Source organism: Nuphar pumila, chromosome 10, assembly GCF_984573655.1.
Source record: "Nuphar pumila chromosome 10, dmNupPumi1.hap1.1, whole genome shotgun sequence".
Taxonomy (NCBI): domain Eukaryota; kingdom Viridiplantae; phylum Streptophyta; class Magnoliopsida; order Nymphaeales; family Nymphaeaceae; genus Nuphar; species Nuphar pumila.
In genome coordinates, this window is record NC_143258.1 from 112,334,474 (window position 1) to 112,435,749 (window position 101,276).

The 101,276-nt window shown below is 39.1% G+C and overlaps 1 protein-coding gene and 1 pseudogene across 2 annotated transcripts; both read right to left on the reverse strand.

Moving 5' to 3' along the window:
- Positions 1–7,838: 7,838 nt before the first annotated feature.
- On the reverse strand, positions 7,839–74,700 carry LOC149827942 (digalactosyldiacylglycerol synthase 2, chloroplastic-like). Of its 2 annotated transcripts, none has more exons than XM_090019738.1 (5): positions 74,437–74,700; positions 50,486–50,881; positions 40,294–40,560; positions 26,855–27,204; positions 7,839–8,469 (listed from the first exon to the last, which is right to left on the reverse strand). In XM_090019738.1, the coding sequence occupies exons 2-5, from the start codon at positions 50,765–50,767 to the stop codon at positions 7,944–7,946; spliced, it is 1,425 nt and encodes a 474-aa protein (XP_089875864.1). In that variant the 5' UTR covers positions 50,768–50,881; positions 74,437–74,700; the 3' UTR covers positions 7,839–7,943. The 2 variants fall into 2 exon arrangements, with proteins under 2 accessions (XP_089875864.1, XP_089875865.1); XM_090019739.1 differs by lacking the exon at positions 7,839–8,469 and adding an exon at positions 15,902–16,189 and having other exon boundaries at positions 74,437–74,699.
- A 16,637-nt stretch (positions 74,701–91,337) lies between these two features.
- On the reverse strand, positions 91,338–92,904 carry LOC149827943 (polygalacturonase inhibitor 1 pseudogene; annotated as a pseudogene).
- Between the last annotated feature and the right edge of the window lie 8,372 nt (positions 92,905–101,276).

The following is a 101,276-nucleotide window of genomic DNA, read 5'->3' on the forward strand; positions in this document are numbered from 1 at the left end:
CATATTGTTTATTCTCATTGATCGTCTTATGGTCAGCTGTCAGTCTTCAGTCGTTTTGTAAGATATGTTTACTTGATTTATCATGGTTGTATACCACGTTGCATATTTTTAATAAACAGCACTTGTTATTAAAATTGGCACAGACCTTGTTTAATTATTAGCTGCATTCAAACTCTTGTGCATTTGGTAATGTGTATTTCAGATGTATGAGAGCTAATTGCACCCCTTGCAAGCCTGGGCTCGGTCTGGTTATTGTTCTGGATCTGGATATGACACTAGATCCGTCTATTGTCTGCTTTTGTTTATATGTGGATTGGGAGACAAGGGAAAGAAGATTCTAGGACCTGTGTCACCCTATACTGATCTTGTAAAGACACCTTGATTTTGGAACTCGTCCCAGACAGACCATGCCTGACCCGTTTAGGTCCCTATTAATTTATTCTGGTCAGTTCCTTTTCGACGACTGTAGTTTTTCCAGTTTGAAGAATATTTTTCATGTCCTGAACTTAATTTTCCCTGCTGTAATGGAAAATAAGTGTACATTTTTATATGCATGTAAAAAATCACGCCCTGATAGCATGGAAAATCTGATGTCGTGCATGTGGCAGCGCGCTATTGGTGGCTTGAGTTAAAGTTCATTCTTTTGGTCACCAGATTACCACTCAAGAATATTAGGATTGGTTACTGACCCTTCATTTTGCTGCTATTGTTTCCGTGTTTCTGATTTATCTACTAGGTCAGTCTGGCTGGCCCCTTGTGCCTAGTTTAGAGGGAAGGATCAGGTGCAATGTGATCGTACACTTTCAATGTGATGCTGCACCTGATCACCCACTAGATTTGGGATACATCCTCTCAGCTATGGGGCAGCACATCAAAAGTCTGCAATCACATTGTGCCTGATCGATCTGCTCTCCCTAGTTTTGGTACATTGAGGGGTGTTCTAGATGTTGATTCCATAGCCAAAAGCCCTACCTGGATCATGTCAATTGTTTGGAATCTGGGTACAATCACATTGCACACTTTGTCCGCGACTCTGCACCGGGTCGCCCTCCATCTTTGGCTCACAGCCCATCAGTTGTGAGGCCCAACTGCAGATGGAGGGGAGCTAGGTGCAGGGCAGACTCAAAGTGTGCGATGTGATTACACCTGATCTGCGGTCATCATAGGTCTGGATCACAATGTGTTTGTGCCTGACATAAGCCAAATCTGTAGCACCACACCTAATGACCAAATAAGTTTATTCTGTGTAGTCACATATAACTTTACTGGGTCGATCTTGTTCATGCCTCGACTACTGCTTATTCGGGTCATCCTCCATTCGGGTACGTCACAATTTGCATTTGACTGTTTACTTCTCATGCAGTAATGGCAATTTATATATCCAGAACTTCAGGATAAGTTTGTAATTAGCCTGTTGGGAGTAAAGCAAATATTCCGAACTTATCCTTCAGTTCTGCATAAATGCATGCATCGCAAATTCACCTCATTGTGGAACCCAATCCCATATCTTGTCCACAGGTTCAGCACGAAAGTTGAGAAACTAGGACCAGGACAAAGTACTTTCAAGGGTTTGTCGCAGATAAATAGCGAGGAAATTGCAGAATCAAGAACACGCAGGACTAAAGCTGATTTTGGTTGGAATGGTCCTTAGATTGACAATCAATGCTATATTAATCTATTCGTCAAAAAAAAAAGCTATCTTTCTCTCTGTGGAAATTTGGAGGCAAGTTCTATGGATATAAAATTGTCAATCCCGACAAATCCATTAGCAACCCCGTCTAGAAAAAGTTTCATATGGCAAGCCCTATGGATATTATCTATATGTTTTGTTTAGTCAAAAGCAAGTTCTAGATCATCCAATTGCATTATATAAGTAAAATTTTAAGGTCATCTGTAAACACCCCAAATTTTCACCCATATCCAGTGCTTACATTTCATGTGTCATTGCATGCATTCGGCATGCCATTTCATTGCATTGCATAGTATTGCATGTCATTACATCTCATTTTCGAGATCTAGCACTCATGTTTTCAAAATATTTAATCCAGATACATCTGTAAACACCCCAAATTTTCACCCTTATTCAGTGCTTACATTTCATGTGTCATTGCATGCATTCGACATGCCATTTCATTGCATTGCATAGTATTGCATGTCATTACATCTCATTTTCGAGATCCAACACTCTTGTTTTCGAAATATTTAATCCAGATTCGAGTTTTAAAACTTTTCTTTCAAAATCAATTTTAAAACTTGGGGTTTTAATCAACATTCTGTCATTTGCCAACCCCCAGGACCTTATATTTTGAAATATTTTTCTCAGAAAACAATCTAGATTCGTTTTAAACTCAATTTTCAACTGATTTCAATTATCAGATGAGACCCATTTAGGTGGTGTTGCTTCTTGATTCCTTCATTTATCAAATTTCTCAAAAATTTCAGAGTCCTAGTTGGATCAGGACTCTATCTTTTTAAAACATTTTCAAAACTCCATTTTGATTTTAAACCAGTTAGGGTCATATCCCTTGTCCATTTTCTTCATTTTGGCCAAAATTTTAGAGTCCTAGTTGGATCAAGACTCTTTTTTCAGAGTCTCAGTCGGATCAAAACTCTACTTTTTACTACCTTTTCTACCTGTTTTGGAGAAAAACTTTCAAAATCTTCCGTTTTGGCCAAAATCCCAGAAGTCCTAGTTGGATTAGGACTCTTGTTCAATAATCTCAGTCGGATTAGGACTCTTCTTTAGAGTTTCAGTCGGACTAGGACTCTGTCTTTTGTCACTATTTTTATCTGTTTTTAACCAAATCTTTTAAAATGAGTAAAAAACTCAGAGTTTCAGTCAAAACAAGACTTTGTTTAGAGAGTCCTAGTTGGATCAGGACTCTGATCCTGATTTCAATTTTGAGAGAATATTTCAAAATTCTTTTCATCTATCAAAACTATTACACTTTTATCAAAGAATTTCAAAATTCTGAGGTTTTATCCCAGAGTTCCCCAGAGTTCTGATCGAATCAGGACTCTATCCAAAATTGGTTTTCATACTTCATTTTCACTGGTTTTCAAAAGCTTTGCTCAAATTTCATTATTTACTTATCAGAAAAAGGAAAATTTCTTAGAATTCTGATTGAATCAGGACTCTTTCTCAGAGTCCTAATCAGATCAGGACTCTGAACCAAAACTTCAATTTTATCTTATTTTCGCTGGTTTTTCAAAATTCTCTCATTTGTTTTATCAGAAAATCCAAAAATCTGAAAGTCCTAGTTCAATTAGGACTCTGTCCCCAGAGTCTCAGTTGGATCAGAACTCTATTTTATTTCAACATTTGTTATTATTTTCACTGTTTTCACAAGTTCTTTCGTCTGTTTTTCAGAAAATACAAAAAAAAAAATCTAGAGTTTCAGTCCGATCATGACTCTGTCCTAGAGTCCTAATCCAGTCAGGAGTCTGTTTTGAAGTTTGTTTTTACTCCCATTTTTGTTCCTTTCTATTTGTTTTCAAAAATTAGATCATCTTGTAGAGTCCAGTTAATTCAGGACTCTATTTCAGAGTTCTAATTGAGTTAGGAGTCTAACCCTGACTGCATTTTTTGACTTGTTTCACCATTTTTGATAAAATCTTTTCAAAAACTCCTTCATTTGGCTTTTAAAAACCAAAATCACAGAGTCCTAAAAATCCAAGACTCTAACCCAGAGTTTCAGTTCGCCTGAGACTCTATTTTCAAAGATTCTGAATTTTAATTATTGATTTTAACCCCTTTTCAAAGTTATTTTCAGTATTTATTTCAAAATTTTCAAAATCTGATGTGGGCCCACTCAGTTGGCGCCACATCCAGAGGAGTTCTGACCCAGTTGGAACTCTATGCCATTTCAAAACTTTCAATTTCAAGTTTACTTTTGAAAATCTTTTGAAAATTCTCTCAATTTCAAGCTTTAAAATCGTTTTTGAAAATTCAAGTGGGGCCCACTCAAGGTGGCGCCATATTTGAGAAAGTCAGGGCTAGACTAGGGTTAGTTAGTGTCTTGTTTAGTTTTAAAAGAGTCAAAATCCATTTTGAAAAACCCATTTGAAAATTTAGTTTTAAATTGTTGTTTTTAAAGGTTTTAGTTAAAACTTTAAAAACCCAATGTGGGAAAATGCCAAGTGGCGCCACATTTGGGGGTTTTCTAGATTTATCTAGGGGCTAATTAGGATAATTAGGCTAGGGGTATATAGGTAATCTTCCACCAAAATCTTCCCCCCTTTAGAGAGTCCAAATTTTTCAAAAGTGTTAATTTTAAAACCTAATTTTTTATTATAAAAAGAGGCATAAGGGGGGTCGATTTTTATATCTCTCTCCTATTGAATTATTGGAGCTTCTCTCTCCTCTCCAGCCCTTCCTCCATTGCTGCAAGCACCAAGGTAATATTTTTTAGTGTTATTCAATACTTTTTCATATTTTAAATTGATTTTAGCCATTGGCGCCATCCCCTTCATGGATTAAACCATGGATTCAAGTTCAAGAACCTCAAGAATGGTTCAAGAAGATGATCTAACCCTTTTTTGGTGTTTTTCCAGGGATTCTAATCCGTTAGAATCGAATATAGTATGGTTTTTCATGTTCTTAACCATTAAAACATGCGATTTACCCGTTAAATGGGTCAAATCCTAGTCTCTCAAATCCTCTTGAACTCTTTCATAGGTTTTTAAGGGCTCTTTCTAGAGTCCTAAACAAACCTCAAAATAAAATTTTGAAATTACATTAAATTAATTAATTAATTATTTATTTAATATTAAATTATAAATAAATTTCCAAAAGTTTCTAAAAATTATTAAATTAATGTGGGAGGTTTCTTAACATAAATAAACCCCAATTTAAAGGTTTTTGATGAATTTAAAGTTAGAAAAACCGTTGGGCATGGATTTGGATTTGGATCTAAGATCCAAATTCATCTCTGAAATCCAAATGGGTTCTAAACTGGATCAAATCCAGATTAATATGGGCCTTGAATAGGGTACAAATCTATATTACTTTGGATCAAATCCCTCAGATTCAGATCAAAATCCATATCTGACCCGACAAACTGCTTAATTTTAAGAAAAATATGATTTTCAGCTCAACCGTAGCCCGAATCAAGGAAGATAAAATATCGTTGCACTCAGAATTTCGATACGCATCTAACGACATATTACACGAATACCAAATTTTGAATTTCGCCTGAAAATAACTTGAATTTCGCTTGAATTTAAAGGTTAAAAATAAAACTTTTTCTCACGTTTTAAGTGGCTCGTTTAGACCTAGTTGATGAGACCTGGCCCAAGCCCAGACTCAAAAGCATCGATCAAAAATCGAATCGAGGCTCAAACGATTTTTCTCCAAGACTTAACCAAATTTTCGAGAATCTCAAATTTAAGTAAGTGTGAAAATATGCAACATTACAAACATGATGTTTTGTACCATTTTTAAACTATCATTGTCTACATGAATTGCGAACCATCCATATTCACCTCCTCAAAAATCCAATATGTTATATTAAACACGGTAAAACCTTATTAACATGGTAATAAGTTATATTAAACACATCCGTTTTGGGCGTTGTGTGCGTGTACTGTTGTTGCTTTCAAGTGGCACTTAGTGTGTAACTAAAGATAGACTGGAAGTATACCCGTCAAATGTATAAAAGGTAGCGACCTCTCTCCAAAGAATATCTAATAAAAGGCCTTAAAAAATATATATATCTAATAAAAGGAATCCAAGCAGCCATCAACATGTCATTGATTGGTTCATTGCTGCCATGCCAGGAGACTTGCAATTCGAACCGTGTGAATTCCCTCTAAGCTCATCTCTCTCTCTCTAATCGTCCCCCTGCCAAACTTTCACCCTTTATCTCTCTTCTCCCTCCTCTTCCTATCTCTCCCCATCAGACCAAGTCCCTAATTGTGATTGGTGGTAGGACTTAAACCCATCCAACCTCTCTCTCTCTCTCTGGGCTGCCTAGTGTAGCCGGTGGTGAGGCCTTAACCACTTGAGCTTTTAGTGTAGCCTCTAAGTGCTAGCCGACTGCTACCACTGGGTCGTGTGGACCAGATTTGTAACCAGATCCGGCATCAAAAGTGGCCCAAATAAAGGATCTCACCCACAGAAACGGGTACAGATACTAGTACGAGTTTCTAGTAAACATTTTTAATAATGACTTAAAAAGTTTGAAGTACATTTTTATTTGTAACACATTGATACGACTATAACAAATAACGGGGCTCCGCATGGTTGGTAGGAGCTGTCAGTGCACGTCTCTTTGTTGTGGGACGTTGCAGGTTCAAAACCCAGTGGTATGTAGAATAACAACTGGTGGGGGTTGGACTAAACCCAGCTTGACTTTTAAAAAAAAAAATTGATACAGTTTCTAAGAGAATTATTATGAGTTTTTCGAAATATGAAGTATATACTTTCATAAAGATACCTACAAATTAAAATAGTTAAATATACACGTAATCAATTATTATTGTATAATAAATTTTTCATAAATTATAATATTTAAAAATCTTATGCTAGGCAAAAGATTCAGTTCCGAGAGTACACATTTTAGATTGTACGAGCTCTATCTGATTCACATGTTATTTTGGACCTCTCCAAACTATAATTCTACTAGCACATTGCAAATAATTGCTACACTAATGCTAAATTAACCATCCACTGCCCTTTTGTCTTGTTTGAATAAAATAATGAGCTTTAGCTCTAGCCCAACTTAGCCAGGAATTATGAGTTGCAATGTTCCAACACTAAAACATCTTCTTGGTTGCAGCTTACTTTGAAGAGCGTTCCCCTGAGAAGAGTTTGTTTCATATATTCCATAATCTTGGTATAACTACCTGAATGCTATCCTGCAAGCAGAAAATATGTATTTTTTATTCATAACACTAGCAAGGGCTTTAAGATAACAAACGGAGGTATTTCGAGGTTAATGGAAAAATAAAATGTACTGTTTTACTTAACAAAGTCAAGTTGATTGTTAAGTTTTTGGTTTCCTTAAAAAAACAAGTTTTAACTGTGTGAAAACAAGAACAAACAAGATAACAGGAACTATATTTGAGTGGAATCTCCCCGTTTTACCATTAAAAATTGGATAAGAATGTGTATAACTTCTTTCCCTATCTAAGGCTTGTGACATACCTAAAATAAGGTATCAAAAGTGTTTCTTATAGCATTTTTTTAATTTTCTTAAAGCAAGTAAATATTTTATAGGCAAGTAATCTAAAATTCCCATAAACTGGAGTTGTGATGAAGTTATAGAGTGAAACTAGAATTGGTATGATTCAAGTGCCAGGTCTCACTCACTCACTCAATGAGTCAAGGCAACCGGTGCACTGCATCAAGAACCTGAAGTTGACAAATTCAGCTAAAGTTTGCAGTCTTGACATGTAAAGGACAGTATGCACGTGCCCCTCTCCCCCTCCCCTCCCCTCCCAATCACCGACCGCACATTGGCTGGCCTCTGGTTGATAAAACACCTGAGGTCACCACTGCCCACCAGAAAGTAAATCCAGCTTCGACATTGCGGCAAGGGTTACACTTTTCGACAGAGAGCTGGGGTTAGACAGACCCCTACCTGTTATACAATCATACCATTTGGGGTCCCAACTTGCAACGTCCCAACACAAGGCGCCACACCAACAGAACCTGCCAGAGACGTTCAACCAAATAATACAGCAAACTTATACGTGACTCGCCTGCAATTTTCAATTCGCAACATACCCATCAAGTGTGCGTCTCAATAACTATGATCTGAAATCTAAAAATCCAGGATGGGCCTACTTAAACGCCACATCTCTCTCTCTCTCTCTCTCTAAACTGGGGAGCCATGACTCATGAATGATGGGCACTGAAACGCAAATATTACACAAGATTTCCGTGAATCATCATAATACACATTATAATGCCCCAGCAAGAGGGCCTCCGTCATTAATCATCATTTAGACTTATGCTTTATTTGTTGAAAAGGCAGCCCCAACTCTCTACATTGCTCCTCATCCGGTTGCATGGACCCTGGTATAGCTCCAAACGACCGTCGTGCAGCCTCTATTCCAGACACAGTATTATGAACAAAAGCGGATGCATCCTCCATGTACTTCCTTATATTTGGCACACTTATGGAGAGGGACATGAGACGTGTGCGCATTCGATAAGAGGAGGCAGCCATAAGCTTTCCATTTGGGGAGTTCAATTCAGCGACACGCAGAAACCGTTCAGTGGCGGCTTCCCATGACAACTCATGCTGTTGCTCACTTGTTAATGGTGCTGGATTGCTAGATAGAGCTGCATGCACCTGGTTCACAAACCCAGCCTGATCTTTGTAGGTTCGGCAGTTGGGAAACTGCTTGAAGAACTCGTTGGATGGGTGGTCCGCACAAACCACAACCTTGCCCATGGCAAGTGCCTCAGCTGTTGTAGTGCAGACAACATCTGTTGTGCTTGGATTTACAAACACCTTGTACCTGAATGTAGATATAAATGACTTAGCACATGTGCGGGCATGCACATTCAAAGAGAGAGAGAGAGAGAGAGAGAGAGAGAGAGAGAGAGAGAGAGAGAGAGAGAGAGAGGAACCTTATTTGTAGACAATCTAACACAACACTTTTACATAAGAGAATTCATCACAAGTACTTGAACTAAACCAGTGGTAGAAACTAGAAAGAGGGAAAATTATGGAAGCAAAAGATAACAGATATTTGGACAAAAACATTGTTCAAACAAGAAGATCAATATTGGTGGAATTAAGTGTGTGCAGAAATAAAGGCAGTTTCAAAAGTGAGGAATATGAACAGGCAGAATTTTGACATGATAAAACCATACAATAGACTAACCCAACGAACAATTTTGGTGCTCAAATTTGATCATAACTTTTCATGCAATGAGATCCATTAAGTTATTGGCTATGTCACACGGACTCGGCTAGGAGGTCGACGCACCCGTGTCGACACCCCCGACACGGGTGCGGACACGGGGCGGGGACACGGGACGGACTCGGTCAACAAGTGTCGGACTCGGTCAACGCACCGGGGCCGAGTCCATCCACATTTTGGACTCGGTCAACTTTGACCGAGTTTATTTTTGTCCATTTTTTTAGAGCAAAAGACTTATAAAAACTAAAAAAAATCGATCTTTATATATATATATATATATATATATATATATATATATATATATATATATATAGCCGTGTCCCCGTGTCCAAAATTTTTGAAATTGCTCCGCACCTGTGTCGCACCCCTACCCGCACCCATGTGACATAGGTTATTGGCATCTATCAGGATATAGAGTTAAGAAAATCAATGTGAATGGAAGTATAACATGACAAAGACTATAATATGTATGAAGTAATATTAATAAAGAAATTCATGAATACATATAGATGAATTGTATTACAGGTACATACAAGAGGGAAAATCCAGATATTTGGAAAACATAAGAATGTCAAGGGTCCAATGTACAGTTACCCCATTTGGCTGAGAGACTGGGTTTGGATACTACACAGGTTAGACCAGTGTTGTGAGAGGCGTACGCCTCAGTACTTGAAGCGTACGCCTCACAGGCGAGGCGCACGCTCAAGGTACTGAGGCGCACCCTCAGTACCTGAAGCGTTCTGGAAACACTTTGAATACATAATTATCTAAAATAATTTCAAATATAACACTGTTTGGATTGCCCTCACTATGATTTCAGCTAAATGTTTGATGCAAATAGCATCAATAACTCCTGATTAATTGAGTGGTGGTAAACCACTAAAAATCTTGCATTAGTATAACTAACTTAAATTTACATATACCTGTATATAAGTAAGAGATGTGCGCAAAAGTGCATTGCAAAAAAACTATAGTTTCATGATAGTTCTGTTAAAATGTAAACTGCAATATATATATATATATTATTTAATATTATTATATTTTATTTTATTATTTTATTATTTTATTTTTCTATTTTCTTTTTTAGCATCTAGTTCAATAGAAACTAGATATTTTGATCCAGTCAAGTTCCTGTTGGAACTTGACTGTGCAAGTAGCTGTTGGACTGTAGTCCAACAGCTATAATAAATGTTGTTGGACTATAGTCCAACAGCTATAATAATAAATGTTGTTGGACTGTAGTCCAACAGCTATATTAAGAGACGTTGGAATCCAACGTCTCTTTTTGGAGAGCTCAAAATGAGCTCTCCTCTCTCTCCCATTTTTTTGTATATATAGGGGTGAACCCCTTCAATGTAAATAACAATGCTTCTTAAGCATTTTGTTCATGAATAAAGTATTATTTATTTTTCAAGTGTTCTTCCCTTTATACCCTTTCAAGGGTCATGCTTGTAGTGTCTCCAATAGACACTTGTTTGTGAGTTATTTGTGCATTTGTTGAAGACCACCATTTTATTACAAGTTCCATTGCATGTATGCATTTGATATGTCCAAGAAAAAAATATTTATATGCATCACTAAGATTTTTTTTTTGTTTAGGCCGTTTTTGATGGAAACAAATTCAAGGTTATAATTTAAAAAAATTGGGAGCTATTTATTTTTCAAGTCCTTCAAAAACCTTATATTTACTAAATCAACCATCAAACAAACTCATATGTGTATATAACAAACTCATATATGTATATTTATATTAAAACACCATTTACCAGTGCTATTTTATTAATATTATATATTTTATTATTTTGATCATGAAGCTTACGCTTCAACGCCTCGAGGCTTACGCCTCGCTTCATAACATGCTCAACGCCTCGCTTCGCCTCATTGCATTTAACAACCTTGGGCTAGACCGTATTTCTTACATAAACCTTTTTTTTTATAAATCTAATCTCATGGTTGTGATCTACATGCTCCATTTAGTAGGAATGGGCTTCTGGATTGCCGCAATCCAACGTGTACAGGCCTTCCCGGTGATGCAAAAATTGATGGCCGTAAACATGCCAAAATTTTCCGGCTCAAAAAGTACATGTTTTTTTGTTGAAAAAGACCGGTCCAAGGGCTGATTTCCACTAAATCGACCTTGTTGAAACAACTCACATCATGAGAACCCAACTAAATTGTGGGTACAATCGACTGTAGCAAATATATATCCATTACTATTTTGCTCTTAAACAGTGAATAGTGTTTAGTGAAACAAAGAAACAAGAGGAAAAGATGTTAGGGTTAGAGGAAGCTCAACATCAAAAGGAGGGAACACAAGTTCACATCTTTACTTGTTGTGAATGGGGTCTTTATTCAACTAAAAGGTCAACCCCCTTGAGACATCAAAAAGAAAAAGAATGAAAAGACTAGTATACCCCTCCTTTATATGGTATCTACTTGGTAGTCTAATAAGTTACTTTACACATCTTTATGATACACTGTATTATATAGACTTTCAATACTTCCCTTCAAACTTGAAAGGATGTAAAGGAATCATTCCAAGTTTAGAAAGGAAAGAACTGAAATACAAAGGAAAGACTTTTTGTAAATACATCTACAATCTGATTATTTGAGCTAACATGTTCCAAAGCTATAATCTCATCTTCATAAGCCCTTCTTGTATAATGACAATCTATTTCAATGGGCTTAGTGCGCTCATGAAACTCTGGATTCTTTGCAATATGACTAGCGCTCATATTGTCACAATATAGTTGAGTTTTCTTTTCGCATGGAATTCTCAATTCCTTAAATAACCATCAAATCCAAATAATCTCAGTCACAACTTGAGCTATCACTCTGTATTCTGCTTCTGCAGTAGACAATGCAACTCTTTGTTGCTTCATACTCTTCCATGAGATCAGTGAGCTTCCAAGGAAAACACAAAACCCTGTAGTAGAAAGTTGATCTCTAGTGGAGCCTCCAAAATCAACATCGCAGAAGGCTCTCAACTCTTTGTCAGATGAAGATGAGAAAAACATGCCAAAGTGAATAGAAACTCTTAGATACCTGATGATCCTGAGTGTAGCTGCCAAGTGAACTGATATGAGAGCACTCATAAATTGACTCACTACATGAGTTATATCTGCTTTGGATATAGTCAAATATATAAGGCTCTCAACTAACTGTTTATATACTACAAGATCCTCTAGCTCAACACCATCAGTTGCCCTTATCTTCAAATTTGTCTCCATGGAAAAATTTACTTGTTTGAAGTTATCTGTCAATCTTGCTTTCACAACCAAATCTTTAGCATATATATGTTGGGACAAGTACAGTCCCCTGGGGGAGTAGGCTATCTCAAGCCCAAGGAAATACTTCAAACGCCCAAGTCTTTCATCTAAAACATATTGGCCAGCTTCTTTTTGGTATCTTCTGTTTTCTTTATGTCATCTCCAATGACAACCGTATCATCTATATAAAGAAGCAATATATATCTTCCAAGAGTAGAGGAAGACATAAACAAAGCAGAATCATGATGACTCTGCACAAAACCAAGTGACCTCACTGCTGAACTGAACTTCTCAAACCAAGCTCGAGGTACTTGTTTGAGACCATATAGAGCCCTGCGAAGCTTGCACACTATGCCTTCTGGATCTGAGTATCCTTGAGGTAATTTCATACACACCTCCTCTTGTACATCCCTGTTCAAGAATGTATTCTTGACATCCAACTGCCAAAGATCCCACTGTTGCATGGCAGCTACTGCTAGCAGTGTACGAATTGTGGTCATATGAGCCACTTGAGCAAAAGTTTCTGCAAAATCAATCCCAAAATGCTGACTGTACCCCTTTGCTACCAATCCGACTTTATATCTCTCCACTGACCCATCTGCCTTTGTTTTTACCTTGTACACCCATTTGCTGCCAATGATATTTTTTTTAGGATGTTTTACTAGCTCCCATGCCTGCATTCTTTCAAGTGCATTCATTTCATCAACTATAGATCTTTGCCACTCCTTTCCTGCTACCTCTAAATAGGACTCAAGCTCAACATAGAAATGGATTAAGGCTAAGAAAGTACGATGATGAGGAGCAAAAGACTCATAAGATACAAAACAAGATGAAAGTACAGAAGGTCTAGAACTTTTACGTACCTGAAAAGACGCAAAAGAAGACGATGGTACATCTAAGTTTTGTTGTTGTTTCCAAGATCAGTTGTCGTAGGAATTTGATCAAGATTGGTCTCTTTACTTCCCTACTCTTCCACTTGATAAAAAATGGAATTTCAATTACACATTCACATCTCTTTGAATAGGTCTGACCAAACCTATATTCTCTAGCTAGAACTTGCTTCCCTTGACTCTCCATCCTCTCTCTCTCCCACCTTCCCTTACTTCAAAGAGAACAAAAAAAGACAAGTCAGTCTCATTTTTCAACTTTTCTCCATACTGACTAAAGTATAACATATTCTCTTGGAACACAATATGCTTGAATACCCACACTCTCTTTCCAATTGGATCATAGCACTTGTACCCTTTTTGACCCTCAGCAAAACCAAGAAAACAACATTTGATAGCTTTAGGAGATAACTTGCCCCTTTATCTATTAGCTAGCAAAACGAAACATACAAAACCAAACACCCTTAACATATCATAATTTGAAACTTTTCCATACAGTTTTTGAAAAAGGGATATGCCCTTTAAGTACTCCAGAGGGCATACAATTTATCTGATAAATGCTCAGTTGAATTGCATTTTCCCAATACACTTTGGGTACCTCTCCCCAAACAAAAGAACTCTTGTTGTTTCCAAGATATGTTTGTTTTTCCGCTCAGCTACACCATTTTTTGCTTAGAAGTGTAAGGACAAGATTTTTGATGAACCACACATCTCTCTTGCATGAAATTTTCAAACGCATAGCTAATGTATTCACCACCAGAGTCGGTACGCAGAGTTTTGATTTTAACTGCAACTTGATTCTCAACCATGACACAAAAGCTCTTAAAGATTTCAAAAAGATCATTTTTATTTTTCATAAAATATATTCATGTAAACCTTGTACAATCATGAAAGTCACAAAATATGATGATCCTCCTTTTGATACAACAGGAGAAGGATCCCATACATCTGAATATACCAAATCAAAAGAACTTTCTGATTCTCTATCACTAGACTTGAATGGTAAAGCATGACTCTTGGCCAATCTACAACTCACATAATCTTTAGCATGATTTAACATAACTAGCTTAGATTTTTCAAAACTTCCCAATGACACTATACTTTGCAACCTAGAGCTGGAAATATGCCCTAGTCTCTGGTGCCACAAAACAGACTCATCCAAAACTGAAGCTTCATATCCGGTTTTTACTTCTACTCCCTCGTATCAATCTAATCCAGATAGTACAAATCTCCTTTTCTATGGCCAATCCCAATCTTTTTTGACAACTGATCCTGCATAATAAAACCAACAGAGGAGAAAATGCCATTATAGTTAAGTTTGGTAATCTGACCCATAGAAATAAGGTTCATAGCAAGAGATGGAACATGATAAACTTGAGAAAGATTGAATTTACTACTAGAATAAGAGTCATAAGTAATATAGCCTACTTTGGATAGAGACATAGAAGAACCATCTGCAGTGCAAAATATGTCACTGCAGGGACAACAATTGGCTAAGATAGACTCATGAGGTGCCATATGGCATGAAGCCCCAGCGTCTATTAGCCAACCAGAAGATGAACCTGAGATACTTGAGAAAGTAGTACCAGAGGAAGAGGCAGAAGTGGCAGAGGAAGAAGGGGCAACGACTGACTGAGCAAGAAGCTGCAATTGCTGGATTTGATGTTGAATTTCTTGGTGAACCTGCTCTAATATTTGAAGTAGCTCACTACTCATCACTTCACCACCAACTGATAAAGAACCACCTGATTGCTCCTCCTTGGGTATGACACCTTCACTCTCAGTAGAGGTTGCAATAGCACCACCCTTCTTTATACTGAGAATGAGAATAATTCTTTATATGACTAAAGCCCTTGCAATAATGACACTAAACGAAACTAAAGTTACCTCTTCCACCAAATCCCATCACCCTTCATCCTCTAGTCCTACCACCACCTCTTCCACCTATATTCCTAGATACAGTCACGACATTATCCACAAAAGAGAATAATACAAGAGACCTTATCTTAGTCTCTTATGCAATTAACTGAATGACTTCAGTCACATTGACTTGCTTCTCTGCCGCATACTTCTTAACTCTTGATTGAGTTGATAATGTCTTGCCCAGTTTTCTTGTTTATAAACTTGCCCGAGATATGTCCAAGCTTCTTTTGCCTCATGGAATTTTGAAATGTTCATAACAATTCTTAATTCTACGGACCCAAGAATCCAGGCCTTGACTCTCACATTGTTCATAACCCATTCCTCTATAGACTTATCAAAGCCCTCATCGGAGGCTTTAGGTTTGCTTTTGAACCATCCAAATAGCCTCCCAATCCTTTTCCAACAACCACCGCTTCCAAAAAATCAATCTAATATGTATAGTTTGTCCTAGTTAATTTGACTGGGATAATTTGAATCTTTTCCTTCTCCATAACTCACCAACCCCTAACTACAATGCCAAAAAGCTGCACAAACACACAATGCACAACAAATGAACTATCTAGGTGCAATCTGTACCACTATTGCAATAAGAGGATACTCAAGATAAAATAACATGGTGAAGAACCTTCCACAAACAAGCCTCACAAAACTCAAAAGCTCAACAAATGATATCAAGGTTTTCCAAAGAAACACGAAAACCAACCAAGGTAACACGATCCACAAAAAGAACCCCAAATAACACGATGTTCTGCTGTATTGTGTAACAACAATCAGTCAATACCAATGAAGAACTGAAAAAAACAGTTACTGCCTGTTTTAGATGCCCAAAAAATCAAAAGGACTCGGCCAAATCAAGCAAATAGAACCCAAGACCAGTATCAACAGGTTCTATGCTCAAAAACGACCTGACTACAACCTATTTGGGTCATTGAAACACCAATAATCAAATATCCAAGGATTTTTCAATATCTGGTTACTGTTCACCGAGATACACAGAAAATCAAAGAAAAATTCTCCAAAATTTCAAATCTTAACCTAATAACATGATTTTAGGTTCATTCATCTTCTAAAATCACATTCTACCAAAACCCCACCTCAATCTATAGAAAACTCACAATCTATGCCAATGTCAGCAGAGGAGCATGCAAGTTGAGGTGAGTTTGGTCCCAACAGATTGAAGCCTTCTCTTCCACATGCACATCTTCAATCAACAATCTTGTCTTCAATATAGCTCTGATACCATGTTAGTGAAGCAAAGAAACAAGATAAAAAGATGTTAGGGTTAGAGGAAGCTTAACATCAAAAGTAGGGAACACAAGTTCACATCTTTACTTGTCGTGAATGAGGTCTTTATACAACTAAAGGGTCGACCCCCTTGAGACATCAAAAAGAAAAAGAATGAAAAGACTAGTATACCCCTCCTTTATAGGGTATGTACATATTAGTAGGGATGGCAGTGGACCGGGGGAAAGCGGGGCCCCGCCCCGCCTCGCCCCGTTTGGACCGGGGATGAAGGGTATGAAACGGGGATGGAGGCGGGGGTGGAGGATAAAATCCATCCCCGCCGCGGAGGCGGGGCGGGGGTGGACGTGCACTTTTCCCCGCCCCGCCCCGCCCCGTCCCGTCCCCGCCACGATCCCCGCCTAATCCCCGCCCCAACCCCGCCCCGACCACTTTTCCCTGCAATATCCCCGCCCCGCCTCATCCCCGTTTGGACCGGGGATGAAGGGTATGAAACGGGGATGGAGGATAAAATCCATCCCCGCCGCAGAGGCGGGGCGGGGGTGGAGGATAAAATTTTGAGGCGGGGCGGGGGTGGAAACCTTGTCCCCCGCCCCGCCCCACTGCCATCCCTACATATTAGTCTAATAAGTTACACACATCGTTACGATACACTATATTATAGACTTTCAATAAATACCACTAATATTCCTTTGTATATAAAATAAATGTTAAGGGCATTTTGACTAAATCAAGGTCAGCTGCAAGAATATAAGATCAGGCAAATTAAAAGCTCGGGCCGCTAGATCTGATAATCGAACAATTAGGCATCTTGTTTGTGCGTGTGTGTGTGTGGTTGTGTTCCCTGATAAATGACATGGAGGTGTTGATGAATAATTTTCACCACCAGAGGCATTTTAGTGATTTTGTAAAAAAAAATGTTAAAAGATATTGTGCATTCACAAAGTAGAGTGAATAAAGGCATGCACACACACTTCACACAAGAAATACAATGCTTAATTTTTCAAAAGATACAAAGCATTAATAAATCAAGAAATCAGTACGCTTCCAACTCACAAGTTATGTAATGGGTATAATTAAATTAATAGTAGCATCACAAAGCAATTAAGACATTACCACTGTTAACAAAATTGGCCAATTTTCAAAAGCGTGCTCCTACATTATTTGATCACTGAAAGGAAACAAGATCCTCCTATGTTCACCAAGAACAACAATGTGGACACTCAAAAGAGTTCCACCAAAGCACCAAGAGAACACACACAAGCCATAAAGATGAGCTCACACACAAACACCCACTAAAGGGGCAAACAAAAGAGATAAAAATAATATTTTATTGATCAATGTTCATGCAAGAAGCATACATTTGAGAGGGGATTTCACCTCTATTTATATACAAGACAAGGGCTTACAAGGGAGAGGAACCATAGAGTCGTTGGGGGTCCAACGGCTCTAAATAGAGCTATTGGACCCCCAACAACTCTATAGTTGACTAGTCAACCTTTTGTTGACTAGTCAAAAGCCAACAAAAAAATTAAAAAACAACCTAACTAAACTAATTTAGTTATACACAAATATATATATATATATAACAATCACATCATGTGTTTTTTTTCCTAAAGATATTTACATCTGCTAAGGAAATCTTGCAGTGGGACTTGTTAAAAATAAATGTACATAATATATATTTATATATATTATGAGAGAGAGAGTGTGTGTAACTAGGTAGTAAACTAGGATTAGATTTTTTATTTTTTAGTTAGTATTGAACTAGTCAACATGTTGACTAGTCAATACAATAGAGCCATTGAGACCCCAACGACTCTCTATGAGTCTTCTCCTTTGTGTATAAATATGGGGCATGGCCCTCGCTCCATGTATCACTTTGTGTGTGGATTACAATAAATAAAATCACTATTTTTTATCTTTTGTTCTTGAACCCATTTAGTGGGTATTTGTGAGTGAACCCTTTTGTGGTTCTTTGAGTTTTCATTTTGGTATTTTGGTGGAACTCTTTTGAGCGTCCATTGTTGGTGATTTGGTGAATACCTTTGAAGGAACTCATTTCCTTACGTGGTATCAGAGCTTGGTGATCAAGCTGAAACCTTTTCGGTATATTGAAAAATGTGCCACTCAAAATTTGAAAGTGTTGAAGCTCTCTCACAATCCTTATTTGAATGCTAGTAAGATTATGATAGTATTTCAAGATATTGATTGGTGGTGCTTGCTTGGTGAAGGAGTGTTCGTGCTCTTGATTGGAGGAACTCTTTTAAGCATCCATTGTTGGTGATTTGGTGAATACCTTTGAAGGAATTCATTTCCTTACATGGTATCCGAGCTTGGTGATCAAGATGATACCTTTTCAGTGCATTGGGAAGCATGCCCCTCCAAATTTGAAAGTGTTGAAGCTCTCTCACAATCCTTATTCCAGTGCTAGTAAGATTGTGATAGTATTTCAAGATATTGATTGGTGGTGCTTGCTTGGTGAAGGAGTGTTCTTGCTCTTGATTGGTGGCACTTACTTGGTGGTGGAGTATTCATAGTCTTTACCTTCTTTTGTTCTTCCCTCGCTTCTTTCTCTCCTCTTTTGTCTTTCTCTTTGCTTTTACCCTTGTAAAAATGGATGACAATGAAAATGCCACCATAAAACCCATCAAACTCAATGATTCTATCTATGTAATATGGGCTCCAATTATAAAGCATCTCATATGGGGAAAAGGGTCAGGGATTAGTGGATGAGACCGATTCGAAACCCAAACTAATCCTCACAAAAGTTGAAGGTGAGAAAGATGTACCTCTTACGAAGGTTCAGAAAAATAAGGCAATGACTACTTATGAAAAAAAAGTGGGAGTGGAGAATGAGGCATGTCAAGATTATGTCTTGGCTCATTAGCAGCGTTGACATTAAGAAGTGTTCAAGTCTTGCTAAATTCAAACATGCAGACAATGTATTCTCTTAAAGATATTGCACATGTGTGCAACTTGCAAGATAAGATACAAAATATGACTCAAGGAGACAAAAGCATTAGAGAATACTTTAATGCCTTATCCAAAATATGGGAACAATTGGCTCTTCTTGAGCCAAAGTGCCATTGTCCGGAAGATATTGAACTCTGTCAAAATCAAATAAACACAGAACACTTTTATTAATTCATTAATAGTTTAAGATCAGATTTTGAATCCACCAAATCCGCTCTTCTCCAACGAGGGAAAGTCCCTTCAATATAAGACACTATTGAAGAATTAAGTATGGAAGAAAATAAGATTAAAAAGCGAATCTCCAAGAGTGATGATGACTCGGTCCTAGCTGTATCTAGACCAAGAAGTTATGTTTGTACCTACAAGCCACCACCCTATGAAAAGTCAAGTGATGAAAGGCAAGGCAATGAGTTTGAAAGAAAGAAAGAAAGTTATTTGCTATCATTGTCATGAACCTTGACATGTGAAAACATATTGCCTTAAATTGAAGAAACCTTATGAGAAGAAGGTTGCCGTTGTTGGACCCTCACAAGAGTTACATGATGAAAAATTATACAAGATTCGTCTATTGGAAACATGTTCTTGACACAGTTAGTGAAGACTCTTTAACCTCTACTCAAAGGAGCATCCTCATCCTTCAATTTCTTTGATCCCGGTAAATATCTTTGGCTTCTTGACTCAGGTTCATCTTTTCATATGACACCAAATGGTGATATTTTATTTGAATGTCATAACTCAAGTTGATCAAATATTTTTACTGCTGATGAAACATCTCTTGAAATAAAAGGAATAGGAAACTTTGAAAACATTTCAAAAAGATTTTCTATTTCAAAAATTAGAAATATTCTCAAACTGAATTTAAATCTTTTATCAGTTTCTCAATTATCTCACCATAAGTGTAATGTTTCCTTCTCCTCGCATGGTTGTCGTGTAAAACCCACTTTAAAAAAAATTTCCTTCAGACCTGGGTCAGATCCGGATCCATTGGGGTTAATACCCGCAGCGCAGGGGCTAGAGTTCTAAAAACCCTTTCTTTTTCCCCCTGCGCCGCAACTGCGCTCCCCCGTCCCTTTGCGAAAACAGGAAATCCCTTTGGGGGTTTCCCTTTTCCTGAAAGGCACAATGAGGGGAGGGAGGGCACCCATTGTCTGCGCCTCCCTCCTCTCCTTCGCTTTCTCTCTCACACCCTGCGTGCGACAGCACCGACGACCCCGCTCTCTCTCCCAGGTGTGTCTCCTCTTCTCTGTCTTCTTCTCCTTTTACTTCTTCTTCTCCTTCATCTTCCTCTTTTTCGGGCTGCCGGAGGACCGGCAGGAGGCCGGCGGCCCCCTGTCGTGCCTTCCCTTTCTCCCCTCTCTCTCTCTGCGTACGCCGGCAAGAGGCCGACGACCCCCTGCCGCGCCTCCACTCTCTCTCTGCGTTCCCCAGGAGGCCGACAGGAGGCCGATGGCCCCCTGCCGCGCCTTCCATCTCTCTCTCCCTTTCTATTGTCGGCTATGTCACATGGGTGCAGGTGCGGGTGCGACACGGATGCGGCACAATTTTAAAAATTTTGGACAAGGGAACTCGGCTATATATATATATATAATTTATTTTTTTTAGTTTTTTCACCTTAAAAATGAACGAATATAGACTCGATCAACGTTGAACGAGTCCAAAACGAGGACGGACTAGTCCTCGATTCGTTGACCGAGTCTGACTCGTCGTTGACCGAGTCCGAACCGTGTCCTAAGCCGCACTCGTGTCAGGGCATGTCGACTCGGGTGTGGCGCCTCCCTAGCCGAGTCCGTGTGACTTAGGTTGTCGGTAGGCAAGGGCGATGCCCCTACCGCCTCTCTATTTCCGGCAAGCAGTGGCGATGCCCCTGCCTCCTTTCTGTACTCTGGGTAGGCAGGGGACGCCCTTGCCGCCTCTCTGTTATTGACAGGCAGGGGCTCGTCCATGCCGCCTCTCTTTTCCGGTCGGCAGGCAGGGGCGATGCCTCTGCCTGATTCCCTTTTTTTTTATAGAACCAATAGGGGCTTCACTTGTCTGGTAAGAGCATCTAATGCTCGTCATCATGTGTCGAGACGTTGCAAGTTCAAAACCTTATAATTACATCGTATATTTTAGGTTAGTCAGGTAGGACCCACTCATGTTGCCCCCTACTTCCTCTGCATGGGGTCGGCCCCAACTCGGTCAACGCTTCCTGTATTTTGATAATCACTCTTATTTGTTTGCAGTACGCACGACGGATCATGCTCATGCCCCGTGACCCGAGCTCTACATCACCTACACTCGTAGGCACTCGCAGCGACGTAACCTCCCGAGGTAGGAGAAAGTTGCATGAAGACTTTTGACAAATTAAATAAAGTATTAAGATTCAGAGATAAAATAATTGATATGTCATGCACGTAGATAAATATGACTTGTGACTGCTTGTCTTTATTTTCCTGAAGTGTATGTTTCTTGTTTTTTTCATGCATAGGCTTGCTCTATAGTAGATTTCTGCTACTGCTTTCCTGTACTTGTTTTCTGTTAACGTCGCACTGTAGTGTCGAGAAGAGGGTCTTCTTTGTGCAAGGCTCAACTTCTCGAGCACGCAAGCCTACTTTTAAAGCTAGTGTTATCTCTGTGAGTTTATAGATGCAATTATCTACACCCCGAGTCGGTTACTCGGGAGAGATACTCGGATCCACGGCGATCCTGAGACTTGTGTTCTTATTTCGAAGAAACCAAGATTGCTAACTGAAATCACTTATACTATATCCTACGGAACACAGTGTTGGGTTATCTTTCGAGAAACTCATGATCTACCATCGTAGTTGGACCTTTAGACAGGTACGATACGCACACTACAATGAGAAGTATGAGAGGTTGTTGAGCACCTCGAACTTGCAATGAGCACTCTGTTGAAATAAATAAAGATAATGATCGCTTTCATAGGCCAAACGCTCAAAGAGCAATACATGTCAAATTGAAACCAAATGAATTGCAACATATTAAATGTTACCCTCTCATCGTAGTCATACCTTTAGACAGGTAAGACCGTACTTTTGGACAAGTATGTCACTATGGTATTACGATGTTTAGATGATGAGGTTGTGGCAACTCCGGAGCGTGCATAGAGCACAATGCAGAGATCACATAAATGGTGATAATTCGCCTTTACAGGCAAGATGCTCGAGTGAGTCTAGTAGACCAGAGCATGTATAATGGGGCAGCGATTAAGAACCATCGTCGTGCTCATTCAACTCTCATGGTTCATCAAGGGAAAAGATGAATGGTACAAAAACTCCGATGGACAAGTTGTTAACAATTACCCTACGGGCAAAAGACTCAGCTTCCCCAATCATCAGAGTTAGGAGAAATGAGACTACCATAAATTATCCTAGGTGGTAGCTCCCAAGTACTTCTGCAAAAGTTGGATGCATCCATGGGCCACGAATGCCTTTGGGGATTTACTCTCTTGGTCACTGACCGTCTCTTTAGGAGTAGACTCAGTCAGTCATCCGGGTTAATGAAAAACACTTGACATAATAAACCCTCGGATCGGTCTCGACTGTTTCTATGTTTCGTGTCTGTGCGTACCCACAGGACAACTAATATCAGAACTTAAAGAATATCATGTTCACAATAGTTGTAAATTAATGAGATTCATACCGCTTACGATATTGCTTATATCTTGTGATGAATATATCTTTCAGTATAATAGTTCTTGCATATGTTGCTCATGCTAGAATATATTTACTTTCTTGCATTTCAATTAAGCATTTTAATTACTATTGTCAATGAAATAAATTGTTTATTTTATGATGTTCTACTTTATTTATTCTACATTGTCTATTCGTACACCTACCAGTTTGTTATGAGACTGGCCATTTCATGGGCAGGTGACGAGTAGGACCTTACAGGCGACCGATGGTACGATGCAACTTGGCTCAAGATTTCCTTATTTCTGTTGGCGTCTTGACTCTGTGTTTTGGGTTTTCTTTAGATTTTTGGATTGTGGAAAGAATGATTATTTTTTTAATAAACTGCAAATTCTATTAATAATCTATGGTTTGTTCCTCACTTCCTTTGAGTAACTGTTTTATGGATGATGATGATTTTAAAGTTAACGTGCCCAGAATTTGTCAACTTGTGCTCATTTCTAAATTGCTTCTGCTGTCGATTTTAAAAATCAAAATCCTAATCTTTGAAACATTTTTCGTCAATGTTTTCGAAATCACAAGTTGAAATTTTGGGGCATTACATGTCGAGTGCAGGATCGTCAGTCAGAGAATCTGATTGGGCAAGGCCATAGAGAATAAGGCTTATACTACATGGATTTTTTGGAAATACCCAATAATACATTTTGTTGCAATGTTCATAAATTAGGTTTGGATCTATGGCATAAAAGACTTGGGCATCCTAGCATAGCCAAGATTCAGTACGTCCCAAAAATGAAAAAAAAAATTATAATTATGAGAACTTAAAATGTAAAAACTGTATTTTTGGCAAAATGAAGAGATTGTTATTTCAAGAAAGAACTTTTGTTTCTTCTCGACCTCTTGAGTTAATACATTCGGATGTATGGGGTCCAACACCTGTTACATCAAAGTGTGGTTTTATGTATTATGTAATTTTTCTGGATGATTTTACAAGACATACTTGGATTTATTTCCTCAAACACAAGTTTGAAGTTTTCTCACATTTTCAAATATTTCACAAATTGGTCAAGAGCCAATTTAAGAATGGTATTTTCATATTTCGCACTGATTCATGAGGAGATTTTTTATCAAAAGAATTTAAAGACTACCTAGATTTATATGGTATTATACATAAAAAATCTTTTTCTTATACCCCTCAACAAAATGGTTTGGCTGAAAGGAAGTATAGGCATATTATCGAGACAACAAGAACCTTACCTATCACAAATTAGGTTCCTAAATATTTTAGGTTGAAATTGCATTAACAGTCATTTTCCTTATTAACAGAATATCTTCTTTAAAAAACATATTTACTATTGAAAAACTTTTTAAACAAGTCCCAGATACTCTAGATTAAGAATCTTTGGATGTAAATGTTTTGTTTTCACCGATATAAATGGCAAACTCTCTCCCCATACTATTCCTTGCGTCTTTTTAGGATATGCAAATAATAAAAAAGGACATAGATCTTTGATTTTAAAAATAAAAGACTATGTTTCAAGGAATGTATCCTTTTTGAAAAAAGAAAGTTTTTTTGAAATTGAGAGAACTAAGGAAATAAACAAATATTCTTTTGTGCTTAATTCCCAAAATTAATGATTGTGATATTGAGCAAGAACGGGATCTAAGAGAAGAAGATTCTTATGGCATAAGTGAAGAAGAATCGCATAGAGATTGTGTCCGATATTTCAGACAAGGTAATTCAGAACATCCATGTGCTCTTGAAAAGTATATCAATGGTGAAACTATGTCGAAATACAATCTAGAAGGTCACCTAGAGTATCTAAACCCCCTGAAAAATGTGTGTCCTATGAGTCTTTTTCACTTAAGTATCAAGCATACATTGCATCAATACATTCTTACATAGAATCCTCAAACTATGAAGAAGAGAAAACACACTCTGAATGGGTAGAAGCCATGAGGGTAGAATTGGATGACTTAGAAAAAGTGAATACTTGAATTGTTCAATATATTGTCCTAGGAAAGAAACCCATACGGTGTCGATGGGTATATAAGATAAAAACCAAGAGTGATGAAACTTTTGAAAGATATAAAGCTAGGTTAGTTGCCAAAGAATACTTTCAAAAGTATGGAATAGATTATGAGGAAACATTTGCCCAAGTTGCTAGGATGATCACAGTTAGAATTAAAGTAACTCTCGTTTATGTAAAGAAATGACCTATATATCAAATGGATGTTAAGAATGCATTTTCTAAATGAAAAAATAGTTGAAGAAGTATATATGGAGGCACTGCCTAGTATAATTATTCCTACAGGTAAAGCTCGGGCCTTAAAAAAACTTCAAAGGCTTGGTATGACAGATTTAGTCAAGTTATATTTAATGCTGGATTTCAATCTTGTCTAACTGACACAACTTTGTTAGTTAAGACTTCTGATGCAGATATTAGTATTCTTCTCCTCTACGTGAATGACATGATAATGACTGGAAGCGATAAACATATTAAAAGGTTTCTTAAAACTCATTTTGAAATGACTGATTTGAGATTTCTGAAATTTTTTATTATTATAGAAGTTGCTTATTCTTCTAGAGGATATTTACTTATTTAATCTAAATTTGCTTTAGATATTGTTGCCAGTCAGGTATCTCAGATGATAAGAAGGTTGATACTCTTGAAGTTGTCAATGTCAAAATGAAGATTGATGATGGAAAACCATTCGAAAACCCAACACCTTATAAACAACTTATCAGGGCACTCTCATATCTCTTAATTATGAGGCCTGACATTGCGCATGCAGTTCACACATCAAGTCAGTTTCAACATGCTCCTATCACTGTTCATATAGGAACAATTTTGCGTATTATTAAATATATCAAAACTTCTATTTTTTTAGGACTTTTTTTATCTGCTTCTTACTCTTTATGATATACTTTCTTATACTGATGCTGACTGGGGAGGTGATCCAAATAACCGACACTCAACCACTGATTTTTGTGTGTTTTTAGGTGACTCGTTGATTTCATAGAGGTGCAAGAAACAACAGAAAGTTTTCCTCTCTTCAATTAAAGCAAAATATTGAGTCATGGCTACAACCACTATGAAGGTGGACTGGCTAAGGAGATTGTTGGCGACATGGGAGTTCAGACTGAAGGAGCATCACAACTATCTTGTGACAACAAAAGTTTCATTTACATTGCCAGCAACTGGACCTTCCACGAATGAACCAAACACATTGAGATGGATTGTCACTATGTACAAGAGAAATTCCTACACGACACTATTGATCTTCCCTACGTTACTTCTGAATATCAATTGGAGGACTTCTTCACTAAACCTATCATTGTCCCTAAATTTCACCTTCTCTTGGACAAACTTTAAGTTATTCATCAGTAAGTTTGAGGAGAAGTGTTAAAAATAAATGTATATAATATATATATATATATAGTGTAACTAGGTAGTAAACTAGGATTAGATTTTTTATTTTTTTAGTTAATAGAATCGTTGGGACCCCAACGACTCTCTATGAGTCTTCTCCTTTGTGTATAAATATGAGGCATAGCCCCCACTCCATGTATAACTTTGTGTGTGGATTACAATCAATAAAATCATTATTTTTTATCTTTTGTTCTTGAACCCATTTAGTGGGTATTTGTGAGTGAACACTTTTGTGGTTCTTTGAGTGTTCATTTCGGTATTTTGGTGGAACTCTTTTGAGTGTCCATTGTTGGTGATTTGGTGAATACCTTTGAAGAAACTCATTTCCTTCCGGGTCTCATGCCCAAGACCCTCAACAAAGAAAGTGAGACTAAAATTCCAGCTATCATGCATGATTCACAAAAATTATAAAGCAAAACATATTCAAATGACATGAGTAACATAATTAAAGGTGTCACGACGATCGTCACGGATTATCTTATAATGAGGTACTCTCCAACCCACAGCTGCTGGCTAACTGTTTGTACATTGATGGCCAATGAATTTTGTCATTTATGTGGATGTTCGTGGGTGTTAACACAAAACTGGTGGAATAGCAAATGCGTGGGACTTACCCAAAAAATACTGAATCAGCATGGTCTCGCCCAGGATAGACATTTACAGTCAGCCTCAGTTTTTTAGCTGCCTCCTGGACTTCTTCAGAATCTTCACCATTGCCAAACAAGTCAATTTGAAAACCAGATAGCTGCTCCTGATTTTTAGAGAGAAGTTGCAATAGCTCTTTGTACCCTTTGCTCCATACCATCTTGCCTATGTAGTAAGCTCCCTTTGTGAAAGTTTGGTGCCCCTCCTGCTGCTGTTCCTGAACTTTCCTGCTAATCTCAATGAATTTGGGATTGACACCATGGACGTTGCATATTATAGACCTTGGAAGTTCTTGGGTAGATGCTGACAATCTTATTACCTGCATGTCATGGGCAGCATGAAAATTGATCAGATGAAATGGATAAATCATAATTTTAATTTCTTTTATCCCTTGTCCATGTAAATTGTAAACGATATCATAACCAGCAATCAAGGTACAAGTGAAATACTCAGTTCTTGGGAAGTTTAAACAGAATCACAGAGCTCCAGTTAGAAAGTCATTTGGTTGATTATTCTGTGCACCACCGGCATAGTTTAACTCTAAAGCAATGCAAGTTTATAACCAACCCACAGGCACTGGATTCCTGACAAGGAACCAGTTATGCGACATGTGCTTTTCTAGGGGTCACACATCCATGTTTACACATGGAGATATTGTGGAGGTGCGGGTGCACCCTTCGGTGCAGCGGGCGTGGACAAACTTTGACAAGTCTAAAACTGTCATTTAGATTTACCTTTTAATAGTCAAGCCTTCCCTTAGTCTCATCTTCACTTCCCTCACTTGATGGTCGCCCATTTCATTTTGTCTTGCTCCAACCTGCCTCCATCAACAATCAGTGGCCTCAAGCATCCTCTAACAACCTTTGGCTAGGTAGCTTTCTTCCTTTTTTATATTCTTTTTTACTAATTCCTTTCCTCTTTTGGTTTGAGAGGGTAAGGGCTCTCTCTCTCTCTCTCTCTCTCTCTCTCTCTCTCTCTCTATATATATATATATATATATATATATATATATATAGGGAAGGGTGACCATCCAACCAAAGGAAGGTCCAAAATCTACAACCAACGACGATTGTACGGCTCCCCTTCTCCAATGCTTGAGCATCTCATCGATCGGACCTCATATATTTATTCTTTAGAATTTATTTAGTAAGAAATATGCTTTACACGAAGACTTTACGTCATATAGGCCTGTTTTTCGAAATGTGAAAAATCGACGACTCACAATGCATTTAAAACTTTACAAATAAAAAGTATTGTGAGCCGTTGATTTTTAGCGCTTTCAAAAACACATCTAAACATCGAAGATTCACAATGAAAAACTCGATTGTTAGAGAAGGAACACCATCGATTATCATCTGTTGTAGATTTTGGACCTTCCTTTGGTTGGACGGTCCCCCTTCTCAAGAGAGAAAGAGAGATGAAAACATGAAATATACTAAATCAATGGAACATACTAAATGGATTTTTCAGAATTCTTTCATTTTATTTTTAAATTCTGACCATACAGATGTGATGTTCGTACTTGATTTTAAAAGGATAACTCTTGGAGTGTTCAATTCCGACACATGGGTGGATTTTCATAAGGTTTGAAAAATCAACGATCCAAAGTCTTTGTAAAATTTTGAGGCTCCAAATACCATCCTTTTCATTGAAAACACATGATCCCGGGTGTTGATTCCTAGTAAATCGACCATACTGAAGACATCTATGTGGTCGGAATAGCGAAAGACGCACCGAAAAAGCCGAAAAACACATTTAGCATGTTTCATTTATCATATTTCATTAAGCATGTTTGCATCAGTGTGTGTGTGTGTCTATATATATATATATATGTGTGTGTGTGTGCTAAATGGGCACGATGCAAAATAAAACATGCTATTGGATTTCTGGTGTTATCTTCGCAATTCCAACCCCATAGATGTGTTCATCATCATTGATTTACTAGAAATTGACACTTGGATTATGCAACAAAAAATTATGAAAATTATAGGCTGTTGATTTTTTAAACCTTATAAAAACCTATCCATGCATCCGAATCAAATGCTCCAAGAATTGATTCCTATAAAAACAAGCATATCGATCATATCTATATGGTCAGAATTTAGAAAAAACCCCGAAAATCTAATAGCATGATTCATTTAGCATTGTGCCCATTTAACACGGATGTATTACCCTATATATAGAGTAATGTGTATCTTGGAGACCATTTATCTCCCAGACCGTCCCAAACCTCTTTAAAAAACATATCTGTAAGTTTTTTGCTTAATCCCCAAACATATAGATGTGTTTATCATTGCTTATTTACTAAAAACCATGTTTTCAATTGAATGTTAGGTGCAATATATACTGTTGATATTTTGATTGAGCTAAAAACACATCTAATCATAAAAAATGCTTAAACTAATACATGTTCTCTACTAAAAAAAGCGTAGAGATCACATCTATGGGTTTAAATTAAACAAAAAACACATGCAAGGAAATTTTCTAAAGGGGTGTAGGACGGTCTGGGAGATACACCTCTCTCTCTCTCTCCCTATATATGTATATATATATAGGAAAAATGGTAGCTGCCTACCATTTTTTAGCCTACCACTAGAGTACCATGAGCGAACGGTGTTTTTGGTTTATTTTTCGCAAATCTGGCCATGCAAATGTGTTCGGCATGGTCAATTTGCTAGGAAACGATACTTGGACCATGTTTTCTGGATAAAAAACATGATTTTTAAGCCTTAAGTATTTATGCAAAGCTTAGACCGTTGATTTTTAAACCTTGTAAAAATCTACATGTGTATCAGAATCGGATGATCCAAGAGTCTATTCTTATAAAATCAACCATGTTGAACACATCTATACAGTCAAATTTAAGGAAAATATGGGAAAAACCTTTAAAATCTTTGTAGGCTGGTGACAGGCTAAAAAGGTGGGAGGCAACTACCTCTCTCTCTCTCTCTCTCTATATATATATATATATATAGTCACAAATATTGGTTTCAATTACATTTTGGCGAGTCAAATCTTGCGATAAGAAAGGCTGCAATGATAAATCTAGGACAATCACATAAAAATATTGGCACAAAAAAATATAAAATAGCATAAATAAGTAAAACAAAATATTAGATAATAAAGTTATTGTAGAAATGAAAATAAAACATATAAAAAGTTTGAAATATAAAAAAATAAAAGAAAGAAAAAACATATTTAAAATGTAGAAACTAAATATCAAAGTAAAATGACTAACTATATCAAGGTGTAAGTATAGTATCGGCCGGGCCCAAAAAAAGATACATATCGTAAACATCATAATTTTTTAATGATTTTTTTTTCAAAAATTCTAAAAAAAACAAGAAAAAACAGAAAAAATAGAGAAAATTCTAAAAAAATCATAACTCATGAAACAATGATGAATTGCACAAAATACAACTATAAAATCATATATGAAGCATTTGTCTCTATGAGCTACATAAGACATCATCAAACATCAACTATGTCACACCAACAATGCAAAATATTAAATATCTTGCAATTAATAACATGTCACAAGACTCATACTTTTATATTACATAAGCAAAAACAAAATAACCAAGTTTATGAAAATGTAAGTGTTAAATAACCAAGTTTTTTGAAAAAATATAACCTCAATCATCATTATCTTCTTTTTTTTCTCCTCCTTCGATATCCACATCGTCTCCAATATACGTGGGCTCTTTATCATCTACCTCTCGTGCTCCTTCCACGTTGATCCACTGAATGTTTTTTTCATTCAAAATGTTTGTTTTTTCCTCTTTTTCTTCTTCATCTTTTTTTTGTGCATGCAACACTACTACTACTACTACTACTACTACTACTACTGTAAAGACCATAAAAAAAATAAATAAATAAATCGTGTCCGACTCGCGTCAGACACGTGCCCGGCACGTGTCCGACGCGAGTCAGGGTCTGACCCCCTGTGTCGGACCCGGATCCGGGCTGGATCCGAGCTCGAGCCGACCCGCGCCCCGGCTTCTCGATTTCTTGAGAAGCCAGTGTCCTTAAAAGGACACAGTGTCTCGGGCGAGGGGCAAAACCCTCGCCCCTTCTCTCTCATCTGCTCCGATCTCCCCCCTCACGCCGCGGCCGTCGGTGACTGGAGACGCCGGTGCGCATCTCCGTCCGGCAGCCTCCCTGTTGACCGGCGATCCTCCCTGCGGCCTCCCGACGGTGCGAGCACTCCCCTCTTCGCCTCCCCTTTGAGTTCCGACGACCCAGTGGCCTTCGAGCGCCGGCGACCTTCGACAGTCGGCAGCCTCAGCATCCCCCTTGTTCTGCTCCCTGCGCCGGCCACCGACGGCCTGTTAGCTCCGGCAGAACCCCCCATTTCGTTCCCTGTGTCGTGGGAGCCGCCGCCGACCCCCCGAGCGCCGGTATCCTGCAAGCACGACCACCGCCTCTTCGCCTCTCACCCTTCGAGCGAGGGTTCGTCGCCATCGGTCACCCCTCTGCTGTTCCTCCCTGCAGTCGCCGAGTGTCGGTGACTCGCCGCCGGTCACCGCTCGTCCCCTCCTTGTCTGGCCATCGGTGGTGCCAGGGACCCCGTGTGCCGGCGACAGCCTTCCGACTTCGGCAGCACCACCACCCTCAGTCCGGTAGCCCTCGATCTTCCGGCCTGGCGACTCCCCTGATCTTGGAGGTATAACCCTCCTCTCTCTCTCTCTTCTGTGTGCAGGATGGATCGACAGGGGGGATGAGCCCCCTGTCATCATCGTCGGTTGGCAGGGGGCTAAACCCCCCTGCCTCCTTTTATTCTTGGTCGACAGGGGGTTGGGCCCCCTGTCGTTGGCTCTTCTTGGCAGGGGGTTTCGCCCCCTGTCACTCTTTTTGCTGTTGGACGACAGGGGGGCTGAGCCCCCTGTCGCCTCTTGTTTTGGCAGGGGGGTTACCCCCCTGACTTTTTGCTCTTGGTCGATAGGGGGAGGGGGGCTGAGCCCCCTGTCACTCTCCCTGTTTGCTGTGGGTCGACAGGGGGGCTGAGCCCCCTGTCGCCTTTTGTTTTGGCAGGGGGGGTACCTCCCCTGCCTCTTTGCTGTTGGTCGACAGGGGGGCTGAGCCCCCTGTTGCTTCTTGCTGGCAGGGGGTTACCCCCCTTGCCTTTTTGCTGTGGGTCGGTAGGGGGACTGAGCCCCCTGCCTTCCTTTTTGAGGATCTGTCGACAGGGGGCTCTGTCCCCCTGTCCTTGTGCTTTCTCGGCAGGGGGCTCTATCCCCCTGTCTTTGCTTTTGTTTTTCGGCAGGGGGCTTCGCCCCTGCTTGCCTGTTGATCCTCGGCAGGGGGCGGAGCCGCCCTGCTCTTCTGTTGCTCCTCGGCAGGGGGTTCTGTCCCTCTGCCTCTTGCGTTGAGCCGGCAGGGGGTGGGCCCCCTGCCTCCTGCATTGTGCCAGCAGGGGGGGCGAAGCCCCCCTGATTTCTTGTTTTCGAGCAGGGGCTTGCTCCCTGCATCTTTGCTGTTCTTCGGCAAGGGGCTTTGCCCCCTTGCCTTGTTCTTGCTGCCGGCAGGGGGCTGCGCCCCTGTCTCTTGTTCTGACAGGGGGTGTTACCTCCCCTGCCTTGTTGTGGCAGGTGTGGCAGGGAGCCCCTGCTCCCTCCCCTGCCTTTCCTTGTGCTAGCAGACAGGGAGCTCCTGCTCCCTGCCTCTGCTACTGCTGCCAAGCAGGACTGAGGCCCCTGCCTTTGGCACCCTTGTCTGCGGGATGCAGAGCTCCTGCCTCTGCCTTCTGCAGGCAGGAGACCTTGCTATGTTTGCTTCTCTTTTCTTATGTGACATATACTAACTATCTAAGCTCTCCAGGTTGAACGGAGGATCTAGCTCGCCCTCTGTGGCTCGAGCTCTTGTTTGCCTACGCTGCATGCGTACGAGGAACCGCAGCCCCTTAAGGTAGGGGATTCTTGCGTGAAAGGTCAATGAACTGATAAATGCTAAAATAAGAAAGATAACTAAAAGAGGATGATATATGTATACGTATAATATATATATACGTATGTCTTTACCTTCAAGGATGCGGTTTCGCGATCCTTGTCCTCTTTACTTTCTTGCACTTTCTTTTCTGTCGCCGCCGCGCTATATGTGCCTAGGCTTTTCATTTCTGTCTTTACATTTCCTGCCTTTTAACTCAAGGACGCGGTTTCGCGATCCTTGTCCTCTTTACTTTCCCGCACTTTACTTTCCTGTTGCCCCGCGCTTCGCGCCTTGGCATTTACTTATGTTTGCCTTATTCTCCAGGATGCCTGGTCCTCCTTTATGCTCATGCACTTTACCTTCTTGCATTTACTTGATGCCCCGCGCTTTATGCGCCATGTACTTTGTTCCTCGCTTTATCCTTCGTGCTTTACTTTCTTGTACTGTCGTGCTTGCTCTTGCACTTGCCTTTTGCTTGTGTTTGTTCTTACCTTGCCGTTGCCCTTCATGCATGTATTCTTATCTCTGTCGTATGCTTTCTTTCTTGCTTACGCTTATCGATCTATCGAGGTACAACCCTATGCCTCGTGAGTCGTCTTTTACACTTGCGTAGTCAGTGTAGGATCTCCTACCTCACGAGTCGCTTGCGTAGTTGCCTGCTTGTGCGTTACGATGATCGAGGTATGATCTCATACCTCGTGTGGAGCCTTAGCGTTCTGCCCTCGCGGTGCGGCTTCGCCCCCGAGGCTTGTCCCTCGTCGTACCTTTGTATTAGTATGTGCATAAGTTTGCCTCTTGTCAGCTTGCACTCTCTGAGTGCAACTTCGAGTGCGTAGTGTATATTGTCTCACTTGGCTTACAAGCCACGACACACACTTATGCACTTCAGTTCTCAAAAGACATCGTCTTAGGTGCAAACCTATTTTCAAGATGTATAGCTTGTAAATCAGGGGTAGCGGTCGGACCTCCCAAATTGATGTATTTGGGATAGATGTGTTACAACCTTAGTTTGCCTATTCGATACGACTTAGATAACCTTATTTAGGATCCGGTGCACGAATACGGGTGGGGATCCTAGCAAGGTACTTGCGTCATCACTAGACCGGCGTTACCTCACCTCTGATGTGAGACCTAGTTTTAGGCTTTCTGGTTCAACCATGATTGTAGCACCTTCCTTCGTGAAGGTATTGCTGGATCTCTTATAAGAGATCCATGTTCTTCCTCTTGTAGTTATACCTTTAGTTACGTACGATATGTTTGGACCACGAAGAGAAGGACGAGAGGTTTATAGTAACCTCTAAGCGTGTATTGACACATTAAGCTAATCCTGTTATGTTGCTTTCGCCTAATAGGCAGATTGCTCGTGATTGTCTAAAGGACCCGAGCACGATCAGTTGGAACTGGAATGAGTTCACTGCAGGCTTCTATAAAGTAGAAGCATTGGGATTTCCTGCGAGAGATCCATACCCCTCTTATCGTAGTTGTACTTTTGAATAGGTATGTTACGTACTACGATGAGTAGGATGAGAGGCCTATGTCTGCCTCGAACATGCAATGGCATGTGTTTGAGATCACAAGAGTGATGTTTCTATCCTTACTGAGGATTGACCCCCTTTTCATTGTGATTGTATATGTGAATAGTTACGATGCGTACTGCTGTGAGTAAGATGTGAATTGTGTGCTTGTCTCGAACGCGCAATGGCGCGTATAACTCACCTAAATAATAATCATGCGCCTTCACAGGCAAGATGCTCGATTGGGTTGAAAGACCAGAGCATGAGAATGGGACGGCGGTTAAGAAACCCTCCGTCGCGCTCATTCGGAACGGTTCATCAAGAGAGAGGATGGATGGTACAAAACTCCGATGGACAGTCATATATGGCAATCTCGGGCAAAGATCCGACCTTCCCCAGTCATCGGAGGTTAGGGAAAATCCTTCGGGCCACTTCTGCAGAAGTACGGATGCGCATCCATTGGGCCTTTGTTTGCCTTTGGGGATTTACTCTCTTGGTCACAGACCGTCCCCTTAGGAAGCGGACTCAGTCAGTCATTCGGGGTATAATAAAATACATAGCATACATGAGAATGGGACGGCGGTTAAGAAACCCTCCGTCGCGCTCATTCGGAACGGTTCATCAAGAGAGAGGATGGATGGTACAAAACTCCGATGGACAGTCATATATGGCAATCTCGGGCAAAGATCCGACCTTCCCCAGTCATCGGAGGTTAGGGAAAATCCTTCGGGCCACTTCTGCAGAAGTACGGATGCGCATCCATTGGCCCTTTGTTTGCCTTTGGGGATTTACTCTCTTGGTCACAGACCGTCCCCTTAGGAAGCGGACTCAGTCAGTCATTCGGGGTATAATAAAATACATAGCATAATGGACCCCCGAATCGATCTCGGCTGTTTCTACGTTTTGCCTTGTGCGTACCCACAATGGCCTGCTCAGTAATGAGACAAGATATAACTTATACGCATGATCTTGAGATATGCATATTGTGACGTGCATTGCTTGCTTGCTTGTTAGCTCGGTAGTTAGGTATGCTACTCGTTGAGCTAGGTACGCCTGTCGAGGCGTTACCCTTGTTGGTTAAACTGCTTACGCAGTTCTGTGCTTGGTGATAACTAGCTTCTCATACTAGTTGATTGCTTATCTTGTGTAGCTTATAAATTGCTTGTGATGCAATAGCTTGTGCCTCACGATTAATGTAGCTGCTGGCCGATAGGCTGAACCATATAATGGTACTTGTATTTATTTTGAATGTTGTTATGAATACCTGTCTTTTGCAATTGCTTTTGCTTGGCTGGTGGATAGAGTTAGTTACTCTTCACCTATTATATTTGTGAGGTTGCTATAATGGACTGTTCAAGCACTCTGATCCTTCCTGCTCTTTTACGTAGCTGTCTGCTTTACTAGAGCTTTGCTTACTCCACAACACATTTGGTTAGATCTGCTAGTCTTGCTTGTACCTGCTTGAGCTAGCGTTTATCTTACTTATTGCAGCTTCTGCTCTTTCTTGTCCTTTGCACCCCTACTAGTCTGTTGTGTGACTGACCCATTTTCATGGGCAGGTGGTGAACAGGTTGAGACAGCTTGCGATGGCATGATGACGCGATGCACTCAAGACAATGCCCTTTCCTGACGTTGCGCTCCTGAGGATACTTTTGATAGATGCGGTATAAGGTTTCTTTGAAAGCATCTCTTTTGATTATAACTCTGCATTTCTAAAACTGTATTACCAAAATGTGGTTCTTTTTTAATTTCAATAAAATATCTATTTGAACTGCAAATCGGTTTGTAAGAGGGAAACTGCTTTTTGGTTGTAATGTGCTCAAGGTCTAGGGACTTGTTGTTTTGAACCTGATCTTCCGCTGAACTTCTGTTTTAAACTCTGATAAATGATTGATTTCAAAGCTTTCAACCTTTTTCATAAAAGGTTTCAAGTCCACGATTTTGGGGCGTTACAACTACTACTACTACTACTACTACCAACCATACTTTTCCCCTTCACTGCAGAACTTTCGAATTTTGATGTTATGCTAAGGGTTATAAGATCAAAAGTAGGGAGCTCATCTTCGTCATACACATCCTCCAAGGGCTCTGCATACCCCAAATTTGCTTCACTCATCTCATTTTTTCTGTCTTTTTTCTCTCAGACCAATGAGTAATTGTTGGCATTGTCATTCACGGCATCCAACAAATCCCTTGACATGCAAGCCACAACATTGAGATATGTCCTGGCTAAATGATGCTTCAACCGAGAGATACCACCCAAAACAATATGATGGCAATAGTTGCACTCGAATTTCAATTGGTTTTCACTCACTACTTGAGTGCCCCATTGCCATGCTGAATCATCTGATGCCATCTTCCAAAAAAAAACAACAAAAAGCAAAAAATAGAGATTTTTTGCTTTAACCCACTTCCTCGAGTGAAAAAATGATGGAAATGCACTCTTACTTGAGCAAACCATAAAAGCTCTCTCCCTTGCTCATGAATCGACCCTTAAATCGCTCTCACAACTCCTGGGGTGCGTGGATACACAAAATGAAGAAGTCAGCTCTCAAGAGGTCTTTAAAACCCCAAAAAAATGATTCAGCGCTTTTTAAAGTGCGCTAAAGGTGTATCATATGATACAACCTATATCGTATGATACAATACAGGGCTATATCGTATGATACTCGATATGAATACGATACACTCATATCGCGATACGAGTGTGTATCATCATATTGATTTTTTCCATAGTTACGATATATATTGTATTGTATCGTTCAATACGATACTTACAACATTGGAATATATCATGAAATTACCATGATAATGTCGTGAAGATATCGTGATACTATCACAATAAATCTCATTTTAAAAATTTTGCAATATTTTACCTTTTATATCGTTTACCCAAAATAAAGATAGATATAAGTGACATTTAGATATATGTGACTATGATAATATATATATATATATAATAATAATAATAATAAATATAAAAGTAAAAGCAAGGTTGCCAAACTAGGAAGCGGAAGCGGGAAGCGAGAAGCGAGAAGCGAGAAGCAATGCATTTTAAAATATATAGCAAGTGGAAAGCGAGGAATAAAAAAAACAATATAATAATTGAATGGGAATTGAAATGGAACACCAATAAAAACTAAAATAAAAGTGACTATTCTTAAATTTCATGAATTTTTAGTGTAAGAATTAAATTTTTAACAAAATCTAAAAATGATGACCACCAATTTAGAGAAAGCACATGGAAGTGAGTGAGAAGCGTGAGAGGAAACATACAAAAAAAGAATGAAAAGTAGAGTGAGAGAACACATAAGAAGAATAGATGAAGCGTGTGGAACGCATAGGAGAAACGTGGGAGAATCGAGATTCTAAAAAAGTTTCGAAAGCGAGGAGTATCACGCTTCCGAAGTGGGCTTCCCACCTATTTAAGAAGCTTTCGGTAACTCTGAGTAAAAGTGACTGAAAATATCACGATATTACTGCGATAATATTGTGTCAATATCACAATAATATCGCAAAAAAACTGATTTTGAAAATCTCACAATATCTTACATTTCCTGTCATCTTCCCAAAAGAAAGATGGATATAGATGATATTTTGTTATCTGTGACTATCTATCTATCTATCTATATATATATATAGTCATGGTAGTTGGCTACCGCTGTTTTGGCCTACTGCAAGCGAACGGGTGTCTTTCACAAATCTAACCCTGAAAATGTGTTCAACACGATCAATTTGCATGGAAATGACACTTGAATCATGTTTTTTTGATAAAAAACATGACTTTCTAAGCCTTGAATACTTATGAAAATCTTAGAACATTGATTTTTAAACCTTATCAAAACCTACCTGCATGTTGGAATCAGACGATCTAAGAGTCAATTCCTATAAAATCAAGCATGTAGAACACATATGTGCGTTCAAAATGAAGAAAAACATGGAAAGACCCTCAAAAGCCTAGTAGGCAGGTAGTAGGTAGCTACCACCAATTCTCTCTCTCTCTCTCTCTCTCTATATATATATATATAGAGAGAGAGAGAGAACAAAAAATCCATGAAAATCGCAGTTCACACGGTAGTTCTCATATTTTAGTGACTATATATCCATATATATAGTGAAGTTCATCATAGAGTTATTGGAAGCTTCTTAGATAGGTGGGAATCGTGCTTCCCAAAAACTCATTTTGAAAGCGCAATACTCCTCGCTTCCAAAACTTGATGGGAATCTTGATTCTCCCACGCTTCTCCTATGCTTCCATGCTTCATCCATGTTTTCTTATATGCTTTCTATATGCTTCTCTCATGTTTTTTTTCATGTTTTATGTGCGTGCTTGCTCTCACGCTTCCCATTCACTTCTTATATGCTTTCTCTAAATGGGTAACCATCATTTTTAGATTTGACAAAAACTTAACTTTTGGACTAAAAAACATGAAATTTAATAAGTCATTTTTGTTAGTTTTTTATTCACTTCCCATTTGATTCCCGTTTCGCTTCCCATTCAATTTCTACATCGCTTCATTCTCAATTCCTGTTTCGCTTTCAAATCGATTCCTCGCTTCTCACCTCCAATAAATTTTAAAATGCCTCACTTCTCGCTTCTGCTTCCCGTATCGTTTCTCACTTTCGCTTCCTAGTCTGGCAACCTTGGTTCATCATTTCCCATTCACCAGAAACCATGCTTTGCATAGAATCGATTAGATGAGAAACCTGGATTTCTATTTCACTAAGTTTTGATATAATGTGAGCTATCTATTTTTTATCGCTCTAAATATGCATCTGAACACGAAAATGACCTAGGCCATATTGGACATAGCTGGCAAACCCATGTTTAAGTCAAGACTAGAGATGGAAGCACAATCATACTTGGGTTTAAGTGGACCTGAAAAAACTTTCTTAGAAGAGTTTTCTATCTCAATTTTGTTTAATATGCAATTGGAAAGAGGGGAACATATTGTGGAGTGATTCCATGTTTTATTTTGATTAACAAAAATTGAATTATATCTGTTTTATATATATATACATATATATATAGGTCATTAATGAAGAAAAAGTGAAAATGTTGCATATATTGGTGTCACTTCAAGTTTTAGTTATAGTACTAGGTCTCCTATGCTAGCTGAGTAATAATCCTCATGAGATTCTTCGTCCGCTTGGACGAAGATTTGCGAATAAGAGGTAAAGATAGAATAGAAGGAAATTAGGGATGTAAACAGGTCGAACTTGGGTCGGATCTAGACATTATTGAATGACTTCATTAGATCTAGCCTAATTAGATTCAAATTCGGAGTCAACAATGGATGGGAAACACATAATACTGAATCCAAATATGACTAGCTAATCGGATAATTTTTTTTTTATATATAATCAGGTTGGATAATCTGCCAGTTTCATACTTGGATTTGGATTCAAGTGCAAAATTGTCTATAGAGTCATAATCAGATTATTAATCAAATCCTATTTTCTTTACTGAATCCGACTAATCGGATTTGGACTCGATTGGATAATCAACCTGACCCTGGGTGCAGTCAACGCACCCAGGGTCATTTATATCCAACTTTTGGACTTTATATATATATATATATATAATTTTTTATATTTTTGCCGCACCCCCCACCCGGGTTTTTTGGAAGTGCCGCATCCCCGCACCCGCACCCTTACCCATGTGACATAGCTTATAAATAGACTTGTCAACATGCCCTAACATGATGATCCTGGAGTTTAGGAAATAAAACTTTAACTTCCATATATAAAATCAATTAATGAAACCTTGCATATACTACTGCAAGATTTCCTTGCTCTTAATAACTACACTGAGTTGAATCACGCAGATGCACTACTTCCTCAAGTTCAACATACAAGACAAATCAATTTTCAAAATGGTACATATATGTGATATGTTTTTTTCCAGATTATTGAAATAGCAGTCAATGAAAATGATGTCACAAATAATTCAAAGAGATACATACCCTGTGACAGTAGATATGAGTAACCCAATTGTTAATGTACTTCAAAAGAAAGGCTTGCACACGCCCATTTTTCTCCCTCTTCACATATTCAAGATAATTGGTGTGGACAACCCCTATCACTCGCCGGAATTTGGTTTTCCATCTCCTGCCGTGATGATACCAAGTAAGATGTTCAGGTTCCTCAAGGATTGCAACATCTGCCACTTCATCAGGTACAAACTCTGTAATATCTCCAACAGCCAGAATACTCCTTTTGTCCTTTGAAAACTGAACCCAATATCAGAGACAATCAATTTATTTTAGAACATCAAAAACTAAATGTTCAGATATAAATAAATTCACCTTCCCATTGCATATTACTGCAACTACCATAAAAGTGTATACCACACAATATACATGTTGCATTCAACAAAATTCAAAGAAGAGCACAAGGTCACATAAAGATCTCAAGAAAATTAAACTAGAAGACATGGGCTCACCCTATTGGATCAATATGCTGCTACATGAAGTGAACTTATTAACACACTTTTTTTCTCATTAATGAAACACATAAATGGTAAGCAGAATGTATAATATATGTCATTGACATGCACCTTTTTGATAATTTTGTTAAAAATAAAAATATATAACATGTATAGTGTTGATTCTGGCTAGACTGAACCTAGCCGCCAGACCTAGACCCAGCGGCCAGTCAGCCACAGACAAAAGAAAGAGTAAGAGGGAGATAAAGAGAGAGAGAGAGAGAGGGAAAAGAGAAAATTAGAGGGCGAGAGAGCTTACGTATCATTGATCCCTAATCCCTTTAAATAGGGATTAGTTAAAGAATAGTTTAAAAAAGAACTCTGAAGCCACAATGCTTCTCTTTTTCCAATTTCCCCCAAGGTGTTTGGGGGTGTTTGCTTTGTTCATAAACTGGGGTGTTGGGATATAGGATGTTCAAGGGAATTTGTTCTCCCAACGAAGAAGGCATGCAATTAATAAGGTAGCACGCTGTAAGAATGGCATCTCCTCAATATGACGGGGGCATACATGATTGCAGCGTGCAACATCTAGAAGATGTCTATGCTTTCTTTCAGCTACCCCATTTTGTTGGGAGGTATGGGCACAAGTAGTTTGAGATCGGATGCCACGATTTCTATAAAACTTTTGTAACTCATTAGATTTGAATTCAAGAGCATTGTCACTGCGAATAATCTTGACAAGAGAATCACAGAGTCTTTATTTCAATAACAAGAGACATAAGGATCGAAGGAACTTCTAATCTGTCTTTTATTAAAAACACCCATGACAATCTGGAAAAATCATCAATAATGACTAAGTAATAACGACACTGAGACCTACTGGGAACTCTACTAGGCCCCCATACATCAACATGAAGAAGTTCAAACACTCTTTGACTCGATGGACTCTGGCTGAAAGGAAAAAAACTCCTATGGTGTTTACCCAACTGACAAGCTTCACGCTGGAACGAAGCAGATGGTGAAATCTGATGAAGTCTATGAAGTTTTGACAGCGGTATATGACCAAGACAAATATGCCATTGATACGAACTGAAGGATGACTCAGACACAGTGTACACAACTCCAAGTGGTTGATGTAGATAGTAGACACCCGCATTCTCATAGCCTCCACCAATCCTCTTCCCCGTCAGCAAATCCTGAAACAAACAACATGGATGTTAAAAATATGTTTCTCAATGGAAGCTTAGCTGAAGAAGTTTATATAGAACTGTCACCTGGCATAGTTATTCCTAGAGGAAAAGCTCTTCGGTTAGATAAGGCCATGTATGGTCTTAAACAAGCACCAAAGACTTGGTATGACAAGTTTAGTTAAGTTATACTTGAATTTGGTTCTGACACAACTTTGTTTGTTAAGATTTCTTATGTAGGTATTGAAATGAAATGGGGATCTTCGAAACACGAGCTTTGATTAACAAGAGCAAGTGTCAAGAATGACACTAAAGCATAACCCTTAAAAAGGGTATAACTGGAAACAAAATAAAAATAAAAATGTATTCTTTATTGATATGAAAAACCAATTGCTTAAGAAGCATTGGAGTAAAATACAAGAGGGGCTGCACCCCTTTATATACACAGCTGAAAGAGGACTCAATAGAGCTGTTGGGCACAGTCCAACAGCTCTATTTAGAGCTGTTGGACTGTGTCAGTCCAACAGCTCTATTGCTAGTCAAGTCTGGACAGGACTTGACTAGCAACAGTCATTCTAGTTCAAACTGAACTAGATGACATAAAGACAAAAAATAAAAATAAAGGAAAAAAAAATACAGAAAAGAAAGAAATTAAAAATGTATTTATATATATATATATAATAATATAATATTATTATATATACATATATGTACAGTTTTACATTTTAACACTCCCCCTCAAACTTACGGTACAATGAGCGAAAGTTTGTCTAAGAGAAAGTGAAATCGGGGAGCAGCGAGAGGCTTTGTAAAGAGGTCTGCTAACTGATATTCTGAAGTGACATATGGCAGATCAATTATCCCGTGTAGATATTCCTCTCTGACGTAGTGACAATCCATTTCGATGTGTTTGGTGCGTTCGTGGAATGTTCTGTTACTGGCAATGTAGATCGCACTTTTGTTGTCACAACACATTTGTGAAGCCTTTGTTGCTTCAACACCCATGTCAGCAAGCAGTCGTCGGAGCCAAACTACTTCCATGGCCGTGGTTGCCATGGCTCTGTATTCAGCTTCGGTGGATGAGAGAGATACCTTCTGCTGCTTTTTACACCTCCACGAGATTAATGATTCCCCTAAAAAGACACAAAAGCCAGTGGTTGAGTGTCTGTTATTGGGATCACCTCCCCAATCAGCATCAGTATATGCAATTAAATCAAGAGAAGAGGAGGAAGATAAGAAAAGTCCTCGTGAAAGAGAGGACTTGATGTATCTAATAATACGCATGACTGCTCCCATATGAACAGAAGTAGGAGCATGTTGAAATTGACTTGCTGTATGAACAGCATGTGCTATATCTGGTCTGGTAATGGATAGATAGGAAAGTGCCCCGACAAGTTGTCTGTAAGGAGTAGGGTCTGCAAGAAGTTCTCCATCATCAATCTTCATTTTAACATTAACAACTTCTGGAGTGTCAACTTTCTTATCATCAGTAATACCAGACCTGAAAACAATATCAAAAGCAAATTTAGTCTGAGATAATAAATATCCTCTAGGAGAATAAGCAACTTCAATGCCTAAAAAATATCTCAACAAGCCCAAATCAGTCATTTCAAAATGAGATTTAAGAAGTGTTTTGATTGTTTCAACTCCCTGTTTATCGCTTCCGGTGATGATCATATCATCCACATAGAGAAGAAGCACAATGATCCCTGCATCAGAATTCTTAATAAACAAAGCAGTGTCAGTTAAACAGAATTGAAAACCAATATCAATCATAACACGACTAAACCTATCATACCAAGCTTTTGGTGCTTGTTTAAGTCCATAAAGAGCTTTTTCTAAGCGAAGGACTTTACCCTTAGGAATACTTAGACCAGGAGGGGGTTCCATATATACTTCTTCAACTAGCTTTCCATTTAAAAAAACATTTTTGACATCCATTTGAAAAATAGACCATTTTTTGATAGAAGCTAAGGCAATTAAGGTTCGGACAGTAGTCATACGAGCCACCGGAGCAAAGGTTTCTTCATAATCAATCCCATATTCTTGGGCATAACCTTTGGCTACTAAACGGGCTTTATATCTTTCAAGAGTACCATCACTCTTGGTTTTAATTTTATAAACCCATCGACATCCTATAGTTTTCTTCCCTGGAGGAAGATCTTGAATATTCCATGTAGAAGCCTTTTCAAGTGCATCTAATTCAACTTTCATGGCTTCTATCCATTTGATATCATTTTTTGCTTGAAAATATGTGGATGGTTCTTCATATGAGTGAATTAATGCAATAACTGCCCTATATGTGGGTGAGAAAGACTCGTATGATACAAACTTTTCTGGAGGCCTCGAGATTCGGGATGATTGTCTAGTTGGAATGTTAGAATATTTCTCAAGTGCACATGGAGTATTAGACTCTTGTCGCCTGGAATATTGAATACTAGTATCTCTATGAACTTCTTCATTTTCAACATTAAGATCAATAATTCTTGGATCATCATCAAAGTTACAATCAAGGTCATATTCATCAGATGTTGATGTTAGATCTAGCAAAAAGGAGTACTCAGTGACGTCTTTTAATTTTCTAAAATCAAAGAAGCTCTCCTTTTCAAGAAAGGAAACATTTCTAGACACATATAGTTTATTATTTTTGAAGTCAAAACATCTATAACCTTTCTGGTTTTCAGCATATCCTAAAAAGGCACAGGGAATCGCACGAGGGGGAAGTTTATCATTTTTGTCAGTAAATATGAAACATTTGCACCCAAATATTCTTAATCTAGAGTAGTCTGGAGAAATGTTCATAAGTTTTTCAATGGGAGTGATATTTTGTAACGAAGAAGATGGCATCCTATTAATGAGATAGGTGGCAGTTAAGGCAGCTTCTGCCCAAAAGTCTTTAGGGACTTGATTTGCTATTAATAAAGTTCTAGTGGTTTCTATAATATGGCGATGTTTTCGTTCTGCCAGTCCATTTTGTTGAGGTGTATAAGGACAAGATCTTTGATGTGTGATGCCATGCAATTTAAGATAATTTTGAAAATCTGTGGATAAAAACTCATCCCCTGAATCTGTGCGAAAAATAGTAATATCATTTTGAAATTTGTTTTTAACCATATTATGAAAAGTTTGAAAGTATGAAAATACTTCAGACTTATGTTTGAGAAAGTACATCCACGTATGTCGGGAGAAATCATCGACAAAAATAACATAGTAAACAAATCCTCCTTTAGAAATTACTGGTGCAGGACCCCAAACATCCGAGTGTATTAATTCAAGTGGTCTTGAAGAGAAAAAGGTTTTGTTCTGAAATGGTAATCTTTTCATTTTGCCGAGAATACAATCTTTACAATCAAATGATTCAGAGTTACAAAATTTCCCTAGATTTGGAAAATGTTGGATTTTGGCTATATGTGGGTGACCAAGTCTCTTATGCCACAGTTCCAACTCTATTTTTTGAATATTATAACAAAAAGCTTTCTTCGGCATTTCCAAAAAATCCATGTAATAGAGTCCTCCTTCTCTATGGCCTTCCCCAATCAGCTTGCCTGACTGGCGATCCTGTACCCAACAACCATGAGAAGAAAAAGAAATATTACACCCATAATCAGAAATTTGAGATACAGATAAAAGATTTAAATTTAATTTGGGAACATGTCTAATTTCTGGAATAAAAAAATTTTTTGTTTTATAAATTTTTTCAAAATCTCCTATTCCTTCTATTTCAAGAGAAGTCCCATCAGCAGTAAAGACCTTTGACACACTTGTTTTATTTTTAACACATTTGGATAGACTTTGATTATTTGGGGTCATATGAAAAGATGCACCAGAGTCAAGAAGCCAAGAAATTTTACCTAAATCAGAAAAAGATGAGGCTGCTGCGCCGGTTGAAGCTTCAGATGAGGAAGAGACACCTTTGATGAGAGGCTGAAGGATCTCCATTAGTTGGGCCAGGGAAACTGGTGCATCCTGATCTTTAGGCTCCGATCCAGCAATTGCAGCTCTTTTTTCTCTCAGCTCCTTAAGTTTGGGACATTGTGGCCTGTAGTGTCCCGGTTCATGACAGTGATGACAAATAACTTTCTTCTTATCATAGTCACCATTTTGTCGGTTAAAGTGAGGAGGCCTATATGATCGAACATGATTCCCTGGTCTAGACACGGCTAAAACGGAATCATCTTCAATTTTTAAAGAACCTTTCTGGAGACGATTTTCTTCCATTGTTAACTCTTCAATAGTTTCAACAATAGAAGGAATTTTTCCCCGGTGAAGTAGGGCCGATTTAGTGGTTTCAAATTCCGGCCTTAATCCAGTGATAAACTGGTAAAAATGTTCAACATCGAGTTGTTTCTGACGAAGCGCGATGTCTTCGGCACAATGCCACTTTGGTTCTAAAAGGGAAAGTTCTTCCCAAAGTTCGGACAACCCATTGTAATATTCACGAATAGTTTTGTCTCCTTGTGTCATCATTCAAACTTTTTCTTGGAGGTTGCACACGTGTGCAATATCTTTAAGGGAATACATATTCTTAAGGTATTCCCATGCCTTATCGGCATGATCAAATTTGGCAAGACTTGAGCATTTTTTAATGTCAACGCTATTGATAAGCCATGACATTATCTTTGCATGAGATATTCTCCATTCTTTCCATTTCTTCTCGTATGAGGCAATAGCCTTGATTTTCTCTTCTTCCGATAGAGGGACGTCTTTATCTCCCTCCTTTTTAGTAAGAGATAGCTTAGGTTCCGAATCGGAACCATCCACAATCCCCCATAAGCCTTTTCCCCATATATGGTGCTTCATGATTGAAGCCCATGTTACATAGTTCGTATCGCTTAGTTTCATAGGCATGATGGTGACTTTATCATTGTCATCCATCGATTACAAGCAGAGAAAGAATAGGGATAGAAGAGAAACAAGAAGGAAAATGAGAAAGAAAGAAAAAAAAAACAATACAACAAGATGTGAAATCTTCTCTAATGAAGTGATAAAACACTTCTCTTCAAGTGGCGAACACTTTTGCAAACGGGCACGGAAACCGAGGCAGCTTTTCCTCAAGATTTAGTACTTCCGCGGCTTTGATACCATGAAATGAAATGGGGATCTTCGAAACACGAGCTTTGATTAACAAGAGCAAGTGTCAAGAATGACACTAAAGCATAACCCTTAAAAAGGGTATAACTGAAAACAAAATAAAAATAAAAATGTATTCTTTATTGATATGAAAAACCAATTGCTTAAGAAGCATTGGAGTAAAATACAAGAGGGGCTGCACCCCTTTATATACACAGCTGAAAGAGGACTCAATAGAGCTGTTGGGCACAGTCCAACAGCTCTATTGCTAGTCAAGTCTGGACAGGACTTGACTAGCAACAGTCATTCTAGTTCAAACTGAACTAGATGACATAAAGACAAAAAATAAAAATAAAGGAAAAAAAAATACAGAAAAGAAAGAAATTAAAAATGTATTTATATATATATATAATAATATAATATTATTATATATACATATATGTACAGTTTTACATTTTAACAGGTATTATTATCCTTCTCCTCTACATAGACGATATGATTATCACAGGAAGTGATAAACAGGGAGTTGAAAACATTAAAAGGTTTCTCAAAACATATTTTAAAATGCCTGATTTGGGATTTTAAAAAAAAATCTTGGTATAGAAGGGGCTTATTCTTCTAGAGGTTATTTGCTGACTCAATCTAAGTTTGCTCTAGATATTGTTGATAGATCTGGTATCTCATATGAGAAGAAGGACGACACTCCCGAAGTTGTCAATGTCAAAATAAAGATTGATGATGGAGAACCACTTAAAAATCCAATACCTTACAGACAACTTGTCGGGACACTGTCATATCTCTCAATTATGGACCTGACATTGTGCATGTAGTTCATACAACAAGTCAATTTCAGCATGCTCCTACCACTGTTCATATGGAAGTTGTTTTGCGCATTATTAGATACATTAAAACTTATGTTTTTCGATGACTTTTCTTGTCTGCTTTTTCCTCCTTAGATTTAATTACTTATATTGATGCTGACTGGGAAGGAGATCCAAATAACTGACACTCGTCTACTGGTTTCTGTGTATTTTTATGTAAATCATTGATTTCTTAGAGGTGCAAGAAGCAACAAAAAGTCTCTCTCTCATCAACTGAAGCAAAGTACAGAGTCATAGCTACAACCACTATGAAAGTGGTCTATCTAAGGAGATTGTTGGATGACATGGGTGTTCAGAGTAAAGGAGCATCACAACTATGATGTGACAACAAAAGCTCAATTTACATTACTAACAACCGGACCTTCCACAAACGAACCAAACACATTGAGATAGATTGTCACTATGTACGAGAGGAATTCCTACAAGGCACTATTGATCTTTCCTATGTTACTTCAGAATATCAATTGGCAGATTTCTTCACCAAACCTCTCGCAGCTCCTAGATTTCACTTTCTCTTGGACAAATTTCCGGTTATCCAACCGTAAGTTTGAGGGGGAGTGTTAAAAATAAAAATGCATAACATGTATAGTAATTAGGTTTTTTTATTTTTAAACTTTTTTAGTTTGTTTGGTTTTTATTGAACTAGTCAAAGTATTGACTAGTCAATACAAAGAGAGTCGTTGGGAGCCCAACGACTCTCTATTCCCCCCTTTCTTTTGTGTATAAATATAGGGCATTGCCCCCACTCAACATATCAATTTAGTGTGGATTACAATCAATAAAACTATTGTTTTTTAAACCCATGTAGTGGGTATTTGTGTATGAACCCTTATTGTGGTTCTTTTGAGTGTTCATTTTCGTATTTTTAGTGGAACTCATTTGAGTGTCCATTGTTGGTGATTTAGTGAACATCTTTGAAGGAGCTCATGTTCTTACAAATTTGATGGAATGTATGTCAATTACAATAATGCCAATCATTAAGTTTTTTGCATCAAACATTTTTCTGAATGTTGAGATCTCTGTTGTCAAGAAATGCAATTAAGCGAACCTTGGCATTGGGAAAAATACAGATTCATTGTCATTTAGCTTAGATGAGACAAGTCAACCAAGTATTAAATGATCCAATTGTTATTTCAATATAAGGCAAGGGGCATGCAATGTTAAATTTTAAATTTTCAACAATGAACTTTTTGCATGCAAATCAAAACTGTGAACTAAATTAATTTACTACATAAGCAATAACATTATGCAAAAAGTAAGTTTTTTATGGTAATTTTTAAAACAATCAAGTCTGCTGATTTGTCCAAAACAGAAACAGTGGTCAATTGGTTATGCTATAATCTAATGTTCGTAAGCAGTTTTCAGCTACTCTTATTTCTAAGATGCTCCACTCTAGAGGCATGTTTCCAAAGCAAGAATCTGAATCAGGTTAGAAATTTGTGCCCTTGAGAAAGTTCTTGGGGCACAACTTTTACATGTTTGCTTCGTCGATCTGTGAAGCTAAATCACAAGTATGTGATTCACATTCTTTTGTTTGCAAGCTCCAACATTCTTCTCAGCACTTTCAAAAAATAAAATACATTCTTCTGGCTAATATATACATACATATACACACATGCACACACATAATACATAATATATGAGTGTGATTCCCTAAAAAATGCTGAGTACGGAAGCAAACAGATTGTTCATTGGGTCGTCTCATGCTTGACCAAACATTGGATCTGAAATTCACAGAATGACTGGTTTTGGATCCAGATCTGACACATCTCATAGTAGAGCTTTGGATCCAAATATCATCTGATGCTTTGTAGAACTGGATCTACTGAAAATGCATCAAATGTCTTGATTTTCACATGAAATGGTAAAACAGGTCAGGTAAGACCTGTTTTGACCTGGATGGCTAGACCCAGCCACATTTATTCTGAATCCAAGATGGATTCAGATCTATATTATCGGGATTCAACAATATGGGTTGGATCCAGTTCAAAACTGGCCAGAGCTCTGACCCATTTGCATCCCTAGCTGAGAGCTGGAACCCAGAGAATGAGCCTGAATGTCAGATCCGTGACTCACATTCTCAAGGAACCAGGTAGTTTACTTTTTCAAGGAGATTCGGAATCCTGAGAATCTAAATCTCAAGTCAGACTGAACTTGAGAAAGTGGGGCTTTGGTTGAACTATCTCAAGTAACCTGAGAAAGTGGCATGCCCTAAACATCTAAGCTCATGGAAAACATAATCTTCTAAAACCATTTCCAAAATTTGACACTGTAAAGAAAGCTAGAAGAAAGAAACAAGTCAATTACTTAAAAATAAACCTCATACAGATAAATATATAAAATAGCTGATTCATAAGAAAAAATCAAGAAATAGGGCTACTAGATGAATGGTATGCCATGTTTCATCAATTATGTTCCTAATGGTGCACATTAGAATTGAAATAAATTGAGAAGAAAACAACCTTGATATTGCAAGAACCAAAATCATATCTATGGCCCACCTTTTTGCATCCAACTAAAGTCATTTCTCAATCCATGGCATGGTAAATGGAATTATTATTTGAAGACAGAAAGACCAAAAGGAATAACTTACTTTCCCAGGGTAGAAGCATATTTCAAATCCTGATGTAAAACCAGTTCTCTCTTCAAGCCATCGGTGGACATAAGTTTCTTGCTCTATTGGAGAGTTGAAAGTGATATTATTTGGATAAACCAGTTCTTGATCTTGTTTAGATAGCCAAGGGATCAGCAGAGTAACTTCTCCTTGTCCATCCTTTGCAAGATAAGCAGCACGGAATAAAGGATTAACTGCAGTTCCAGTCATCCATGGAAGACTTGCAGTTGTAAAAATGGCTATATGCTGTTTTTTCTCCATCAAGTCATCTAAGAGAGCAAATGAAAAAACCAAGCATTTGAAGTTTGGCAGTGTTTGTGACAGCTTTTGTTGACTCACTTGCTCCAACCCCCAGCAATGAAAGTAGTATAGTTACTGGTGCAAGCACAGAACAGAAAAGTCAAAGTAAGCAGTTGATTCTTCAGAAACCAAAGCAAGAATAAAACTCGAGTCCAAATTCTTTATTTGGAAACAAAATCTATTAAAAAGTCAGACATCGATTAAAAAGTCAGACATGAATGAACACCTGTTACATTTGCATAAGACAACAATGAATTCAAATAAAAAACTTAATGCTAAATAAAGAATAGCTGGTGAGCTATTCTCCTTGTTCAACCTTTCGCTCTAAATAAATCATGGGTGCCTCTTATGGGCTTACAAGAACACAATAACATACATAAACAAGGACCACTTATGGGTCAACATACGAGTACATCCACACAAGCCACTTAGGGGCTAGAAACACAAGTAAAAAATATAGATCTTATTGAGAGTTAATATGCTTTAGAGAAGCATAATACAAGAGAGGGAAAGCACCCCTTTATATAGACTTTAGAGGGCTCAAGAGCCATTGGGAACACCCCCAACGGCTCTTAAGCTAAGGACACTAACGCCCTTAGCTTGAAATAAAAAGACAACAAGAAAAAAAAAATGAAAAAGGACTAAAGTGCCCTTAATGGGCACAACCTATTACATAATGTGAAATGACAAAAATACCCCTAATGGGTATTACCTATTACAACTATAATATATATATATATATATATATATATATATATATATATATATACAACTTTAACACTCTCCTCAAACTTAAAATGTAATCACCAAAAGTTTGTCAAGTAAGAAATGAAACGGGGGAGAAAGAAGCACTTTCGTAAAAAAGTCGGCCAACTGAAATTCTGAAGCTACATAGGGTATGATTAAGATATTGTTCATGAACATAGTGGCAGTCCATCTCGATATGCTTGGTTATTTCATGAAATGTGTGATTGTCAGCTATATAGATAACATACAAGAACAAAACATGCACACAAGCCAATTAGGGGCTAGAAACATAAGTAAAAAATATAGATCTTATTGAGAGTTAATATGTTTTAGAAAGGCATATTACAAGATGGGGAAAGCACCCCTTTATATAGACTCTTAAGCTAAGGACACTAATAGGGATGGCAGTAGACCGGGGGACAACGGGGCTCCGCCCCGCCTCGCCCCGTTTGGACCGGGGATGAAGGGCATGAAACGGGGATGGAGGTGGGGATGAAGGTTAAAATCTATTCCCGTGCGGGGATGGACTTAAGCTTTTCCCATCCCCGTCCCCGTCTCAATCCTCGTCTAGCCCCGCCCCACCCCCAATCCTTTAAGGGATGACTATAGACTAATGGGAAATGAGGCCCCGCCCCGCCTCACCCCCTTTTGGACTAGGGATGGAGGACATGAAAGGGGGATGGAGGCAGAGGTGGAGGTTGAAATCCATCCCCGTGCATAGATGGAGGTGGGGATGAAGGTTTGGATTTTGAAATGGGGCGAGGGTGGAGACCCTATCCCCCGCCCCGGTCCACTGCCATCCCTAGACACTAACGCCCTTAGCTTGAAATAAAAAGACAAAAAGAAAAAGAAATTGAAAAAGGACTAAAGTGCCCTGAATGGGCATAACCTATTATATAATGTAAAATAACAAAAATACCCTTAATGGATATTACTTATTACAACTATATAAAACATATATATACATATTTACATGTATATATATACATACAAATTATATAGGTATATATAACTATATATATACAACTTTACCACCCCCTCAAACTTACGGTATAATCACCCAAAAGTTTATCATGTAAGCGTGCTTTCGTAAAGAAGTTGGCCAACTGAAATTATGATGCTACATAGGGTATAATGATAGTCTTATTAAGATATTCTTCATGAACATAGTGGCAGTCCATCTCCATATGCTTGGTTTTCTCATGAAATAGGTGATTGTCAACTATGTAGATAACATACAAGAACACAATTGTGGAGAAACCCAATCCTGCACAGGAACTAAGAGAGAGAGAGAGAGAGCAGCTGAGAAAGAAAAATCGTAATACTCTTTTAGGGCTAAACACCTCTTGTTTAAATAGAGGTTTAGCCTAATAAACAAATTACAAAGAGGTTCCTCATTATTTGTAAAATTCTAAAGAGCCATCTTTTAAGAATAAATAATAACTTTAAAGATAAAACATTGAAACTAACTAATAGTCGACTAGTCTTAACACTCCCCCTCAAGCTGGAGCATAGATATCGATCATGCTCAGCTTGCTGCAACATTTTGAGAAACTGGGCCTAGCAAGGGGCTTTGTAAACATATCTGCAACTTGATCCTCCGAGTTCAAATGCTTGGTAGATATATGTTCAACTTGAATTATATCTCTTACATAGTGGCACTCAACTTCAATATGTTTTGTCCTCTCATGAAACACAAGATTATTTGCTATATACATAGCTGCCTTGTTATCACACATCATCACCATAGGAGATGAGACCTTCACTTAAAGATCATTTAATACATTTCGAACCCACATCAATTCAGTTGTTGTTTGGGTCATAGCCCTATATTCTGATTCGGCACTTGACCTAGCAACCACGGTTTGTTTCTTACTTCTCCATGAAATTAAATTACCCCCCATAAACACACAAAATTCAGTGGTAGATTTTCTATCACTAACAGATCCAGCATAATCAGCATCAGAGTAGGTGACTATCTCCAGGGTTCCCCCTTTCTTAAATAATAACCCTTTTCCAGGGGAAGATTTTAAGTACCTGAGAATCATCATTGCAACATTTCAGTGTACTTCATTCGGATTTTCCATAAACTGGCTAATCTTGCTTACTGCTAAAGCAATATCTGGTCTAGTCACAGTCACATATAGTAGCTTCCCTACTAATGAGAGATAACTTTTGCTATCCACGGGTTTCGACCCTTCCAACAACTGAACTTTGTGATCCATGGGAATATTTGTTGGTTTGGCTCCCAACCTATGTCACACGGACTCGGCTAAAGGGTTGCCGCACCCGCGTCGACACGCACGGACTCGGGTGCGGCTTTGGACTCGGCCCGGACTCGGTCAACTCCGAGTCGGACTCGGTCAACGAGTCCGGGCCGAGTCCGACCACATTTTGGACTCGGTCAACTTTGACCGAGTCCAAAATTGTCCAGTTCGAGTTTTAAATTTTGTTTTGGATCCGGGTCGGGTCGGGTCCAAACCCGACCCAGATCCAATTTTTTTTTGGCAGCCGAACCCTAAAAGGGGTTTATCGACAGGGAGAGGGGCTTACCCTCTCGATTTTGCCTCTCCCCCTCAGCCCCTGCAGCTTTCTCCTGCAACCACGCCGGCGATCCGAACTCCGGCGACAGGCAGCCACCGGTTCCCCCTCCGTCAGGTATGTCGACCCTGCTCGTAGCCTCCCTCCCTGCACCCTCTGCTCGCAGAGGAGGGGCTCGGCCCCCCTTCCTGCACCCTCTGCTCGCAGGGGAGGGGCTCGGCCCCTCCCTGCACCCTCTGCTCGCAGAGGAGGGGCTCGGCCCCTCCCTGCACCCTCTGCTCGCAGAGGAGGGGCTCGGCCCCCCTCCCTGCACCCTTTGCACGCAGAAGAGGGGCTCGGCCCCCCTCCCTGCACCCTTTGCACGCAGGGGAGGGGCTCGGCCCCCCTCCCTGCACCCTCGGCTCGCAGGGGAGGGGCTCGGCCCCTCCCTGCACCCTCTGCTCGCAGGGGAGGGGCTCGACCCCCCTCCCTGCACCCTCGATTCGCAGGGGAGGGGCTCGGCCCCCCTCCCTGCACCCTCTGCTCGCAGGGGAGGGGCTCGGCCCCTCCCTGCACCCTCTGCTCGCAGGGGAGGGGCTCGGCCCCTCCCTGCACCATCTGCTCGCAGAGGAGGGGCTCGGCCCCCCTCCCTGCACCATCTGCTCGCAGGGGAGGGGCTCGGCCCCCCTCCCTGCACCCTCGGCTCGCAGGGAAGGGGCTCGGCCCCTCCCTGCACCCTCTGCTCGCAGGGGAGGGGCTCGGCCCCTCCCTGCACCATCTGCTCGCAGAGGAGGGGCTCGGCCCCCCTCCCTGCACCATCTGCTCGCAGGGGAGGGGCTCGGCCCCCCTCCCTGCACCCTTGGCTCGCAGGGGAGGGGCTCGGCCCCCCTCCCTGCACCCTCGGCTTGAAGTGATAAAAGAAGTGGGTGAAGAAAGTGTGGTGCAAATCATTACTGACAATGCTCCAGTTTGCAGTCGTGCAGGAATGAATTTGGCAAGTGAAGATACATATTCACATATTTTTTGGACTCCTTGTGCAGCACACAGTTTAAATTTGGCACTTAAGAGTATATGCAATCCATCAAAAGATGATGCACATGCACATGAAATGTGCTTATGGATTGAGGAAATAGAGCATGATGTTCGAAATATTAGAAATTTTGTTGTAAACCATCATCATGCCCTTTCTATATTTAATAGGCATTCTGATCTCAAGTTACTGAAAGTTGCTGAAACTCGTTTTGCTTCTCTAATTGTTATGATAAAAAGAATTAAGCAACTCAAGAATGCATTGATGATGATCGTGGCTGATCAAGATTGGGATTTTTATCGTACTGAAGATGATGTCAAGGCTCAAGCTATCAAAAAATGCATCTGTGATGATTTTTGGTGGGATAAAATTACATATTTTGTTGAATTTACAGAGCCTATTTGGGAAATGCTGAAAGAAGTTGACAGAGATGTACCCATGCTTCATAGAATTTATGAAATGTGGGACAATATGATTGAAAAAGTTCAAAGTATCATTTTTAAACATGAGAAGAAAGATATTGCACTTGATGATTCAGAATTTTACAATCATGTACATTCAGTTTTAGTGAGAAGATGGGATAAAAGCAATACACCTTTGCATTGCATGGCACACTCTCTCAATCCAAAATACTATGCAAAAAAATGGTTGACAGCAGGTGTTGGTCGTGTTTCTCCAAATGAAGATCCTGAGATATCAAGAAATAGAATGATATATTTGAGAAGAGTTTTTAATGATCCTCACATGTTTAAGGTTGTAAATAGTGAGTTTGGCAAGTTTTCTACTGGAAGATTTGATTCTTTAGCAGCACTTGTGGCAAGGGACGAGGAAGATCCCCTTAATTGGTGGGCAACATATGGATCAGAGACACCAAATCTGCAACGTCTTGCAATGAAGTTGTTATCCCAACCTGCTACATCATCTTGTTGTGAAAGAAATTGGAGTACATATGCTCAAATTCACAACATTAAAAGAAACAAACTCACTAGTAAAAGAGCAGAGGATTTGGTATATGTTCACTCAAATCTACGATTAATTTCTCGCCGCACCAAAGAAGAGTATAGGTACTTTTTTTTCTTTGTATTCAAAGTTTGTATTTAAATATTTCATATTTGTATTCAAAGTTTTAAGTTAGATACTAATATAGTGATTTTTTGATGCAGTTGTGGACCATCCAAGAATTGGGATGTAAATCCAGAAGATTTTGACTTGGAGGGAGAACATAATTTACATACTCTCAACATGGACTACCTCGATCCTGTTCTTCCTTCTAATTCAGACGATGAGGCAGATTTATGATAAGTTTTGTTGTTTATCACACTCACAAGCTTCTTTATGTGTTATATTTTGGTAAGTTTGTGTTGTTAAGAATTGCTTTTTTTTTGCTTTAAAATTTACAATCTTTATGTGTTAATTTATTGTTATATATATATAATTATAATATTTAAAATATATATATATATATTTATAATATATATTTTTTAATATATATATATATAGCCGAGTCCCCGTGTCCAAATTTTTTGGAATTGCGCCGCACCCGTGTCGCACCCGCACCCGCACCCGCACCCATGTGACATAGCTCCCAACATTCCTGTTTCTTTTAATAAATCAAGAACATACTTACGTTGAGACAGAACCAAGCCTTCACTGCTTCTGGCAGCTTCTATACCCAGAAAGTCTCTAAGAGGACCAACATCTTTTGTAACAAAATGCTTTTGAAGATGAGCCTTTGTAGCTGCAATATCGTTCATATCATCTCCTGTAAGGATAATGTCATCTACATATACCACCATAACAACTAGACCTGAGTTAGTTTTCTTGATAAATAATGTGTGATCTGACGTTGACCGCTTAAAGCCAAACTTTGACATCACGTCAAACAACTTTTGAAACCATGCACGAGGACTTTGTTTCAGACCATATATCGCCTTCTTTAACCTGCACACCTTCTGACACTCCCCCTCAACCTCAAACCCAGGAGGTTGCTGCATATATACTATTTCTGACAGATCCCCGTATAGAAATGCATTTTTCACATCTAGTTGACACAGACACCATCCATGGTGAACAACTACAGAGAGAACTAGACGGATGGCACACATTCATGCGACAGGAGAGAAAGTTTCAAAGAAATCAACACCATATGTCTGAGTATACCCTTTTGCTACTAATCTGGCCTTGTATCTTTCAATAGAACCATCTGAGTGGTATTTAATGGTATATACCCATTTACATCCAACAATGTCTACATCCACTGGGGGATTAACCAAGTCCCACGTCTGTTGAGACAATAAGGCATCCATTTTCTCTTGCATTGCCTGCTTTCATCTACTATCAAGCTCTGCTTGTTGATAGTTCAAAGGAATAGTTTCAGCAGATAAGGCGGAAATAAAAGCTTTCATCTGACTTCCAATTCTAGCATCGGACACAAAATGAGATATATGATATAAGGTACAATGTCGTGTCCCCTTACGTAGAGCTATTGGCCTGTTATCATCAACAGAAGGATCACTGTCATCAGGAATACTTACCTCAAGAGAAGAAGAAAAAGAAGGAGAAGGCTCAGGATGAGGTGGAGCTCTACGCATATATACCAATGGGGGATTGTGAAACCGTGAGGAAGGTAGAGTGGGACCCAGCAATGGAGGTACAGATTCAAAAGGGAAAGGAGGAATAGGAAGGAGAAAGGAGTCATTTAGATCAGCTTGCATCTGAGATCCAGTATGAGAATAATATGGAATGGACTCCAGGAAAGATACATCTGCACTGACATACTCCCGATGAGAAATAGGGTCATAACATCGATAGCCCTTTTGGTTCTTTGGATAACCTATAAAAATACATTTAATTGCTTGAGCTGCTAATTTATCACGGTCAGGTCCAAGTTTATGCACAAAGCAAATACACCCAAAAACTTTGGGCGAGAAAGAGAAAAGAGGAGCATTGTGATTTAGGATGTGCAAAGGAATTTTGTCGTCCAAGGATGATGAAGGCATATGGTTGATCAGATAACAGGCTGTGATAACAGCATCACCCCAATAGGAAGCAGAAACATTGGATTGAATCATAAGGGTACGTGCTACATCAAGAAGATGCATGTGTTTTCGTTCAGCCACCCCATTTTGTTGGGAAGTATAGGCACAGGAGGTTTGAGGTTGAATGTCATGGTCTTGATAAAATTGCAACAAGGCTTTTGTTTTGAACTCAAGCGCATTATCAGTGCGGATAATCTTAACAACAGATTCAAACTGAGTTTTTATTTCAAGAATCAATGACTTAATAATACTAGGAACTTCAGATCTTTCTTTTATTAGGAATACCCAAGACAACTTAGAAAAATCATCAACAATAACAAGATAATATCGACACTGAGTCCTAATAGGAATCTTACTAGGACCCCATACATCCACATGAAGAAGTTCAAAGACATTATGACTGGACTGACTCTAACTAGAAGGGAATGAACTCCGATGATGCTTGCCCAATTGACATGCTTCACACTGAAATGAAGTAGTAGACGGAATTTGAGGAATGACATGACGAAGCTTTGACAATGATGGATGACCAAGACGACAATGCCACTCAACAGGACTCGAGGAATAGTCGACTGCAGCAAAATTGTGCCCTACTGGATGATGTAAGTAGTAGACTCCATTTTCTTCAGAGCCTCCACCAATCTTCTTCCCCGTTAGCAAATCCTAAAAATGACAACCAACATGATCAAATATCACTCTACAATTTAGCTCTTTTGTAAGACAACTCACTGAAAGTAAACTTTGAGGAAATGAAGGAGCATGAAGAACATTTTTCAAATGCAAGGAGGAAGATATAGAGACATTTCACTGACCAACTACCGAAGAAGAGCTCCCATCTGCTAACGAGACTCCCCGATGAGTAGTAATATCCTTTAGATCTGAAAAATAATGAGAATTTTCACATAGATGTCTAGATGCACCTGAGTCAATAATCCACTTACTATCATTGAGATGAAGATGGTTCCCTGTTGCATAGGCCACACCGGCTACAGGAGAGGAGGAGCTTGAAGGACGAAGAGCAACCAGTTCTTCATATTCAGCATGACTCATGGAAATGCAGTCACTGGGAGACGAGGCTTCATTTGCATTTGCTACCTCTAGTTTTGTAACATTAGCTTTTGGAGCATTAGGCCTCGATGCAGGAAAGGAAGGCTGTCCATGTTTATCTCAGCAACGGTCTTCTAAGTGCCCGGATTTTCCACAAAATGTGTATTGAAGTTTACCTCTACCTCCCACACCTCTTCCACGACCACGTCCTTTAATGTTCAGAGTATTTCCACGACCATAACCAGAAGGAACAGCTAAGGCAGATGTCTGGGATATAGGATGAGATTGTGGGAGAGAAAAAACAAGTATGTTCAAGCGATTGTATGCATCAGCTAGAGTAGGTACATCAGATCCAGTTAACATTTGGACTTTAGCAACCGAGAATTCGGAAGATAGCCCTGTGAGGAACCGAGCAACCATGGTCTGTTCTTGATGATCCTTATGCTTTGAACAACACAGAGGCCTGTGAGCATTAAGCCTTTCAAAGGTAGCTTTAACGGATGCATAGTATTGGGGCAATGTTTGATCTCCCTGCTGCAAATTATATATTTCTTGTTCCACTTGCAGAATACGGCTCACATTTGTTTCCTGAGAGTAAGTATCTTGAAGATTATTCCACATCTGTTTAGCTGTATTATAATAGATTAGACCGTCTGCAATATGAGGTTCAACACTGTTCATGATCCATGACATAACAATGTCGTTATCTTCATCCCAAGTAACATATTTTCCCACTTTATCACTTGGTTCAATTTTCAACAAAATATGTTTTCTATGATGTCCAGATACCGATATCATAAAGGTTCGAGACCACCTGGCATAGTTAGTTTCATTTAATTTCCCTGAAGACCCATAAGAAAAAGGATTCGCAAAAGCCTTATATTCCCTAGTAGATTCAGTCTTAGAATCAGCCTTCTGAGTTTCAGCCATAATGAAGAAAGCTTATGCAGAAAAAGATAACACTGTTACAATGTACGACCAAAAAAATTAAAAAAAAAACTTATCAGATTGAATCTGAATATGTTACGAACCCACAGTAAGTTCGACACACTGCATAAGCTACGACACCCCACGATATTTTGAAGAAACACTACATCAGATCTGAACCATTCCAACCTCCTCTACACGAGCAACCAACAAAAAACTCCATGCCATCTCTGATCACGACACAAAAAAATCTGTGCATTTAATCATAGCTATGTTAGAAGCTCAGTTCCAATGCAGACTGCTCACGGTACAGGATTCACGACAGAAAAAGAATATTGAACCAAGCGATACCCCATTCACGGCAACACAGTTCTGATGAAGACTGCTCACAGTAAAAAAAAAAAAAGTTGCGATACTCCATTCACGGCAACCCCAGATCGATCGAAGTGTTCCACCATAATAATCAGAAATTTCTTTTCTCATTCAGATCCAGGATTAACATTATAAGATTTGCTTCAGATTCACGACTGAATCCAGGTCCAGTTGATAAAATCACAGCTCATGAAGACATCACGGTTGACGATATACAGTTCAGATGACAGCGATGTTGCCGAGCTCTATGGATCTGATTACAGATCTATGTCTTGACTCTTGTCAAACAATAGATCTGTTATCAGATCTATGCCACCCAAGTTAAAGAAGGTAGAGCATGCACCTTTTTTTTCTGTCGCAAATCAAACTCTGATTTACGCTCCCACGGCTTTCAGCTCTGATACCATGTGAAGAAACCCAATACTACACAGGAACTGAGAGAGAGAGAGAAAGAGAGGAAGAGAGAGCAGCTGAGAAGGAAAAATCGTAATACTCTTTTAGGGCTAAACACCTCTTGTTTAAATAGAGGTTTAGCCTAATAAACAAATTACAAAGAGGTCCCTCATTATTTGTAAAATTCTAAAGAGCCATCTTTTAAGAATAAATAATAACTTTAAAGATAAAACATTAAAACTAACTAATAGTCGACTAGTCTTAACAACAATAACATACATAAACAAGGACCACTTATGAGTCAATACAAGACCACATGCACAACTAGATGTACCAGTAGAAGCAGATACACTAGAGGAGGTAGACAGAGAGAGAAGATATTGGACTTGTTGTGCTAGTTGGTCAAGTCTAGAAGTAACAGAGGCCTAAGCATCAAAAGAGGAAGTGGAGGTAAAAGTTGCAACAACTTGATTTTCTCCATTTTCAATGTTTTTTCTCCCCCCAACAATCCTTGAAAATGTTGTACTTCCATTTTCATCCCCTTCTTCTTTAGTATAGAGCATGATTTTTTCATGTGCCCCATTTCCTTACAGTAGTGGCGCCGTACACTACTCATGTCATACTTGAGGGATCCCATCTTTGCCCCACCATAGTTGTTAAACTGTTTGACTCCCACCATAACTGAGTTACCAGAAGAATAGGACTAAAGTGATTTCATCTTAATTTACTCAACAATAATTTCAGAAAGAGCTTGAGTGACTTGAGGAAGGAATGTCCTATGAATAATAACACTTCTGACATTGTCAAATTAAGAACGCAATCCCATAAGAAACTCAATTACTTTCACTGCCTCCTTGGATTGCATTTATGTTTCCATACAAGACTTGCAATCCTTGCACTTCTCACACTTCTTTTTGTTGTCAATCAAGGCCAAAGAATCTCATATGAGTTGCATTTCAGAATGATACTCTTCAACTGACTTGCTCCCCTACCTTAGAGCTCTCAAATCTTACATCAATTGATATTGTTTTGCCCAGTTCTCCTGCATGTACACTTGTTTGAGATAGCCCCAATCATCTTTAGCTTCTATAAACTTTGAGATATTCATAGCAATTCTTGGTTACACAGAGACAGGAATCCATGACTTAACATTGGCATTCATCTTTCACTCCTTGACTATATTTTCATAATTTGGATCCCCAAGTTTAGGCTTTACTGCAGTCCCATCAATGAAGCCTCCTAGCCCCTTGCCATCAACAATGGTTGTCATAAAGTCGGACCAAAAAGAATAGTTGGTTCCATCCAACTTTAGTGGAGTCAACTGGATAAAAATCCCCTTCTCCATTAACACCAATCCCCAAGAATACACAACTCACTAATCCTGCACAAAAAAACTCACAACCAAACAGCCACACAACTGCAAAGGCAGGCTGAATCTAGTGCTTCTATACCAAGAAGTCCACACCTCCTCACAGATACATAATAGCAATCATTAATGCCACAAATCAACAGAAAAAGGCCTCACCAACAGAAGAGTTTCACTCTCAAGTACCCAATATCTGTGTTCGCTTCAAAATCACAACAGGTATGAGAGTAAAATACTCATTACAGCAGTCAATGGGGTCAAAAATCCCCAAAACCCAGTTATTGTTCCCTCTTGGAACCCAAAAACTTCACAAGAACACCTTGAAACCCGATAATAATACACCAAAACGGGTACCAATCAATGGCATAGGTAAAAATGACTAAAATGCACACAAACCCAAACAATCTGACTATTCAAGCAGCATTGGCAGATTTCACAAATCTGGTCCCATTTATTGCCATTTTCAGAAAATCAAAGAAAAATGCATAGAAAATCCAAATCTCCTCCGATTGCCACGATTTTCGTTTCACTAGCTTTCTAAAATCATAAACTAGCAATACCCTGCCTCAGATTCACGAACCCTCTGCAGCCCTGCTGATGTCAGCACTGAGGCACACAAATCGAAGTAACAGAAAAACTCAACCAAAACGAAACTTTCTTCTTCAACCCTCCTTCTATGAACTCTGATTGTGCTTTGTGTATGGCTCTGATACCATATTACAAAGACAAATATAGCCGCTACAAAGGAAAATAAGAGAGAAGAATGAGGATCAACAAGAACAGCTTCATTAGTTGCAAAATGAGATAAAGATACAACATAAAAGGGGGCGACCCCATAGGGATAGACATAAGGACAAAAATAGTTGATTATATTACAAAGATACCCCTCTATAAAGTATGTTCATAAAGCTATTAATAAAGAGGGTATAACAGAAACAAGTAGTATGTCATTTCCTCAACAAATAGAAGGTGCTAGCTGCTAACCATTTTTCTAGCTAACCACCATGCTAACTAGGCTTTCGAAGGGTTTTTTCATGTTTTCCTTAAATCAGACAGTACAGATGTAACGCCCCAAAATTTCAAACTTGCGAGCCTTTCAGAAAACAGGCAAGAGACTAGGAAAAATCTCTTTCCTTCAGAGTTTGTTTATGAAATCAGCGGAAGACTATTCTTTTGTTAAATTCAGAAAGGCAAGCTGACAACCTTGGGCACGTTAGCTAAAAGAACCGAAACTCACAAAATTCGGATATCCCAAGGAAAATCTGTTACAAACCCAAAACATCTAGGACGCGAGCTAAGAGCAGGAAGAAGAAGTCTTGAAGTCATCTTGTCATCGCATCATCGACCGTAGTGTACCTAAACATCACATGTACCCATAGAATGTGTTAGTTTTGCGAAAAACTAGTAGGTGCACAAGAGAGACTACAGAAAACTGAATTAAGTACATTTAATTCAGTTTGCTAAGCAGTTTAAAGCAGATATGCAGTTAAACAGGTAAGCAGTGCAACAGGGTAAGCAGTGCAACAAGGTAAGCGGTTCGAAGCGGGTAAGCGGTGCAAGCGGGTAAGTAAGCAGTGCAAATGTGTAAGTAGTGCAAGCGAGTAAGTAAGCAGTGCAAATGCGTAAGCAGTGCAAATGCGTAAGCAGTGCAAACGCGTAAGTAGTGCAAGCGGATAAGCAGTGCAAGCTGGTAAGCGGTGCAAGCGGGTAAGCAGTGCAAATGGCAAAACGTAGCAAGATGATTCATTTGATCGTAAGCTATGAACTACCACGCTATAAGCTTGTTCTCGTTTCTACAACGAGGTCTCTACGTTTAATCATTATCAGGACATCGTTTGTCACACTCACTATTTCTAACAAACTCTTTGTCCTGAACAACCTTAAATTATTCTCATCTCTCAAGGCCTTACGCGGCCACCTATCACCGGTTATGACTCACCTAAGGCGTCATACTTTCTCAGAAAAACCCACCCTTCCATAGAAGGTCTAAAACATTATCATGATCTAAAATTGCTAAAGATCTGATTCTCACATCAGGGTTCAGCATGTAATCATGCTAAAGCAGAAAGCCAAAACTATAGATTCATAATTGGCTATGACAAACAATCTCAGAAGATCATCACAGCTCACCATAACTTTTTATGGTAAGCAAAAACACAAGTTCTATGTCGGATCGCTCGGTCCAAGAAATATACGACCTCACAAGGAAATACTGCCCTAGAGAGTATACCTGGTCTTGGACGACACACTTCCTCACAGGAGTTTACCGTCTTTGCGGCTACCCGCTCTTAGACAGTGTACCTCCTCGTAGAGATTCTACCGCTCTAGTCGGGTCACCTGATCTTAATCATACATACCCTCACAGAGAATCCTTTTGGGAACCCGGTCCCCAACAAATGTCATATGCAATAAAAACTATTGCGATACACGCATCAACACAAATGACCGCTCTCAGGGTCGATAACCACTATAATAATCAACAAGATCAACGTCGGCTCACCTGGTCTGAGAAATGTATAACCTCACAAGGAATTCTGCCCTATATGGTATATCTGGTCTTGGACCATACACTTCCTCACAGGAGTTCACTATCTTTGCGGCTACCCGTTCGTGGACAGTGTACATCCTCACAGAGAATCTACCACTCTAGTCGGTTACCTGGTCTTGATCATACATGCCCTCGCAGATAATCCTTCGCATCGTATTATTGCCACAAAGAACATTACAATCCTCAAATAGGACCTCAAAGCATGTGTAAACGACACATAAGAACACGCAGATATGGCAATCCAGTTGATTCTATAGGCGAAGAGTAACTAACTCTATCTGATAGACAAACAAAACAACTGAATAAGACAAGCACTCATAACAATGCTCGTAATACATACAATTATCAGCAAATTACTTGATCCATCAACAAGTAATTAAATTAATCGTAAAGCATAAACCATTGCATCGCAAGCAATTCATAAGTTATACGTGATAAGAAATCATACGACAACAGTTATATCACAATATGTAAGCAACTTATAAGACAAGCGGCCACATCAATCCTATTTGCCACCAGTTCGTAGATTACGAGCTGTATGCAATCACATCAATCATAAGAGATGCAAGCCAACGTGCTACATTACAATAAGCACCAAACAGTTCGACTAAGGGGTAAAGCAAGTCACATGCTAATATGTAGCAACTGGCATAATGCTATTATTATAAGCATTTAACTAGTATGAGAAGCTAGATGTTACTTATCAAAGAACTGCGTAAGCAGTTTAACAAACTAGAGTAACGCCTCGACAGGCAGGTACAGCTCAACGAGTAGCATACTGAACTACCGAGCAAGCAAGCAATCGACCAGTGTGAACAGACTTTATGTTTTGATATTACTGACATGCGGGTACGCGCAGGCAAAACGTAGAAACAACTGACACTAGTTTGGGCGTTTGTTATTCTATGTATTTTCAATAACCCAAATATCTAGTTGAGTCCGCTCCTAAAGGGACGGCTTTAGCCGAGAGAGGATTCCCCAAAGGCAGGTAAGCAGTGTCACGGATGCATCCAACTTCTGCAGAAGTGTTGAGCTAACTATTGTAGCCCATTTCCCCTAACTCCAATGACTGGGGAGGCCGGATTATTGCCCGTGGGATGGTTGTTAACAACCTGTCCATTGAAGTTTTGTACCGCTCTGTCCTCTCCCTTGACAGACAACAAGAAGCGAATGGATGCGTTAGGGGTTGCTTAACTAACGACCCATTCTATGTTGTGGTCTTTAAACCACTCGAGCATCTTGCCAATAAAGGCGAATGTGAGGCCATTTTATGTGATTACAACATTGTGCATTTAGCACTGTTTGAGGTCGCACGACCGTCTCATCCGATCATTGCAATACTAGCGTGTAGTGCACGACTACAAGTACTCTAGGATGAAAGGAGTATTCCTCAATAAGAGTCTCATCAGAAGTGTTTCACAAAGATGTAATGCTTCTCAAACTATACTTTGACATTCTTTATCTTTTGAAACAGCCAGCAGCTTATGCCAACATTTGGTATGTGATTATCTCGAATCTCATCCGCTATCGGGGTATCTACATGCCTCGCATGACTCGATACCGGCCTCGATAGACGGGATACGGGTTACTCAACAAAACTAGCCAATCACATCCTTCCAAATGCTTTGATTTGGGCAGTCTTTGATGGTTTTGCGCAACTCTAAAATCTCAAGTCGACTCTGCAGGACTACGTACACGAACAACCAAAATCCTTGCGAGGTATCTTTTTCCTTAGATGAGGATGTATCGCTAGCTCCCGACTGAACTCTTGTCGCAGGAGGGAGAGTGGTAGATGTCTCTTGCATCCTCCACGAGGATGCCTCAAAAGCATATGCAATGAGCAAAAACCTGAGTGTCATCTGCAATAGCAAGGCAATAACAACACATATGCAAAAGCAAGAGCCTGGGCGCAAAGCGCGACGGCAAAGTAAAGACTGTAAGCAGGACTGCAATGCAAAACCTTTGCGCAATGTGCGACGGCAAAGTAAAGATTGTAAGCAGGAGTGCAACACAAAACTTTGCGCAATGCGCGACGGCAAAGTAAAGACAAGCATAAAGTAAAGGACAAGGATCGCGAATCTGCGTCCTTGAGTTAAATGCGTACTGGTATAAATATATATATTTCTATATATATATATATATATTTATTTAATGGTTCTTTTTAGTTAATTAAACTTAATTCAAGTGTCCAAGTCTTTCGTGCAATCTTCCCCTACCTTAAAGCGTTGAGGTCCTCGTATGCCAGCGGCGTAGGTAAGCACAAGCTCAAGCCACGAAGGGCGAGCATGATCCACCGTTCAACCTCTGATGCTAAAAAGGTTAGCATGCCAAAATACAAGTGAGAAGTGGGTCTGATAAGACCTGCAGCAGTACCGGACCCCGATACGAGGGTAGGCAGTGTAACGCCCCAAAAATCCAGGACTTGTAACTTTTTTGAATAGTTTAAAAAGCTTTGAAATCATACAATAATCAGAGTTTAAATAATACTTCAGCGGAAAATGATATTTTTAAAACCACAAGTCAATGGACCTTGAGCGCATTACAGCATAAACTTTCCTTTTGTCAAATCTCGCACAACCATTGAAATCAAATGGTCTAGAAACGGAGTTTCAATAATTGAGAATTCGTTTGTTGAAACCAAGAAGAAGCTTACTAAAACAGTTTTATTAACTCACGGTTTAAGAAAAAAGAAATTTTGAAACACACTTTATTCCAAATTTACCAACATGTCCTCAGGAGCGAAACGTCAGGGAAAGAGCTCTATCTTGATCTCATCACGCCATCATGCCATCGCGACTGTATTACCTATCCATTACCTGCCCATAAAATGGGTCAGTTTCACTAAAAACTGGTAGGTGCACAGACAGGACAATATTGAACATAATTAAGCAGAATAATTTAATATGTCAAGTAGACAGGCAATTATATAGCAATTTAATTTCAACAGATTCACAGAGCAACTATCATGAGCACAATGCTAAAATTATTACAAGCATTTTACTGGCACAAGTAGGCTAACTATTACAAGCAAAGCACTGCACAAGAAAGTTAACTAGCAAAACACAATGCTTTATCAACCACACACACAATTCCATAAGTATTGAACATGTTGTACCCTATAACTTTCATACGTGCATAACTGAACACATTGTGTGATCGGATTTAAATTATGTTTCGATATTAACTGGTCAAGCGGGTACGCACAAGGCACGACTCTAGAAACAGCCTAGACTGATCCGGGGGTTTATTATGCTATGTATTTTATGATAACCCGGATAGCTGACTGAGTCCGCACCTAAGGGGACGGTCGGTGACCAAGAGAGAAATCCCCGAAGCAGCATAAACAATGGATGCATCCCAAACATGGAGAGCTACCACCTAGGATAATTATGGTAGTCCCATTCCCCTAACTCCGATGACTGGGGAAACCGAGTCTTTTGCTCGTAACTGCCATTAATGGCCTGTCCATCGAAGTTTTGTACCTTCCTGTCCTCTCTCCTGACAGGAGTCAGCGATTCGAATGAGTACATCAGGGGTAGTTAACTGAAGACCCATTCTATATACTCTAGTCTTTCGACCCACTCGAGTATCTTGCCGGTGAAGGCGAAAACCTCACTTATTTAGGTGATCATAACATTTTGTTATTTGCACTCATCGAGGTTGCCACAACCTACTCATTCAATCATCGCAACGTAAGAAGACGTACTTGTCAAAAAGTACGGTCGTACATGTCATAAGTACGACTACGATGAAAGGGATATGGTTCCATAAAAGAAACCCCAACAGATATTATCTGCAAAAGAATTAATACAACACAGCCTGGCAAGATAAGTTTTGAATTCACTTCAACAACATTTTTCATATTTCATGATGCAAGGTCATCTCGGATCTCTTGTCCGATCAACAAAGTACTTAACATGTTGTGCATGTCTAAAAGTACGCTATATTGAACAAGGGAGGTCTGTGGGCTTCTCAAACGGAATACCCAACACCCAACTTCATAACCATTCAAAGAATATAGGAGTGCTCATTTAGCACGATTAATCCTTAAAAGCCATAATGCCACATTAAGTCATTCACACAAGACACAACACTATCAATCTTACATTCAAAATTTATCTTAGTATCGACGTGTGACACTAGATTGATACATAAAGAATGGGTCCTTCAACAGAACCCCACTCATTCATATGCTCATGCCCCTAATTGGGGTTATTCGAATTGGGTCGCAACTCGAATCGGGGTTATAAAATATTTCTCCCAAGTGTGTGGACCTGGGAGGGCCTATATGTGACTTCGAAATCCGACCGGACTTAAAACATAACTTTGTAAAAGTTGTGCACTTTGAAGAGCCCTGGGTTTGCAGAAGGAAATCCTCTTTATAAGAACTATAGCGCACAAGTACAACTTCTAGTGTTTTGAAAACAAGTGATAACAGGATAGGCACAAGACTATATTTATGTAAGTACATATTTACCATGAGTGTGAGCATATGCAGGTTATAACATGTCAACAAACAACTCTCGACTTGCGATGCCGCACATCGAGGGAAAAGCACATACGTAATACACGAGGTACCAAAACCATACATTGACCACTTAGATAGGCAAACACATAAGGTCATAGGTAATACATGAGACACGAAGTCGTACCTCCTTCAAAGGAAACGTGCAGGCAAAAATATAGGGAAGCAAACGAGAGCATAGGTATTGCACGAAGTACGAAACCACACCTCAAGCTCATAAGCAATTATGCAAAATAATGATCGAAGAATGAAATTGTACATCGATCCATAGGAACGAACAGGCAAGCATATATGCAAGCAATTAAGGGCATAAGTATTGCAAAAAGTACGAAACCACCTTCAACCACATAAGCAAATATGCAAATTAATACTCAAAGAGTAAAATCATACATCGACTCATAAATATGCAGTCAAGAAAATATGCAACGCAGAAGCAATATAAATCTAAGCATATCTAGCATGGGCATCTTAATTGTTTCAACTTAAATACGTTCATCAATTGCCCTTTTGTGCGACTTTACCCTACCTTGGGATGTCGTGCAGCTACGTACGCCTACGCGTGAGGATAATACGAGGGTTGAGCAGTGGAGCACGATCGGGACCTGTTGCGTAAATAGGCAAGAGTGTTAAATATTCAATTTTGCTAATATAATTAATGGTGCGACGAGGACATGGGTAGGTTTAGGCGACAGGGACGAGCCACTCCCGAAAACAGCAAGATGGCAGAGAAAGAGCCATTGCCAAACATAGCGAGGCGGCAGGGGGGCCCTTGGCTCCTACCGACAGAACAACAAATGGCAGGGGCCTCGGCCCCTACCCGACAACAACTGACAGGGAGTAAAACCCTGATTGTTGATGACAGCGAGGCGGCAGGGGACGAGCCCCTGCTGACGGCACTAAAGCGGTAGGGGGCAAGCCCCTGCCAACAGCAGCGAAGCGACAGGGGGAAAATAACCCCTGCCATCGGCAGCGAATCGACAGGGGTCGAGCCCCTGCCGACGACGGCGGATCGGTAGCGAAATGGCAGGGGTCAAGCCCCTGTCGACGGCAGCGATTCGGCAGGGGTTGAGCCCCTGCCGATGGCAGCAAAACAGCAGGGGAGGCAGCCCCTGCCGTCAGCACCGAAGGGGCAGGGGCTAGCCCCTGCCGACGAGAGAGGAATCGGCGCGGCAGGAGCCATCAGCCTCCTGCCGACCCCTTCGCAGATCATGGCAGAGGGGAGGGTGACAGGGGCCAAAGGCCCCTGTCGGGCTTGAAAAGAAATGGCAGGGGCCATCGGCCCCTGCTGGGTTTTAAAAGAAGAGGGGCCGGGAGACAGGGGGACGACCGACCTCCTGTCGGTCGCCCGATCTCTCACAGGAGTAGACAGGGGCCCCGTAGGCCCCCTGTCGGCCTCAGATGGATACGCAGGGTGCTGCAGGGGTCGTGCGCAGCCTACCGACCTCCCTGCGAACCCCTAAGAAGGGAAAAAAAAAGGGGAGGCGAAGAGGGAGGGCACGACAGGTGCTGTGCGCCGGCTGCCGACGTCCTGGCGAGGTGACAGAGAGGGAGATGGGAGGGGGAGGAGGAGAAGGTAGAGTGGTGTACCTGGAAGGAGAGGAGGCGAGGTGGCTGGCGGTCGACGGCGCGCGCAGGGAAGGAAGAGGCGTCGGTCGGGGTTGCCGGCGAGGTTGTCGCCTGCAAGGAACGAGAAGGGGGGCGGGGCATCTATCCTCCCCTCCCGTAACGCTCTTAAAGAGCTCGGAGAGGGGCGATAAAAGGGAAAACCCCGATGGGTTTCCCTTATCGAGTCGAATGCGCGGGTGAGGGGTTGCGGCGCACAGGGGAGGGTTTGTTTTTAAACAACCCTTCCCTCTGTGTCGGGTTTTAAAACCCTACCGTTAACGGGCCCGGGTCGGGTCCCGACCCGGCTCGGGTCCCGACCCGACCCGGCTCGGGTCCGATTAAATAAATTTTTTTTATTTTTTTTTTGTGAAAAACGTGGGTTTTACAGGCAGGGAGCTCAACTCCCTGCAGAAAGCAAAAGAGCAACAGAGACAGCAAGGCTTCCTGCCTACAGGCTGCAGAGGCAAGAACTCTGCACTCTGCTGACCAGGGTGCCAGAGGCAGGGAGGCCTGCTCCCAGGCGCCAGAGATGCAGAGGCACGGGTAGAGGCACTGCACCCTGCCTGCAAGAGTCCAGGAGGCAGGGGGCCTCACCCTTGCTGACAAAAAGCCACAGAGGCAGGGGGCTCATGCTCCCTACTTGCTAGGACAGAAAAGGCAGGGGAGGGAGCAGAGGCTCCCTATCGAACCTGCCTCAACTGGAAACAGGACAGAGGGCGCAGCCCCCTGCTGGAAACAAGACAGGCAAGGGCTCTGCCCCTGCCGGCCACTAGATCAAGGTAGGGAGGCGAAGCCCCCTGCCTGAAAACAAAGGAGATGCAGGGGGCTTCGCCCCTGCCGGGGAGCATAAGAACGCAGGGGGCCGAATCCCCCTGCCTGAAAACAAAGGAGATGTCGCCCCCTGCCCAGAATCAAGAAGAAGGCAGGGGAACCTCGCCCCCTACCGAGAAACATAAGAAGGCAGGGGAGGTGAAGCCCCCTGCGGAAGACAAAACAATGGCCAGGGGGCCTCGCCCCCTGTCGGGAAACACAAGACAAGGGGGGCGAAGCCCCCTTGCCAGGAACAAGATGGGGGCACGGGGGCAAAGCCCCCTGCCGAAAAACCACAGGAGGCAGAACCCCCTGCCGAAAAACAGCAGAAGGCAGGGGGCTTTGTCCCCTGCCGAAAGAACCACAAAGAGGATGGGGCTCTGCCCCTGCCGGAAAGGTGGGCCGACACAGGGAACTCCGCTCCCAGACGGCAAAACAAGAGGGACGGGGGGAGCGGAGCCCCCTGCCGATACAGCAAGCGACAAGGGGACGGAGCCCCCTGCCGACAAAAAGAAAGGAAAAGGAGAAGGGGAAACGAAGAAGAAGAAAGATGAAAGAAGAAGAGGAGTGTACCTGGAGATCGTCGACGGCGGCAGTGGCGGCATCAGAGGGAGGTCGCAGGTGGCGGCGGGTTGACAGGGGTCTCAAGCGAGAGAGAGGGTGCAGAGATGAGTCGATCGAGAGAGCGAGAGGCGGTGAGAGGAAGAGAGTGAGTGTCGGGGAGAGAGAACGAGAGAGCAGGAGAGGGGAAGGGGTTTTGTATTTGAACCCCCCCCCCTGTCTCGTTGTCTTTAGAAAACTCGAGGGAGGCAGTGAGGCTATGCCCGACCGCCTCACCTTTTGTATCTGGGTCGGGTCCAAATCTGGATCCGACCCGGGTTCAACAAATTTTATTTATTTATTTTTTTTGTGTGGTTTTACAACAGATGAGTTTTACATGCTTGAATTTATAGGAATTGATTCTTGGATCATCCGATTCTGATACGCAGGTAGGTTTTTATAAGGTTTAAAAAATCGATGGTCTAAGATTTTTCTAATTATTCAAGGCTTAAAAAATCATGTTTTTCATCAATAAAACATGATCCAAGTGTTGTTTCCTAGTAAATCGACCGTGCCAAACACATCTGTACGGTCAGATTTAAGTAATACATAGGAAAAAACCTTTGAAAGCCCGGTTAACACAATGGTTAGCTAGAAATTAGAAAATTGGTTAGCAGCTATATATATATATATATAGTGATTAGTTCCCCTGAACCAACACTCGTTCGACATGAAAATCGAACCAAAATGACCACCTGAACGAAAAAATCAGCTGGCACATTAAAGCTGTGAGAAAACAGCTTTTATTGGTGATTATGACTTACAAACATGGACACTTCACTTAGTATGTGCATCATGTGAACACGCCACAACACTCAGATGCACCAAGACACTTTATGAACACAATCAACATTGTATCATTTACTATATCTATTTTTTTTATGATTCATTTCAACTTAGTTTTATTATTTAAAGTTCTTAATTAGAGTGATTCAGAAATATTGTTCAAGAGTTTGCACTTGATATGATATTCAAATTTTTGCTTTAAGTTAAAAATAATAAATATGGTTTGTTATTCAAAATTCTTTATTTTAGCCCACAAATTCTTACAAGACATAACTAACCATCCAAACAAATGATTTGCAAAAGCTACTCTTTAAATCTCCCTCTCAGATTGTCATGCAACCAAGGCTATGTTTGGGAGCCTTGAATCGGAGGTTGTGTTGTGGTTTCCCCCATGCTCTCATACTCTCTTGCTGTTTGGGAGCAGTGGCGTTGCTGAAACAATGCATTCGGAATTGTGTTGGTGGCCCCAACACCACATTTCAACACCATTCACAAGAGGATGTGTTTGGCAACTCCATCTCTCAACATCACACATTGGCAAAACAATATTTTGGCAACACACTGAAACCATGTATACATCCCAATGCAAGGCTCACAAACATAGCCTAAATTGCAACAACAAAGGCATTCAGAACCACATTGTGGAAGTGCTCTAGCAAATCCGAATAAGAAGGTCTTCACATATCTAATCTGTTGAGTCTTTTTCCTTTGAGTTGAGGTGAAATAGATGAATCTTTGTTTCTTTTTCAGATTGAACTGGGATAGTAGCATGTCCTATAGATCCAGATGCTCAACTCAAAGAGCTTGTTAGACAAGAAGCAAATACTAATATGAATTCAAATCAATAGAAAACTGAAAGTCAAGCAAACAACAAAAGTAACAGGAGACAAGATGTGAAGACTAAATCGCGTTAATCCATTTGTGGCTCTCTCTTTCAGGCATTTTCACAAACAATCGACGTGCAACTCTCCATCCCCCAGAGATCCCATAAAGAAGAATCACAACCTTTCAAGGAAATATCCTCCCGTATTCTCATACCACAACTACGGCAGCAGGTGATTTAATATATACAACTTGAATCATTTTATAAGATATTAGAGAGAGAGAGAGAGTTGAAGGTGGCAGAGTGGTTTCATAAAAGGAAATAGGTGGTGAGTGACGATTCGCTTTCGATTGGAATTGCAGACAATTTGAAGAATTACGGACATATCTTAGTCTGTCGAACTAACGAATTCGAACAAACCTTACGAGAACCATTTATAAAACTCGATGAAAAACTAAAGAAAAAGGGGAACACACACACAGACAGAGAGTACCGTGGCTGATTGTCGTTGCTCGTGCAAGATGGTCGCTGAAGAGGAGAGAACGAAGGTTGGATAAGAGAGAGAGAGAGAGAGATTGTAAGCCAAACCAAACGGTCAGCAACAAGGGCGAGAAACGAGGGAACCCTTTTGCTAATAAAGCTGTCCCTTGGAAGCATCACCAAACTTTTCTTGTTTACTTCCAAACCAAACGGTCAGCAACAAGGGCGAGAAACGAGGGAGCCCTTTTGCTAATAAATCTGTTTGGAAGCATCACCAAACTTTTCTTTGTTTACTTCCAACCATTTGTGGGAACCAGAAAGTTTGCCCCGTCACTCCACGCCCACATTTAATTAAAATATTTTTATAAAAGAAAACCGAAAAAAGGAGAAATTTACTTGTAGGCACCTAATTCGTGCAGAATTTCTGTTTTACCACTTGAGCTTCCAAATATGTGAGATAAGGACCTACCTTTTCAAGAAAGAGAAAGTTTAATAAAAGTGCCATTTTAAAGAGTTCCCTAAAGTCAGTCAGTCAGGTGGCTAAACGTAAATCTTACATAAGTTAACCATCTCTAGGTAAATTAACCAAAGAAAAGGCAGTTTACAAGCCGCAACGCGGCTTATTTTAAGCTTAAAATGCCTGCTCTAGATAACAAAGTATCAAATAAGTGCCTCATTTCTTTACCATGGTGAGAAGTTGGCTTTAGCATATGGATCGATAGGTACAAATTCCAAAAAAGTAATATGAATTTTCAAGAACCCTGTTATTTATAGAGATTGCCATTCTACTAACAAATTAGTATCAGCTATAATGGAAACAGAAATTTATGTTTGCTCGAAAATAGCAGAAATTACAGCTTCTGATGACGTTTATCAAGCTAATGTGTTTAATCAGCTGGGAACCTAGTGAAGCATGTTTAATTAATTCAATTATTTATGTATCACCCTGTTCCCCAGGATATATGCAGAACCAAAATCAGGTGATATATATTGATCCTCTGTACTCAGGTCATAGAGTTGAGAAAAATATCTGCCATCACCACCATGTCAGGCCTATCACCAGCTAAGCCATCAAGTGAGACATATGAAGATAGATGAGGTGCATGAGATAATGGAAGATTTCACAGTGCTTCTATTCACATGATTTTGAGACAATATGGTCCCTCCTTGTCCAGCTCAATGAAACTCAACTGCAAATTAATTAATTATTTCGATAGAGGTTAAAATTGTTATTTGACTGCTAAGCTAAGGACTTTTCATCTGGAAACTAGATGGAAAGTAACTTGAGTGCTTATTTGAGCAATTTTTAAGAAATCTCTGTTAACCATGGTCAAACTAACAGCTATGGACAGAAGGACCAGTTTGTAATAACTGTGAGAAAGGTGAGGGCTGATTTGCAAAAATGGCATAAGGCAGGGGTTATTTTGTAAATTGGCTATAAGACAAGGACCTATTTGCAAAAAAACTTTATCAACCAAATGTAAAAGATGCATAAACGAGGCAGCTTTTTGTAAAATACCTAAAAAAGAAGAAGAGGATACCAAAGCAGCTTCGAAAGAAACGTATTACATCTTTCTTTTTTATGGTGTTGCTACTTGCTTTAAAGGGACATTCGAGAGAGGATTGCTTTTTCTTGAGAGGTTAGCTCACCATCTTTGAAATATTTGAACTTTCTTATTGAGAGAGAGAGAGGGAATCTTCTTTTCTTATTATACAAAATAAAATCCACAAAAGCAGTCTAAATGTAATTATAACTTTTATTATTATTCACATGATCTTCCGTTATTATGAAAATTGCACATGATCGTAAAGAGAATGAATATCTTCTTTTCTTATTATATGAAATGAAACCCGCAAAAGCACAGTCCAAATGTTATTATAACTTCTATTATTATTTACATGATCTTCCATTATTATGAAAATTGCACATGATCGTACTCTTGAATTGAAACCTGCACAATCAACGATATATGTAACAGTAAAAATGTGAAATAAGAAAATCATAAACAATAGGCTTATCAATTATTTTAACACTTAATACAGTTGAAGTTGTGCTAGTCGCTGCAATTACATTTATTTTATATAAAATAAATGACAGAAACCTTTCTTGGTTATTTGTGTTTTATTGCAGTTTATATGTTTCTCAGAAATAAGGGTAATTTGTCTGTAAGTTCTTAATGCAGGCAAATTTAATTTACGTTTAGATACATATGTTTCTCAGAAATAAGGGTAATTTGTCTGTAAGTTCTTAATGCAGGCAAATTTAATTTACGTTTAGATACCTCAGTTTTCAAATATTTAAGCTAAACGATTACCTTTCAAAAATTAAAATTCTCACATGACTGCCTAGTTACTTTTCATATCACCAAACTCTAGTTAACTCTTTAAACTGGCATTAACCTTTTTTCTTTAAATTATATTGAATGTCATTTTTTTAACTTCTCATCTTGGGTTACGTACTATTCAATGTACCCTTGGGTTTTGAACCTGCAACGTCCCACCCAGAGCCATACCTGTGTTTTATGGGGCCTGAGGCAGAGGGAAAAAATGGCCCCCCTATTAATAGTAGGAGATCGGTGGCAGTGCCTCCGAATTTTTTTTAAAGAATCAAAATATCAATAAAATTTGCATTCACATTAAACAAATATAATATTCCAAATATTTATATTATATTAAATAAAAATGTATAAAATATTTATATAAACTACCCAAACAATGGGCCCCTAAAATCTTTTTGGGCCCAGAGGCCCAAGCCTCATTGGCCTCTTTACAGGTCCGGCTCTGGTCCCACCACAAGGAGACGTGCACATACAGTTCCTACCAACGTCCCACCCGTTGGTAACTTCTCATTTTTCTATAGCTAAGAGTAAATAAGCAATTTTACAATTAACAAAGGCAGCCACAAGTAACTTTTTTAATAGATAGGTTTATCTTATTTAAAAATAGAGGGCGCTAGACGTAAATTCACTGTATATTAGGCTCTTATATGTAAACTACCTTAGAAATAAAACGAGAGAGAAAGAGTGAGGATCCAATTTTTTAAAGAAAGTTGGCGATGGATTCTTATTTTATACTTTTTTAATATCAATTAAAATACTTTTTAGGAATTGAGGTTGCTCGATTCCTCAATCAAAGAAAGTATATTTTTGGATCTATTGAAAGATGTGGGATATCTTGGATCCAAACCAAGTGACATCTCGATGGAGCAACACTTGAAATTGACTCATGCTGAATAAACTCTTAAAGATCTAACTTTATAACGGCAACTTGTAGGAAGACTTATATAGTTAACCATTACACGACCCGACATCACGTATTCAATTTACATTCTCAACCAATTCATGAAGGAGCCTCGCAAGCCTCACTGAGATGCAATCATGAAGCTGCTTAAATATTTGAAGGAAACTCCTTGAAAGGGAATTTTATTAAGTGCAAGTAGCATCATGCAACTTTCATGCTATACTGATTCAAATTGGGTTGGTTGTCCTATCACAAGGTACTCTACCACAAGCTATCGCATTTTTTTGAGAGATAGTCATCTATCTTGAAAAAACAAGAAACAAAACATTGTGTCACAATCATCTGCAGAAGCCAAATACAGTCTATAGCCATGGCCACCTGTGAGATAAGGTATTTACTATAAGAACTTGGTTTTCCTCATGATGCACCCGAAATTTCATATTGTGACAATCAATTTACTTTGCACATTATGGCAAATCTGATATTTCATGAACGTACCAAACACATCAAGCTAGATTGTCATTTTATCCGAGAAAAACTCTAGCAATGCATCATTTATACAAAGTTTATCCCAAGTAAACATAAGTGTGCTAACATTTCAAGAAGACACTTGATTGAGATCAATTTCAATATTTACTTGGCAAGTTGGGTTTGATCCATCCTCAAGTGCCAACTTGAGGGAAGTGTTAAACTTATCCTCAATAACAAAGATCGTGGGTTTGCGCACTTATCTTCCCTTATCTTCAGAGATTGTGAGTTGGTTGCACCATTTGTGCTATTTTTCCTTATCTTCAAAGATCGCGAGTTAGTTGCACTATTTGTGCTATTTTTAGCAACAAAGATAGTGGTTTATCTTTATCTTGTATATTCTCTTGTAACTTTCTCAATTCGTAGGAATCTGTCGTGGTAGATGTATAATAAAGCCAACGAATTAATGTATCAATAAAATAGTCTTTACAAAGAAAATAGAAAGAAGCTCATTCTTCTCAATCTTATTCTTTTTTACAACCATGTCAGGCCTATCACCAGCTAAGCCAAGTGGGATATATGAAGATGGATGAGGTGCATGAAATAATGGAAGATTTCACAATGATTCTATTCACATGATTTTGGGACAATGCTGTCCCTCCTTGTCCTGCTCAATGAAACTCAATTGCAAATTAATTAATTATTTCTATAGAGGTTAAAATTGTTATTTTACTGCTAAGCTAAAGACTTTTCTGAGCAATTTTCAGAAATCTCTGTTAACCATGGTCAAACTAACAGCTATTGACAGAAGGACCAGATTGTAATAACTGTGAGAAAGGTGAGGGCTGATTTGCAAAATGGCATAAGGCAGGGGTTATTTTGTAAATTGGCTATAAGACGGACCTATTTGCAAAAACTTTATCAACCAAATGTAAAAGATGCATAAACGAGGCAGCTTTTTGTAAAATACCTAAAAAAGAAGAAGAGAATACCAAAGCAGCTTCGAAAGAAACGTATTACATCTTTCTTTTTTATGGTGTTGCTACTTGCTTTAAAGGGACATTCGAGAGAGGATTGCTTTTTCTTGAGAGGTTAGCTCACCATCTTTGAAATATTTGAACTTTCTTATTGAGAGAGAGAGAGAGAGAGAGGGAATCTTCTTTTCTTATTATACAAAATAAAATACACAAAAGCAGTCTAAATGTAATTATAACTTTTATTATTATTCACATGATCTTCCATTATTATGAAAATTGCACATGATCATAAAGAGAAAGAATATCTTCTTTTCTTATTATACGAAATGAAACCCACAAAAGCACAGTCCAAATGTTATTATAACTTTTATTATTATTTACATGATCTTCCATTATTATGAAAATTGCACATGATCGTACTCTTGAATTGAAACCTCCACAATTAACGATCTATGTAACAGTAAAAATGTGAAATAAATTAAAAAATCACAAACAATAGGCTTATCAATTATTTTAACACTTATTACAGTTGAAGTTGTGCTAGTCGCTGCAATTACATTTATTTTATATAAAATAAATGACATAAACCTTTCTCGGTTATTTGTGTTTTATTGCGGTTTATATGTTTCTAAGAAATAAGGATACTTTGTCTATAAGTTCTTAATGCAGACAAATTTAATTTAAGTTTAGATACCTCAGTTTTCAAATATTTAAGTTAAACACTTACCTTTCAAAAATTAAAATTCTCACATGACTGCCTAGTTACTTTTCATATCAACACACTCTAGTTAACTCTTTAAAATGACACTTTTAACCTTTTTTCTTTAAATTATTGAATGTAGTTTTTTTTACTTCTCATTTGTTTTTAATGGCAAGCTGGTGTTAGGCCGAACCCCACCAGTTACTATTCAATGAAACGTTGGGTTTTGAACCTGCAACGTCCCACCACAAGGAGAGGTGCAGATACAGCTCCTACCAATGTCCCACCCGTTGGTAACTTCTCATTTTTCTATAGCTAAGAGTAAATAAGTAATTTTACAATTAACAAAAGCAACCACATGAGTAATTTCTTAAATAGATAGGAGTTTATCTTAAACATTTAAAAATAGAGACTGCTAGACGTAAATTCATTGTACCTTTGGCGCTTATATGTAAACTACCCTAGAAATAAAACGAAAGAGAAAGAGAGGATCCAATTTTTTAAAGAAATGTAGAATGGATTTTTATTTCTGTTAGTTAAGTTCTTCCGTCTTTTTTCTCATTGCGCACACTTGTTTATAAACACATGGGGGGGGGGGGGGAGAGAGAGAGAGAGTTGATCCAATTTTTTTAATTTTTTTATACCATTTTGTGTAAGAAGCGCTGTGATGAATCTTTTCTAGTTAATTCTTCCTTCTTCTCATAGTATACGCTTGTTTTTCTCTCGTGTTGTTGTTTCCTTTTCGCTGTAAATGCAACTTTTTAAGAAAGAAAATACATTTACTTGATAAATTAATTTTTACTTTAGTGAATCATTGCCTTTCTTTTTATTCTAGTTAATTAGACCTTTCTTCAGGACGAGCAATGTGATCAGAAAATAATTTAGTGCCTTGTTATAATTTTTTCAAAACTAATATAAAATTTACTTAAAAATAACTCATCAAGATAAGATAACACCCAAACCCAATCAAGAAAATTTACTTAGGTACCGTTTGGATGACACTCAAAACCACGTTTTCATGTTGACAACCTGTTTTTGGGCGTCAAGCCAGGTTTATAACACAAAACCCGGTTTTGGTAGTAGTTTGAATGCCACCACACCAGGTTTTGGGCCAACTTGGTTTGAGGCAAAACTGGGTATTCAACCCAGTTTTGTAAAATAGGTCCCCCTTAAGTTTATCAGTTTCCCAGACCGTTACCCGCTCTTCTTCCCCATTGAACCCCTCCACCCTCACATGTGTTCGGTCATTTTTGGCCAGCCATTGGTCGTAAAAGGGTGAACTGGTACCACCCTCACTAGTAACAACCTTAATTTTTATAGATTTTTTTAAAAAACTCAACAAAATATACAAATTAGGATTGTCATAGTTGCCATATCAAACTATTCATTAACTACATTGGAGAAATCAGGGTACATCAGTATAAATTAAATTGAATTAAATAAAACTTTATATCATTCATAATCATCCAAATTCGAAACCATAGTTATTATCTCTAGTCAATTTATTGACTGACATCAAGTTCTTTGTGATATGAGGAACATGTAACACATCGTTGAGAAGAAAGTGAGCCTTAGAAAAATGAATCATACCAACATTACAAATTTGCAAACCTGAGTCATTGCTGACTTTCAGAGTGTCATTGCTCTGGTATTCAGAATATAGAGATATGTTGCTAAGATCATTGGTGACGTGGTGAGCCGCACTAGAGTCAGGACACCAAGAATCATCATCGTACATCATAGGGGCAACATGATAAGCTTGAGGAGAGTTTGATTGATAGAGTAAGGCATATTGAAAACACTTCCTTGCTATGTGACCCGATTTGTCACATGCTTGGCAAACAACTTTGTTTGATTGGTTCCCATTACCTTTATAGTTTTGTTCACTTTGAGTTTGATTATAGTTTGGAGAATATTCTCTATTTCTTCCTCTATAACCGCTACGATTTTCATTATTATTCTTGCCTCTATAGCCACCACGCCAATTTGAGTTCAGATTTTGATTTTGAGTTTGACGAGTAAAAAGATTAGTCATGGGCATGGTCACATCAGGAACCAAATCATTTTCACTTAGTTGTGCTTCATGGATCAACAAATGGCCATGAAGTTCATTAAGTGTGATAGGTTCGATACAAGTAGTAATGGCCGTACAAAACAAATTGAATTTTGGAGGCATGCCACGAAGAATATGTGCCATCGAGTCATCTTTAGAGACTGGCTTGGCTGTAATGACCAATTGATGCAATTTTTTTTTGCATCCTGTGTATATTCCTCATTACTTTGAGAGCCTTTCTTTAATTCAAATAAATAATTTTTCAGTTGCATAATACGAGCCCGAGACTGAGAAGCATAAGCAAGTTTTAATGAAGTCCAGACCTCATAGGATGTTAAGAGTCTCACAACATGAGTATGGATCGATTCAAATAATGATGAGATGATCCAACTAAGTAAAAGTTGGTCTTGATGATGCCATAATATGAACTCTGGATTGATTTCAATTGAGTCAATTTAAAATTTTAATGAACATGGCTTAGATCCATCAATGAGACCAATAAGATCATACAATTTCAAGGTGGAAAGAAATTGTGATTCTTATAACAAATAATTATCAGCCGTTAATTTGGTCGTCAAAAAACGATGAAGCCCAGATTGAAAATTTGGTTGAGGTAAGACCATATTGAGATTACCTGGGGCTTCAGACCGACTTTCGAGTTGTCGAGTATTGTTGGAGGATGACAACAAGCTTATTATTAATGAAGAAATCGTTAAGGCTTTGATACCATAAAATAAATCACTACGAACTTCACTCACACGATAAACAAGCTCACACAAGTAGAAACAATTTTAATGTGGTTCGGTAAAGTACCTACATCCACGATGACCCTTCTATTCAAAACGTTGAATAGGGGCTTTCCTCTCTTTTATATAGATTATAAGAAGAGTCCAATATATTTGGAAGATCTAGATTATCCTTAGGAGTACTCATCTTAATTGGAGACCTCTCATCTCTATCACGATATTTTGGATTGGGCTGATCTTTAGCATAGACAAAATTGAGAACTCTCCTCATAACCGACTTCTCCTCTCAAATGTGACCTTGATAAGGAGTCTTTCCTTTCAGTTGGATAGAGTCTATTTGGGATGTAGATGGAGGGACCGATTCTTCCATAAGCTTATCTCTAACAGTGTCGATCAACTAATGAACTCATCTTGCATGCATTGGGTACTCAAGCAATTTGCAAAATAAACATTTTATTCATTTTTATTTGTAAAAATACATCAAATCAAGGCATGCATGGCCATAAAAAACTAATAGGAGGAGTGATTAAGGCAGGGAGTGAGTGAGAAAGAGAGGATGGGAGAGAGGAAGTCGGAAGGGTGGAGATGGTAGAGTGAGAGGACAATCAAGGCTGATATCGAGAGGAAACCCCGATATCTCGACAGATGGAGAATTAGGGTTCCCACCTAAGTAGGTGGGAACCCTAAATAAGGAAATCTAAGTTTAGTAGAATTCTCTTTCTTAAAAAAATACAAATCCAAACAATAGAATACCGTATTTGGAGAAATGTGAATTCTCATTCTTTTTTTTTTTTGGATAACCCAAGGAAAAAAAACCCATCACCGACCACACCTTGGCTGGCTTCCGGTTGGTAAAACCCTTAAGGTCCCCCTGCCCACCAGGGACTGCACCCAAATTCGACCTTGCTGCAAGGGACGCCACCTGTGGATTTCGATACCCTTAATTTGACACTAATCTTGTTTGGTACTGTTTTTCATCCATGCATCAATATTGGATCTGTATTTGAGCTGTCTCTACTAATTTTGGGTTGGAGTACCCCGATCGTGTAATACCAAATCACAAAATTGCATAGGAATTCCTGTTGGATGCAGACTTTACATTTGAAAATAAATGGTCAAGTTAGGTTAGAATTGGACATACGTCTATATCCAACCAAAATCTCATGTATATTCGTAGCACCAGATCCTGATGTAAGAATGGTCAGTACTTTCACAATAATAGCTATTGGTGAAGCCAAATTTTGTCCATCTAAACCCATTTCTCTCGACACTGGGTGTGGTTCTGTGTTTGGGAAAGAACACTTCTGCTCTTTTAAGAGAAAAGTACACTGTGCGCCCCTCTTTAATAGGAAGACACCCCTTCTTTTTATAGGGTTGGCTCCACCTAATTGAGTAGAACACTTTGTAAAATGCTCCGCCCCGAACACTAGATCTGCTTCCATTTCTCTCACATCCATGTAGTTATGATTAGGGGTGGCAATCGGGTCGGGTTGGCGGGTTGGGTCGGTGGGTCAGCATACCTCAACACAAACCTGACCCATTTATTAAACGGGTAACCCGACATGACACGGTTAACCCGTTTAATAAACGGGTCGGGTCGGGTAAACGGGTTGGCGGGTCAGGTTTGGGTAAACGGGTTGGCGGGTCGGGTTCGAGTAAACGGGTTGGCGGGTGGGTCGGGTAAACAGGTTGGTGGGTCGGGTTTGGGTAAACGGGTTGAGCTGCGGGTTGGCATACCCCTAGCACGAACCCGGCCCGTTTAATAAACAGGTTAGGCGGGTCGACCCGTTTATGACACGAACCCGTTTAAGCCAAACCCGAACCCGGTTAAGAAGCAGGTTGGCGGGTCGTGTCAGATTTTGCCACCCCTAGTTATGATTGCTGCACCATAGCACTTTGAAACACTCTGGTCACTTCTATGGGCCTCAATTTAGTCCAATTAGGTGTACTTTGAACCGGAATAGATTTGAATTTGAACAAGCTTGTTTGGGCTTGTTCAAGTTTGGGTGGACGCATAAGATCCAACCTATGTCATATGGACATGCCATTTAGGGGGTTCCGTGCACCATATGGCAAATTTATCATTATCCTAGCATTATTTCATATTATTTTAATATTTTAATAATATTTTTAATACCAAGTATATTTTTATATTTTATATAATTTTATCAATTAAAATTAAAAATGCATGCCCTCATGTCCCAATAATAAAAGAAATCGCTTATTTGTTTCTTAAACTCATATGGAGTCTCCATCTGTGTCAGTGTCTTTGTGACATAGGGTCCAACTTAGATGGGTGATGCATGAAAGTTGAATCTATTAAACCTAGGGATACAGTTAATCCACATTGGATAGTTGGACTCAGTTTGTCGGTATTTTAATCTTGTAACGATATACACTCACAACCCCTCAACCTTTTCTTCATTTTACCTGAGTTTCTTGTAGAAACTCTAAGGGGACGTTTAGAAGAGAGAAAGATGTAGGAAAAGTGATGTAAAATGGCTTACAAGCCAGAGAGACTTTTTTGTTGAGCGAGTTTCTAAAAAATACACTTTTTCATAGGAAACCTTCATCATGATGGGTGGTAGAGAAATGTTTCCTACCAAGAAAATTTATTTTTACACACTCTCCATCATCCATCTCACTACCACCACCACCACCATCCATCTCACCACCATCACCACCACCCTCTTTTCCCTTCTGTCATTTTTTCACATTTTGCCACTCTGTTTTTCTCATGCTACACAGACAAGCGAAAACTTATTTTTGGATAACTTATCATATCAAAAACTCTCATTGGCAAAAAAAATTTTCCTATGAAAGTTTCTCTCCTCCAATAGCACCCTAATGGGAAATGAGAGAGAAACCAAGAAATAAGAGAGACAAGGAGGGAAATGCGTCTTGTGGCCTGTCACATCACTTAAACAATGAAAGACAATTGATTACTGTACACTTTTACAACCCTTTTTAAACTTTTGAAACATTATGGGTACGTTTGCAAGCAAGAAAAGACCTGATAGGCAAACCAAATTTTGCTTATGAAAAGTTTTTCAAAAGAAAAATTTTAGCTTGTTTGTTTAACATGAGAAAAAAGGACTGAAAAAGTATAAGATTTTTTTTTTAAAACTCTCTCCAGCAAATCAACACAAACTCTGGAGCAAATAGGTTGTATTGACTAAATATGTAGATATAAACCTTAAAACAGAAAGCTAATTTCCAGTAAAACAAACAAAAATAGCACTTTAACATTGGCTGTCACTAATTCTACAGGAGCAGCTAATAAGGGCAAGTACAACTATATCTAACCATCAAATTGAGACAGACTGTTACTTCAACAAGAAAATGTATAATATTGATATGGTTTCAAGAAAATAACAGAAATTGACTTTAGTCATCTTTCGTGGTATTAGCAGATCTGGAAAAATCAATGAAACACCCCTACAAAGATGCACACAATCATAAAGATTTCTGTCCAAGGCTAATGATTTCTGACAAGGAAAAAAAAAAACACAACTCAAATTTTCATAACTGCCCGATCTGACGCTAATGGTTATTGAGTTGATTTAATAGAAATGAGTTGGACAGAAATAGAGAGAAATGAGTTAAAAAGAATTGAAGGGATCCATCTTGTTTTGTAGAACCTTTAATTCTTTCAAGGATTTAGGCTACCCAATTCTTTTTTATTCTATATTTTATTTGAAGAAAACTCTTTGTTCATAGAGAATGAGAGGAAGAATAGGGATAAATATAACAAACAAGGTAAAATAGAGTTGGTCAACAACAAGATTGTCATCCTTATTTTGCTGGCCAAATGTTTTCCACACGAACTAGAATCCTTCAGGGAAAATGATTTGGCAATCACAAGAGATGCTTTTAATGGTTAAAAGATGGAACTCATCCTTAGGTAGTTACATTTTGTTATGCTCATTATTGGCTATGATCTTTCACGAGATGACCTATCAATAACATGCTATCGTTTTGCCCATTAGAAAAGAATGGGAAAAACAACACTAATGTTTTATTCCCATCAAAGGGAAAGGCTTTTTTATGGAAAATGGCACATGTTCCCAACAGATCCTGATAACTGAGCTTTTGCATTAAAGTCCTTTCACACTAAAAGAAGGCGGAGAGAAAATTTGGGGCCCACTTGTGCTATTATAACACTTTCCTAAGAAGAAGGATCATGCTATCTGATTGCACACTTTTAGTGTGCCGCTGCACTTGATAACCCTCCAACATTTCTTAAGTCTCACTTTTTATATAATTATTAAATCAATAAAAATGAATTTTCATGTTTCAAAATTTTGTTGAATTGATATTTGAATTAGAATTTAATTTAAGGGTTTCATTGAAATTTGAATTTGGACTTAATATGAAAAAGATCTTGGATATTCTAAATGAATCACAAATATTGAAAAAGAAATTCAAATTAACCCAATTAATTAAGTGTCCTACATAGTTAAATAATTTAGAATTTAATTTCATTAATATAGTTGAATTTCAATTTGAGTTTGAATCCCAAGTTAATTTGAACCTCAATTTGATTTAAATTTTATATGAGATTTAATTTCAATTTGAGTTGACTTTTATTTAAGATTTAATTCTAATTGAATTTGGATTTGAATAGAATATGAATTTGGAATTTAATTGAATTTTGATTTGAAATGAATGTGAATTTGAATTATAATGTGAATTTAATTTGGTAGTGAATTTGGATTTGAATTAGAGTGGATTCTAATTTGAATTTTATTAAGAAATTTAATTTAGAATTTAATTGGATTGGATTTCAATTTGAAAATTAATTTGGAGTTTGAATTTGGGAATTTATGTGAAAAGTTAAATAAAAAATTAAATTAATTAAATAAACTAAGATCCAAGAGGGTGGGATGGCCCCCCCTCCCCATGTGAGCCCATCCTACTTGTCATAAGACCTTTTACTTTCTTGTTTCTTAATAACCTAGACACCTCTACTTCAATTAAAGTCAAATCTCTAATTAGTTTTCTAATTCAAATTCAAGCCTAGGTTAACTAAGGGTTTAAAAGCTTCTTTAGTTTTTTTTAGAAAGTCTAATTAGCTAGAATTTTTATATTTAAATAAAACTTAAAAGAAATTAATAATAAGGAAAGCAGCTTGAAAAAGCTTTCTATTAGAATTGAAAAATCCCATGTAGAAACTATATAAAGGGGGACCTCCCATGTTCCCATCTCCCTCCCCCCTTATTGGAATATGTCTCTAATTTTTTCTCCTTTCTTTTTCTCATTCCTGTCTCACGCCCCTCCTTTGGAGGTTTGAAAGGCTGATAGCTAATGAAGTTGAGTGCACATATGAGGTGCACATATGTTGGAGGAAGCTCGATTGGTGTTCTTGGTTTTATAGAACCTATTTTCCAATATTTTTTTAAATTCGAGGTAGGTGCACTCTAACATAGTGTGTGTGCATAATGCTAAGATGTATATGCATGTTGTGGTATAATCTATAGGTGCATATCAATGTACATATATCAGCCTTGTACCTGCAAAATTTTAATTTGTTTTCAAAAAATTATTTTAAGAAAACCCTATAGATTTTCTATGAATTTTTTTTATTGTTTCATATGTAGATTTTTTGTATAACTTATGTTTTTTGAACTTAGAGTGCTGGTAGTGGTTATGCATTGATTAAATATAATTTTATAAATTAGAAGTCATGTTGGAGGTTTTCGTAGAACCCAAAATCTTTTTCAGGAATTGGTTTTGAGAAAACGTATGTTCTTATGTGAATACATTGATATTTGATATTTGATTCACATTACGAATTAGATCTATGTGATTCGAGTATGCTTAGGAAGTACTTATGCATGTATATGATGTGTTTATGTTGAATTAAAACCATATGATGCTTGGTTATGATGTTTTATTCATGAAAACCCCAAAATTATTAATGTACTTATTTAACATGTATGTTGTCCTGTTATTTCTATTCCGACTAGTTTGAAAGAAATTTATGGTTCTCCAAAAGAGTAAATTAAAAAATTCTTAAATTTTAAAGAGATGTTTTAGATATTTAGGAGCAGTCCAAAAAAAATTGAGTTTGTTTGATGTCCAGATTGGGAGTTACGACTACAAGTCAGAAAACAAAATTTTTATAATAACTGCATGTTTTTGTTAATTTTATTTTTCCTAAATTATCCAATGTTTATAACCGATATTTTTATGTGTATTATTTCATATATTGAAGAACACATGATAAAAATCATGTTTGTAAATTCATTATGGTTCAAGAATTAAAAACCATAAAAGTTTGTTCTAAAACCTAAAATTTTTGGAACACAGTCTATCCAAAAATAGAAATAGACTGTGGTGCATGAATTTTAATTCTCTACTCACATAGAGTTTATACCTGATTTCTTTTGGAGCTTGTGTCAGACACACCAAACTAACTACGATATAAATTACAAAATTTATTTCATTCTGTAAGTTCATAGATTGATGTTTCTTCAGTAATGTCAAACCAAACCTGTTAGTTTAGTGAACAAAAAACCAGTTTCAGTGAAGAAGTCTGTGTAGGATCGATCATGTTTATTTTGCGTCACTGAGAGAGTTTCTCTCAATCGTTGACTACTCCCATGGACACCTGATTTAGTAAGTTACTTGAAAAAATTTAAATACATAGCATAATTAACACATGAGTAATCTCATATGTGTTCATAAGATGCCCTTCGAGTATCCAATAAGGTTGGTAAGCAAAAAAAATAATGCATTAGTTGAGTATGTACACCTTTTATTTTGCAATTGCATTTATGATATATCTTCCTTGAAAATCATACTGTTAATGATGTTGTTTAATTAATAACAAGTTTGGATAATTCGTTACCCGAGTTTAACTGATGTAATTATCTATGTGCCTGTTATGAATTAATGTTGAATACATGTATGCTTAGTGTTGTGTATACATGCTTTGTTAGTGTGTTTTCTATTGAGACTAATTGAAGTTTGACTCCTATATTTTATATACATGGTAATGAGTGAACGAGTTAGAGTGAAGTGCCATGTGAATCAATTATTTGAATGTTGATGACTTTGTTTTTATTAATTATTATTAAATTTAAAACTGATTGTATGAATGATTTGTTTATTTGATAAAATATTTCAAATTGATTTATGGATGAATGATGGTGTTTGAATACCTATAATCCGCCCAAAGTTTTATCTAAGTTAAAATAATTATTTTTCGTTGTGTATTAAAATACATATTTTTGGGTTAATAGTTTGAAACTTTACACCCTGTTAGGTCCTATCCCCGAGCTTGAGGGCCATCAGGTGCAGTAGCACACTAAAAGCGTGAACTTTTTCTTTCCTTACCATGACAAGGACCACAAGCAGTGGTTTGGCATTTTGGGGGTGCCAAGGCCCTAGTAGGGTCCATCCTAAACTTCCACTTTTTGGCAAGAAGTGCCCACACTTAGGACTCGACTCAACTTTATGCTGAACGTCCAAGCTCTTACCATCATGCGCCGGCCTCTAAGAGAGGGATCCATTTGACTTTGCCTACGAGATTGGAGTAATATGGAAAAAACCTTATTTGAATCCAAGTCCAAATGTGATTCAATTAAGTAGCATTGAAATCAGATCGGGAATATATATATATATATATATATATATATATTGGATCTGAGAAAAAAAATAATAAAAAACAAACTCTTCGGATTTCGATCCAAATCCAGATGACATTGAACTTAAAATACTTTATCTAAATCCAAAGTAGTCTGATGAGCATATTTGAATCTGAATAGAAATGTACATTCAGATCTGAAAATAGCCCAATTAACCGACGTGAATCCATTCTGAATGCAGATTCGAGTGACAATCTGTGTTGAGTTGTTGTGCACATCAGAACCAAGCTCTGATACTACTGTTGGAATTTGGGACCGATGGTGTGCGCAATACGGGTGACAAACCAGGTAGATAGAGGAGAGGAGAGTAACATTAGATTTAACCATCCTGCTTCAAGGCGGATTTCCTAGAGTTACATCCATTATAGGGTTGAGTTAAGTAGCCTTCCTTGAGTAGCTGGTTGTTATAATGGATTTTCAAACATCTATCTATATATTTAGCACTTTAAGGACCTACTACTGAGGGTTATTGGATTCTTTAGAGAGAATCCAATGACTGATTCTGGATTCATACTTTGGACCCATACTTGAATCCAATACTTGGATCCAGCTTTGGATCAAATACCTGGATATGTTGTGGGTTAAAGTGTGAGATCTTATATTCAGATCTGAATATGATCCTATTTGGAGATACAAATTCAATAACAATGCAGATTCTGATATTATTATTTTGAAGGGCCTGAATCCAAAAATAACATGTCAGGTGAAGATTTAGATCAAATCAAGCTATCCACTTGTATCTCATTTAAAAGTGCATTTTCTTTTTCTTACGCATGTTCACGAGGGTTAGATCAATTTATCAGCATCGTGCCACGCTCAGCCCATTTGATAAAAGTATGATTGAAATTCAAGGAAGAAAGGTCACGGGGAGAGAATTCAGTTAAAAACACAAAAATTCAACCCCATAACTTTATTTTCCTTGCATAATAATCTCTAGTACCATTACAAGAACCTTTTTCAGATGTGATAACTGGACTAATAGAGTAGAAATATATCTGCCTTTGGTTCAAACCCCACAAGGAGATATCCCAATCTTACATAGTAAAACCTAAACAAAAAAAAAAGATGAAAAAAAAGTTTAACACGAGGCATTAACTGGGGGCCCACAAAGGCATTTGTTGTGCTGATACGCCGAGACATCAAACCCTTGCATATTGCCTCCCTGAGGAACCTGCCCACACAATCTGTTGTACGAGACATTGAATGCCTGAAGATTGTTCAAGTTAACAATCGCCTGCGGGATCCCACCAAAGATCTTGTTGTGATTGAGATCCAGTGTCTGCAAATTGGCTGGCAGCCCCACGTTGGTGAAGTCGAAGCTTATGTTACCGTTTCTTGATATGTCCAAGTATGTCAGGTTCTTGGACGCTCCAAACAACACTGAAGCATCCCCTTCCAAGTTGTTTCTAGAGACGTCGATCTTGGGGAAATCCACGGCTCCCATCGATTGTGGAACCGCACCGGAGAGATTGTTATTCGAGAAGTAAAGTTCCGGTGCGATCCCTTGAAAATTACCAAAGGAATCTGGTATGTTTCCAGTGAGCGAATTCCTGACCACATTGAAAGGATGACATCATTCTAAAAGTTAACTACTATTTTGTTCAAATTTTGTGCATATTGATTGATGTTTGGACACAGCCATTTGAATGCTTATGAGGTTGCTAGAACATGGCATTTCAGAGGAGATCGTATCAGGTCAGAAGCACTACTGACGCTAATCCGTTCATCCAGGATGAACGGCCTCCCAACACAAGATTTGGGATTTATTTTAAGCCGTCCAATTTGAAGGCTGCATCACAAAAGTTTGTGAGACCCATCCAATATATATAAAAAGAAAAAATACAGTTGTAAGGTTTGGGAGGCCGTTCATCCACAGGATGAAGAGTATTAGAGGAACCTCTGACAAATTGCCTCCTATGCACTCATTACAGAGTACAATGCAATATCCCAAGTTATCTCAGTTTTCTAAGCAAGTGATTTTATTTAAAAACCAGTCGATGTCAGTTTTCAACATATCACAATATTAATTATGAATCATGATACTATTTAACGGAAACAGTCTGCAATCAATCAGAAAGTACCTGTCTAGATGCAACGCAGTCAGATTTTTGAAGTCTGAGAGATTCGAAGGTATCCCACCAGAGAGTTGGTTGTAGGACACATCAAGCAAATTGAGGCTCTGCAATTGGGATAGGCATGCCGGGACCTCGCCGGTGAGGCTGTTTGCTTTGAGCCGGAGGAAGGTGAGGCCTGAGAGGCCACAAATGGATGGAGGAATGCTCCCAGTGAGGTTGGTAAGGTGGTTCAGGTCGAGGTATTGGAGAAAGGTCAAGTCGCCGACGGCCGAAGAAATACTCCCGGCGACGGTGGCAGTGGAGATGACGAGTTTTATGGTGCGGTTGGTTAAGGGATCACACTTCACTTGAGAGGTATTCCACTTGCAGCAGTCTGTAGAAGGGTCCCAAATGGAGATAATGGAGGGATTGCCTAGAGTTTGTTGGATGTCTAGGAGGGCCTTCTTGTCATCTGGGTTGCAGCGTTCAAGTTTGCTGAAGGTGAAATGGAAGGAGAGGCAGAGAGTCAGGAAGAGAACGGAGTAGTGGAGGGAGGAAGAGGAAGGTGGAGCCATTGTGGTTTATGGGTTTTGAGTTGCTTTGGAAGAGAGAGGGAGTGTGTGACTTTATAGGGGTTGGGGTTTTGGTGAAAGTAGAGGTTAGGCCCTGAGCAAGTTTCCTTCAAGGGAAGTAAAAAAACCAGCAGCGAAAAGGGACGGCGGATCAGGTACTATGGCATTGCATACTTTAGTTTGCAACTGCACCTGATCTGCCTTTCATTCTCTGTTGGGCTCACGACTGACAGGCTGTACTCAGAGATGTACGGCAGTCAAGTTCAGCAGCACACTCAAAGTGTGCAATGTGATTGCACCTTACCTGCCCTCTCGAAAAAGGAGAGTTGCAAGCATAACGTTGTTTGGCTCTTGATATTTGCAATATCCAAATCCTTCCGATGGTGGAGTTTTCTCAAACCCAACCATGTTTGTCTTACATAAGATCTCTTTTTGACTAGCAAGAACCTTATCTTTTCTTTTTTTTCAGTACTTGGGTTAAAAAGTTAAAAATTTTATTTATTTTCTTATTGCTATTGGCACGAAACTTGAAACCAAAAGGAGCTCGTAATTTGTCTGAAATTTCACAGCAATGAAAAATAATTGAATAACCTTTTTTTTATATTTATTCACCCCCCAAGGATCAGAGACCTAGCCACACTGGCTCTCCATGTCGTACTTACTGTCGCTGCAAGCGTAAAACCCCGTGGGCTTACTTACCCCTTGCCCTCAGGGAGTTGCCACACTTTGGTTTACTCAAGGGGTGACAACCCATGAGATTTGAACCTAAACCACCTGCCTAGCGCCCTAGGTCCCATCTCATTAAGCCAAACCCTTTTGGGGTAAATAATTGAATGACTGAAAATTAACGACTAAGATCAAAACTAACATTTTTTTTTTTAAATTATTTCTAAATTCAAAACTAGATATGAGATGCAACAAGAAAAAATAAAGTAGATGTGATATGAATTGATTTATATAATTTATAGAGTAATTTGTTAATTTTCGAAACAATAATCCGAGTGATCAGTGTTCTACTGAGTAGTAATAATTTCAAAGCTCTTTGACTCGCAAGATTTTAACTAGTGGTTGTCCTATAATTGTGACAAAAAAGTTAGGTCGAAGGAATTTCATTTATAGGGCCTAATTGGGGGAGCCCTAATTTGGTGTATTGGGTATGCCAACATGTTTTGCATCTAGTCCATACCGTGGACTTCACATATGAACATGATCCAACTAAGGACTTAACATAGCTCAGATTCAATTATTCAAATGCCAAGATTGTCTTCCAGTGAGTCCAAAAAAATCCCAAACTCTATATTGCGAAAAAATATCCACTAAAAGACACATATCTTTGGCATTCAAATTTACCAGCCCATGAGTTACTTTTGAACTGAATGTATAATCACATTCTTTGCTTCTGGGTTAACGGGCTGAACTGAACAAGGACTGTCCGGCCTCACCTTGTTTACAGCTAGGTAGTGTTTGGGCTTGGATTGTATGGCTTGTGTGAGCCGAGCCGAGCTCGGATTGTATGGCTTGTGTGAGCCGAGCCGAGCTGGCTCACTTAAATTTATGTATTTTTTTTATCAAAGGGTACATAGTTAGAACGAAAACCTTCCCCTAGTGGATATAACTATATCCATCCAACTAGTTGAGTTATCATGCTTCTTTTAACAAGAATAATGATGCATAAATTCTATCTAACGAATATTTACGAGCCCAGCTAAGACAAATACCTCTTATTTGTGCTAGACTCGGCTATCCATAATGAGTGAGACCATGCTCCGCCCACCATCCGAACGAACTGAATGCGAATGAGCCTAGGACGATTAAAACCGAGTTGAGCCGCAAGCTGCTTGGTTCGTTTCCCACCATACTAACGACAGGACTTGTGGCACTTGTTCCCATCTGGAAAATGATGAGGATGTCATGAGAGGAAAAAGCCTTGGGATTCTTTGCTGCCGCAAGTTGGTTGTCTGGATTTTTCAAAATCACGCCTAAGGATGGCAGTGGATTGGGAGGAAAATGGGGGCCCTACCCCACCTGGCCTCGTTTGAACTCGGGATGAACGACATGAAACATGGATGGAGGTTAAAATCAAAATCTGTGCGCGCTATGGAGGTGGGGATGGACTTACACTTTCTCTCACCCCGCTTCATTCCCATCCCAATCCCCGCCATGCCCCGTCCCCAATCCTTCTTTAAAGATGGCAATGGACTGAGGAAAAATGGAGCCCCACCCAGTGGCGTAGCTAGGATTCATGTGTGTGTGTGTGTGGGGGGGGGGGGGGCAAACAGGGGTGTAGCAAAAAAAATATTTGGTGTGATAGTTCGGGGTTCGGGGGCAGCACCCCCGAACTTTTTTTTTTGAGATAAAATAAAAAATGGCTGCAATTATTATTAAAAATCTATTTCATATGGACAAATCAAACTATTTGCTGCAGTCAGGGCTGGGCTAGGACTGGGCTACAAAAAATGGATAAAAATCTATTTCATATGGAATCAGGGCTGGGCTAGGACTGAGCTTTTAAAAAAAAAAAAATTAACTGTTTCGGGAGCCCCCCCCCCCCCGCTAAGCCTCTGGCCCCACCCCCTCTTTGCCCCGTTCGAACCAGGGATGGAGGACATGAAATTGGGATGAAGGCAACGATGGAGGTTAAAATCCAAACTCGTGGAGGGATGAAATCGGGGATCATGCCTCATTCTTTCTCGATAGAAGGACGTTCTTCACTGGCAACACCAGGTTGCTCGCTTTGATTTGTAGGACTATTTTACAGTAACACTATCTAAATACTTATCCATGACCTTAGATCTCTTTGCTTTGTTTTTTAGCAATTTTCTGTAACTGAGGAAGATATTTATTTGGTTCACTTCTCAAAGAATCAGGCCTCCATGACTCCCCTTTCCTGCTGTCATTGAAGGACAGGGCCCTCCTGTTCAATGAATCAGGCGGCGCTATTATCATCTTTTTTTTAATCAATTTGTAACAATACTTTTTTAGCTAGAAAATTGGCCTGTCCCGGTGTGTGTGATATAAGCACTATTGGGAATGCCAAATCACCCAAAAGGATAGATTTTGGACTTTTTATTTTCCTTACTCTGTTATTGATACACCTTCTAGCTGTCAGATTTCGCATAAAGAAAATGGTGATAAAAATATGAAACTATTGAGCAGAGATCACCTTGATCTTTTTAGTATTTTTTTTTTTACATATTGTTATTACATTTGTTTTTTTCTACGTAGAAAGCTGGGGTTAAGCTGACCCCTAAATGTTTATTATGAAATTATTAACAAAATCACATCAAAGAATTCCAGTCGGTTCCTTGTTACACCAATTAAGGATGACAGTGGACCGGGGGAAACCAGGCCTTGCCTCACCTCGCCACGTTTGAACTGGGAATGAAGGACATGAAATGGAGATGAAAGCGGGGATGAAGGTTAAAATCAAAACTAGTGCGGAGATGAAGGCAGGGATGAACTTACACTTTCCCTCCCCTCCCCGTCCTTCCCCATCCCCAATCCTTCTAAGGGATGGTAATGGACCAAGGAGAAACAGGGCCCCATCCCGCCTTGCCCCTGTTTGGACCGGGGATAAAGGACATGAAACGGGGATGAAGGCGAGGGTGGAGGTTAAAATTCAAACCGGTTCGAGGATGGAGACAGGGATGGAAGTCCATATTTTGAGACCGGGCGGGGGTGGAGACCGGTCCATTGCCATCCCTAACACCAATGTTCTTCTCCCTCTGTGACAGTATTCGAATCCAGAGTATCACCTGAAGAAAGTCACGTGTACGCTACAGCCGTTCTGAACAGAGCCGGATCAGGTCATTTAACAACTGAGGTTCTCATTTGATGATCCTAGCCGTTGAATCCTGCTGCCAGGATCATAACATGTGGCTTGTCACTTGCCCACCCCCAAAACACTTAATGGCATTTATGTCGTTACTTTTGAAATAAAAAAAAAAGTATAAAAAAAGGAAACAGTCTATCGACTTCTCTCTCTCCAACCGCATTCCCTAAACCAGTTTCTTTTCCTCTTTTGGGCATTTTTTTCAAGAAAGTTGTTGATTCCTTCATGTTTAAGCATTAGTTGGAAAACTTGAAAAATGTGAAGGCATCTTAAGGGAGCTGCTGATTCTGGGTTGTACGTGAAAATTCATAAGAGGGGTAATGAAGATATATCATTTGAAAGAAGAAGATCTAGTAGTAAATTAGTGTACTTTGCATCCATCATGGTAACCTATTCTTTCGACATTATCCAAGCACATTAGAAAGTCACTGAAACATGAAGTTAAACATAATCTATAATAGTAAATTGGTGTACTTTGCATCCATTTTGGCATCATCCAAGCACATCAGAAAGTCACTCTAACATGAAGTTAAACGTAACAGATATATATATATATATATATATATATATATATATATATATATATATATATATATATATATATATGTATAATTTTTTTTTCTAATAAGATTCAGCTGGGATGTGGCCACCTTCCGATGGTAACTAGTTACAAAAGTTTACACCCAATGGGACGAAACCCCCATCCTGTACATCATACGGTAACAATTTGCAGATGATTGTGCAAGGGCTTTTCTTAGAGAAAATCAGTCTCCAAAATAACTTCATCATCGAAGAGCTCTGAGGAGATGCTCTTCTCCTGCCGTCCCTTACAACTTTAATCCAGGCCAGCCATCACGTCAAACATCCGAGTTTTCGGGAAAATTACTGTCTGTAGATTCTTGATACACCCCCAGCTGAAGCCACTGTTCATTAAGATGCCCATCTCACGTTGAAAGTTTCTCAACCACTGCTTGAACACAGAGAAATCAACATGTTGGATTGACCACCACGAGACCACCACTATTGATGGGGGTGTTATCCACGATGTGGATTCATCCCCACATCTCAGATGATCTCTTCTGATAAATTGGCATAGGATCAAGGGTGAACAGTTACGCAAACTGTTTCCATCCTATACCCTACATAAAGGTGTCATGAGCAACCCTTTAAGGTATTGGTAATCTGCTATATAATGAAAGAGGTCTACTCACCAGCTGCATTCGGAAGCCTCGTGATGGCTGCAGGCCGGCTGAGTAGAGAAATCCCCTTTGTCCTGAATGACTATCACCTTCTAGCATTGACCTTCTCTGCTACAATCGAACCCCACCATCGGCAACAATAGCCTGACAATGACTGCCTCAGGTACGTAGCACCTTCGTGGTGCTTTTGCTATTTACGTAACAACCTTTTGTTTGTTTGGCTGCCTCAATACAGGGTCACCGAAATCAACAAGGGAGGCGATACCGGACAACCCCAACAATGGGTTATGGGCCCACACCCCGCATCCGCTGCGCGGGGCGTATCTTGGTTGTCTGGCTGTGCAGGTCACCGTGGGGCGATGCTGCAACTGGTCACCGACATCGTCGACTATCACCGTAGGGCGACAAAACAAAAAAAAAGTTTCGGTTTTTTACCTATGGTCGTTGGGCTGCAGGAGCATCAGTCGTCACTGGTGGCAGTCACACAATGACGCTGACTTAATGATCGGCATCTGTCCGGCGACGCAGTACAAGGGTTTTCTTGTTTCCTTTATCGTCAGGCGAGGAGAGATGTTGCGCCGGTCTGGGCTTCGTGAGGGTCGCCGACAGGTGTGGCGGCTCGTTGGCAGGCGACATTGGTCGTAGGCAGGTGAATGGGGAACCCCCCCTTTTTCGGCTTCTTTTACTGTTTAAAATAAAAAACAGAAACCCGAGGGTTTCTATTCATAAAAACAGTGAAATCAGGTTCAAATATTAGGTTTGATCTGGTTCATTCCGGGTCTGACTCGAATCCGAATAGTACCGAGTCTGACCCAAATACGGTTTTCTTTCAGGTCAGACCCGGATCCGGTTATAAACCGGGTCATACCCGAATCCAGTTCAAGCCGGGTTCGACCCAGATCCAGTTCAAAGTCGGGTCTGACCCGGATCCAGTTTGAATTGGTTCTGACCCGGATCCAATCGGGTTTAGGCACTATTTGGCCTGAATCGGATCAGGGACTGATTCGGCCCCTTCCGGGACCGGTTCAGAGCCATTTTTGACCAGTTCCTTCTAGTTTTTCACCGGTTTCGAGATGTTAAGACCCTGTTTTCATAAATATAAGAAAATATAAGGATTTTGGCATACGATTATAGGGTTTTTATGAACCTTAGTTCATACTTGACACTGATACATAAGGTTCAAAACTAGTTCAGACCCTTGGATAACTGGTTCGGGGCTGTTTCAGACCGGTTCAAAGTGCTTTCAGATAGGTTTCTGCTTAAGGACCCAGGGTTTTACCCATTTAAGCTTGACTTTTGTTATTGTTCATGCATTTATTTGTAATTATGGATGCATAAATAATTATTTAATATTGGCATCAAGAATAGCTAGATGAGTTAGTGAATTTATGTCACCAAAGTGACTGAATACACATATGTTGTCAAAATTTTATACTATCATATGGTTTTAGCCAATATTATTGTTGTACTTAGATTCATGAAATGATAAACGACCCAAGGGTAGTTTTATCGTGTTTAGAATTTAAGTATGGTAGAATAAGGTAAATATGCCGAGATATATCACACATGTGTATCCAAAGGTACCTTGTGTCGATGGTCTAACTTTACAAGAACCTTAGTTTTACCGAATATAGTCGGTAGGCGAAGTGGTTTCGCGTGTCGAAGCTCTTACCAAAGTAGGACTCCGATGACCCGCTTCACTCGCCTGAAAATAAGCATATTAAGAGCCTTTATTCTTTTGCTTTTTCCATTAAAAGTTTTAGTATCATACAAATGCATTTTTAATACATGTCTTTTGTCATGCAGTTTCTAGTTCTATGATTTTAGATGGCTCTAGCTGTATACCTTTTCTAGATGGATCGAATTTTAGTGATTAGAAATAGACTGTACTTTTTACATTAGGATATATGGATCTGAATTTGGTCCTAAGGATAAAAGAACTTGTCGCTCTAACTCATGAAAGCACTATTGATCAAAAGACTGCTTTTGAGAAGTGAGAGCGCTCGAATAGACTTAGCCTATTGCTTTTGCAATCTAAAGTGACAAAGAATATTTGTAGTGCCATACCACAATGCAGGACATTAAGAGAGTTTTTAAGTGCTATTGAAGCACAATTTGTGAGTTCAAATAAAGCTAGAGCCAATACTCTGATGTTTAAACTCATATCTATGAAATATACTGGAGGAGAAAACATTCATCAGCACATTTTAAAAATGAGTAACATAGCGTCTCAGCTAAATGACATGAAACTCATCATCTTTGATTCTTTTCTAGTGCATTTAGTTCTAGCGTCCTTACCCTTGGGGTACAGACCTTTCAAAATCTCTTACAAAACACATAATGATGAATGGACGTTCAATGAACTTATGTCTAAGTGTGTTGAATAAGAAGGAGGGTTGAAAAAAAAGAAGGTGCAGAGTGCACATATGGCTCCTCATGCATCCAAAGTAGGACAAAGAAAGAATGCATTTAAGAGAAATGATAGGAAGAAGCTAACAGGGGATAAAACATCCCAAGGCAAGCAATCCGACTCTGATCTCATAAAGTGCTTCTTTTGCAAGAAAAATGGACACAAGAAGATAGATTGCATAAGGTACAAAAAGTGGTTGAAAAAGATATGTAATTTGTCATTTGTTTCTCATGAATGTAATTTATTACAAATTCCTGAAAATAGTTGGTAGATTGATTTTGGTGCTATTGTTCATATTTTCAACTGTCTACAGTTGTTCATGAATAGAAGGGAACCAACAATACATGAGAAGAGCATCTATTCAGGAAACAATATGCGTTCACATGTGAAGGGTGTTGGAACCTGTATGATTACTCTAGATACAAGCATAGTTTTGGATATTCTTGATGTCTTTTATATTCCATCATATAGTAGAAACTTAATTTCAATTTCGAAATTGAATAAATTTGGATATTGTTTTATGTTTGAAATTTTCAAATTGTTCATTTATAGAAATTCAATTGAAATTGGTTCTTCGTCAGTTTATGATGGTTTGTATAGATTGAACGTGAAGATCCAAACTCAGAAGTCCCTAACTTCTGAATTCGCATTGGTTGGAAATAAATATAGCTTGATAAATGATAAATCTTACATGCTTTGGCATCGAAGGTTGTGTCATATCTCTGAAAAGAGAATAAAGAGACTCATAAATGAAGGGATCCTGAAATCTCTAGATTTTACCGACAATGACCCATGTGTTGATTGCATAAAGGCTAAGCATACAAACACATATAAAGAGGGTGCCAAACGCAGTAGTGAGATATTAGAGATAGTTTACACAGATGTATGTGGACTTTTACCCCTGTTACACAGGCGAGAAATATATTGTCACCTTTATTTATTCACGGTAT

What these genes read in the sequence shown, in the direction of transcription:
- LOC149827942 (XM_090019738.1), bottom strand. Translation starts at nt 50,767, where the DNA reads ATGGAGAAAAAACAGCATATAGCCATTTTTACAACTGCAAGTCTTCCA. An exon ending in CTCATATCTACTGTCACAGG is followed by an intron (nt 27,205 to 40,293) that starts GTATGTATCTCT and finishes CATGACATGCAG; the next exon opens with GTAATAAGATTGTCAGCATC. An exon ending in GCTGATTCAGTATTTTTTGG is followed by an intron (nt 8,470 to 26,854) that starts GTAAGTCCCACG and finishes ATCTACATTCAG; the next exon opens with GTACAAGGTGTTTGTAAATC.